General features: G+C 45.4%; 1 protein-coding gene across 10 annotated transcripts; it reads right to left on the bottom strand.

The window, feature by feature from the left end:
- Window positions 1-9,172: 9,172 nt before the first annotated feature.
- Window positions 9,173-105,020, bottom strand: PLEKHA4 (pleckstrin homology domain containing A4). 10 transcript variants are annotated; one of them, XM_077259522.1, is made up of 24 exons: window positions 104,776-105,020; window positions 54,179-54,327; window positions 29,932-30,039; window positions 27,650-27,722; window positions 27,461-27,561; window positions 27,243-27,358; window positions 23,938-24,366; window positions 22,769-23,816; window positions 22,448-22,528; window positions 21,965-22,057; window positions 21,664-21,726; window positions 21,206-21,286; window positions 19,451-19,600; window positions 16,200-16,298; window positions 15,967-16,075; window positions 15,737-15,846; window positions 15,426-15,524; window positions 14,530-14,599; window positions 13,365-13,465; window positions 13,096-13,275; window positions 12,425-12,787; window positions 12,031-12,137; window positions 11,401-11,507; window positions 9,173-10,865 (listed from the first exon to the last, which is right to left on the bottom strand). In XM_077259522.1, exons 2-24 carry the CDS (start codon window positions 54,263-54,265, stop codon window positions 10,408-10,410), a joined length of 4,233 nt encoding a protein of 1,410 aa, XP_077115637.1. In that variant the 5' UTR covers window positions 54,266-54,327; window positions 104,776-105,020; the 3' UTR covers window positions 9,173-10,407. The 10 variants fall into 10 exon arrangements, with proteins under 10 accessions (XP_077115637.1, XP_077115641.1, XP_077115644.1 ...); XM_077259526.1 differs by having other exon boundaries at window positions 12,521-12,787; XM_077259529.1 differs by having other exon boundaries at window positions 12,521-12,787; window positions 23,968-24,366.
- Window positions 105,021-123,623: the final 18,603 nt, after the last annotated feature.

Below are 123,623 nucleotides of genomic sequence, written 5' to 3'. Positions count from 1 at the left end.
CTCAACGTTAAAGGGGCTAATGTTCAAAGTTTGTCGTGACGCCACCTGTGGAGTTCGGTCAGTAGTTGGACCGACGCTGCATTAAAGGGGTCCCCTGGGGGATGTTTCAGCAGCACAGATATTACACTTCCCAGAGGTGAAGCAGGGTCCCCAGGGGTCCTATGGTGTAGGGTCTGGATGGTATATGCCGGTGAATAAATGGAGGAGACAAGTTGTTTTTACCTGGTTTACTGTAGATTGCTGGCCACAGTGCAGGGTACCAGCCACGGATGGTGGTGGTCCGGCCGGCTCAGAGGCAATAGAGGGTTCCCTTCTCCAGTAGAGGTCCCTGTGCCTTTCCAACTAGCGCCGTTAAAGGTGAGGTCCCTGCTGCCTGAAGCATCCTACAGAGTCCTCCAGTTTTCCCCCAGGTACCTGCATGACGGGCAGTTTGAGCCTTTTTACAGGAACTGTAACATGCCCCGGGATCCTCAGGTGCTGCTGCATCTCAGGTGTCGTGTGGGCAGTTAACATGTAGTGTCGTGCCCTCTGATTCTGCTCTGTGTCCTAGAGTCCCACAAAAGCCTCCATCTCCCGGTTCCTGGCTACTGTGCTTCAGCTCTGAGGGTGCCCTGCCACAGTTCCCCTCTGAGCTCTGTTCCTCTCCGGTGCTCCTTCCCTTCCAGCTACTCCACATCCAACCCTTCAGGTCTTCCTTCTTCCAGAGGCTGCAGCTCTCTCGTGGCTGCCAGTCCTCTCTGCACTGCGTCTCTCCTAGACTTCTGCTCTGCTTGGTCTCCCAGGACCAACCGCCTAGCTTCTCCTCCAGGTCAGGATACATAAAGCCTAGGGAAGCTCCCCTGCATCCCGGTATTGAGTTCCCCCTCATGGCCTGGATTCAGAATGTGTTGCATGTGTGCCCCTTACCTGGTGAAGAGAAGTCCATTGCCTCTAAGCATGACATTACCTTCCCCGAAGGTAAAGCAACATCACGGCAGCAACCGGTCTCCTGGGGTGCTGCATATACCTCTCCATAATTGGCTACTCGTGTCTATCTCTGGTCTCAGAGGTTTGCTACCTCTACCTTACGGACACCGCAGCCCTCTCTCAGGCTCTGCAGTACACAAGCAAACTCTTACTTCCTTCCGTTGCCGAGACATGTAGGAGACACCGAGACTGCTGTATACAGCACACAGGTGACACAGGCTGCTGTCCCAACTCTGTTTTTTTCATTACCAGGGGTTCTTTCCCTAACGCTAGGGGCAACCTAGCTATCCCTGCTCCCCAGATTACCTCTAGTGGTGAAGACGACATGGCCACGTACCTTGCAGAACTCCTGAATCAGCCCTATATCTGTCCCCCTCCCCCACCCAGGGAACTGGGGAGTAATAGTGTATGTTTTTACACATACCAGACAAGGATGTATAAAAAATACCAATCATACAAATACAGGTCCTTCTCAAAAAATTAGCATATAGTGTTAAATTTCATTATTTACCATAATGTAATGATTACAATTAAACTTTCATATATTATAGATTCATTATCCACCAACTGAAATTTGTCAGGTCTTTTATTGTTTTAATACTGATGATTTTGGCATACAACTCCTGATAACCCAAAAAACCTGTCTCAATAAATTAGCATATTTCACCCGGCCAATCAAATAAAAGTGTTTTTTAATAACAAACAAAAAAACCATCAAATAATAATGTTCAGTTATGCACTCAATACTTGGTCGGGAATCCTTTGGCAGAAATGACTGCTTCAATACGGCGTGGCATGGAGGCAATCAGCCTGTGACACTGCTGAGATGTTATGGAGGCCCAGGATGCTTCAATAGCGGCCTTAAGCTCATCCAGAGTGTTGGGTCTTGCGTCTCTCAACTTTCTCTTCACAATATCCCACAGATTCTCTATGGGGTTCAGGTCAGGAGAGTTGGCAGGCCAATTGAGCACAGTAATACCATGGTCAGTAAACCATTTACCAGTGGTTTTGGCACTGTGAGCAGGTGCCAGGTCGTGCTGAAAAATGAAATCTTCATCTCCATAAAGCATTTCAGCCGATGGAAGCATGAAGTGCTCCAAAATCTCCTGATAGCTAGCTGCATTGACCCTGCCCTTGATGAAACACAGTGGACCAACACCAGCAGCTGACATGGCACCCCACACCATCACTGACTGTGGGTACTTGACACTGGACTTCAGGCATTTTGGCATTTCCTTCTCCCCAGTCTTCCTCCAGACTCTGGCACCTTGATTTCCGAATGACATGCAAAATTTGCTTTCATCAGAAAAAAGTACTTGGGACCACTTAGCAACAGTCCAGTGCTGCTTCTCTGTAGCCCAGGTCAGGCGCTTCTGCCGCTGTTTATGGTTCAAAAGTGGCTTTACCTGGGGAATGCGGCACCTGTAGCCCATTTCCTGCACACGCCTGTGCACGGTGGCTCTGGATGTTTCCACACCAGACTCAGTCCACTGCTTCCTCAGGTTCCCCAAGGTCTGGAATCGGTCCTTCTCCACAATCTTCCTCAGGGTCCGGTCACCTCTTCTCGTTGTACAGCGTTTTCTGCCACATTGTTTCCTTCCAACAGACTTACCATTGAGGTGCCTTGATACAGCACTCTGGGAACAGCCTATTTGTTGTGAAATTTCTTTCTGGGTCTTACCCTCTTGCTTGAGGGTGTCAATGATGGCCTTCTTGACATCTGTCAGGTCGCTAGTCTTACCCATGATGGGGGTTTTGAGTAATGAACCAGGCAGGGAGTTTTTAAAAGCCTCAGGTATCTTTTGCATGTGTTTAGAGTTAATTAGTTGATTCAGAAGATTAGGGTAATAGGTCGTTTAGAGAACCTTTTCTTGATATGCTAATTTATTGAGACAGGTTTTTTGGGTTATCAGGAGTTGTATGCCAAAATCATCAGTATTAAAACAATAAAAGACCTGACAAATTTCAGTTGGTGGATAATGAATCTATAATATATGAAAGTTTAATTGTAATCATTGCATTATGGTAAATAATGAAATTTAACACTATATGCTAATTTTTTGAGAAGGACCTGTATGCACTCACAGAAAACACAGCAGAACCCAGGGGAGAAAAGAAATGAAAACCAAATTAGAAGAGGAAGAGTATTTGCACACAGCCCAAACACCACTCATTAGTCACAGATCAACACTCCAGACGCCTCTACCAACAACAGACTCCTCTACTCCACACCAGGGAGTACAAGACTAAGGCCAGGATCACACTTGCGAGTGCAATGCGAGAAACTCGCACGAGTCTCTCGCATCAATACCCGGCACAGTGCGAGTTTCTCGCATTGCACTCGCAAGTGTGACCCCGGCCTAACACTGGCAATCCAGATTGCTAGAGGAGAGTGACCAATACTGAACAGCTGAGATCATCCAAGCAGGGAGATTTCAGAGACTCTATGATGAACAGTTTATTCCCTGCACCGTTTAATATGAAGATGAAGTGCTTCTAATCAGTGCAGGAGTACGTGAAATCAGACGCTGTGATCTTCTGGCTCCTCTCTTCCTTGGTAAATCTGTGACAGCTGCTGTATGCATTACATAGCAGACACTGCGAATACCGCCTTCATCATCAGAATGGGAGCACAAAGTGTGCTAACTCTACCCACAAAGAACTTCCTGCCAGTGTCAGGATGTAATCCTTTTGGTCTGCATGCAATGGTGAATGCTGCATTCAGTTTACAGAGGAATTAAAAGGCCGGCAAAACATGACTGGCAGAACAAGCAAGGTCACCGGGAATCTGCCATGGGACCAGAGGTTCCCTCATCCCTGTCCTAGATTTATACTTCACTCTACATTCATGTGTAAAATCTGTTTAGAGCAGAGGTCTCAAACACGCCGTCCCTGAGGCTCCATTTTGTGGCCCTCGGGCCTCAGAGACAATCACATCCAGGAAGTCGAGGGACGCTGACATCAGCACTTCTATTCAACTGAATGCGCGCTCTCAGATGCACATTCAGTTGAAATGTATTGGGGCGCAGAGACCAGCTCTCTGTACTACCGGCCAATGAAAGGCTGGCAGCAGACATCTGCGTCCAGGTACAGCCACACAATACGAAGATGGGGACCATTATTACTGGATGGAGGGGAGACCATTATTACAGGATGGCGGCTAGAATTAGTATAAGGGACTAATGACAAAAAAATCTAAATAAAATATGAAAAAGAGCAACATTTGGCCACTAAAAATGCTGTTTTTAATTTAAAAATCGATGGTAAAGACAACCTGTATCATAACACATAAGATTAACACCATAAAAATTGGCAAAAATTGTAAAAAAAATGCTAAAAAAAGTAATTCAGAAAAATAATGGTATCACTGAAAAAGTCACTTTCTCCTGCAAAAAAACCCACTGCGCTTCATATTCATTTTTTTTCTATGTGCAGCCTATTTACCCGGCTGAGTTTGAGACAGATTTTCCGATTACTGAGATAGCAGATGGCTGTGGGCATTTTTAAAATTCTATGATGTTGGAGCTGGAGACATTTGGCTGCAAGTTCACCTGAACCGACAGTTACAGTTCTCCATAGAACTTTATAGGCACCAACTGTCGCCTCTTATTGGAAAATCTGTGTTCACTGTATCCAGATTCTACCTGTCAATAAAAAAATTGAGAATGAAGAATCAGAAAGCAGATTTATCTGATAACAAACTTGTAATGTACCTTATTTTCATATCTACTGTTGACTGACAAAGAAATCTAAAAAACAACCCCAAGTGCTTCCGTTACATTTCTATTCCTTTTCAAACCACTTCTGAGTTTTACAAAAAATAAAAAAAAATGCAGTGCTGGGCATTAAGTGGAAAAAAAATCCTCAACACTATTTTTTCAGTACCTGTGTTTTTTTTTTTTTTTTGCACATACAGCGCCCCAGAGTCCTGGTCATTGCAGTAATATTGTTGTTCCACCAGGGGGAGTGATATTACGTCTGAAAGCAATAAAGGAGAACTCTTTGCCAGGTATCACAAACCATACACCACACTTCACACTCCAGTCCACCAGGGGGAGCTACGCTCCTATCTATTAGGGCACTCCTCACAATTAGGTAAAACTGGTGGTTTGGATAGAAAGTTAGGCAGACGCTGATTGGCCTTCACCGAGTCAGTTCCTGTCAGGCAGACAGAAGAGAAGGAGGAACATCACAGAGCTGCAGACAGAGAGGTCCCTGACAGGGGTGGGATCCTGTCAGAGGCCTAGACAGAAGGCCACGGAGCTGCGCCTGCCCCACGTGCGGCAGCATCCTAAGGAAGGACACGAAAGAGAATTGTATTGTAGCGGGTGAGAAACGAAGTCATAGCACAAGGAGAGGAATCCAGAGGGAGTTCTGCCCTGCAAAAGGCTGCCTCCTTCTGAGGCGCAGAATCCAGTAGCCGGATCACCGAGGGAGCAATCGTCTCCAAGCCTTGCTTCAGAGACCGGCACTGCCGCCGGAGGCTCGGATCAGAGCAGTCAGCTGCATAGAAATACAGCTGCACGCTCCTGTCCCGAGTGCCGATGGTAGTGCCGGGTATTGAGGCGAGTTTCTCGCATTGCAGTTGCAAGTGTGACACCCGCCTTAAACTGGCCCCAGTGTGTTGTTAGTGATGCAATGTGCAGCACTAACATTGATTTTAAGCAAAACGGAGCTGTATTCAGTTCCAAAAAAATTCACTTTGTATAGTTATATTCTACCTAGTCTTTCAGTCATAGGGGTGGGTTTCTATTGGTTCCCTTTATCCCTTAGAAACAAGGCTGATGTGAGCCAAGACCGAGGCCCAACCAGAGCAGAAATACTAGCTACTTTATAGTGACTTCACCAGGAACTTCCCCAGTTTTTTTTTACCTCCTCCAATCACCGATTCTGGAACAGTTTTTTTTTCTTCTTCTCTGTTTCAAAGTTATGTCCGCTAGTAATAAACATTGGAAGTTTTCCTTCAACCATCTGGGCAAGAACTACAGAACTCTGTGGGCCTTTACTTTTTCTCCTCTGTTGCTGGCCAATCAAAACATGGCCACGATGACAGAAGTTACGTAGTATACGTCCAGTTGGTTGAAGGAAAATTTTACATGTTTGCTAATCAGGGCTCAAACACAATGGAATGGAGGAACACAGAAGAAAATCTGTCCCAGAATAAGTGGAGAAGCGGCAATTGGAGGAAGGACGCTGTGGAAACTAAAATATCCTTTGCAATTCCCTCTTTAAATCTGTGATTGCACATGTGTGGGGGAGGGGGATACAACATTTCTGCTAGCCCCACTTCTGAAATCAGTGGCATATCTAAGGACTGGGTGTTTATAGGTCTAAACCTCCCTCCATTGTCCTTCCAAACATTGGCTCTCCCCACCTGCATTCCACTCAGGCTACAGAACATTTAGACAGTAGGAATGTAAAGCGGTGTGCAATATTCTGCTGAAAGGAGACCATTCAACAAGAAGAGACAGGTCTTCACTGCGCCAGCATCTCTCCAACACTGCTGATCAGAGCGTGCCAGTGCCTGCCTGTGCACATGCCCCCAAGTGCCTGAGCCAACTTGCCTGCACCAACATGCCTGAGCCTATATGTCTGAGCCAACATGCCTGTGCCAATGTGCCTGCAGGTACGTGCCTACATCTACAAGCCTGCGCCTGTACCAACGTGCCTACATCTACAAGCCTGCACCTGTACCAACGTGCCCACATCTACAAGCCTGCGCCTGTACCAACGTGCCCACATCTACAAGCCTGCACCTGTACCAACGTGCCCACATCTACAAGTCTACGCCTATACCAATGTGCCCACATCTACAAGCCTGCGCGTATACCAAAGTGCCCACATCTACAAGCCTGCGCCCGTACCAATGTGCCCACATCTATGTGCCTGCGCCTATACCAAAGTGCCCACATCTATAAGCCTGCGCCCGTACCAATGTGCCCACATCTATGTGCCTGCGCCTATACCAATGTGCCCACATCTACAAGCCTGCGCCTGTACCAATGTGCCCACATCTACGTGCCTGCGCCTATACCAATGTGCCCACATCTACGTGCCTGCGCCTATGTGACTGTACCAGTGTGCCCACATCTATGTGCCTGTACCAGAAAAACATCAATCATGCTCTAATTCTAAAGAGTATTATATTAAATATTTCATAAATTGTATGACACATATGTGGATTACCTAACTGAATGCTCTTTGTGCAGACTACAGTATGTGGGATGCACTACGTGCACATTGAAAACTAGGATTAGGAATCACTTGTCTGATGCCGGTAATCCAGAAGCAATATCCTCGTCTGAGGTTTCAAAACATTTTTTGAATATTCACCAGGGGGACACCAGAGGCTTCACTTTCTGTGGGATAGAGAAAGTCCACAAACCATATAGAGGTGGGGACCACAGAAGAAAATTACTAAACAGGGAGTCCTTTTGGATCTTCTCACTTGGTACAAGAATTACAAGAATACCACATGGTCTGAACTATAGACTGGACTTGATTCTACGATACTAATTTTTGTATATATTTCCATGATGTTTTTTCCTATTGGTATCGGTCAATGTTTTTAATTTCATGTATTGTATATGGATTGAAGTCTGTAAATGTTCTTGACTTATATGTTTAGTATGTGTTACTTATCTATAGAAGTATTTGTGCAGCTACTGCAGTGATCTCACTCAAGATCATTAACTTGATTGAAACAAGCTGGGTGAACTCACCCGGAGATTTATAAGAATTTTTCAGTACATATCCACACTAGCCATGAATAAAACATTTGTCGAAACGCGTAGGCTAATGCTGCTTATAGTGCTACATGCTATAATGTGTTGATGTTCACTGCATTTTTTTTATGGTACACCATTGGAATAATTTTTTCATTGATGAGTAAATTTTGCCTTTTTATGGAAGTACCTGCCCCCCCGCTGGATTACTTCATGTTTGGCTTACTTTGAACCAGCTGCTCGGCTTTCTCTTTTCTGTGCGGGGTTGGACATGGAGTAGCCTGGACAGGTGAGCTGACTTGTTTTTCATTTCTCGTGTTTCCAGTACCAGTGTGCCCACATGTACGTGCTTGCGCCTATACCAATGTGCCCACATCTACAAGCCTGCACCTATACCAGTGTGCCCATATCTATGTGCCTGCGCCTATACCAATGTGCCCACATCTACGTGCCTGCGCCTATACCAATGTGCCCACATCTACGTGCCTGTGCCTATACCAATGTGCCCATATCTACGTGCCTGCGCTTATACCAATGTGCCCATATCTACGTGCCTGCGCTTATACCAATGTGCCCACATCTACGTGCCTGTGCCTATACCAATGTGCCCACATCTACGTGCCTGTGCCTATACCAATGTGCCCATATCTACGTGCCTGCGCTTATACCAATGTGCCCATATCTACGTGCCTGCGCTTATACCAATGTGCCCACATCTACGTGCCTGCGCTTATACCAATGTGCCCACATCTACGTGCCTGTGCCTATACCAATGGGCCCATATCTACGTGCCTGCGCCTATACCAATGTGCCCACATCTACAAGCCTGCACCTATACCAGTGTGCCCACATCTACGTGCCTGCGCTTATACCAATGTGCCCACATCTACGTGCCTGTGCCTATACCAATGTGCCCATATCTACGTGCCTGCGCTTATACCAATGTGCCCACATCTACGTGCCTGTGCCTATACCAATGTGCCCACATCTACGTGCCTGCGCTTATACCAATGTGCCCACATCTACGTGCCTGTGCCTATACCAATGTGCCCATATCTACGTGCCTGCGCTTATACCAATGTGCCCACATCTACGTGCCTGTGCCTATACCAATGTGCCCACATCTACGTGCCTGCGCTTATACCAATGTGCCCACATCTACGTGCCTGTGCCTATACCAATGTGCCCATATCTACGTGCCTGCGCTTATACCAATGTGCCCACATCTACGTGCCTGTGCCTATACCAATGTGCCCACATCTACGTGCCTGCGCTTATACCAATGTGCCCACATCTACGTGCCTGTGCCTATACCAATGGGCCCATATCTACGTGCCTGCGCCTATACCAATGTGCCCACATCTACAAGCCTGCACCTATACCAGTGTGCCCACATCTACGTGCTTGCGCCTTTGTGCCTGTACCAGTGTGCCTAACATCTATGTGCCTGCGCACGTTGAACAAACCTAATGACAACTTAATAAATAAAACGGATGACACCATACTGTGTTGCTTTATTTGCATATTACAGCTTTGCATAGATATCACAAAACAGTAAAGCTTATAAACACATTCCGTCGTATGTATGATTTTTCTCCTTTATAAAAAAAAAAGTTAAAAAATGAGAAGCAGATCTCTGCTGTTAATTAAAAAATAAAATAAAACTGGTAATATGCATGTAAGGAGAGGGGTAAAGGAATGGTTACCACAAACAGTATTAACATTAATAAGGCAGTGCGTTGGCCTAGGACAGCATTTGGCTTTAGTGGCAAATAAAAAAAACAAACAGGTAAAATGTAAAGTATACAGCTGGTCAGGATGAAAGGGCACACTGCGGGTATTGTGTTCACCTTACATACTCCCTTCACAAATCGGTCAGTGATAGATTAAAAAACAAGACTGAACAGACCACTCGGGATTTCTTTTGTTTTAAGAAAACAAAAATATACAGGTGTTAGAAAATAAAAAAAGCAGAATAATTACAGCTGGTTACGTCATGGGGCCGGATTGGTCTCCCTTGAGAGCCGACCTTCATACATCTCCCCCATTTTGTTTTTGGTGTCCATGTTTTGTTACCAGCTGACGTTCAGGAGTGATCGGTATTACTGAAATGAATCAGCGACAAAAAAAAAAACAAAAGAACGAACCTTCATAACCCTTCTACTCTATAGAACAGAGTGTTTAAGCATTTTTGGTACAGTATATCGTTCCCTTAAGCTACTACTATGGCAGTCTTAAGGAACTGTAATAATTTCCACACCAGGGTGAAAAGCCCTTCAATGATCCAGTCTCATGTATTTCACAGCATTGCCTTCTCTATATGCAGAACTTACACTCCGTCATCTAGTGCAACTGAGCTTAGCGGAGCGTCATTCCCGGCCCAAACGACCATCAGGGCAGCCGCTATGTAATCCTTTGTCAGAGTTTCCGCATGATTAGAGACCTCCACTTTCCACGTCCCTATGGCACCTTCCTCACTTTCCCCAGACACCTCTTTATCAACATTTGTACAGTCACCTCCTCCGCGCCATCTATGTACACCTATATACACCTCTTTCATTTCCAACATTCTTCAATCCCTTCATCCTAATTTTCCACATAATCTGCGCCATCATAAAAGACAACTTCCTTGTTCGCTCAAGATCCAAACTCAATGTCCTATGTAGTGTCCATTCCACAAAAATCACACGGGTCCAAAAAAGGGTCAGTAGAGAAGTTAGAAGCTGGACTGAAGGAGCGTGATCCGGATGGGTTCCCGCTCTTCTTTGCAGAAGTCAGTGACTTTGCCCATACTCAGCGGGTTATAATGCAAGTCCTCGATGAGGAAGTCATAACTTGCCACCTGTCCATTACACTTGGGTAGAGAGGAGCCCTCTTGTTTTGTGACAGGGCCGTGATCTCGGCTCTCCCCCGGCGTCTGTGCCGGCCAGTTCTCATAGTGTAGATTGATGGAGCGATCTTTGGTCATGTCGGGACTACGCGACCCTACAGGACAACGCTGCTGCTCCTCTTTCTTGGTGTAGGCCTTTTCACTTTGTAGTGCACCAGTTTGGCAATGGTCTTGGACGTCACGCTGTTTGCTGCTGTGGGAATCTTTCAGAAAGTCCCATGGATACACTTCATCCGATGTGGAGACGTCACTGCTCGTATCACAGTCATCGGATAAGGCTTTGGCTGTGGACCCAAATACAAGGTGTCAGTGAGCATCAATCATCTGAAAAGTGAACACGTCATCAGAAATCACCTGCCGTATTCACATTTGTTTTTTGTTTTTCATTAAAAATGTTGATGTTTTTTGAAAAAAACAAAAACAAAAAATGTTTCTTCTTCATATATAAATTAAACAGAAGTCAAATTTCCCACTGGCTTCTAAGCCTTAGAATTACATTTTTGTTCTTTACAAAAGACTTTCCAGAAGTCTCATTATCATGACAGACAGGACTGCAAGGAAAAGTAAAACCGCCATCTACAGTAGAGAACACCAGCTCATTGCCTCCCTCCACAATGACCTGTGTCTGGACCAGAGCATGCCCAGTTGATACTACTGTAGAAAATAATAGTGTATAGAAGACATGGGCAAAGTGCGGCCCACATCTGGCCCTATGGCTGTTCTGGACCGAGACAGCCGAGGGGCTGCAAGACCGTGACTTACATGCCGCACAGTGCCCTCCCCCGCCCGCCCACTCGCTCGCTGTCTCCTTCCGGTCACCTGTAAACACTTTGCTGCGTTGGGAGGCCTCCGATGCCAGTGTATAGGACAAGTTGACAATCCGTTCCCGCTCTTCCTCTAGTGAGATAGTGAAGCCTTCTTCATCCCTGAAAGGTTAAAAGTCCAAATGTACAACTTGAAATATTTACAAGGAATATCGTAGCTCTTATAATCGCCCCAACAACCAACATTTATACAGCCTTATTGCGGGGTTATGGGATATTTCCCTTTACTCATTATAAGGAACCTGTCAGCCGATTCACGCCGCCCAAACCGCGGCCACCATGAATCAGAGCTTGGCTACACAATTGCACTCCGGTAGCTTTTTCTTGGAAATGCAGCTGTGTTTCAGATAAAACAGTTTGAAGGACTTGTAGGAAAACACAAGACTTGTCCGCCACCGCCCCGGACGGTTTCTTCCTATACTATCCTAATTGATTCACAGGTTTTCCATTATGGAAGAGACCAGCCAATCACTCGGAGCAATACTAGGAGTAGCCGACCAGGTGTGGTGCCGGCCAAGTCTCCTCTCTGCCTATAGCGCAGTCAGACTCTGTGGTTTTGGCAGTTGGAATCAAGTGACAGGTTCCCTTTCTACACATCCTTTCCTACTGGTAGAGATGGCCATACCTGGTCCTAGAATTGGTGCTTTTCAGTCTGTCTCCAGTCTTTGACTTTCCTTCTACAGCCTCTGGCTGATGTTTGACACTTCCTGTGGTTACTTCACCAGATCTGGACTGAAATCAGAAAATGAATTCCGCATTCACACTTATGCCAACACATGACTTATGCAGAAAAGCACAATTTCAGTGGCCAGAACTGCATGCATGTAACTCCCACGTACCCAACCCTCTCCGAACATGGTGAACTTGTGCCCAACACAACTTACAGCTCTGTGTCATGCACTCCGAACCATGTACCCCATGCCAAGATAATCCCCTAAAGCACCCCCCCAGGGGTGATCACACAATGCAGCATAGAAGCAATGGACCCAGCATGCAAACAATATATGTTTGAAGCTTACCCCCTGCTTATCGTAGCTGCCATTGTGCATATCTTTTTTCAGTTGCATACAGGCAGCCGTGACAATTTTACTGCTGGTTCTTAATGGTGGAGTCACCTTTACCATCGGAGAGATCTCATGACTGGTTACGGAGGTGATGTTTTCTGTCTGCGGCTCCATCACGACACTGTAGGTCGAGTCCTCCAGCATGGTGTCTGGTGAGGACTTTTTTGCATTAGTGCTCCCAGTTTTTCCATGCGGTGGTGCAGATGTGTTGCTGGGGTAAAAGGACGCAGTAACCCTCACGAGTGTTGGTTTTCTCTGTTCTGTAGGGGTTTTATCCACGTGTTGAGAGCTGCTGGAATCCGAGGAAGAAGATCTCAGCTGCAGGAAAATGGTAATACAAGTTATCAGAAATTAATTTGTATGGTAGAGAACTTGCAGCCACTGCACAACATGTGGAGCTGTGCAACTTCAAGCAGCCGATCACCGGAGGCGCTGGAAGTTCGCATCCATTCATCGGCTACTGACGGTCCATCCTAAGGGAATGCCATCAATTTTATGGTCTTCAAAATAATTTTAATTGTAAATCTAAAAACAAATATTCTTTCACATAAATTTCATTTTGCCTATTTTCAAATTAATATGTATCGGACACATTCATTACTCACGATAAGTCGCGGAGTACTTACCCTGCTCCCTATGGAACCGGTTGCGGACCTTTGGGAGTTCTGACGTTGAGCTGTGACACCAGGTTTAGGTTTCTCATGAATCTGAGCCTCCTGATGTCTACGCATTCTCTCCATCTGCTCCTCAGCGCTCATTCTTTGCTTCCTAACTGTTCCCATCTCTGACATATTGGGAGGCGATGCCTAAAAAAAAAAAATCCAAAAAGTAGAGAAGGTCAATCTTTTGGGATGTAGGGAGGAAAAATAATCTTATACCTTTATGTATGCTTTACCTTTGGCTCTAGAGTCATCTTGGTGCTTGAAGGTATGGGTATTGGGCAGGAAGACTGAACCGGTCGACCATCTGCCACATCTTTGGTAGGCAGAGACGCTTCTTACATGCAAGAAGATCAATAAGATGGCTTACAATAAGATAAAGTATATAGATTATATTATATACACATACACACACCAAGAACTAACACAGGAACGTTGTCACCAGTATCTCTCAGTAGTGCAGCCTCAGGTTTCTGGACACCACCAGGGGTGTCATTCCAACTAGGCTAGATCCACAGATGGGGTGGATTTGGCAAGAAGAATCTGGAAACACCTTTGGACAAGGCCAAATCACACAGTACATGTCCCCCTGGAGAGCAGCATTTAATTATCTGGGAGCCATTAGACGCCTCCTATGCAAAATCTATGGGAAGTCATGCTTTGATACCTACAAGCCTGAAGATAGGCGTGTCAATTTTCGCACTCCCCCCATTTATTTTTTATTTCTTCCCAGGAATGGCATTGGCATCCAGATAATAAAAAGGTGCCATAAAAACAGCAATGTTGTCATCAGAATTGCTCAGTAGCACAGCCTTAGACTTATAACTTCACGCCCTAAATATACTACAAGATAAATTACAAATGTCAAATATGTTTTAAGAGAAAAAGTTTTTTTTTTTTTTTTTGTTTGTTTTCCAAAAATTGTACTTTTTACTTAAGCAGAGAGAAATTATTTGGGAGGCCACCTTACTGGAAAAGTTAAAAAGGTAACTGGTTAATAACACTGCCCCGGCGCATGTAGAGGTAGCCTAGGATAGAAAGTGCAAAACACTATGAAAGAAGTCTATTACAGCGCCATCTGCTGGGCAGATATTCAGCTTTTATTGATATGCAAATTAGGACTGCAAGTTCTCTGATGGTCATTTTTACTATTGTTCAGGATGTATCAGCTGGGTGGATAACTGCAGGCTTCCGTAGAGGGGAAAAAAGTCTGTAATGAACGACAGCTGTTTGAGAGCAGTGAAGAGGTGAATTGGTCAACTTTTATATAATGTGTATGGGGTCCAAAATGTAGAAGGTATCCTGTACTGATCCTAACATGTACAACTATCTACCATGCAAAAGAAAATTTTAGGCAGGGATATTAAAACTTAAAATATATATATATATATCTCAACTTACCAGTAGGTGTACTTGGTGACTGCGGTGCAGTTACGCTCTCTAGCGGCTCAAATACTCTGTCTTGATCAACCTATAAAGAAAAGAGAAAAAAAAATAACGTTACAAACAATATTAAATTAATGAATAATAAAGAAATTCCAAATGTTTAGTGCATATACAAAGATATTAACGCGAAAACCAAAACTGGGAAAAGTGGAGCAGTTGCCCATGACTACCAGTACAAATCGGTCCAAGCACGGAAAAGCTGCGGCTCTCTTGACCCGAGCGTCACAGCTTCATATAGGTCCATCAGGCAAATTCTGATTGGTTGGCAATTACTCCATTTTTCCTTTTCTTCAGTTTTAATACCTCATTCAGAGGTCTGTGTTACATCAGTGATTTTAATGGAACCTATGCACATAGTGTATGATTCAAATCACGTTTTTCTTTAAAAGTGTCCACAAAGAAAAAAAAATAATAAATAAAAATAGAGTAGCAAATAATTTATCCAATTTACCCATTCAAGTGAATGGATCCATGAAAAAATGTGAAAAACTGGCAGGACAATGATGGGTCCTAGTTCACCCTACTGCCGTCTATCACATTTGTTTGCCAGGAGAAGCTTCAGAAGCCTTGATCATTTTTTTTGTTTGTTTTAAATATCAAAAATAAAGGTTCTGGTAAAAACTGATACTTGATATATTAATATATCACATTGATGACTTTTTTTTTTCACGCATAATTAAAAAAAAAAAAAATACAAAAGACAAATAGAATGTGGGGCAAATTCAGGAATGTAATTGCTTTGACTAAGAGTTAACTCTTGAAAAACATATTATTCCTGTCTGATCACCAGACGTTCTACGTTTCTGGAGGCCCTTGTGTAAAGGACTCTGTATGAATGGATTTACACTCGCCTGGACACTGGCCACCACTCTAGTCTGTCCATCACTTTCAGAACTGGATGTTGGGTGATCTTTGGGAAGAGGTGGTCTGGGAGGGATGGCTTCAGACTCCTTAAAGTTGAAAATTTAATGGTATTAGTTTTATTCACTTGTAACCTAGTATTATTTTAATGATCTTTCACTCTCCATTCATGGATGAAATCTGGATCTCTATCCACATGGCCATGGGATTTGCATCTACAGTACTGTAAGATCTAGCACCGTTTTGATTTTTGCATTCACTAGATATAGATGTAAACAGAAAATAATGTGGATTCACGTACACTGGGATTTTTCTCTTGGACATAGGGATTCAGTCCAGACTGATGGTAAAGAAAACTTCTCTGGAAGGTTGTCGGAGTCTCGCTGGCAGGGGACGGTGGCATCATCACTGCTGTGTAGAGAGATAACAAGTCTATTAATCCGATGTGAAGATCCACTTACTACTTAGGGGGAGAACAGAAAAATCTCAGATTGGGGGAATCACAGCATTGGAAATAATGTGTTTAAATACCAGGGTGTCTGGAAGGATCAGGAATGGCGTGAAAGTTGGCTTTGTTAAATCTGAGGCCGGATATGATGTCATTGATCATCCACAGATCTCTCTGAGCAGCTGCCTGGTCCTGAAAAACACAAGAAATGCCCTGAATACAGAAAACACAATGATCGAGACAGGACTAGATCTCCTGACTGCCCGGTGAGGTACGTATGGAGTGTGTCTATAACCTGCGATGCCCGGTCACTTACCTGTGGGTGTCCTATCTGACTGACCCGTTCCAGGGTCTCCCTCAGGGTGTGCAGTTCATTTTCTAGTATTCGGTATTCGTCCCATGCACGGTCTCGGTCCTGATTAGGGAGATGCAAAACATCACTATGTTTTCATGACTTATTAGCAATGTGAATATTATAGTCGAATTTTAAAAACTGAAGAACATACATTTGGCAAACAAAATAAATTCTATTTTCTGGGGCTCTTATTCTAGCACACTGTGATTCATAATTCTTCCTCAATGTGATAGAATTACTGTGATCCTGTATAAATAAAACTGGTTTTAAAGGTTTTTCGACTTTCAAGTGCTCAAACATATATAGAACCAGTCTCCGCCACAGCGTCAAGAGCCAGACGCTACCCTGCAATCCCCTGTGTGACCTCAGCTCCAGGTTAACAACAAGGCTACAGAGCCATCTGCTGGCCCCAAATTCTGCTTTTGTGATTATGAAAATTAGGCTTACAAGGGCTCTGCTGGATGCATCGGTGCACTCGAAAACTATGGCGCCTAAAAGCTTCTCGCCCTCTGCTTCTTCTACCCGAGAGACTCTGCTGCATAACGTAACTTCTATTGTCCACTGTCAATGAAGAAGCTAGGGTCAGCACCAACGGGGAGAAGCGAAGAGGAGCCATAGACTACAAGTGCACAGATATGGCCACCATATCAAGAAAAGCCAAATTTTGGCACAATGGGTCAACAGGTTGCAACTTAATAGTAATCTTTTACATAATAGGATAGGATGGACTTGCACCACCCATATAGCAGGATACTGGGCCGTACACCAAACAAGCATTCTCTCAAATCAAATCCATAGAAATATATTAATGGTTTTCAGTGTTTCGTTTAGTTTAGAGCTTTTTCAGGTCGTTTTCAGAGCGGAATCCACCTGAAAAGGCCATCATCATGTGTGCATACCCAGGGGCTGACTGGCAAATTTTGGCCTGGGGGGCAAGCACACAGCAGTGGCCCATGAGTAGCGGCTCATCCTTAAAGGGGTTGTCGGATCTTATGATACATGTCTACAGACACTATGTGTGAATCCTCATATCGTGCGCACTGTGCGCTGTGAAGATTCTCTGGTGCCGGCAACAGGTGGTCTTGTAAGACTGCAAGCATGCGATATATATATTCCCAGCCACATTTCGACTAGACTGTTTTGGGCCTTGTTCAATACAGTTGCATTAGGCCATGCAAGTCTAGTCGACATGTGACCGCATGTATGCAAATCACAAACTTACAGCCACACACCCACCAAATGACCACAGCACTGCGAGCAATGTGAGAAGCACAAGTCTGCAGTCCATAGAATGACACAGAGTGAATGCACCAATGACACATACACACACGCACAGCCCCACTGTATAATGACAGACACACGCACAGCCCCACTTTATAATGACACACACACGCACAGCCCCACTGTATAATGACCCACACGCGCACAGCCACACTGTATAATGACAGGCACACGCACAGCCCCACTGTATAATGACAGGCACACGCACAGCCCCACTGTATAATGACAGGCACACGCACAGCCCCACTGTATAATGACAGGCACACGCACAGCCCCACTGTATAATGACACGCACAGCCCCACTGTATAATGACACGCACATGCACAGCCCCACTGTATAATGGCAGGCACACACCCACAGCCCCACTGTATAATGACACAACACGCACATCCCCACTGTATAATGACACGCACATGCACAGCCCCACTGTATAATGGCAGGCACATGCACAGCCCCACTGTATAATGACACACACGCACCACAGCCCCACTGTATAATGACACGCACGCACAGCCCCACTGTATAATGACACGCACGCACAGCCCCACTGTATAATGACACGCACAGCCCCACTGTATAATGACAGGCACACGCACGGCCCCACTGTATAATGACACATGCAGCTCACACACACGCAGCTCACACACACGCAGCTCACACACACGCAGCTCACACACACGCAGCTCACACACACGCAGCTCACACACACACACGCAGCTCACACACACACACGCAGCTCACACACACACACACGCAGCTCACACACGCAGCTCACACACACACGCAGCTCACACACACACACAGCTCACACACACACACAGCTCACACACACAGCTCACACACACAGCTCACACACACAGCTCACACACACAGCTCACACACACACACACACCCCCACTGTATAATGACATACCAACACAGCCCCACTGTATGATGCACATGTACAGCCCCACTGTATAATGGCACACACACACGCACAGCCCCACAGTATAATGACACACACACACACAGCCCCACTGTATAATGACAGGCACATGCACAGCCCCACTGTATAATGGCACACGCACGCAGCTCTCACACACACGCAGCTCACACACACACACACACACACACACACACACACACACACACACGCAGCTCACACACACACGCAGCTCACACACACACGCAGCTCACACACGCAGCTCACACACACACACGCAGCTCACACACACACACGCAGCTCACACACACACACACACGCAGCTCACACACACACACGCAGCTCACACACACACATGCAGCTCACACACACACATGCAGCTCACACACACACACAGCTCACACAGCTCACACACACACAGCTCACACACACACCAGTTACCTCATACACACATCACACACTCTCCTCTGTGGTGCAGGGGCGGCTGACGTCCATGTGCAGCTCTTCAGTTTCTCCTGCTCACAGCTCTGCACTGTCCCGGCACCTCCCCCATCTCTCCTTCTCTGCCGGGATAGCAGATAAGAGCAGGAGAAGCCGGAGCTCCGTGCACACACAGGCCGGTATGCTGACCTTTCATCTTGGCTGCTGGCTCTCTCCCTCAGAGTGGCAGTGGCGCATAGGAGCTTGCTCATCACATACCCCTGCAGCCTGCATGTCAGGGCTGCTGGCGGCATGACACACTACAGGTGCGCTATGTATTACAGTCACTGCCAGTCCTCCAGAGGCCCTGTGCAGCTGCTTAGACACCGGCGCAGGGGGCATATGCATTTCTGTCACCCGGCCCAGCCCGCCCCTGTGCATACCCCAAGTCTCTTTTATTGGCGAGTTTTATTCAGAAGTGATTTCAGATTAATAAAACTTTGGATTTGTTTGCCTCTAATCCTGTACTGACGCCACAGCCTTACTGTTCTTTCATGATCTGTATACCTATACAGGACGTCTACTCACCAAAGAGAGATCGCACAGCCTGGCGCGAACATACACCAAGTCGTCCTGTAGGAGCCTCTGCTGATACCAGATGTTCTCAATTACTTGTTCCTGACCCTGGAACTCATCCAGGTGTTGATGGGTTAACTGAAGGGCATCCTCCAACTTTTCCTAATGCGAAAATACAAAAGTAACGTGAAGAGTACCATCATGTGGATCCTGTACATTTGGATGGTTACCTTCACAAATGGTTTGTAGTAACTTAGATGTTAACATACAGGTAGTCATCCTCACTGAAATTGGGAGTATAAATGGCCAGGAGAGCTTGATAACTTTATTACTACCAGCAAGTGATCCAGTGAGGTCTGTAGGACTCCTGCGATTCATTGGCATGCCTTATGGCTAGAAAACCACATATACCTGGGCTCCAGTGGAAAGCTACATGATCCATATAGGATAGAAACTTGTATAGTGAGATGGCTGAAAAATTAGTTTTTTCTGTATTTTTGCTTGTCTTGTTATTTCTTGATTGCTAATAATTGGGGGCATCATTTCTCAACAATGGAGGAATATAACCCAAGGAGAAAGAACTGGAGGTGAGCTCTGTACTGGTGATTGGAAACACAGATTAATGTGGGCAGAATCCATAGATTTTGACAGCATTGACGGACCATCCAATGTGCATGGGAGCCCAAATCTTCCCTGACAGTGAAGAGAAAGATTAGACAAATGGAATTACTATTCCCAACCCTGCAAAGTGTCTCTTCAGAGAGGAAAAGCATTGGAACTTTAGTGCAACCTATTGGAAGCAGCGACCCTAAAAGTCAATATCGACCATTTGCGTATTAATTTCCCAGGAGTATGCATGGCTTTTTAGTCTCCTCACTATGACATGGAAGACATGGCTTGTCACACTCCACAAGGAGATACATTAACTCATAGACCTCAGTCCAGAGCCTCTCCCAAGCCAAATCAGATCTCACACTTTGCACTGAAAAGGGGCAATAAACCCAGAAACACTGTCTGCAAACTGAGTTTCGGGATAGGCTTTATCACAAGTCATATTGAAGCCTCGTTGAAGGGTCAATATTGACTTTTAGGATCACTGCTTCAAATAGGTGGCACTAAAGTTCAAATTCTCTTCTTCTCTGAAGAGAATTTGCATATTTAAAATTTCCCTGAGGAGCATACATTGCTTTTAAGTCTCCTCACTCTGACATGTCAGGCTTGACATGTCACTCTCCACAAGAAGAAACGTTACCCTTTAGAGCCCAATTACCAATCCTGAAATTCCTACAATTGCCAAAACTGAAGCCGGATGTATCCAGCAGGAGCTTATATAATGATCCCCATTGAAAACACACGCATGCTCAGCCGAGTGTGCATGTGTATATGAAAGTTGGGAAAGAGTGGCTAGAGTTGGTAAAAATCAGTTTGTAGGGCCGGGTCCAGTGCTCATCCTCAGTAATCTATGGTTCCTGAACAGGAACCCTGAGAATCGCTTCCTACTTCCAGACACCTGCGGCTCTTCTGACATCCTCGTTGCAGCCTTATGTGACAACGCACCAGGCCGGCTACTCAAAAGAAGAGCTGCAGATGTTGGGAGGCAGGAGGTAGTCCTCAACGGATGGTGGATGGACCAGGTCCTGCACATTGATTTGGACCAACTGCAATAGGTACATAAGCACCTTCACATTTTTCATTTATTAACGAGGCATATAAATATTTGTGGGAAAATTCCTTTAGACATCTTCCCATTATTAAAAGCTAAACTACCTTTTCAACTCGAAGATGAGCTGATTCCTCCTCAATTCCAACAAGGAGCTTATCCTGACCGCACATCTTCGTCAGTAGAACCTGTAATGGAAGTCGAAAAGGTAGAGAGGAATCGAGACATTTATCGTAATTGTGAAAAGATACAAACATTCATAACTATATTCTATATTGGAGGATAAGATGAGAAATTACTTCATGTTCTCTTATTCTGCACAACAGTAGGATCGCTAGAAGTTCTACCCTTGGATGTCAACCATCCAAAAATTGTTGGAGAGTCCAGAAAAATTGATGACTTATCTTGTCCTTTAACCAGGTTGAAGCTGATCATAGTTGAGTAGATCACCGAGATTGTTATTTTACATCTCCCAAAAAGTACAGGCCATTACATAAATTAAATTGTTTTATTCAATACGTCTAATACTACTATTGGAATAAATCTAAAAAGTAATAATACTTACATCAATACCATTTTCTGCCATGCGAGGCGGGTATGGAGCTCGGTACTGGGTGGTTCCTGATGGCTAAACAATTAGGACATGGTAAATCCCAATTTTCAATGAAGGCAGATATTACATAGTGCTTCACTTTTCAATAAGCAGATGTAAACGATCTATCAAAATAGTAGATGGTACAAAGATCTCCTTCAGATACACCAATGGTGCTGGTCCTATGAGAAGGGACCTCCACGGTACTACTACGACCCTCATCTTCTAAACATACAATTGAACTGATGTGTAATATTCGCAAAAATAAACTTACCACAGAACTCAATGACAGTCGCTTTCCAGCAGGTAGATGAGGACGACTGGGACCAGGGGGCAAAGGTGGCAGATGGGAATAACTCGCAGAACCCTGTAGAGCAAGAACAGTTTGGGTTTGTTATTTTTCGCTCTCATAAACAAAACTATGCTCCGGCCTGAAGCAAGGAAATCTTACGGAGAGTATAATTAAAGGTAAGTAAAATGTAAAAATATTACTAACATACAAATATATATGTAATAAATAAAATATATATATTACACGTAGACTTAAGTTATGGAAAACTGCAAAATTAACATATAGGCAAGTTATTGATTTAAAAAATAAATAAATGGATGGTTTATTGGTGAACCAAGAAAATATTCCCCTTCACTTGGATTATAGGATCCACTGGCACAAATAATACTAATAATAAACAATAAATCAACAACTGAAATAATGATTATAATTATTATTTAATAACTCATCCAATGATCCACTTACCATTTTTGACAGGTGCCTTGGTGTGTTGCCAAGTCCTCGACCGGAACATACTGCTGGGGGAAGGAATGACCTTTCTGAATACTATTGGCAGAAAGAGATGGAAAAAAAAAATTCTCATTACAATTATTTTCCTGTTTTGATAAATTTTCCATCTTACTTTGGTTCTGCAGAACCACTACAGGAAACACAAGTGACGTGTGCACCGTAATCCTAACATCCACAACTATGAATTACTTCAATTAACATTAATTAAAGCATATAATTTGTATAATTAACAAAGTAAAAAAAGCAACGTGAACTGCATTCCGAATAAAGGCCTACCCTTGGTCCTTGGCTCCTGTGTCTTCTTTGTGATGGAGTCAGAGACAGCTCTACGGGGTATTCTTCTACTATTACCCTCTCTGATGGAGCATTCGGTCTGATTTGCAGTCTATTATTGGGATACCCATGGACTCTAGGAGGTAAATTCATTCCACAACTTTCCAGCCTTTCATCTTCTGCTCCCAAAGGTTGAGATCTTCGGGAATATCGATTAGGACCTTTTGACATTGTAGATGAAGTGAAAGCCTCTTCAGATGGCAATACATCGTACCTATCGGCTGGAGTTTGAGGCCTCGATGCGGACTTTACTAAGTGGCTTCTGGTTCGAGAGCCACTTACAAAATAATCTCCTGGTCTTTCTTCACCGTGTCTGATAGTTACAGAATTAGGAACTCTGTCTTCTGAAGGAAGGATGTCTACTCTGCCAATCGGTGTATTGGATCGAACGGTTATTCTTCCCAAAGATGGAGATCCGGTCACAGCCACAAATACATCCTCATTGGAAGAAGTTTTATGTTGCTGCGTTTGGACTTTTGGACTGACGATTGGCGTCAGGGGCATATCTTTCTTGGTTGGACTTCCGATAGACAACGCAACATTTCCCTGAGGACTCTCTGGATAATGAGGAGATTTCTCGCAAAGCAAAGGGCTTCCATAAATCAAGTTCGGAGGAGGATTTTTCTTTAGCATCTTATGTCTAGAAACCTCTGAAGGTGTGGGAGGAAGAGACTGCGATCTCGAGGCTTTGATTATCCTCTGGACTACATACTCCACTCTTTCTGGAGAATGGCATGTGGTGGTCCTTGATGGAGAGCAAGAAAGTGGAGACATTTTTCTTCCATCTTGTGTTTCGGGAAGCTCAGCTTGTGCCATGAATTTTTCATCTTTCAAGTTCCAGTTCCGCTCTAAGATGTCAGTTCTATACACATGAGAAGGCACCACGGCTGGAGAAGAAGGAGCAGAGCGGGAGTGAGGAGAGGAATATTCTTCATGTGGGAATTCAGATCCCTTTGGTGGATGTCTATGAGGACTCTTGTCTTGGTAAGATCTGTGAAAAAAAATAAAGTTATATCATACCAATGTGATATCCATATTAAATTAGGAGGTTTGCATCTATATTTTCAGAAGATGCAAGATCAGTCAAAAAGAACAGTACAACAGATGCTTACACTGACAGACACTTATGAAAAGGCACCCACTCTTCATCTTCAGGAATAGAGCCCTTCCCCTCCGCAGACATCTTGGATTCCACTTCGTGTCTGTTGTACGTGAATTCCACATGCTTTACTCCACTTTCTGGTGTGGGTGGAGGTACAGATCCGTTCTGGGAGATAGACGTATAGTGTTGCATAGCATCTGTTAAAGACTCCCTCAGCCCACTGAACAAGCGATCTTTCTCAAAGTCTCCATTTCTATCCTGGTCTGGAAGGCTGTCCCTGGAGCTCTCATCTTGTGATCTGGTTTCAGACAGATGGGCAATCTCCAAAGATTCGGCACTTTTTCCATCATCCCCAGCAGTGTTTATTTCAGAGTGGGAGAAATCTTCATAGCTGGCATACAACGCATCTTGTGGGGACAGATTGTGATCATGATTACTCCTGAAATAAAAGATCACAAGATTAATGTTGACATACATAACGTTCAATACTAAAGAGAACATGACTCAACTGCCTGGATATCAGGTCTCCTGTAACCATAAATGACCACACCAAAATGTTACATTCTCACTTAAGACATAAAAATTGAATTCTGTTCTGACTAATGCTCAGTGTACAAGCACTTTCACATGTGTTTTGACATGTGGGGTTTAAGTGCTTGAGACCCTGGAAATCACTAAAAAAATAAAAGCTGAAGCGCTCAACCAATTGCTGATCTTTCGGAGACTGAAGAAGGACTATACAGTAAAGGTACCGTCTCACAGTGGCACTTTGGTCACTACGACGGCACGATGCGTGACGCTCCAGCGTCGCTCCATTATCGCTCCAGCGTCGTAGACTGCGATCACACTTCGCAATGCACGGCGCTGAAGCGATAATTTCATAACGTATTTGCGATGTAGAAGTCGTACGGGCATGTCACACAGGAGGTGCTCTCACAATTCAGAGCACATTTTGCATAATCTATGCGTGACGTTGTTCACGAGGGGCGTGTTGTGGTGCTAGCTAACTACACCTGTAATGTGCTAATTGGCCGTTGGTTACTGTGCGCGCATTGGTTGGAGAGAAAAGAATACAGTGCTCGAGAGCCGCGGTTTTATCGGCCGGGAACAATAGTACCACGTCTGTCGAATGAGCGCACAGTATTGTACCGCCCAATCAGCACACAGGAGGTGGAGAATTTGGCGCTCCTACGTATCAAGCTCCTCCACCCATTACATCGTATACAATATCGTGCATACCTTTGTTACACGATGCGATCATGCCGCCACAGCGGGACACTTGACGACGAAAGAAAGTTTCAAACGATCTGCTACGACGTACGATTCTCAGCGGGGTCCCTGATCGCAGTAGCGTGTCAGACACAGCGAGATCGTAAGTATATCGCTGGAACGTCACGGATCGTGCCGTCGTAGCGCCAAAGTGCCACTGTGAGACGGTACCCTTAGTCTTCAAGCCCGTCCTATGTGCTTGAGAAGAGTAACGCTCAGCCAAGATTCTGATCAGTGGGTTTTGGCATCAGAATTAAAAGAAAAATTTTGCATTTACTACATATGAGAGATGGGCATCTTATAATGAGCCTTAGAACATGACCAGGGATAAATGGCAAATAATCTACACCCAGCCTTGTGTCGGGGTGTTTACCCCTCATCAGCGCAGAGTAGAGTCTGGCTGGGTGCAACGTTCTCGACATGTCAACCGTTTTGCGAGAGCGCAGCAAGGGTATGTGCACACTGTCTTTTTCAGTCACGTACACTTCATAACCAAAAAAGTGCTCGAACGGTAAAAAGAATGAACGGACAGACGGCAATGTAAAAACAATTCGCCATGCGTATGTTCCATCTCTATCATCTTTTAACCACTTTACATTTGTAAAGCAGTCAAAGGAAGTGACTTGGTCTATTCTTTACGTGGCTTCACTGCTTGATACATACAAGCCCCCAATTCCAACCACCCCAAAAAAAAAATTCTTGATTGTTAGTGGTCTGACCGCAGGGATCAGCACCAATCAGTAGAACGAGTAACTTATCAATATTAGAATGGAGTAGCAATGTGAATGGCGAACCGCCGCTCCATTCATTCTCTGTGGGGCTAAAATGCACTGGGCTTTGCCTTTTCAGGCAGAGCATGAATGGAGCAGTAGTTCGGTATCTGACCTGCTGCTCCATTTTGTAATGGGGATAAAAATTCTCAATTCTCTTGACCGTTGCAGGTCCCAATGGTCAGACCTCCACCAACAAACATGTGGTCGCCCTTCACACGGATAGGTGATAACTTTTTCCGATCTATGGAAGAACTTTCCAAACAACTACCACTATTTTAGACTCTTTGCCCTCAGGAATTCATGAAGTTTTCCAGGAAAGTCCATTCATAACCAATCACTAGGGCAGGTGGTGCTTCCTTCAATGTTTCGCACGTAGATTCATCTGGGGTTGGGTTGAGCGAAACGGATCGGACATTTTCAAAAGTCGACGACTTTCAGCAAAGTCGGGTTTCATGAAACCCGATCCCAATGTGGGATTGGCCATGCGGTCGGCGATCTTCGCGCCAAAGTCGCGTTTCATATGACGCTTTCCCCGCCATTTTTTCAGCTAATGAAGGAGTGTGGGCAGCGTGATGACATAGGTTCCGGCTTGCTTTGTGCGGCGTCACAGGGGGTAAAACCGCCATCTTAACGTTTGGGACATAGCGATTTGCACAGTGAAACACAAACTTTGGAGAGAGAGAGAGAGAGAGAGAGAGAGAGAGAGAGAGAGAGAGAGAGAGAGAGAGAGAGAGAGAGAGAGAGAGAGAGGGAGAGAGAGGGAGAGAGAGGGAGAGAGAGGGAGAGAGGGGGAGAGAGGGAGAGGGGGAGAGAACAAAAAAAAAAAAATCCCCATTGACCTGCATTGGGTTTCGTGTTTCGGTTGGCCCCCGACTTTTCACAATAATCGGCCGATTTCACACGATCCGACTTTCGAGACAGTCGGGTTTCACGAGACCCGATCCTAAAAAAGCAAAAGTCGCTCAACCCTAATCTGGGGTTGTCTACATCATTCTAAATGTTTCGCCCTTAACATGAAACCATGTCTCTGACAGTCCCATTGTGAGACAGGAACATCACACCGACTGTTCTCTAATACACACGTACTGACAGGATTCACTTCCTCCGACTAGATCTTTTCTTTCCACAGTCTGCTAACATTTCTTCGTTCACTCATCACATTCATTCATACGATTCTGTCTGCTAGCCAACGTGAAGCTACAGTAACCGATCAGTCCACAAGTCTCAGATAGCTCCTGTACACGCACAATGTTCGGTCACACAATATTCGTACTTATTTTTATTGTCACCGACGACCAGAGCAGATTGATTCATGGCGCGGATCCAGGCATTCATGTCTTCCTGAGTGTCGGCTCCAAAATAATAGGTTCTCATGCCGGGATGTTCTGCCTGAAAGGTTGGAGATTATTAATACTATGAAATGGCGGCACTACGTGTCCATGTAGTGCTGACCCCAAATAATATGTCTATGAGAAGGCAACTGCGGCAGACCTTAAAACTGAATCTTCTGTTTTTTACTTCTCTTGGGTTGGCCGGCAAGATCTCATAGCTTGGTAATAAAATGCTGCCCAGGACGGTCTCCTCTCTGCTGTCTGCAAGAATGTACATAGGAAACAAGATGATGACCGCAGGATAAAAGAAGCAATATTGGGAGATTCTGACGAGGAGGCTCTTCGTTACCTCGGTAGTAAAACAAGCAGAATTCTGATAGCACGAACCACCGCCTCTTCCACAGACGTAAGCCGGCACTGTCCTGCAAGAAAGACGACGGTGAGGACAAGCACTCACATTGGAGGTCGCCTCGCTCATAATGCAGATTTACTGCAGTTTCTAGAAGAGTGTAGAACACTTGCATTTCTTACATTTTCAAATATAAAAAGTTTTTACCATTTATTTATAAAATTGCATTTATACTTCATGCAATTTACAAAAATACCACTAGAGGAACACAGCGCCTGTCACAAACCACTGAGCTGAACATTTGGGTGTTAAGGGGACCTATCAACAGTGCAGTTTTTGCTCCCATTTTATTCAAGTTGCTCCCCAGTGTATGCAAGTTTTTTTTGTTTTGTTTTAGCAGATATACGGTTCCAGAGATATCCCTTGTCTTTCCCCATGTGCTGAGTTCTCCTGTCTGTGCTCTCTTCTTTGACCTGTCTACCCCATGTGCTACCCCCCCCCATCCCTCTCCTTCCTGTTCTGTGTTCTCCCCTCAAAGACAATACTGACATTACAGCAGGAGATTGCAGAGGATACATTTTGTGAGGTAAAATATTGTTTAAAAACAGTCAGTAAAATATTTTACCTGACAAAATGAATCCTCTGTGATCCCCTGCTGTAATGTCAGTATTGTCTTTTGCTTCCTCCCCTGCCCAGGAGCTGTGGTATGCTCCGTACACGGTCAGACACAGTCAAAAATGAACTTTCGTTCGTGGGAAAATCCCTTTAATGTGACCGGCTTCCTCTGCCTGTAGACACGTCGCGAATCTGCCGCCAGGATCAGCCGAATGATTCAATGCACCTGCGCGGTATTCACGCAGGCGCAGTAAATCAGACCACCACCGTGTTTGTGCAGACAGATAGCGGCGGTCACATTAACACTGTGCATGCGCTCCTCCTGTACAAAGATGGCGGCACTCAGTGAATCATCCCGGTGGCGGCGTGTTCACAACGGTGGTACGGCGCAAGAGGCTGCGTACGGCGTATACAGTCTGTTTGTGTGTGGTGCGTAAGGTGTGTATGGTGTGTGTGGTGTGACGGTGTTCCGCTGGTGGTACCATACAAGAGGCTGGTACCACCAACAGTTTCCATATTGAGACACCCATCACTTGGGTGTCCCAATATGGAGGTCAGTGAACTTCCGCCGCTTGGAATTCTGGGATCCGGACACAAGGTACGTATATATAGAAAAATTTCCACTAATTAAAAACAGGGAAATAGCTCTGGAACCATATGGGGGAGAAAATAATACAAATATATATATATATATATATATATATATATATATATATATATATATATATATATATATATATATATATATATATATATATATATATATATATATATATATATATATATATATATATATATATATTTATTTATATTTTCTGTGTTATTATTGTTATTAATAACAAATGTCTATTATACGTTAAAACAAACAAATAGCATGCTCAGGGGTGCAGACAGACTAAAATAAGAGCAAAGACTCTTTAATCTCCTTAAACTCTTTAATACTTGTGCCTAGTTTAGTTTTTTCTGTAATCTATAAAATATCTTTATTAGTTGGTTCAGCACCTAAATGTAACACTTAATTCTTACCGCCATTACATGACACAACCAAAACTTGACAACCTCAGGCATAAATGAGGATGACAAGTTTGGGTCAGAAGACCTGCATTGTGGCCCATACTTGGACTGCAAAACATAGGTGTGTGAATCTGGCCTTATTACATTTTCAGCATTTAAACTACATTATAAAAAAAAAAAAAAAAAGAAAAGTAATATTTTATATCTAAAGGGAATCTGTCAGTAGGATCCATCTCCTAAGCCGTCTATATGGGCATGAAGGTCATAGGAAGCTGAATAAAATGATCCCTTGATATCTGCGATGGGACGAAGCTTTCTGGCCCAGAGATCTTATCTGCTCATTTACATATTAAGAGAAATATGGATTTCACTGGAATAAGAAATCGGGTTGTAGGTATCAAGGTATCATTTTATTCAGCTTTCCATGACCTACATGCCCATAAAGACGGCTTAGGGGGGCTGATCCTAACAACAGATTCCCTTTAAATGCTGAACTAATGAATAAAAATTCTCATTGGACTACAAAAAAGCCCACAAAATAAAGAAAAAACTAGACTTTATAGAGGAAAACATTCCACCTCTGACAGTGCGATGGGTTGGACACGATCTTTACATTTCTAGACATTTATCGGACAGTCTTGGCATTCACTAACCTGTTTATACAGCCAGCCCCGAATCACCACCGGAGAGTTGGGGTCCCTCTTAATAGAATATTCCCTTTTCCCAAACGTGTGCACTCTCTTCACTGATCGAGTTGATGGCTAAACGCAGGAACAATGAGGGGAATCAGAGCTTTGTGAAGGCAACAATTCATCACACTGATGTTACATTTCATAGCTGCAGATAATAAAACCCAGATTAATGTGTCCTAATAAATGATAGAAGGAAATGAACTGGAATCTGACTCCTAACTGCAGCTATTCCAAGAACATGTTCTAACTTTCTTTTTTAACAAATGCCTGGAAGAACTGGACAGGAATCCATCAAAATAGCCTTATCTCAGCAACATGGTCCAAACGGCCCACCAGTAAAGTCTCCAGTAGGCCTTGGGCCGGACGCAACAATGTCACCCCAACACAAGAGAAGACTGCCCCATTCAGAAAGACCAATATTGTCCTGCAACGTTGTTTAATTTTTGGGGGATGATTCACAAATAACGGATTTGACTGACACCTCAATAGAGTAGGAAATGATCCAGTCCTAACAAGTCACCAATTATTCCCCGAATATGGCTTTACAGATAGTGGTCTGACCATTGGGAACCCAACCAGTCACCAAAATAGGAGACTGTAGACCACATTAAAATTGGGGAAGGGGGGGCACAGTCATATAGGCACGCAACTGCTACAGCCAAAGGCTACGTCAATGATGGAGATAGCCGAGTGCTGCACTCAACAGTCATCTCTCCGTCGGTCCCATATAATAGGACTAGAATGGCAGTGCACAAGAGCGAGATGAGCCTCCAGCAAAGGGTTATCTCCTTGTAAACATAAGAAGCGGAATTTTGAATTCACATGCCCAATCCTTCACTCCCGAATACCATCAGAGATACTATGGTTCATCCGACTTTTTTTTTTTCTTATGTATATTGTCACCTAAAAGGGTTATTTCCATCTTTAGAAGTTATTCACAGTATAGGTGATAACTTACTGATTGGTGGGAATACGAACGATCCCTAGAACAAGGCTCTGAAATGTCCTGTCTGAATGGAGATGAGGCCAGGTGTGTGCACCAATGCTCCATTCATTCTCTATGGAACAGCCAGAAAAGGTCCACCAATATTCTCAGCTATATCTGGCATTACCATAGGAGATGAATAGAGCTCTATTCAGAAGGGCTTTTTAGAACCCCATTTTTTTTGGAATCGATTGGGGTAAATGTGGTCAGTCATTGACCTACCGACAAGTTTTATCCTGTGGTTAAGTGAGAATGTCTAAAGATGAGAATAATGATATAAAAAGGCCAACCACCAGGTCAAAAGTGAGCGGTGTTACTTTAACCCTACTGCTCCCCAAACAATGTTTTGGCTTGGTTTGATTTTTTTTTTTGTAAATTGGCCATACAGCTCCAGAGATATGGGCCTACATTTTAAGGTCTCTACAAGGAGACGTTGCTCACAGGATCCCTGGGGCGGTTCTTTAGACTACTCTGCATGATTGTCTCTGTCTGCAGTGTGATTCCTATAAGTGTGTTCTAGAAGTGTGAAGATTAATTTAGAATTAAAACCAGAAGAATGTATACAGACTGTGCCCTGCTATCTGCCACCATCGCACTCTAACCAGCATGTCTATTCTTCCTACAGGTATGTTCATGCACCCAGCTCTCCTGCCTTGTCTGTCTATGAAGTGCACATAGTACATCACCCAACTTTCCACACAGACTTTCCACTGCTCCTAGCATTCACATGGTATGACTTTCAGCTAACCCCAGCTTACCCAGTGTTATTTATGACGTTGTTTACTTGGGCTTGATTGTATGCATCTGGTCCACCCTTAATTCTCAGACCAAGATGAGCAGACACCACTCCTCTCTGCTTCACACCTGAATGCACTTAGTTGTACATATATTGCATAGCACAAGTCTGCAATGACTTTAAGGCCCCGTCTCACATAGCAATTTACCAACGATCACGACCAGCGATACGACCTGGCCGTGATCGTTGGTAAGTCGTTGTGTGGTCGCTGGGGAGCTGTCACACAGACAGCTCTCTCCAGCGACCAACGATCAGGGGAACAACTTCGGCATCGTTGAAACTGTCTTCAACGATGCCGAAGTCCCCCTGCAGCACCCGGGTAACCAGGGTAAACATCGGGTTACTAAGCGCAGGGCCGCGCTTAGTAACCCGATGTTTACCCTGGTTACCAAAAAAAAACAAACAGTACATACTCGCCTTTCGGTGTCCCTTGCCGTCTGCTTCCTGCTCTGACTGAGCCGCCGTACAGTGAGAGCAGAGCGCAGCGGTGACGTCACTGCTGTGATCTGCTCTCACTTTCCGGCCGGCAGTCAGTCAGAGCAGGAAGCAGACGGCAAGGGACACCGAAAGGCGAGTATGTACTGTTTTTTTTTTTTTACATTTACGCTGGTAACCAGGGTAAACATCGGGTTACTAAGCGCGGCCCTGCGCTTAGTAACCCGATGTTTACCCTGGTTACCAGTGAAGACATCGCTGGATCGGTGTCACACACACCGATTCAGCGATGTCAGCGGGACCTCAACGACCAAAAAAAGGTCCAGGCCATTCCGACACGACCAGCGATCTCACAGCAGGGGCCTGATCGCTGGTACGTGTCACACATAGCGAGATCGCTACTGAGGTCGCTGTTGCGTCACAAAACTAGTGACTCAGCAGCGATCTCGCTAGCGATCTCGCTATGTGAGACGGGGCCTTTAGTCTGCAGTGTGATTCCTATAAGTGTGTCCTAGAAGTGTGAAGATTAATTTAGAATTAAAACCAGAAGTGAACCAGAAGGGAACTGAAGGTAACTGGCCAGTCACTGTAAACAATGTTTCTCTTTGTTGTCACTCTCAGGGTATGTGCACACGTCAGGATTTCTTGCAGAAATTTCCTGAAGAAAACTGGAAATTTTCTGCAAGAAATCCACATTTTTTTGCGCTTTTTTTCCCGTTTTTTTCGCGTTTTTTTAGCATTTTGCAAGCGAAATTAGCTTGCAGAATGCTAAAGTTTTCTGTTGTGGATTCTGTTGGTGGGCTCCCTCTGGTGGTTACTGCTGGTACTGGGTGACTTTGGTGGGTTGCGGCCTTTGGTTTCCACCTGTCCATCAGAGGCTGGGTGTTTCCTATTTTACCTGGCCTTTCTGTCATTTCCCTTGCCGGCTATCAATGTGTTCAGATGTGCTCTGTTTGGTTCCTGCCTACCTGCTCCCAGATCTTTCAGGATAAGCTAAGTGCTGATTTTCAGTTGTTTGGTTTTTGGTCCAGCTTGCTTAGAATGTCTCTATGCTAGCTGGTTGCTCTAGTGGACTGAGGTTCTCCCCATGTGCCATGAGTTGGCACATGGGTTCTTGTAATCTCAGGATGGTTTTTTTGATTAGGGTTTTTTGCTGACCGCTCAGTCCCCTTTTGTATCATTCTGCTTTCTAGTTTTCAGCGGGCCTCTATTTGCTAAAGCTATATACATCATCTCCATGTGTGTGCCTTCCTCTCATTTCACCGTCAATACATGTGGGGGGCAACTATACCTTTGGGGTTAATTCCTCTGGAGGCAAGTGAGGTCTTGTTTTCTCTGCAGTACTAGTTAGCTATTAGGCTGGTGCGTGGCGTCTAGAACCAACGTAGGCACGCTCCCTGGCTATCTCTAGTTGCGTTTGTCAGGCGTAGGGCAGCGGTCAGCCCAGGTTCCATCACCCTAGAGCTCGTCCGATATTTTGTTATACTTTGCTTGTCCTGTGCTATCCCTAGCCATTGGGGATTCATGACAGTATAGCCGGCCAACAAAGTGTTAATTGTTTGGGCTGAAGCAGGAGGAAAAGAAGTGTTCAAGGAAATTTTTTTTTTTTTTTTTCCTTCAGAGTTTTGCTGCCTAGCCCTTAATTGCTGTCTAGCTGCTTCTTACCTCCTCTTAACCCTTGAATGGCTCTGATCTTAGCTGTTTATCATGGATGTCCAGAGTTTGGCTTCCAGCCTGAGTAATCTCGTGGCAAAGGTTCAAAACATACAGGATTTCGTTGTTCACACTCCCATGTCTGAACCTAGAATTCCTATTCCAGAGTTTTTTTCTGGAGATAGATCTACCTTCCTGAATTTCAGGAACAATTGTAAATTGTTTCTCTCTTTGAAATCTCGCTCCTCTTGAGACCCTGCTCAACAGGTCAAGATTGTTATATCGTTCCCACGGGGCGACCCTCAGAATTGGGCATTTGCATTGGCACCAGGGGATCCTGCGTTGCTCAGTGTGGATGCGTTTTTTCTGGCATTGGGATTGCTCTATGAGGAACCTAACCTAGAGATTCAGGCTGAAAAGGCTTTATTAGCCCTCTCTCAGGGGCATGATGAAGCGGAAATATATTGTCAGAAATTTCGGAAATGGTCGTTGCTTACTCAGTGGAATGAGTGCGCCCTGGCTGCAAACTTCAGAAATGGTCTTTCTGAGGCCATTAAGGATATTATGGTGGGGTTCCCTGCGCCTACAGGTCTGAATGAGTCTATGGCTATGGCCATTCAGATTGATCGGCGTTTACGGGAGCGCAAACCCGTGCACCAGTTGGCGGTGTCTTCTGAACAGGCACCTGAGACTATGCAATGTGATAGAATTCAGTCCAGAAGTGAACGGCAAAATTATAGGCGGAAAAATGGTTTGTGTTTTTATTGTGGTGATTCAGCTCATGTTATATCAGCATGCTCTAAACGCACAAGAAGGGTTGATAAATCTTTTGCCATTGATACTCTGCAGTCTAAGTTCATTTTGTCTGTGACTCTGATTTTTTCACTGTCTTCCATTTCCGTCGATGCCTATGTGGATTCAGGCGCTGCCCTGAGTCTTATGGATTGGTCATTTGCTAAACGCTGCGGTTTTAGTCTAGAGCCTCTGGAAGTTCCTATTCCTCTGAAGGGAATTGATTCTACACCATTGGCTATGACTAAACCGCAGTATTGGACACAAGTGACCATGCGCATGACTCCCGTTCATCAGGAGGTGATTCGCTTCCTTGTACTGTATAATTTACATGATGTACTAGTGCTTGGTCTGCCATGGTTACAAACTCATAATCCTGTCCTGGACTGGAAAACAATGTCTGTGCTAAGCTGGGGATGTCAGGGGGTTCATGAGTATGCACCTCCGATTTCTATCGCTTCATCGACTCCTTCGGAGATCCCTGCGTTTTTGTCAGATTATAAGGATGTTTTTGAGGAGCCTAAGCTCAATTCGCTCCCTCCTCATAGAGAGTGTGACTGTGCTATAGAATTGATTCCTGGCAGTAAGTTCCCTAAGGGTCGTTTATTTAATCTGTCACTGCCAGAGCATACTGCTATGCGGAATTATATTAAGGAGTCCTTGGAAAAGGGACATATTCGTCCATCTTCGTCCCCTCTGGGAGCTGGTTTTTTTTTCGTGGCAAAAAAAGATGGTTCCCTGAGGCCTTGTATAGATTATCGCCTTCTGAATAAGATTACAGTCAAATACCAGTATCCATTGCCATTATTTACTGATTTGTTTGCTCGCATTAAGGGGGCTAGGTGGTTCACTAAAATAGATCTTCGTGGTGCGTATAATCTGGTGCGGATAAAACAGGGTGATGAGTGGAAAACCGCATTTAATACGCCTGAGGGCCATTTTGAGTATTTGGTAATGCCTTTTGGACTCTCCAATGCTCCGTCAGTCTTTCAGTCCTTTATGCACAATATTTTCCGTGAATATCTGGATAAGTTTATGATTGTGTATTTGGATGATATTTTGGTGTTTTCTGATGACTGGGAGTCTCATGTTCTACAGGTCAGGAAGGTGTTTCAGGTTTTGCGGGCCAATTCTCTGTTTGTGAAGGGCTCAAAGTGTCTCTTCGGAGTCCAGAAGATTTCTTTTTTGGGGTACATTTTTTCTCCTTCTACTATTGAGATGGATCCCGTTAAGGTTCAGGCTATTTGTGACTGGACACAACCTACATCTGTTAAGAGCCTTCAGAAGTTCTTGGGGTTTGCTAATTTTTATCGTCGGTTCATTGCTAATTTTTCCAGTATTGTTAAACCTTTGACTGATTTGACTAAAAAGGGTGCTGATGTTGCTGATTGGTCTCCTGCGGCCGTGGAGGCCTTTCGGGAACTTAAGCGCCGGTTTTCTTCTGCTCCTGTGTTGTGTCAACCAGATGTGTCACTTCCTTTTCAGGTGGAGGTTGATGCTTCCGAGATTGGAGCGGGGGCGGTTTTGTCACAGAGAAGTTCTAATGGCTCGGTGACGAAGCCATGTGCTTTCTTCTCTAGAAAATTCTCGCCCGCCGAGCGCAATTATGATGTGGGTAATCGGGAGCTTTTGGCCATGAAGTGGGCATTTGAGGAGTGGCGTCATTGGCTTGAGGGTGCTAAACATCGCGTGGTGGTCTTGACTGATCACAAGAATCTTATTTACCTTGAGTCTGCCAGGCGTTTGAATCCTAGACAGGCTCGTTGGTCATTATTTTTTTCTCGTTTCAATTTCGTGGTTTCATACCTGCCAGGTTCAAAGAATGTGAAGGCAGATGCTCTTTCCAGGAGTTTTGTGCCTGATTCTCCTGGAGACACTGGGCCTGCTGGTATCCTTAGGGATGGGGTAATATTGTCCGCCGTATCCCCAGACTTGCGACGTGCATTGCAGGAGTTTCAGGTGGATAAACCGGATCGATGTCCACCAGAAAGACTGTTTGTTCCGGATGATTGGACCAGTAGAGTCATCTCCGAGGTCCATTCTTCTGTGTTGGCTGGTCATCCTGGAATATTTGGTACAAGAGATTTGGTGGCCAGGTCTTTTTGGTGGCCTTCCTTGTCTAGGGATGTGCGTACCTTTGTGCAGTCTTGTGAAGTGTGTGCTCGAGCTAAGCCTTGCTGTTCATGGGCTAGTGGGTTGTTGTTATCTTTGCCCATCCCGAAGAGGCCTTGGACGCACATTTCCATGGATTTTATTTCTGATCTCCCGGTTTCACAGAAAATGTCCGTTATCTGGGTTGTGTGTGACCGCTTTTCTAAGATGGTTCATTTGGTGCCCTTGCCTAAGTTACCCTCCTCCTCTGAGTTGGTTCTTTTGTTTTTTCAGAACGTGGTTCGTTTGCATGGGATTCCGGAGAATATCGTTTCTGACAGGGGATCCCAGTTTGTGTCTAGATTTTGGCGGACGTTTTGTGCCAAGATGGGCATTGATTTGTCTTTCTCGTCTGCATTCCATCCTCAGACGAATGGCCAGACGGAGCGAACTAATCAGACCTTGGAAACTTATTTGAGGTGTTTTGTTTCTGCTGATCAGGATGACTGGGTTGCTTTTTTGCCACTGGCCGAATTTGCTCTTAATAATCGGGCTAGTTCTGCCACGTTGGTCTCTCCTTTTTTTTGTAATTCGGGGTTTCATCCTCGTTTTTCCTCTGGTCAGGGGGAATCTTCGGATTGTCCTGGAGTAGACGTGGTGGTGGACAGGCTACATCAGATTTGGAATCAGGTGGTGGACAATTTGAAGTTATCTCAGGAGAAGACTCAGCAGTTTGCTAATCGCCGTCGCCGCGTGGGTCCCCGACTTCTTGTTGGGGACTTGGTGTGGTTGTCTTCTCGTTTTGTCCCTATGAAGGTCTCTTCTCCTAAGTTCAAGCCTCGGTTCATCGGTCCTTATAGGATCTCGGAGATTCTTAACCCTGTATCTTTTCGTTTGGATCTCCCAGCATCGTTTGCTATTCATAATGTGTTCCATCGGTCGTTGTTGCGGAGGTATGAGGTGCCCGTTGTTCCTTCGGTCGAGCCTCCTGCTCCGGTGCTGGTGGAGGGAAAATTGGAGTATGTTGTTGAAAAGATCTTGGATTCTCGTGTTTCCAGACGCAAACTCCAGTATTTGGTTAAGTGGAAGGGTTATGGTCAGGAGGATAATTCCTGGGTGGTCGCCTCCGATGTTCACGCGACTGATTTGGTCCGCGCCTTCCATAGAGCTCACCCTGATCGCCCTGGGGGTTCTCGTGAGGGTTCGGTGACCCCTCCTCAAGGGGGGGGTACTGTTGTGGATTCTGTTGGTGGGCTCCCTCTGGTGGTTACTGCTGGTACTGGGTGACTTTGGTGGGTTGCGGCCTTTGGTTTCCACCTGTCCATCAGAGGCTGGGTGTTTCCTATTTTACCTGGCCTTTCTGTCATTTCCCTTGCCGGCTATCAATGTGTTCAGATGTGCTCTGTTTGGTTCCTGCCTACCTGCTCCCAGATCTTTCAGGATAAGCTAAGTGCTGATTTTCAGTTGTTTGGTTTTTGGTCCAGCTTGCTTAGAATGTCTCTATGCTAGCTGGTTGCTCTAGTGGACTGAGGTTCTCCCCATGTGCCATGAGTTGGCACATGGGTTCTTGTAATCTCAGGATGGTTTTTTTTTTTTGATTAGGGTTTTTTGCTGACCGCTCAGTCCCCTTTTGTATCATTCTGCTTTCTAGTTTTCAGCGGGCCTCTATTTGCTAAAGCTATATACATCATCTCTATGTGTGTGCCTTCCTCTCATTTCACCGTCAATACATGTGGGGGGCAACTATACCTTTGGGGTTAATTCCTCTGGAGGCAAGTGAGGTCTTGTTTTCTCTGCAGTACTAGTTAGCTCTTAGGCTGGTGCGTGGCGTCTAGAACCAACGTAGGCACGCTCCCTGGCTATCTCTAGTTGCGTTTGTCAGGCGTAGGGCAGCGGTCAGCCCAGGTTCCATCACCCTAGAGCTCGTCCGATATTTTGTTATACTTTGCTTGTCCTGTGCTATCCCTAGCCATTGGGGATTCATGACAGTTTTCCAAGCGATCTGTAGCATCGCTTGGAAAACTGACAGGTAGGTCACACTTGTGACCAACTTTTTACTGTAGATGCTGCCTATGCAGCATCTATAGTAAAAGATAGAATGTTTAAAAATAATAAAAAAAATTCTTATACTCACCTGCAGACAGCGGATCTCCTCAGCGGCGTCCGTTCCTATAGATGCTGTGTGTGTGCAGGACCTTCTATGACGTCGCGGTCACGTGAGCGGTCACATGACCGGTCTCGCGACCAATCACAAGACCGCGACATCATCGCAGGTCCTTCACCGCACACCAGCTATAGGAACCGAAGCGGCAGCATGCACCGGAGAGGCGGGAAGACTCCGGAGGCCATCGAAGGTGAGTATATCACTATTTTTTATTTTAATTCTTTTTTTTTGACCAATTATATGGTGCCCAGTCCTTGGAGGAGAGTCTCCTCTCCTCCACCCTGGGTACCAACCGCACATAATCTGCTTACTTCCCGCATGGTGTGCACAGCCCCGTGCGGGAAGTAAGCAGATCAATGCACTCCTAGGTGTGCGGAATCCTCGCAATTCCGCATTTTTAATGAACATGTTGCCTTTTTTTCCGCAGAAAAAAATGCAACATTTGCAGAAAAAATGCGGAATACACTGTAAATAATAGGAGGCATATGTTAGCGTTTTTTTCGCGTTTTTATAGCGAAAAAACGCGAAAAAAACGTGAAAAATACTGAACGTGTGCACATGGCCTCACCCTTATAATTCCTCACTTTCTGCAAACTCTCCTAATCCCTACTCCTAGTAAAGAACTGTTCATCTCCTCTTCAATCCTCCCCATCCATCTCACCTCCTCCTCAGAACTGTTCCTCAACATACAATCCTCTGTCTCCAAGCACAGACAGCCACTTCATGCCCTCTCCTGCTCCCACTTTCTCTGCTCCTTCTCGCTGCTGGTGATATCTCTCCAAATCCTGGTCCTCCTCACCACATCCCCACAGTAAGTTCTACCTCCCATCCATGCTCTATCACAAATTTCCGTAACCTCTCTAACCTTATACCCATTCGCCCAGCCCCCACTTCCCCAGTCCCACTAATAGGAGCTCTGTGGAACGCTCGCTCTGCCTGCAACAAACTTTACTACATCCACGATCTTTTTGTTACTATCAAACTTTCCTTCCTCGCCATCACCGAAACCTGGCTCACCCCTTCTGACACAGCCTCTCCTGCTGCACTTTCCTATGGTGGCTTCCACCTTTCTCACACACCCCGCCCCAGCAGCAAGCATGGTGGACGAGTTGGTTTTCTCCTGTCAGATAACTGCTCCTTCACCCCAATCCCACTGCCACCCTCTGTTACCCTCCCTTCCTTTGAGGTGCACTCTGTGCGCATCTATGCCCCCACCAACCTCAAACTGGCTGTCATTTACCGCCCCCAGGGCCAGCCACCACCTTCTTTGACCACTTCACCACCTGGCTACTTCATTTCCTTTCTGCGGACATCCCCACTATCATCATGGGCGACTTCAATATCCCCATTGACACTTCCCTCTCAGCTGCCACTAAACTTCTATCTTTCACTTCCTCCTTCGGCCTCACTCAATGGTCTTCTGCAGCCACTCATAAATATGGTCACACATTGGACCTCATCTTCACCCGCCTCTGCTCCCTATCTAACCTCTCTAACTCACCTCTTCCTCTTTCTGGCCACAATCTACTCACATTCTCTTCCCTCTCCACTCCTTGTCTACAATCCCCACCCCACAAACTTGCACAACCTCGCAGAAATCTTAAACATCTTGATCTACATTCACTCTCTGAATCCCTCCTCCCTCTCACAGACATAAGTTCCTTACACAATGCGGATGATGCTGCCGCTCTATATAACACCACAATAGCTGCAGCTTTGGAATCTCTTGCCCCTCTCACACATACCAAAGCTCGCAAAATCAACAGACAGCCCTGGCACACCAGCCTGACCAAAGAACTGAGGCGAGCTTCCAGGGCTGCAGAGCGGAGATGGAAAAAATCCCACTCCAACGAGCACTTTATTGCATTCAAACAGTCCCTCACTACTTTCAAGACCACACTCGCCACACCTAAACAAACCTACTTCTCATCTCTCATATCCTCCCTGTCTCACAACCCTAAACAGTTATTCAACACCTTCAACGCTCTCCTCCGTCCCCCAGCACCTCCTCCCTTCCCACTCATCTCAGCTTAAGACTTTGCCTCATTTTTCAAGCAGAAGATTGAGAACATCAGAGACAGTTTTAGTGGACAACCCCCAGAGCCCTTCCTCCCAACTACCCAGCCCTCTACCTCCAAAACCAACTTCTCCACCATTACAGAAGATCGACTCTCCACTCTACTCTCAAGATCGCATCTCACCACCTGTGCACTTGACCCGATCCCTTCCCACTTCATCCCAAACCTCGCCACAGTCTTCATCCCAACTCTAATGCATCTCTTCAACCTATCACTAACATCTGGTGTTTTCCCCTCAAGCTTTAAACATGCCTCAATCACACCTATCCTCAAAAAGCCCTCTCTTGATCCATCCTCTGTATCTACCTATCGCCCTATATTCACTTCTCCCCTATGCCGCAAAACTACTTGAACAACAAGTCCATCTTGAACTGTCCTCCCATCCATCTTCCTGCTCCCTCTTCGACCGCTTACAATCAGGCTTCCAGTCACACCACTCCACTGAAACTGCCCTAACTATGGTCACCAATGACCTATTAACCGCCAAGAGCAAGCAACACTACTCTATCCTCCTCCTCCTGGACCTGTCCTCTGCCTTTGACACAGTGGACCATTCCTTATTACTACAGACCCTCTCATCCCTTGGCATCACAGACTTGGCCCTATCCTGGATCTCGTCATACCTAACTGACAGAACATTCAGCATCTCCCATTCACACACCACCTCCACACCTCGCCCCTATCTGTCGGAGTCCCGCAAGGTTCAGTCCTAGGGCCCCTGCTCTTCTCCATTTCCACTTTTGGCCTGGGACAGCTCATAGAATCTCACGGTTTTCAGTATCAACTCTATGCTGATGACACACAGATCTACATCTCTGGACCAGATATCACCACCCTACTAACCAGAATCCCTCAATGTCTATCCGCTATTTCATCCTACTTTTCTGCTAGATTTCTAAAACTTAACATGGACAAAACAGAACTCATTGTCTTTTCCCCATCTCACGCGACCCCCCCCCCCCCAACAAACCTATCCATTACAGTAAATGGCTGCCCACTCTCCCCAGTCCCACAAGCTCGCTGTCTCGGGGTAATCATGGACACTGATCTCTCCTTCAAACTGCATATCCAAGCCCTTTCCACTTCCTGCCGCCTTCAACTCAAAAATATTTCACGGATCTGTACATTCCTAAACCAAGAATCTGCAAAAACCCTAGTTCATGCCCTCATCATCTCCCGCCTCGACTACTGTAACCTCCTGCTCTGTGGCCTCCCCTCTAACACTCTGGCACCCCTCCAATCTATTCTAAACTCTGCTGCCCGACTAAGCCACCTGTCCCCCTCTATTCCCCAGCGTCTCCCCTCTGTCAATCCCTTCACTGGCTCCCCATTACCCAGAGACTCCTGTACAAAAGCCTAACCATGACATACAAAGCCATCCACAACCTGTCTCCTCCATACATCTGTGACTTCGTCTCCCGGTACTTTCCTGCACGCAACCTCCGATCCTCACAAGATCTCCTTCTGTACTCCCCTCTAATCTCCTCTTCCCACAATCGCATGCAAGATTTCTCTCACGCATCACCCCTACTCTGGAACTCTCTACCACAACATATCAGACTCTCACCTACCATCGAAATCTTCAAAAAGAACCTGAAGACCTACCTCTTCCGGCAAGCCTACAACCTGCAGTAACCACCGATCGACCAAACCACTGCGCGACCAGCTCTATCCTCACCTACTGTATCCTCACCCATCCCTTGTAGATTGTGAGCCTTCGCGGGCAGGGTCCTCTCTCCTACTGTACCAGTTGTGATTTGTATTGTTCAAGATTATTGTACCTGCAGTGTGATTTCTAGAAGTGTGTTCTAAAAGTGTGGCTTACATTAGAATTAACCCCTTCACCCCAAAGCCTGTTTTCACCTAAGTGACACGGCCAATTTTTACAATTCTGACCACTGTCACTTTATGAGGTCATAACTCTGAAACGCTTCAACGGATCCTGGTGATTCTGAGATTGTTTTCTCGTGACATATTGTACTTTATGATAGTGGTAAAACTTCTTCGATATGACTTGCATTTATTTGTGAAAAAAACAGAAATTTGTTGAAAATTATGAAAATTTAGCAATTTTCAAATTTTTCGTTTTTATGCCCTTAAATTAGAGAGTTATATCACATAATATAGTTAATAAACAACATTTCCCACATGTCTGCTTTACATCAGCACAATTTTGGAAACATAATTTTTTTTTGTTAGGGAGTTATAAGGGTTAAAAGTTGACCAGCGATTTCTCATTTTTGCAACAAAATTTGCAAAACCATTTTTTTTACGGACCACCTCACACTTGAAGTGACTTTGAGGGGTCTATATGACAGAAAATGTCCAAAAGTGACACCATTCTAAAAACTGCACCCCTCAAGGTACTCTAAACCACATTCAAAAAGTTTACTAACCCTTCAGGTGCTTCACAGGAATTTTTGGAATGTTTAAAAAAAATTGAACATTTAACTTTTTTTTCACAAAATTTTTACTTCAGATCCAATTTGTTTTATTTTACCAAGGGTAACAGGAGAAATTGGACCAAAAAAGTTGTTGTACAATTTGTCCTGAGTACGCCGATACCCCACATGTTGGGGTAAACCATTGATTGGGCACATGGCAGAGCTCGGAAGGGAAGGAGCGCCATTTGACTTTTCAATGCAAAATTGGCTGGAATTGAGATCGGAACCCATGTCGTGTTTGGAGAGCCCCTGACGTGCCTAAACAGTGGAAACCCCCACAAGTGACACCATTTTGGAAAGAAGACCCCCTAAGGAACTTATTTAGATGTGTGGTGAGCACTTTTAACCCCCAGTTGTTTCACTAAAGTTTAGAATGTAGCGCTGTGAAAATCAAAAAATCATTTTTTCTTTCCACAAAATGATGTTTTAGCCCGCAATTTTTTTTCCCCCAAGGGTAACAGGAGAAATTGGACCACAAAAGTTATTGTCCAATTTGTCCTGAGTACGCTGATACCCCATACATTGGGGGGAACCACTGTTTGGGCGCACGGCAGAGCTCGGAAGGGAAGGAGCGCCGTTTGAAATGCAGACTTAGATGGATTGGTCTGCAGGTGTCATGTTGCATTTGCAGAGCCCCTGATGTACCTAAACAGTAGAAACCCCCCACAAGTGACCCCATATTGGAAACTAGACCCCCCACGGAACTTATCTAGATGTGTTGTGAGAACTTTGAACCTCCAAGTGTTTCACTACAGTTTAACACGCAGAGCCGTGAAAATAAAAAATATTTTTTTTTCCACAAAAATTATATTTTAGCCCCCACATTTTTATTTTCCCAAGGGTAACAGGAGAAATTGGACAACAAAAGTTGTTGTGCAATTTGTCCTCAGTACGCTGATACCCCATATATGGGGGGGAACCACTGTTTGGGCGCATGGCAGAGCTCGGAAGGGAAGGAGCGCCGTTTGAAATGCAGACTTAGATGGATTGGTCTGCAGGTGTCATGTTGCATTTGCAGAGCCCCTGATGTACCTAAACAGTAGAAACCCCCCACAAGTGACCCCATATTGGAAACTAGACCCCCCACAGAACTTATCTAGATGTGTTGTGAGAACTTTGAACCCCCAAGTGCTTCACTACAGTTTATAACGCAGAGCCGCGAAAATAAAAAATATATTTTTTTCCACGAAAATTATATTTTAGCCCCCATGTTTTTATTTTCCCAAGGATAAGGCTGGTTTCACACTTGCGTTTTTTTTAAAAACGCATGTGTGAAAAAACGCATGTAATCGCGGTAAAACGCATGCGTTTTTTTAGACGCATGCGTTTTTATAGAAAAACACAAGAAAACAAGAAAAAACCAAAAAACCCTAACCCTACCCCTAACCCTACCCCTACCCCTAACCTGAAATACGTGGCACTGAAATACGTGGCACTGAAATACGTTTATATACGTATATACGTATATAAGTGCCACGATATTTCAGTGGCCACGTATATAAGTGCCACGTATATAAGTGCCACGTATATAAGTGCCACGTATATAAGTGCCACGTATATAAGTGCCACGTATATAAGTGCCACGTATATAAGTGCCACGTATATAAGTGCCACGTATATAAGTGCCACGTATTTCATGTACATGCCACGATATTTAAGTGCCACGATATTTAAGTGCCACGTATTTAAGTGCCATGTATTTAAGTGCCACGTATTTAAGTGCCACGTATTTAAGTGCCACGTATTTCACGTAAATGCCACGATATTTCAGTGCCACGTATTTCACTGAAATACCGTGGCACTTAAATACGTGGCACTGAAATATTGTGGCACTGAAATACGTGGCACTGAAATACGTGGCACTGAAATACGTGGCACTGAAATACGTGGCACTGAAATACGTGGCACTATGACTGTCAGAAAATGTTCATTAAACGGTTAGGGATGAGTTTAGGGGTAGGGTTAGGGTTAGGGTTTGGATCCCTTTATCACCTTGATGGTGGTGGGTGACTTTTCAGTGTGTTCTGTTTTTTTTCTATAAAAACGCATGCGTTTTTAACGCAAACAAACGCGTTGAGATCGGACGCCATGTCGCGTTTGGAGAGCCCCTGATGTGCCTAAACAGTGAAAACTCCCCAATTCTAACTGAAACCCTAACCCCAACCCTAACCCTAGTCCTAACCCTAGCGCTACTTTCACACTAGCGTTTTTTTGCATACGTCGCAATGCGTCGTTTTGGCGAAAAAACGCATCCTGCAAAGTCATCTGCAGGATGCGTTTTTTCCCCATAGACTAACATTAGCGACGTATTGACACACGTCGCAAGCGTCGTGCGACGGTTGCGTCGTGTTGTGGCGGACAGCCGGCAGCAACAAACGTTACATGTAACTTTTTTTGTGCCGACGGTCCACCATTTCCGACCGCGCATGCGCGGCTGGAACTCCGCCCCCACCTCCCCGCACCTCACAATGGGGCAGCGGATGCGTGGAAAAACAGCATCCGCTGCCCCCGTTGTGCGGCGCTTGCACAGTATGCGTCGGTATGTCGGGCCGACGCAGCGCGACGGCCCCGTACCGACGCTAGTGTGAAAGTAGCCTAACGGGAAAATGGAAATAAATATATTTTTTAAAATTTTATTATTTTTCCTAACTAAGGGGGTGATGAAGGGGGGTTTGATTTACTTATATAGCGTTTTTTGGGCGGATTTTTATGATTGGCAGCCGTCACACACTAAAAGACGCTTTTTATTGCAAACAATAGTTTTTGCATCACCACATTTTGAGAGCTATAATTTTTCCATATTTTGGTCCACAGAGTCATGTGAGATCTTGTTTTTTGCGGGACGAGTTGATGTTTTTGCTGGTACCATTTTCGGGTACATGACATTTTTTGATCGCTTTTTATTCCGATTTTTGGGAGGCGGAATGAACAAAAACCAGCAATTCCTGAAATTCTTTTAGGGGGTGCGTTTATACCGTTCCGCGTTTGGTAAAAAGGATAAAGCAGTTTTATTCTTCGGGTCAGTACGATTACAGCGATAACTCATTTATATAATTTTTTTATGTTTTGGCGCTTTTACACAATAAAAACTATTTTATATAAAAAATAATTGTTTTTGCATCGCTTTATTCTGAGAGCTATAACTTTTTTATTTTTCTGCTGATGATGCTGTATGGCGGCTTTTTTTTTGCGGGACAAGATGACGTTTTCAGCGGTACCATGGTTATTTATATCCGTCTTTTTGATCGCGTGTTATTCCACTTTTTGTTTGGCGGTATGAGAATAAAGCGTTGTTTTTTGCCTCGTTTTTTTTTTTTTTTTTTTACGGTGTTCACTGAAGGGGTTAACTAGTGATATAGTTTTATAGGTGGGGTTGTTACGGACGCGGCGATACTAAATATGTGTACTTTTATTGTGTGGTGTTTTTTTTATTTAGATAAAGAAATGTATTTATGGGAATATATATTTTTTTTTTTTCTTTATTTAGGATTTTTTTTTTTTTTTTTTTTACACATTTGGAAAAAATTTTTTTTTACTTTTTTACTTTGTCCCAGGAGGGGACATCACAGATCGGTGATCAGACCGTGTGCATAGCACTCGGTCTGATCACCGATGTGACAGGCACATTGCAGGGGCTTGCCGGCGCCTGCTATGAGGATTCTCAGCAGACACCGGCAAGCAGGGTCATCTCATGACCCGGAAGGAGTCCCGCGGCCATCTTGGATCCGGGGACTCCTTCCAGGTCACCGGAGCAGCGCGATCTTATCGCGCTGCTCCGGTGGGAGAGCGCAGGGAGCCCCCGTCCCTGCGCGATCCCCCTCTATGCCGCTGTCACTATTGACAGCGGCATCAGAGGGGTTAAATGCCCGCGATCGGCGACAGCGCCGATCGTGGGCATTGCTGCGGGGTGTCAGCTGTCATATACAGCTGACACCCGCACCCGATCACCGCGGCGCTCAGCGTGAGACCGCGGTGATCGGGGCGCCGTACTAGTACTGCGGCTGGCACTAATGCAGTGCCGGCAGCGCCGTACTAGTACGGCGCATGTCACGAAGGGGTTAAAACCTGAATTGAACCTGAAGGGAACTGAAGGTAACTGGCCAGTCATTGTAAACAATGTTTCTGTTTGTTGTCACTTTTACCCCTATATTCTTTCATTTTCTGCTACCTCCCCCAATCCCCACACCAAGTAAGGAACTGTTCATCTCCTCTTCAATCCTCCCCATCCTTCTCACTGCCTCCTCTGAACTGTTCCTTAACATACAATCCTCTGTCTCAAAGCACAGGCAGCCCCCTCACGCCCTCTCCTGCTCCCACCTGCTAACACTTTCTCTGCTCCTTCTCACTGCTGGTGATATCTCTCCAAATCCTGGTCCTCCTCACCATATTCCCACAGTCATTTCTACCTCCCACCCACGCTCCATCACAAACTTCCGTAACCTCTCTAACCTTATACCCATTCACCCAGCCTCCGCTTCCCCAGTCCCACTAACAGGAGCTCTGTGGAACGCTCGCTCTGTCTGTAACAAGCTTTCCTACATCCATGATCTTTTTGTTACCACCAAACTTTCCTTCCTCGCCATCACCGAAACCTGGCTCACCCCTTCTGACACAGCCTCTCCTGCTGCACTCTCTTACGGTGGCTTCCACCTTTCTCACACACCCCGCCCCAGCAGCAAGCATGGCGGAGGAGTTGGTTTTCTCCTGTCAGATAACTGCTCCTTCACCCCAATCCCACTGCCACCCTCTGTTACCCTCCCTTCCTTTGAGGTGCACTCTGTGCGCATCTACTCCCCCTCCAACCTCCAACTGGCTGTCATTTACCGCCCCCCAGGGCCAGCCACCATCTTCTTTGACCACTTCACCACCTGGCTACTTCATTTCCTTTCTGCGGACATCCCCACTATCATCATGGGCGATTTCAACATCCCCATTGACACTTCCCTCTCAGCTGCCACTAAACTTCTATCTCTCTCTTCCTCCTTCGGCCTCACTCAATGGTCTTCTGCAGCCACTCACAAAAATGGTCACACACTGGACCTCATCTTCACCCGCCTCTGCTCCCTATCTAACCTCTCTAACTCACCTCTTCCTCTCTCTGACCACAACCTTCTCACATTCTCATCTCTCTCCACTCCATGTCTAGAGTCCCCACCCCACAAACTTTCACACCCTCGCAGAAATCTTAAACATCTTGACCTACATTCATTCTCTGAATCCCTCCTCCCTCTCACAGACATAAGTTCCATACACAATGCGGATGTCGCTGTCGCTCTATATAACACCACAATAGCTGTAGCTTTGGAATCTGCTGCCCCACTTACACATACCAAAGCTCGCAAAATCAACAGACAGCCCTGGCACAGCAGCCTGACCAAAGAACTGAGGCGAGCTTCCAGGGCTGCTGAGCGCAGATGGAAAAGATCCCACTCCAATGACCACTTAATCGCATTCAAACAGTCCCTCACTACTTTCAAGGCCACACTCGCCACAGCTAAACAAACCTACTTCTCATCTCTCATATCCTCCCTGTCTCACAACCCTAAACAGTTATTCAACACCTTCAATTCTCTCCTCCGTCCCCCAGCACCTCCTCCCTCCCCACTTATCTCTGCTGAAGACTTTGCCTCATTCTTCAAGCAGAAGATTGATAACATCAGAGACAGTTTTGGTCAACAAGCCCCAGAGCCCTTCCTCCCAACTTCCCTACCCTCCACCTCCAAAACCAACTTCTCCACCATTACAGAAGATCAACTCGCCACTCTACTCTCAAAATCACATCTCACCACCTGTGCACTTGACCCGCTCCCATCCCACCTCATCCCAAACCTCACCACAATCTTCATCCCAACCCTAACCCATCTCTTCAACCTATCACTAACAACTGGTGTTTTCCCCTCAAGCTTTAAACATGCCTCCATCACACCTATCCTCAAAAAGCCCTCTCTTGACCCATCCTCTGTATCTAGCTATCGCCCTATATCACTTCTCCCCTATGCCTCAAAACTACTGGAACAACACGTCTACCTTGAACTGTCCTCCCATCTCTCTTCTTGCTCCCTCTTTGACCGCTTACAATCTGGCTTCCGGTCACACCATTCCACTGAAACTGCCCTAACTAAGGTCACCAATGACCTCTTAACCGCCAAGAGCAAGCGACACTACTCTGTTCTCCTCCTCCTCGACCTGTCGGCTGCCTTTGACACAGTGGACCATTCCCTATTATTACAGACCCTCTCATCGCTTGGCATCACAGACTTGGCCCTATCCTGGATCTCATCATACCTAACAGACCGGACATTCAGCGTCTCCCACTCACACACCACCTCCTCACCTCGCCCCCTATCTGTCGGAGTTCCTCAAGGTTCAGTCCTTGGGCCCCTGCTCTTCTCCATTTACACCTTTGGCCTGGGACAGCTCATAGAATCTCATGGCTTTCAGTATCACCTCTATGCTGATGACACACAGATCTACATCTCTGGACCAGATATCACCTCCCTACTAACCAGAATCCCTCAATGTCTGTCCACTATTTCATCCTTCTTCTCTGCTAGATTTCTGAAACTTAACATGGACAAAACAGAATTCATCATCTTTCCCCCATCTCACGTGACCCCCCCAACGAACCTATCCATTACAGTAAATGGCTGCCCACTCTCCCCAGTCCCACAAGCTCGCTGCCTCGGGGTTATCCTTGACGCTGATCTCGCCTTCAAACCACATATCCAAGCCCTTTCCACTTCCTGCCGACTTCAACTCAAAAATATTGCACGAATCCGTTCATTCCTCCAAGAATCTGCAAAAACCCTAGTCCATGCCCTCATCATCTCTCGCCTTGACTACTGCAACCTCCTGCTCTGTGGCCTCCCCTCAAACACTCTCGCACCCCTCCAATCTATTCTAAACTCTGCTGCCCGACTAATCCACCTGTCCCCCCGCTATTCTCCGGCCTCTCCCCTCTGTCAATCCCTTCACTGGCTCCCCATTGCCCAGAGACTCCAGTACAAAACCCTAACCATGACGTACAAAGCCATCCACAACCTGTCTCCTCCTTACATCTGTGACCTCATCTCCCGGTACTTTCCTACACGCAACCTCCGATCCTCACAAGATCTCCTTCTCTACTCCCCTCTTATCTCCTCTTCCCACAATCGTATACAAGATTTCTCTCGCGTATCACCCCTACTCTGGAACCCTCTACCACAACACATCAGACTCTCGCCCACCATCGAAACCTTCAAAAAGAATCTAAAGACCCACCTCTTCCGACAAGCCTACAACCTGCAGTAACCACCGATCAACCAACCGCTGCATGACCAGCTCTATCCTCGCCTACTGTATTCTCACCCATCCCTTGTAGATTGTGAGCCTTCGCGGGCAGGGTCCTCTCTCCTCCTGTACCAGTTATGACTTGTATTGTTTAAGATTATTGTACTTGTTTTTATTTTTGTTTTTATTATGTATACCCCTCCTCACTTGTAAAGCGCCATGGAATAAATGGCGCTATAACAATTAATAATAATAATAATAATAATAATACCTGCTTTTATTATGTACACCCCTCCTCACATGTAAAGCTCCATGGAATAAATGGCGCTATAATCTAATATATAATTGCCTAGAATACTACTTCCTGCAATTTGTGCCAACTTCCGTGGCTTTGTCCGGAGCTAATGTCCGGAGATAAGTGACGTCACCAGTGTCCTACACCCAGGCAGAGCACAGGGGCCCCAGGCAGCATATGGTGCCCCAGGCAGAGCACAGGGGCCCCAGGCAGAGCACAGGGGCCCCAGGCAGCATATGGGGCCCCAGGCAGAGCACAGTGGTCCCAGGCAGAGCACAGGGGCCCCAGGCAGCCTATGGGGCCCCAGGCAGAGCACAGTGGCCCTAGGCAGAGCACAGGGGCCCCAGGCAGCATATGGGGCCCCAGGCAGAGCACAGGGGCCCCAGGCAGCATATGGGGCCCCAGGCAGAGCACAGGGGCCCCAGGCAGAACATGGGGCCCCAGGCAGAGCACAGGGGCCCCAGGCAGAGCACAGGGGCCCCAGGCAGAACATGGGGCCCCAGGCAGAGCACAGGGGCCCCAGGCAGAGCACAGGGGCCCCAGGCAGCATATGGGGCCCCAGGCAGAGCACAGGGGCCCCAGGCAGCATATGGGGCCCCAGGCAGCATATGGGGCCCCAGGCAGAGCACAGGGGCCCCAGGCAGAGCACAGTGGTCCCAGGCAGAGCACAGGGGCCCCAGGCAGCTTATGGGGCCCCAGGCAGAGCACAGTGGCCCCAGGCAGAGCACAGGGGCCCCAGGCAGAGCACAGGGGCCCCAGGCAGAGCACAGGGGCCCCAGGCAGAGCACAGGGGCCCCAGGCAGAGCACAGGGGCCCCAGGCAGAGCACAGGGGCCCCAGGCAGAGCACAGGGGCCCCAGGCAGAGCACAGGGGCCCCAGGCAGAGCACAGGGGCCCCAGGCAGAGCACAGGGGCCCCAGGCAGAGCACAGGGGCCCCAGGCAGAGCACAGGGGCCCCAGGCAGCGCACAGGGGCCCCAGGCAGAGCACAGGGGCCCCAGGCAGCATATGGGGCCCCAGGCAGAGCACAGTGGTCCCAGGCAGAGCACAGGGGCCCCAGGCAGCCTATGGGGCCCCAGGCAGAGCACAGTGGCCCCAGGCAGAACATGGGGCCCCAGGCAGAGCACAGGGGCCCCAGGCAGAGCACAGGGGCCCCAGGCAGCATATGGGGCCCCAGGCAGAGCACAGTGGTCCCAGGTAGAGCACAGGGGCCCCAGGCAGCCTATGGGGCCCCAGGCAGCATATGGGGCCCCAGGCAGAGCACAGGGGCCCCAGGCAGCATATGGGGCCCCAGGCAGAGCACAGTGGTCCCAGGCAGAGCACAGGGGCCCCAGGCAGCTTATGGGGCCCCAGGCAGAGCACAGTGGCCCCAGGCAGAACATGGGGCCCCAGGCAGAGCACAGTGGCCCCAGGCAGAGCACAGGGGCCCCAGGCAGAGCACAGGGGCCCCAGGCAGAGCACAGGGGCCCCAGGCAGAGCACAGGGGCCCCAGGCAGAGCACAGGGGCCCCAGGCAGAGCACAGGGGCCCCAGGCAGAGCACAGGGGCCCCAGGCAGAGCACAGGGGCCCCAGGCAGAGCACAGGGGCCCCAGGCAGCATATGGGGCCCCAGGCAGAGCACAGGGGCCCCAGGCAGAGCACAGGGGCCCCAGGCAGCATATGGGGCCCCAGGCAGAGCACAGTGGTCCCAGGCAGAGCACAGGGGCCCCAGGCAGCCTATGGGGCCCCAGGCAGAGCACAGTGGCCCCAGGCAGAACATGGGGCCCCAGGCAGAGCACAGGGGCCCCAGGCAGAGCACAGGGGCCCCAGGCAGCATATGGGGCCCCAGGCAGAGCACAGTGGTCCCAGGTAGAGCACAGGGGCCCCAGGCAGCCTATGGGGCCCCAGGCAGCATATGGGGCCCCAGGCAGAGCACAGGGGCCCCAGGCAGCATATGGGGCCCCAGGCAGAGCACAGTGGCCCCAGGCAGAGCACAGGGGCCCCAGGCAGAACATGGGGCCCCAGGCAGAACATGGGGCCCCAGGCAGAGCACAGGGGCCCCAGGCAGCATATGGGGCCCCAGGCAGAGCACAGGGGCCCCAGGCAGCATATGGGGCCCCAGGCAGAGCACAGCGATATTTTGGACCACTGTGCGGTGTTTCAGACCCCCTGTGTGATGTCTGGGGCCCTGTTCTTAAGTATATTAAAGATTAAAGTAACGTATATTAAAGTATATTATAGATCAAATTTGACACGTTTATGAGCACCATTGAGTGATATACTCAAGAATGACAATTTTTCAACATTTTATGGTTTCAAACTGTAAACACTCAGAGTTTTTTTTACTTCAACCAGAAAACCTTAACGGTTCATAAAAACCTTGACTGTTCAGGATATGATAAAAGTCATAGTATTCTGAATCTTTAACTTATAAAGATACCTTTACATGGGGTGATTATTGGTTCCAGAGAGGCTTTCGGCCGATAATCGTACACATGGCTGGTGACAGGACAATACAATATAAACGTTCAAAGGTAAACACTGATAACATTAAAATCTAATATATAATTGCCTAGAATACTACTTCCGGCAATTTGTGCCAACTTCCGTGGCTTTGTCCGGAGATAATGTCCGGAGATAAGTGACGTCACCAGCGTCCTACACCCGCTCAGGGTGGACAAAGATATATGCCTTCGTGGTGCGCGGCACTTTTCTGATTGGTTGCCGCCTGCCGCGAGCGACCAATCAGAAATGTGCCGTACTGTCAAGAATTGTCAAGAGCTGGTGAGTGCAGCCATTTTTTGTTCTTTCTTACTATTATTTATTAATTGTATTATTCTTACATTTGAATAAATAAAGTATATATGGATTCTAGACTCCCGATTCTTTAGAATCGGGCTGCCATCTAGTAATAAATAATAATAATAATAATCCTGTGATCACCGCTCTTTCGTAAAGACCATAAACAAAAAAATCAGCATTAATAATGTCTCATATCCCAGAAAAACAACAAATTAATCAGGAGAGCAGCGGGAAGAAAATATAAGCAACTTTTGACTCGGTGACAGATACAGCATTTCTATTTTATAGACCTGAGTTATATATAAATTTGTGGCTCCAAGTTTGCATCACAAGACCATCAGCAATTCCAAGAAGCCGTAAACCACCATCCCCTATACAGCCATCCCCTAGGGAAAAGCTAAATTAGTGTTTTTTTAGACTACACTCACCCGTGACCCCTGGTTGATAGAGGCAGTTGTGACAATGCTGCTGGCCATGCTAAGCCCACTCCTGGGACGCTCCATTTCTTCAGTCATGCTTCACGGCTTCTAATGTTGAGGGGATTTTCACTTGCTGGATCAGGAGGTCATAAAAGTCCCTGTAATACAAACAGTTCATTAATGATCAATTCAGAGGTAATCAACCATAAAGTGATCTCCAAACAAGACTATTTCTTTCTATATGGAAATTGTAGAACTAAAAAAAAGCGGATTACCCCTGATGGATCACAAGCAGGTCTACGGTAATGTCATATTTTGTGAATATGGTACACCGGACCTAGCACAGGATCACGGTAAAGAGCTTCTAGATCTCCATTGATCTCATGAAATGAAGGATTCGATTATTCAGTTCTCTTAGGGAAAAAGTCTGCAGTGCCTGGTCAACGAATGTTAGTAGAGACAAAAAGGCAAGAAAACCACTAAAGAGAATGCACACTGGTGTGCATTCCCTTTAGTGGTTTTCTTGCCTTTCTGTCTCTACTAGATTTCATTACCACTGATTTGCACCCCTGGAATATTATACATAGGTAGTGCGCCAGTTTTCTTTCTTATATCAGTTGGTCAACAAATGTTATCTGCCATGAAAATTTCCTTAGAGCTTCTTCTCTCCAGACAGTCCTGGACTCAAAATTTAAAATTTGTCCAATTGTGCAGAAATTCAGCTCTCGTTCTACCAGGATCCTGGAGAAGTTGAGCGACCCAGCAAAAGAAGAACTTGGGAACATCTGAGAGGCTCCAAAAGGGTTGGCAAGTCTCCTTGGCCTCACCACAATCTCTCAAAAACTAGCAATTATGATGTTTTTGTACCCTATTCAGGAAGGTAGGGAACAGGACTCCGACTCCGAGGGGTTGGGAAATAGGAGCAGAAAGTCATCTCCTCAAAATAAGGGGTACACATTGCAAAGGGAGGTAGGAAATCACTCACTTTCCAAAGAAAACTATCAATGAAACCATATAAAAGGGCTTGGCCTCTATCTAGACAACCGCTTTTAAAATTAAGTAGTCCCCCTTGTAAAGTATAGACAACCATTCCAGCAATGTTGGCGCTGGGTCTGCCAGGAATTGGGTGGTATTGTTGGGCCAAGGGAGCCCCGAAGCCAATCAATGGCCGCTATTGGGCTGCCGACCTCTCACATTTGCTTTCATTGGATGAATGTCGGACAAACGGAAAAAGTGCAGCAGCCCAATAGCAGCTCCTGATTGGCTGCAGAGCTCACGTGGCATAATGTCACAAATCTAGGCAGAATCTGTGCCGATATTACCAGTACGGCACTAGGGCTGGAGGCAAATATCTGTGTTTATTTTATAAGGGAACCACTCCTTTTAAAAGGAGCTGTCTAGACAGAGGACAGCCCCTTTAAAAAGGAGGACATGGGAATATTTATCTTTAATTAATGTTTCAAACTCTAACAAATTACTGTATCTGGGCCTCCGTTTATTTCACATTTTTCTCACAGCCGGAGACTCGGACAGACCATGGTGCCCGTCCAGCTGTCCTGAGCTGCCTAAATGAAAGCTTTGTGGTTGTAGACCAGGGCAATGTCTGCAGGGCCCGATGTGTGTTCATAGTATGAGCTTTGTAGATTCTTTCCAGGGGTTCAGCCGGGACACACACTCGCCGAGGACCAAGCACTGCCTAAAATCTGGAAGTGCACAAACCAAGGCTGGAGACAATGCCGCCATTAATATTCCAGATTTCACTTCATTACCAGATCAAGGATTATTCATTTACAGTCATTTTATGAGACTGTACACAGGCACAATTAAGGCCTATTAACATGGATGGCCTACAGCAACACGATCCAAGCCTTGTTAGACTTCACATACGGAAATATGTAGTCAATGGAGTCCTATAAATGGTCACTTTCTGCGCGAGATGAATGGTTTGTACAGAGCCTTGCAACAAGGGCTCAAATAAGTAATGACCGGATATAATGCACCACTGTCCTACTAACACTCTACACTGCCAGGAATGTGACCATCAACAGAAAGACGACAAATTTAAAAGGATCATCTTAACTCTGCACAGAAACTTAAAAGCGCAAAGCTTTAAATTTAGCTACACGGACGTAAAATCTATAAACCAACAGCCATGCCCATCTGTGCCAGCAGTCAGGCCACCCACGTGCCATCTACCCCATATGGAGGAGTCTTCCTTATCTACAATTCTATTTCTTCCAGGAAAGCGGCAGGAGACGCTCACGGAGTGAAGGGGACTCACTGGATGTCGATCTATTTCTGAAAGAGGGGATTAGGGGAGAATCCGCTCCTCTTATCCTCCTTCATACCTATCTATATAGGTGCAGGTTTGAGAAATACATGGTCAGTAGGAAATTGCAAAAGAAACAAAATCCCGACTAATATTCAGAATGAATCCCGAAATCCAACCCTCAGCGGACGAAATATACGAATACGATTTATGGGAATCTGTCGCCAGGCTTTTACTATGTAATCTGTCAGCAGCATGATGTAGAGACCCGGATTCCAGGGATGTATCACTTTAATTACCGGGTGCAGTAGTTATGACAGAATCACAGTTTTCTCTGCTGCAAATCTAGGAGAGCTGTGTATAATCCTGCCCACACCACTGATGTGGACTAGGAGGCACCAGATTATCTTGTCCTGTAGTAATAATTTCTTTGCTGCAGCCAATCCGTGATCTAAGTGGCTCTGCCCATCTAGAACCAGTCAATAACATTAGTCTATTGAGTATGGAGCAGTAGTATTGCTACTAATCCCTATTCACTTCAATAGGGCTGATCTGCAATGCTAAACATATCTTTGTTTAGGGCATTTTTTGGAGGCCAAAAAAAAAACAAAAAAGGAAAACTTTTATCTAGCTCCAGACAACTCTAATTACATGGCACAAATAAAGCCCATTCATCCTGGTATCATAGACATAAATGTCATCTACACATAATGGCACCCTGTATTATAATGTACATTGAATGCCCCTGAGGGGTAGCTACAGCGAAACAAGTCTGCATTAATCCATTAAAAAACCCCAGTTGTAATGTAACAAGGTTATTTTTACCAAAGGAAAACTATGAATCACATGTAGCTGGTTGGGGATTGTAGAGATGGCAAGACACCTTGTTGTTTCAGCAGCTCCAAATTGACCCCGTCGACCCCTCGCAATGAACGGAGGTGACTTAGTGTGTGAAACTTTATCAGGAAACTTTGCTTGCCAGAAACTTCTAACAAAAGTTGAAACAATATATACAAACGAGAGAAGGAGGCAGATTAGTCTGAGACTGGGGCTGATCTCACTTGAAAAGGGAGTAGGTCAATGTAATGGTGTATCCAAGGGGGAGTGGAGAGGTGAGAAAGAATTTGGCCAGATTCCACAGAAGGGATATTTCAAGCTTCACCGCTCAGGCGGACCAATAATCCAGCATTACTCATGCACCCTACATGTCTCGTAAAAATGCAAGCTCTAACCAAAATGTAGGCAGCATTCCTCATGGAGATCCTCATCGGGTTATAGGGTTAACAATTCCATACAGAAGGGTTATGTAAAATATGGCCGCTGTTGAGCGTTCTTGGAAGACTTCTGCATACGATTGATACATCCCCCCCTAAATATTTCTAATACATTGACGAATTTTGATTACATTCCCAAAATATTGTTCTTCAAACCTTTATCAGCCACCTTGCCAACAAAGTTAATTAAAAACAATGTTTAAAAAAAAAACAAAAAAAAAAAACATTTTACGGAAATCAATCCGACATTCCCTTCGTGCGTTGAAACCGAAGGACTATTATAGTGAGACAACAGACGGTTTGACACGCGTTAGTAGCGCCTTTGTGTATGGCAGCCGGGGCTAGAAGTCTGGGGCACATGCCCAGGATCAAGTGTGTGGGAGACCGTGTCGGAAAACAAGAATCTATTAACAATGGAAGGAATGTTCACCACCTACAAATCTGAAGAGTCAAAGTTCAGATAGGGGAAAATATAAATGTGCCATTCATGTGGCCACGAGAAGGTCAGCGGCAGCTACTATTACATTAACATTTTTTGGATGGCACATCAGCAGTGTTAATGGGATTGCCATTGTCTCTTACTACAATTTGTTCTTCTGCACTTTGCCCACATCAAAATGTGCCACAAATATGTCCAACGCAAACTCAGGCGGTCATTTAATAGTCTACATAATTTTGATTTTTGTGATGGGGAAGGGTTCTTCATTAATAGATACACACGCCTGATGAAGAGCCTGATCCAGGGTTGAAACGGGAGTAACATTAAAAATATTGGACAGCTCTATTTCCCCTTATTACGATACCATTGTCCCCAGAAGATCTCACTTGAAGCGAATTGATGTTTTGGGTCTACCTTCCTCATCAAAAGATTAATTCGGTCAGCTTATATTTCCATACAACCTTTCCTGTTACGAACGTCATTGGCTTTCAAGAAAATAATAGGAAAGTATCTTCAGGGCAAGTCTCTGACCCTTTCAGATTCCAAAACTGAAATCTGAAGGAGACCTCATGCACATGGCTCTAAGGCTTGGTTCACACTCCGACAGTGCTGTATGCAGAGCAGAACATTGGGGCTTTTGGTGAAATCCCAGAAAAATAGGATTCCAAAAGGTAATGCCCCAAGAGAGTCAGTCACTTCAAAGAAGCAGAGTCACTTCAGCCACCACAAAGGCCAGTACATTTTCTTCGTAGAGAAATGAACGCATGAAAATTGAGCAATAGTAATTGGCAGCATTCCTACCTCCACAAAAGTAAAGGACGCACTGCGTGAAGCGCCCACCGGAGGGTCATGACATTAAATACGTAAGACGTTGCATCGGTCGGCTAGTTCCTGAACTTGACCACCTTTAGCTTCAGCAGATGTAGAGGTGGACAGACCTTGCACCATGCTGGCTTCTAAAGCAGCAGGTTCCTCAGCGGACTCGAGCCGGAGACATCAGACTGGTTTCAATTAGCGACTCTTGAATTTACTTTTATGGAAGAATAGAACATTTTTGTAACGGTAAATGAAAGACTTGGAAAATGTTTAGTCTATTAAGGTCACACGAGCCGCATACAGTAGCTCCAGATATAATGAGGCATGTGTGATACTACATTACCAAAGTATCTGGCATAGAGACCTCTGTAGATCCATATTCAGACCCAACAGTGGTGGGATTTCAAGAACATCCACATATAGGATCAGGGTTTTGACCCAGTGTATCCAGTCCTGCAAGTTGTACCAGACTGCGGTTTTGAAGCAATTTGTGAAAATTGTCTGCAAAAACCACACAGACCACAATGTGGCCACAACGTGTGAACACAGCCTTACCGACAACCCCACCTAACTAATTAACGTTCTAGCCAATGTAATGTTTGGAGGTATTAAGGAGAAGCAGCACACCTGACCTCAGCTCTGTGGTTTGATAGGTCTCACATATCAGAGCATGTTCTGCTCCCACTTCTCATTGGAAACCTTTGACCTTGAGATGATCAAAGGGACTGCAGCTGCAAGCAGGGGGAGGCGAGGGTCTTACATGCAGCTTGTCCACACAGTTGGTCTCTATGGATCTAATACACGGGTTAAAATGTTCTGTCATAGGGCCAATAATAAGGCAGATAAACGTTCATTCCTGACAACTGGTTTGTAGTTTGATGCAAACATTAAAGGGCATCAGTCAGCAGGTTTTTGCTATGTAATCCGACAGCAGCATGATGTAGAGAACATTTTGTGGTATAGAGAGCAGTTAGGCATCGGATAGTATCAGATAAAAAGGTATTTGGGCAACGCGTTTCGGAGTTGGTCTGACTTCATCAAGCACATACCCAGGATGTCAGTCTAGCTGAAATTTTTCCACCGAATCAGGTTACGGCCTTGCAATGATGACCCTTATAAAAGGTCAAAACTGACACCCTCTTTGTGTGGCCTGATTGAGCCAGCGACTTCGAAACGCGTTGCACAAATTACCTTTTTTACCCGATACCATCCTTGGTCTCCCGGTGCCTAACAGCGCTTTCTATACCACAATATTTTCTCTTCGCTCTGGCAATTTGCTTCTGTCCTGGGTCACGTGGAAGCAGCAGCAGTCCCCTGGAGATTGTTCAGTGATCAAATAAAAGCGTTGTGCCTGCCGCACACACAGCAAGGTGAGCATATCACCACTCCCCTCTTCATCTTATTGCTGGTGATATCACACTTAAAAGCGCTCCCCTTTCTTTCCTTTAAACAGCAAGATGTAGGGGCAGAGACCCTGATTCCTGCAATGTATCACATAGTTTACTGGGTGTAGCTGTTGTGATACAAATCACAGTTTTCTCTGCAAAAGATCTAGCAGAGCTCAAATGCAGAGCTGTGTATAAACCCACCCATATTACCGATTGGCTGCTGTGTATATTGTGTATTGATAGTAAGCTGCTAATCAGTGGTGGGAGTGTGGTTGGACTAGGAGGCACTAGATATCTAGTCCTGTAGTGATAATCTCCTGCTGATAAAACACTGATTAAAACAGCCTAATAAAAGTGACATTGCTGGAATCATGGTCTAAGCCCCTATGTTATGCTGCTCTTGGATTACATAGCAAAAACCTGATTACAGGTTACATTTAAAATCATTTCACACAGACAAACAATCACAGCAACGTTCGTTCAGTCACATACAGTGCTGATGTGACTGCTCCATGGAAAAGGGACGATCAAATCACTATATTGTAAATCAGCGCGCAATTCAGGTCAATGTAAAAGGGGCCCTAAAGGATTATTTTACATGGGCCAACAAACTGCCTTTAACAAGTCATAAGTGATCATTCAAAGTGCATCTATATACCCGTCGACAGCAACCGTCAAATGACTGCAAATCAGCGGTCTTTAACAGCCCACCCAGAAAGAAAATAAATAAATTTGAGCTAGAGTATAAGTTATTACTATATATGCAACACAAACGCATGTTCACATTGGCCTTTAAACAGAAAAAATCTGCAAGAAACAAAATGATCATATGCCCTGCTGTAAAAAAGCAAAAGAGCATTTAAATAATATAGGGTTCTTCATAAACACTTTTTGATTTAAAAAAAAAATAAATAATAAATTAAAGCATAAAAGCCATCCCAATATTGGCAAGCCTGTCCAGAATGCGGTGTACAGAACGCTAGAATATCGGCAGCACATCTGATTACACAGGACAACATGCTGGCGACAACAATAATTTTAAAGTATGTGTACACTAGCCGATTATCAGTATGCAAGTATTCTCACCAACTCTTGCTCCCCTTATTGGCTCGTCCGCATAGGCTTTTAGTCTGTCCACACAGTGCATTTTTGCTGCTGTTGTGGGGGGGGGGGTGAACGCACCGCAGCTGCAAGGTGTGAATGCAGCCGTTGGATTATGCTTGGCTCTCAATTTTTATTTACCGGTATATATAACCATGATCAGGAGGCCGGATCATAGAACCAATCGATACTCATGAAAGATTTTTATGCCTACAGTCCATCATTTGATCATTAGGTTCATAAATGGCTATGGGCAACCATGGGGGGGGTCTCTGGTCTTAAAAACGTAGGTATATGATCTGATCATGGGCAGAACATCAATGTAAAATTACTGTCAAGTCTAAAACATACTTGCGTTCTGTTAATGTGAAAATATTAAAGTTTTGAGAGTCCTCAGTGGTTGATACCTTTTAAAAGATGGTAAACGGCAAGCTTACGAGAATACTCAGGTCTTTTCGTCAGGCATCTGTGCCTGATGAAGGGATTGGAGTAGTCTCAAAATCTTGCAATTTGTTACCTTTTAATGGCCAACTGAAAAAATGGTATCAATCACTGAGGACTCTCAAATCTAAATATTTTTCTATCTACTGCTAACATGGCACAAAGATTTATATCTTTCCTGATTATATCAAACTACTCAACCCCCAAACCCAAAAGTAGTGTTGAGCCATTAGTAATAGGATGCAGCACGTCAACCTGAACTGCAGCAATTATGACAGAACCAATTTACTCCTTTCCATCCCAATAGGAAAACGCCATTTCGCTGACGCAAGCAGCAGAATAATTCTGAAACCACCGATTGTGTGCCGGAGAGCCTGAGTGTCGTTCCACACCAGCTACAGATGTTGTACTTCACATCTCCAGATCATTGACCCCTGGAGTCACGTCCTACTGAACAACTTTAAGATGTTTTTTGCTGAAAAAAAAAAAAATCTGGAAGACATTGATAATGTATTTTGCTAATGCAACGGTAGGAAGCGAGGAAAACAAGGAGAACTCCCCTATGTAAACAATCCTTAACGGCCCCATCGAACAGGTTCCGTGGCTGTTGCGCACTATTTCAGTAGTGCAGCTGTTAATGACTCGGCCTTTCCTCTCTTTATCTGGACTTCCCACTTTTTCCATGTGTAGCAGTGACAGGCAGCTAGTGGAATGTGTGTCCTCTTATTCACCATGGGAACTATCCTCACCTCTTTCCGGAGAGTTTAGAGATTGTCGAAAATCTCATTCTACAGTAGGCTGGCCAACATGGTGCTCTCTTCTCAATATTAGGATCTGGTTTGGTGACAGGTTCCTAAAACAGAAAATTTCTAATTTTCAATCAATTATAGAATTTCTAAACAGGAGCCAGGGTAACAGAAGTCAAAAGTTTTCTGAATTCACAATTACACTTCAAAACGAAAGTTTTGATTGATGGTGGTCCAGGTGCCAAGATTCCAATGGATCGCTAAACTAAGAGGTCAGAAGGCCTAGCTCTTCTCTTCTCCGAGGCTCAAGGAAAAGTCTATGGCCCAATTCACCAAACAGTCTGAGCCAAAATTCTGATGTAGAACTGAAATGGTCTTTTTTTGCACAACACAAAACTTTAGAACTTTTGCCATTTTTATGACAGTCTGGTGTAGCTACTAGAACTATTTGAGAAGTGCTAGGGAGGAAATGCAGTGAAGCATGACCAAAAAACTCATCTGATCAGCCCTATTAATTTACATCGTCAGTGCACAGTCTGATTTTTGCTCGGACACCACATGTCCGTATTATATGATCATATGAACAAGCTCTTAGGCCGACAAATAAGAAGGCGGCTAGATACATCAATAATAGTAGAACCACCCAAGTTGGACAACTGTAGCAATTAACATGTAGTCATGTCAAGTACTGGCTCTGGCAATTAGCCCTGGACCATTGCGTGTTTATGAACACGACATATATATTAAGAGCGTTCAGGACACTTGACCTGCTGGGAACACATGTACTGTATTTCCTTTTATTGAGAATCATAAGTTACAGAACAGACAAGAGGTTTCCTGTGTATTATAAACAGTATATCAATGCTAAATCACAAGAGTCACAAAAATAGTATACACCTCATATACAAAGCACAAGAGCATTGACCCCTTCACTGCGCCATACATTACTGCAATATCCATTTGCTATAGGATGTTTACAACGGTTAGCAAATAAAAGTACTACATAGAAAAAATGTACAATATTCCGGCATCAGTGGGATCGCATGCCAAATGATCAGATCGATATGGAACTGTATGCATAATTCAAGCATAAGAACAAGGTGACTCAGTAATTAGCACTGGGGCCTTGCATCTGGAGTCCTGGGCTCAAATCCCATCAAGGACTACATCTGAAAGGAGTTTGTATGATTTCCTCAAATACTCCAAAGACATACTGATAGGGAATTTAGATTATGAGCCCCAATGGCTTCAGGCGCTACATAAGCTAGCAAAGTAAAGTATAGTTTTGGTCTTCCATAGTTCTGTCCACACGTGTGCTGGCCCCAATGAACAAAATTGCGTTCTCCACTTTATATTGTTTTGCTACCATTTGTTAGAAGGGTCCCCGGGCTGCCTCAACGCACCAGCGTCCCCGGGCTGCCTCAACGCACCAGCGTCCCCGGGCTGCCTCAACGCACCAGCGTCCCCGGGCTGCCTCAACGCACCAGCGTCCCCGGGCTGCCTCAACGCACCAGCGTCCCCGGGCTGCCTCAACGCACCAGCGTCCCCGGGCTGCCTCAACGCACCAGCGTCCTCAGGCTGCCTCAACGCACCAGTGTCCTTGGGCTCCCGCTAGCTCTGTATGCACAGTAGCTACATCCTCGTGAGCATAAACTTCATCTGTGGTCACTTTAACCACATATGAGCCTGCAGAGAATCTATTGAACATGGCGTTTCGTGACTAACTTGTAAAATATGGAGAACCCACAGTTAATTGTAAAGTTAAACTGCTTAACCACCTGAAAATGTAAAACAGTGATAAGAAAGGCAAACATAAATCACATGAAGCTTAGTAACATCAGTTGGCGCCATGCCCTACTGATGTCGGCCAGCATCCAGCACATTACCTAAACATTGCGCAAGCTCATAGCGATGTCCTCATTAATTTCACCACCAGATGCGAGACCAAATAAAGGTTTTGTATAAAGGTTTAGACCAACCCTGGACACAGGCGGCCATACTGACCGATAATATCACCATGATGGGGATGTGAGTATTTAGTATCATAGGAAGCGAGCCATTCCTGTGTAATCAGCCCGGGTGGCCGGGCACTTCACTGCCGATGACTGATTCCTGTCTACACATAGCAAATACCGCAACAGGACCTGTCTGATGGCAAACTTCACGTCTAAGGTCTTTTCTTTTATGTTGGCAGCAATTATAAGTAAAGAATTTCTTCAATAACAAAGTTCCAAAAGGCTAATATTTGCTACTTTACACTATTTTTATCTGTTTCCACCACAAAGATATAACTTAGCTTTTTCTTTACTTTTTCTGTCCCTTTTTCACAGCGTTGTTAATCTGAGCTATAGTGGAATGCCTTCTGTGCAAGGTCACATTACTCATTTCTCTATTTTCAGCCTACAATTCCCAAAAATCCCTCTTTTATCTTTTGCTTCCTCCTGCATCAGTCTCCATCCCCCTCTGGTAACTGTAAACACAGTTCCCAGTAAGTCACCTTCACCCTCATGAAGCCATAAATATACTATTGAGAGTAAATGTAAAAATAAAATACAAGTGAAAAAAAATCTGTAATATAGCTTTATAGACAAAAAAAAAATATAGGACTACCCACTGATCAAAATCTGCTCAAATAAGTCTACAGATCTGTCTGCAGTGAGCTATCAAATTACATTTGCTACTATAAATTATTATAAAGGGGAGAAGCTGCAGAGAAAAAAAAATAAGGAAAAATAGCTGAGGCTTCTAGTGCAGAGGGAAACATTTGAGAGCAGCATGATGTAGGGGCAGAGGGCCGGATTCCAGTGATATGTCACTTACTGGGCTTCTTGGTGCAGTTTTGATAGAATCCCTGTTTTCCCTGCTGTAGAATTAGCAGTGTTCTAATGCTGAGCTCTGTATAACCCCGCCCACACCTCTGATTGGCAGCTTCCGGTGTACACGTCATCATGCTGCCAATCAGTGGTGGGGCGGGGTTACACATTAGCAGGACTGGCTTGCACATGAGATGTAGTCTTCTTGTGAATCTCCTGCTGATAAAACACTGATTGTATTGAAGCTACAGCACACGGCCTAATAAGTGACATCACTGGAATCAGGCTGTCTTACCCTACATTATGCTGCTCTCAGATTAACACCTTCACTGAATAACAATTTGCATCCAAATGGCTGAGAAATAAAAGGCACATTTACTACGCTCACAGTAGTTTCTAGTCCCCTTTACTACAATGTATTATTCAGACTAATCTTGTAGTCAGTGATACACTTATTGATGCCAAATCCCCTTTTTTCCCCCCTGCAGAATAAAATGAAAGTGTGTCTGAAGTCACTAATGCACGAGACAGTAATAATTCACCTGAGCCTCTCCCTGTTTCAACTCCTGGAGAAACTTAAAAGTCTCATTGTGTTCACCCAGGAGAGCATATAATGCTTTGATCACAGACATCACACAGTGCGCACTCAGTCCGGGGACACAAATGATCGCCCCGGGTAATACTGCAGATTTTCCCACCCCACCTATTTCACGCTTCCGCACTGTAAACCACACTTACTAGATCACTGTATGACAAAGATATACACTCATCAGTAGTGAAAATACAACATCGAGAAAGGAAAGTCATGGAATCCTCTAAATAATGATATGCAAATGATGAAAAAAATGGAACATTTTCAAAACAACTTGATTTATTTAGTATCTGGTATGAGCCAACCAATGACATTCCAGATGTGCTGAAGTCCGGAGACACTGCAGGCCACGGAAGTACGTTTAGGCCATGAAGTCTTCTCACAGTAGCATGAGAACATGTGGCCTGGTGTTGTAGTGTTGAAAAACGTCTCCTCGGTCATTTTGGGAAAACGTTTGGATCATTGGTTCCACAACTGATCCATTCTGTACTGCAAGTGAAATTGGGCATCACATACCAAACCTAAGGAGTCAGTGTCTGCCCAACATTGGGCTACAACGATCTAATGACCTCATGCCACTGCTCTCAAAGGCTATCATGGTGCAGAGCAGGACAGAAAAAGGCTGGAATGGAGGTTTATCTCCTTCAGTGAGGAGTCCCGCTTAGTTATTGCATGCAATTATAGCCTGAGATTGGTCTGGACAGCACATGGACAGTACCATGAAGAGGCCTACGCAAGGTCACATCATATTGGACTTACTTCTGAGATTGACAACGTATGGTAGCCGGTCCCCTCTAGTCTTAATTCCAGGTACATCAGCGATGATGATTCTACGACCAAATCAAAGTGTCCCAGAAGCAATTTTTCAACATGAAAACACCAGGCCACATGTTGCTCGTGTTACTGCGAGCAGCAGCACTGTGCGTGCTTACAGGCACTGTGTACTGACCAAAGACTGTAGGACTGCCACGCTTGTATAACTTAGCCGGCAGCTCCCAGCGTTAATAAAGTTGCTTTTCTCCTGGTAGCCATGCTTTCAGTTTGGCAGCCTGACACCTTTCTAATGCTATGAACATGAAGATTAACCCCTTATCTGCAGATTAATAGCATTATACAAACTGACAAGTTTCCTTCAAGTCATTTTCACAAGGGAATGTTTCACGACTTACTAACAGGAAAGGTCTTGGAACATGGGATCAGTAGAGTCTTTGCCATTCTTAGGTCTAATTGCAAAGTCTCAGTCTATATAGCAGTTTGCGCATGTGACACTTTTCATTGAAATAGATAAAACCAATGTAAAGTCACACAGCAGCCATAGTAGGACATATTCATGTCACAGGCATAGATTATATGGGGGCTCCCTGGTGTTTAATGGTCATCGAGAAAACCATCATTGACAAGATCAGCAATGCTACCTCCCCCGCAATGTTTTAGGATCTATCCTGTCAATAGGTCACATTTTTGGCCAATAACCATTTTTAGTGATGGGTAGACTTCTCTGGTATGTCTCATCACGCAAAAAATAGAATCCGATGAAAAATGCCACCTGTGCGCTCCTCAGGAGATGGTCCCATGGTCTACATAGAAACTAGAATGTCAGAAGATCACTTGGTGTAAGAAGACTACTCAGATCTACGGGTGCTCTTCCATACCGCCTTAATCATAAGAAGTCTCAATCAGCTGGGGCGGGTGATTTGTATTAAGCACACACATTAGCATCTTCTTGGCTTTGTGCACTTAGAAGACATTTGATAAGTGGATCCAGCAGTTCTAAACGCCATACCAGCTGGAGAGCTCAATTCTGGCTTTCTAAACTTTCCTTTGAAACAGAATACATCAGGATTCCAGGGCAAAATTAACATAGGAACAGAGACAAAGAGGAATTATGATCCAAATAGTCTTTCCCTCCCACAGCATTGTTGTAACCATTCCAGACAGAAAGATCTTATAGTGAAATGTGTTAAATGACAATGTGAGCAAGCGGGGCATCAAAGCCTTCACGCAGCCCACCATGCAGACATTTCTTCGTCTTGCTTCTGTTTGTCTTCAGTCTCACGGTAAACAAGTCATTCCCAGAGACACAGATACAAACATGTTATACAGAAACAGAAAACTAAAAAAAAAAATGTGGATAGTGAAGAAGAAGAAAAAGGGAGGTCTGCAGCAGAGCAACTATCCTTAAGACTTCACTTTGACTAAGCATGGACAACTGCCTTGCATGTCAAGGGGCAGAAGGACATCCTGTGGTGTCTTGAGGATCGTGGAAAGAATGACCAACTGAAAGGTCCATACACATTGCAATATTCAGCGATCGTACCAAGAATGGATGGAATGTGTAGGAGAGAAATAAAAAAAAACCTTGTGCCTATACATGAAACCAAAGAGGAGTCCAAATATGTCCATCACATGATGGAATTCAATTACGGATTGTGCTTGATGTCCTAAGTCACCCCCTATACACCGAGAATAGTTGGATGACTATTGGGGACCTCGTGTCTGAAGAATTGGGCATGTTGAATTACAATGCCTGATCCCTTTCTTTCCATGGAGATGAGTGAAGGCTTTCCTTGAAGGCTTGCTTCCTTTTCAACTGAAGAGACACACATAGACAAATTGAGTGTACATGCGGGAATCTAAAAGAATAGTTGTGTCGGTGAAATGTTAGTGGATTCTGTTAGAATTTAAACATGAAACTTGCAATATTTGAACCATGAACTTACAATCTTCAAGAATAGATTGAGTACAAACTCCTTCCCAAGAACAGAGACTATGTGCTGAGCTTTATATTTGTAAGAAGCCAATCCATAAACTAAACTGGCAGACACGTGTTTCAGGATGTTTACCACTCATCAGTGCAAAGTAGGAGCGAACTAGTTTGGCTGGGTGAGAGGCCCACATAGTAATATTAACCTCCCTTATTTAGGCCTGCAGCCATCAACAGTTCACCCATCTTCTGCCTCAGCCTATACAGCAAAGCCAAGAAGTCATGTGCAGAAGAGAGGAATTATAAGTGCTCTAAGGGCCAGCATAAAAAAACGCAGATTTAAAATAAAGAAAAAGTTTATAATAAAATCCAACTTAAATAACGTCTTTTTCTAATAATATATTCCCTTAGACATAGGTTTGACCTCAAGTCACCTGCTCACTCTGCATGTGTAATACAAACAAAAGAAGAAGAGCAAATATATGCAAAATCATGAGGGAGTTAAACACATATTTTGTGTTTCCCTCAGGCATAACGGTTGGGAAAATAAACTAAAGCTCTTCCCCCAGTATTAAAAAATGATCCATTTATTTTAAAACACATAAAACAGGAGTTGCCAGTTATACTAATAGCAGGAAATCGTTACCGGTTTTATATACTGGCAGCATTAAAAATATTAATTAGTGGCTATAAATTCACAAAAATAAGGAAGAACACAGGAGCCAAAGAATTGTCATGTGGAGATAAAACCATTTATAACTTCTCATGACCAGGTTTTGCCCGAATCGAGATAATTTAGAAGCGTACATGGAGTCTTCTCATCTTGCACCCTGTCTTCTATATATCACATGGACAAGTCGACTTAGAACTTTTCTGCATCTCTGAGCAAAGCTAAGATCACGGAACAAAAAGGGACGCAATGTCATCTCATATAATAGCAAGTGTGTCCAATCAGACAAGCTACAATGTAGTCAGACTTGGACTGGCCAACGGGAGAACAGGAGAATTCCCCGGTGGGCCCCTGTGCAGAAGTCGGATCTCCTACAGAAATTAATCATTCATTTAACAAACTACCCAGTTTATTACTACATAGAGGCAGAGTCAAATTTATGAATAAAGGTCAAGTAATATATTTGCATGTAGCTGAATGGAGGACCCCCAGAATCAAAGGTTACTGGTGGGTCCTTGGTAGCCCAGTCCGACACTAAATGTAGCTACAACACTATGATCATAGTTGGAGCAAGTAAGCCCAACAAGCAAATAATCACTGCTGCACCAGATGCCTAAACTACAAAGCTAGAGGTGGCATCACGTCAGACTAAATTGCTGCCGATTCCTTAGGTGGCTATACACAGACTGTTCACATCATGCTTTTATCCTACGTGTAGCATATATGCTGAGGAACTTCCTGATGTACGCACCAAGCGTGTTCAATGGATACAAGTTTAGTCTAAGAGTGATGTGTGAACATTGATGTACTTCTCCCGGCGTATATTAAGATGGAGTAAAAAATGTTGATAAAGTTTAATGTTTGCTAGTTATTGTACATAGATTTGGGGTCAACTATGTTTATTGAGGTGCCACAATTCTTCTCTGAAGCAAATGTGGCACCCCAGGAGTTCAGGTACCACAGTGGTATTGCCTTCCTCTCGGGGAGGGTAATGCCATGCCTGGAGACAGGAGGAATCCCTTTGGCAGGTAACCTTACATGCAACACATTCTGACTCCAGGCCAGAAGGGGGAGCTCTACACCCGACTTGAGGGGAGCTGCTCTCTCTGGTCGGGAGGATGAGTCAGTTGCTAGGCAGACAAGCAGACAGTTGGTAGCAGACAGTGAAGGAGCACAGAGGTACTTAGGAGCTAGAGAGACTCTGCTACTGGGCCTCTCTAAGCTGAGCGCAGAAACCGGGTACCGAGAGCCCGAGGCTGAGGGAGACTGCAAGCCCCACGGCAGAACCGGAGGGCAGGAAACTAAAAAGAACTTGCCCATATAATACCTGAGGTACAGCAGCAATCAGAGTCCAGAGTCACCGTGAACAGAGACCCAAAAGAGACGGCTCAAGTTGCCTACCGTGCAGGTACTATCCCTGGACGGGGAAGAAAGAGGGCCTTGTTAGAGAGCTACAGGCAGCAAGGGACCACAGACCAGCACATAGTGGAAGGCTCCCAAACTGACCTGTCAAGGGGATTCCCACCTGTCTTCAGGCTGCCTGGACTCCAGCTGCACCTGTTACCGGTACCCTGGACTGAGGCTGAATACCATCTCAGTAAATCAGGTAAAGACTGCAACCCTGTGTCCTCCAATTATTTGCAGCAGTCACCATCCCTGCCAAATACACCGGAAGCCCTGGGGACACCGCTTCACCTGTGGGAAGCGACACCATCTTTGCTGCAGCACCATCGCCCCAGAGGACCCCTTTAAGCAGCGTCAGTCACCTCTGACCGAGAACGGCGTCACAAACTTTCCTTATTTCCTTTAAAGACCGTCCCTTTTACTTGGGCGCCCAGGGCCATGGACTGGGTCGCTGCCACCGTGACCACCCCTTTAATTGCGACTGGACCTGATGCCGAGTACCCCACGGCCCTGACGGGCGACTCACAAAGGCCAGTGGGAAATAAGGATAGGGCATGCTGGATGTCAACCTGTCCGATTCTGCTGTTCACAATGGAGGTAGTCCGCCTCAAGAAATGTTGTAGAGCGGCTTACTACCATCTTGTCATTGAAACCAAAATGCAAGACATGAATTAGGCTAAAGTTAACGTCCAGTAATCGTTCGCTTGGAACAGATCCAGAAAGCAGAAGAAAAAAAACAAACAAAACGGATCCAGTTGCAAATCGTTTTTTTTTTTAGCCAGAAAAAAAAAAGTGATATCTGCACCACCTTCCAAGTCCTGCCAAGAATCGAGCGCTACAAGATACAATTAAAACAGATAATTGACGGAAAAGTGAACTCAGTCTTACGGTAAACAATGGACAAAAATCTACCAATGCAATGGACCCTCACCCAGGGCTACATAACATTAAAGGATGGTCCTCATGAAGTCCCTTGGGCGCTGGTTGACCTAATTTCAAGTATGTTGTGCCAGTGATAGCTCCAAGAGTACCACCGCAGGATAAAGAGGTAATGAAGAGTTATCCACCTGTTCTCCCCAAGTAAAACGTTAAGAATGATTTGCAGACGGATCTAAGCTCATGTTATAACGTACCTTCTTAGATCACAGAAGAGGGATTTACCAAGACGTTGCTTCAGCTTTTACTGTATATTAACAATAGAGCAGATTTTATTTCATGCAGCGAAATCCACCATTGTCCCATCTCGAAATGTCTAGCCAAAGTGTTGAAGCTTCATCAATGGAGAACACACAGATCGGCTTAATCCACTGTCTTATTTTCCTCATGCCATCATTTCTACGAGTAGTCACGCTGTGTACGGAGGCGCTGGCTGACAGGGACTATAGTGATGGCAACATCTTAGGTCACAGAAATTATTCATCAGCCACAATCATTCACTCATCAAGCCTCAAAACGCTGTCTCCTAATGAGTGGCCAGCTGGAGACAGCAACCAGACAGATCCCCTTTCATAAACCGCTTGTCTCCAACTTCTACCACCCTCAGGAATTGAACACATAGGATGTATTAATTATTCTTTAAGGATTCATGCACACAAAACACACAGATTACTTATCTCATGTACCCCAATTACTGCACCATGCATAACAAAAGGGCCTTTTATAGAGGAATGGTGGTACAGAGATAGGTACTTCTAACAATTCATCTTGGCTGATGGTGTGGTCCATAATCTGTCCCCTAAAGTCTCCAGAATGCGGTCCATCCCGCATCTCTAGAATTCCATGGTCATTTACTTGTAATGAGAATGTCAACTACAAACACTGGGATTGGTGACACATTAAAATCCAATCATAATTGACACTTAATAGCCATTACCATATGACTGATGTAGATTCCTAAAATGTGGGCATCAGCTGACAAATGCCACCTCAAGTTCATGGTCCTCTGCATTCCAAAAATTCTACTCCCACATTGAATCTAAAGTGAAAAGCTGACCATCTGTGGAGAGCACTCCCAAAAAATGTCCCAGAAATGGGAGTTCACAGCTGCGCCCTACAGCACCTAAATAAAGAAGAATTCCAACGTGTACTCCAAGCCAATAGCATGATGACAATGAAGTTGCAGTATACGAGGATTTTGCTGTACTACTTGGTGAACACCTAGGACCATGCTCATCCAGGCATGTAAGGTGTTTATGCCCCAAAGTCCTGTGTATTATTGTTCCTATTCTTAGGGTACCGTCACACAGTGCAATTTTGATCGCTACGACGGCACGATTCGTGACGTTCTAGCGATATCGTTACGATCTCGCAGTGTCTGACACGCTACTGCGATCAGGGACCCTGCTGAGAATCGTACGTCGTAGCAGATCGTTTGAAACTTTCTTTCGTCGCTGGATCTCCCGCTGTCATCGCTGGATCGTTGTGTGTGACAGCGATCCAGCGATGCGTTCGCTGGTAACCAGGGTAAACATCGGGTTACTAAGCGCAGGGCCGCGCTTAGTAACCCAATGTTTACCGTGGTTACCAGCGTAAAAGTAAAAAAAAAAAAAACCGTACATACTCACCATCTGATGTCCGTCAGGTCCCTTGCCGTCCGCTTCCCGCTCTGACTGTCTGCCGGCCGGAAAGTGAGAGCAGATCACAGCGGTGACGTCACTGCTGTGCTCTGCTCTCACTGTACGGCGGCACTCAGTCAGAGCGGGAAGCAGACGGCAAGGGACCTGAAGGACATCAGATGGTGAGTATGTATGGTTTGTTTTTTTTTTACTTTTACGCTGGTAACTACGGTAAACATCGGGTTACTAAGCGCGGCCCTGCGCTTAGTAACCCGATGTTTACCCTGGTTACCCGGGAACTTCGGCATCGCTCCAGCGCCGTGATTGCACAGTGTGACCGCAGTCTACGACGCTGGAGCGATAATCATACGACGCTGCAACATCACGAATCGTGCCGTCGTAGCGATCAAAATTGCACTGTGTGACGGTACCCTTAGGCCAAGTCAGCATGGGTTGTAGAGATAAAATGGTCACAATGACTGGTTGAGTGCAATATTGTTCCAGGAAATACCCTGCAGGGTGCGATTAACAATTAAATGGTGATCACAAACCGATTAACGCTGACTGCCTCCACTGGTTTGGCTTATTAAAAAGGACCTTTTAACAGTTTGATCATTATGGAATAGAGGCTGTAGAACCAAGTAGAATGCAGATTTATTTTTTAATTTCTCACCTCTGTTGCAGATATTAGTTTGTAAAAATTAGGTCATAATAAGGCCAACTGGGCTTTACCAGAGATTTGTCCAATCAGATGTTGACCATGAGCAGGCAACAACCAACAAAGGAAAAGAAGAAGACACCTTCAATAGCTTAGAGCAGGTTTTCTCCTGTGTGAGACATGTAATGACAGATAGCTACAAGAGTGAGCAGACCAGACTGTAATTACAAAGTAGAGTAGAGCAGAGATGTTTAATTATTAAGACTTCTTTAACCTTCATTTCAGACAGCCAGTGTGGGGGGAGGGGCAGTACAGCAGAGCTGGCAGCACTGTGAGGACAACTACTAGAAGAGTTTGCAATAAGAAAAAAAACTTAGTTGTGTTATACTCTCCCTCGCCCCACATGGCTGGCCATGAGGTGAAAGCTGAAAGGTGTATGTAATCAGTCTCATCCTGCTGTACTCCAGGCACTTTGTAATCACACACAGCTCTGCAGTCTGAGTGAGGCATGTAATGACTGACAGTCTTGCTCTGCTCACTGCACAGTTGTATGACAAGCACTTCTAGCAGCTCTCCTGACAGTGCTGCCAGTTCTGTTGTACTGTCTATTCCCCCACTCGGAGATGAAAGCTAAGGAAATATTAGCAATCATGAGAAGTGAAAGAAGTGTTATGATACCTTCACACTAAGCGACTTTGCAGCGAGAACGACGACGATCCGTGACGTTGCAGCGTCCTGGATAGCGATCTCGTTGTGTTTGACACGCAGCAGCGATCTGGATCCCGCTGTGATATCGCTGGTCGGAGCTAGAAGTCCAGAACTTTATTTCATCGCTGATCACCCGTTGTCATCGCTGGATCGGTGTTCACTTGTAACCAGGGTAAATATCGGGTTACTAAGCACAGGGCCGTGCTTAGTAACCCGATATTTACCCAGGTTCTCATTGTAAAAGTTAAAAAAAAACAAAAAAAAAAACAGTACATACTCACATTCTGATGTCTGTCACGTCCCCCGACGTCCACAGGGTTACGCGCTGCTGCTCAGAGCTTCCTGCACTGAATGTGTCAGCGCCGGCAGTAAAGCAGAGCACAGCAGTGACGTCACCGCTGTGCTCTGCTTTACGGCCGGCGCTGACACATTCAGTGCAGGGAAGCTCTCGGCAGCAGCGCGTGCATTACCAGCGCTCCTGCCGAAAGCAGTTTTAACCCTGTGGACGCCGGGGGACGTGACAGACATCAGAATGTGAGTATGTAGTGTTTTTTGTTTGTTTTTTTTAACTTTTACAATGGTAACCAGGGTAAATATCGGGTTACTAAGCGCGGCCCTGCACTTAGTAACCCGATGTTTACCCTGGTTTCCCGGGTGCTGCAGGGGGAATTCGGCATCGTTGAAGACAGTTTCAACGATGCCGAAGTCGTTCCCCTGATCGTTGGTCGCTGGAGAGAGCGGTCTGTGTGACAGCTCCCCAGCGACCACACAACGACTTACCAACGATCACGGCCAGGTCGTATCGCTGGTCGTGATCGTTGGTAAGTCGTTTAGTGCAACAGTACCTTTAGTAATCACACTTGTGTTCTCTGGGCACTTTGTAATCACACAGAGCCCTGCAGTGAGAAAGGCAGACTGTCATTAAAGGTACCTTCACACTCAGCAACTTTACAACGAGAACGACAACGATCCGTGACGTTGCAGCGTCCTGGATAGCGATCTCGTTGTGTTTGACATGCAGCAGCGATCTGGATCCCGCTGTGATATCGCTGCATTCTTATTTATTTTTGAACTCTCAGATTTGCCCTCACCAATGAGGATATATTTACGAACAACATGTATAAAAATAAAAGATAAATTATATACGTGTTGTATACAACATGGGTCTGTGTGTATTAGCAGAAATTACTGCAAACCTAAAAAGGTTGATAATTACAATCACAAAAATGAAAAATGTGCAATATTTTAAAGAAATACCAAGAAAATTCTGGATGCTTGGCAACTGTGAAAATCACTGAAGTGGTGGGGCATACGATCTGAGAGCAGGTGTGCTACGTTTCACTTAAAATGCAATCAGGTTTAGTGGGTTTTTTTTTGCTTTTTAAATCCAGGAGCAATATGCACTAAAATAACCAAAAGGTTACCCCCAAAAAAAACAAAACAAAAAAACCGAATAAATTTATTGTTAATATGCAGCCAGATATACAAACCATTGACTGTGTTAAATGTATAGCTTTAAGATTTTTAAAGACAAGAGTACACAAAAAAAATCCATTGGAAAAAAATTGCACCATTTTCTTCTGAAGCTTGCAAAATGCAGGAGCCCTTAGGCTACACTGACATTACAGCACCCTCCATTCATACTATACTCATGGAATCATGACGTACACTCGCTGCACACAAGCTAACAAAGCGTTTTGCAGCCACCAGACAACGGAAAATATTAGTCATGATGACCTAGAGAAAAAAAAGATTCTTAAAGTCCAGTTCATCTCCAGCGCAGGTGGGAAGCAAGACTCCACTTGTTATCCATGGGTCATGCTCTAAGCTCAAGCTAAACCCGTGGGGGCAGGATTCTTTTTTAATTATGTAATGTTCTAGAAAAGTTACAAAAAAAAAAACCTGTGCTTTCTGGACCATTATAGACAGAACATAAGAGGGATACAGTCACCGTCCACAGGGGGTCCAAAAGCGGTTTTGGCTTATAGTATAACCATATGCAGGGTCGTACTGGCCCTCCGGAGGCTTCTCCGGTGGGTGGGCCCAGGCACTGACACCTCCTGGCATATTGGCCAGCAGCTGCCTAGGGCCCCGACTGCTCCAGGGGCCCCCCAGCCAGTGGCGGGTCGCTAATAGCGGCACACCCAGCTGCTATGGAGCCCCTGAGTCAAGGGAGGCCCTCCCGGTGTCACAGAGCAGCAGCGGGAGACAGGAGCCTGTCCCCACTGCTAAAGAGAAATGAATATTCATGCTTCCCCATGCCCCCATGGGCATGAAGAGAAGTGAATACCATTTCACTTTAATAGCGGGCAGCGTTAGATGCATGCTGATGCTAACATTGCCCGCATGTGCTGCTCAATCGGGGCCCCGGAAAGGGTGGCGAACTCTGATTGCGATCTCTGCAGCTTGGGACTGGAGCGGAGCTGCAGGGATCCGATGCCATCCTCCTTCCTGCCCGGAACTTCCTTTCTGACTCAGCGCGGCTGTTTCAGAGAAGAAGCTGCCGGGATGTGCTGCGGCTGTTGGGAACATACTGAGAGGTGAGTGGGTGCTGTGTGTGTGTGGGTGTGGGTGTGGTGCTGTATGTGTGATAGTGGTGTGCGTGTATTGGAGATTGTCAATGATGTGGGTGATGGGGGTGGTGGGGGAGACAATGATGACCGTGGTGGGGGAGACAATGATGATGATGGTGGTGGGGGAGGCAATGAGGATGATGGTGGAGAAGGCAATGATGGTTGTGGTGGAAAGGACAATGATGATGGTGGTGGGGGGAGGCAATGATGGAGGTGTTGGAATGCGCAATGATGGAGGAGAAAGAAATGATGGTTGTGGTGTAGTAGGACAAAGATAGTAGTGGTGGAAAGGACAATAGTGGTGGAGGAGGAGGCAATGATGGAGGTGGTGGGTGAGAAGGTAGTGATGGAGTTGGTGATGAGTACAATGAGGGGGTGGAGGGTGGAGAACAATTATGGTGGTGGAGGGGGACTGCATTATACCCTTTCAGGAGGCTGCATTATACCCTATGAGGGGGCTACATTATAATTCTGTGGGGGACTGCATTATTCTCAGGGGGCTACATCATAAAATATGAGGGGAGCTGCATTATGCCCTTTGAGGGGGCTACCTTATGAGGGCGTTGTATTATACTTTGAGGGGGCTACATTATATTCTGTGGAGGGGCTGCATTATACTATACGAGGGGGGCTGCATTATGCCATATGAGGGTGCTACATTATGTTCTATGAGGGCTGCATTATACCTTATGAGGGGGTTGCATTATTCCCTATGAGGGGGCTGCATTATATTCCATGAGGGAGGCTACATTATATTCTATGATGGGGCTACATTATATCCTATGAGGGGGCTATATTATATTCTATGAGGGAATTATCCTAACCCCTGCTACATAATTAAGATATGTACTACCTTATATTATATCCTGATATTAGCGTGTTTTACCACACAATTGATGGTCTTGAATTTATTTCTATGTAGCTACATAATGGGCCCCAAGAATGATTCTCTCTGGTGGGCCCAAGGTGCTCCAGTCCGACGCTGATCATATGATAAATTTTGGTCCTTTTCTCAGACTTCGTTACACCTCAATGCATTAAGCATTGCAGAGGCAATTGGAAAAGGGAGCCTAAGGGCACAAAATGACAGTTCAAACAAAGCAAAGCCTAGTGTACCCTAAGCGTGGCCAAGGAGCTCAGCGCACTCTCAAATCCGCCCTCCTGTACATAGTTACATAGGCTGAAAAAAGACGTAGGTCAATCACGTTCAACCTTTCTCCACCAATTATAAAGCTAGAGCTGTCAATAAAGGAAGAAAAGTCACTGTTATAGATGGAGGACAAGTTGTTCTGAAGGTGCACTGAACTGCTTGGCCACACTGAGGGTGCACTGACCACCGATGCTTGGTTTGGACAGTCATTTTCTGCTAACAGACTAAACACAAACAAAACATGGGTATTACTGCACACAGAGAAGGATGTTCTTGTATTACCAAGAGCAAGCACGTGGTCTGATGAATGCTCCCCTCTAGGGAAGAAGGATGTGGCTTTAAACAAACCTACTAATGTCAACATTTGTAAGCCATGAGTACAAGTATATCGGAAACAGCTGCATGGGGACATAGTGGTTGGGGTCAAATGCACCAGATTATGTGCAAGTCGGAACCAAGGATCTGATGACGATATGACATGGTAACGGAATACATAATATATAAAAAACAAAAATTAAAATACACCATCAGCCAGCACTGAATGCAAGAACTGCTCCTACGTTCAGACGGGACATAGGAATGAGACATGTCTGCAGTGATCTGTCCTTTTCACCCTTAGTGATGATCTCCAGCTTTTGGTATGAGTTCATTATTACTAATTGCACAATATCCTGCCAGGTTTTTTTTTTAATCACTATTTAAATGTTGCACAATCATCTATCTGCCTTTACTGGAAGTTTTCATTTTCTTCATTATGTCATTTATGAAGACTTAATGACTTGGATACAGGTCAGGTCATAGGGTGGAGAAAAAAAAACTAAAGTTGATTGGCACATCCAAAAAAAAGTAGATAAAATGTGAAGATTTTATTCCATAAGTATCAAACAATTAAAATCCACATGCTGATCATCGAAAAACATGACGCGTTTCGGGCGCGGGGTGCTCCCATAGTCAAATGTTGCTCTTGTGTTCAGCAGAAAGTTGCAGAGCGAGTCCTGGCAATTATAAAAGAATTAATCTGGGTTCACGCGCTGCACCGCGGAGAGTTGCCACAAAACCAGGAACCGTGCAGCAAATGACATGCCGTTTACAGTTTAAAGGGAACCTGTCACGTCCCCTATGCCTCCAACCCAGCAGCATTCACCTATGTATGAGGAAATTATCTGCCTAACCAGCCCTGTATAATGCAATTCAGTTAAATAAAAGCTTTAAAAAAGTCATTTATATTGTCCCAGTTTCCCTTGGTAATGAGGGCTGTGACTAGTCGATGGGGCATTCGTTTTCCCAGATTAGTCAGCCCTCTTTCCATGTTATGATAATTTGCATGAGCTGGTCTTATTGCCAGCTCATGCAAATCTAGGACATGCGCGCCGCTCATTCTGGCAGCATTAATGCGTCTCGGAATTTCTTCCCAGCCTTCCCCACGCACAATAAGATTTCCCCTTAGCCTCCCCACGCACATTAAGATTTCCCCTCAGCCTCCCCCACGCACAATAAGATTTCCCCTCAGCCTCCCCCACGCACCATAAGATTTCCCCTCAGCCTCCCCCACGCACCATAAGATTTCCCCTCAGCCTCCCCCACGCACCATACGATTTCCCCTCAGCCTCCCCCACGCACAATAAGATTTCCCCTCAGCCTTCCCTATATGCACAATGCTATTGCCCCACAACCTCCCCACATACACACAATATGATGCCTCCCACAGTCCATTGCCCACAGCCCCCCAGTTGCCACACACACACGATATTATGGCCTCACAACCCCCCCGCTCCACACACACACACAAACTTGCCTGTGTGTCTTACCCATCTGACGCCAATCATGTGACCCCGAGTGTCACCACAAAAGATCTGGCAATTCACTGCTCCGCCATTGTTTCCTTAAAACACACAAAGTTCAAACAAACAATTGAAGTCAGAACATACTCCCGACCTACTTTGACGGCTTCCAAAATTTGGCACTATCCCGCTTGAACCTGGATGGTTGGGAGGCATGATGTACATGTGTAACTTATGGCATACGCTTTTTTTTTTTTAAATTAAATTACTATTCATAAAAACACATACTGTACTTGTTGGCATTGATCCTGTAGAACTTGGGTCTATTTTTTTTACTGATCTCCAAACCACTAAGTTTGGAAGGGTTCATTACGGCTTAACGCTGCTATTTTTGCAAACCATGCTGCAGATCATAAAAAAAGAAAAAAAAACCTAGCATGGTTGAGTAATCGTTCTACCATAAGGAAAGCACTTATTAAGGAGCATACTCTGGATTTTAATCGCTATGGAGAAGGCCAAGAGTTATGAAAACTGCTCATAAACGTAAAAAAAATAATGGCCAAAGACGTCAGGCCTGCTCATATTTCTCCCAATAAATTAAGAAAAATGTAAAAGCTTTTTCAAATGACTGAAATGTGCACAAGCAGAGAGAAAGGAAAGCATCTCTCCCAGTTGAGGATATCGTGAAGGTGGCGTGTAAACTCAATTTTTAGAACACATAGCTTCTCAATATGCGAGACCAAGGCCAGACTGCCAGCTACTTGGGAGTCTAAGAGGACTATGTGAGGTCCACCCTGTGCGATGCAGATCAGGGGCCAAATGTATTTATGCGATGCAAAGTTTTCAACGGCGTGAAGGTGTAGACGCGTTCTTAAAAAATGAGTCAGATGATGGGGTTATACAGAAGCTCCAAGACTACACACTGGCGGCAAGAACAAAATACAAAGCAATAAAAACATAAAAGAATCAGTGCTTAAATGCCGCTATGTAAAAGGTCACAGTAAGGTCCCCTATGGACAAGTGTCACTTTATTCTATGCACTAATCAGACTAACAAGTCAAATAGTTGTAGTGCCTGTAGTATCTGCCCCAATGTTCGGGAAGGAGTACTTGTTGTAGATGCTCTCAGTAACCAATGTCAGGCATTTACTTGCACTTCGAAAAAAAAAAATCTCCATGTACAAGATCAAGAAAGTGTCAGCAGGGATTTAATGTAACTAGAGAAATACTAGACATTCCCCAACTTTGTAAAGTAGCTTTTACCTACAGTCCAGCTGTGCTGATGAGGGTTGGGCGGCTAGTTTACAAATCCATGGACATGGACTTTGTCAGGAGCAAATGGTCATTCAATGTAAACCATGATGTTGTAGCAAAAGTAAAAGATCTCACAAGTTCTGTTAACATTCATCATATGCGCTGGAAGTATCTGCATAGCCTTATCTGCCTGGTAGGTTAGTATAGATTGGATTTAGGAGGCAATTCAGGCATGGTGCTGGCCCTCACACATTGTGAAAGAAACCTAGTGCATGAGGATAGTTTCTCAAAGTAGAACATCACATCTCTACTTTTCATCCAAAAGACATCTGAAAATTAGAACTCGGGTTAGCAACAGCCCAACTTTTCCACTGCACAAATTGCCACTGGACAAGCGTTCCACATTGCGTTTCCATTTTGAAGGTAACAAAATATTGACATTATACATAAAGTTTTCTACAACAGGGATCATAGGTTATCAGCGGTAAATGGAACCCTTTAGGACACTGGCCTTCCTGCAAGCTACAGGAACAAAAATAATAAAAGTGCCCCAAGTACATTAGATGTCCATCAGCATAATGCTCACTTGGCTAACAGTTACCATACAATGACTTGTTCAAATTAAGCATGCATGTACCCTCAGGGGTGGGTTGCTGCCAGACACCATTGGAGACCACTTCTTTCAGGAGGACAAAAGGATGGAGGTTAAAAATAATTTAAAACTCTGAGGAGAGAGTTGGTAGACCAACATATACAGCAGATGGCCAGTCCTGATGAATTCTGAGTATGACTAGCCCTTAATCCTATTTTCAAGAGGCTACTGAAAACAAATTACAACCCTGGAAGAAAACAACGATCAACAGGCCCAAGTTATTTCGAAATAAATATACCAAACTTTATTCTACATAAATACAATTTAACAGGTGTGCCAGTGGGTACTCCCACAGGGCATATGAACAAACTAAGCAGCACAACGGGACACGGGAGGGCTGGCAAAGATATAGCAAATCATTTACTAGTAATAGAGTGTCCAAAATATGTACAAATACAATATCAATGTTTCTATCCCCACAAAAAAGTAGTATTCCGGTAGTTCTAAATAGTAGTCATTTTAACCCAAATCACATACATACCAGTCTGGTCACAATAAGGGCCCAACCTACAGTACTTAAAAGCAAGAAAAGCCTATGTAGAGCCGAATAATGGTAATCCTATAGAACATATACGCTTTATCTTACCAGATGGATAACCAAAGACCACCGGGAAAATAGAGAGGGGATCAGCGAGTACCACCCACGTCACCCCGTTTACATTAACTCAGAATTTTTTCACGTTCAAGGGGTCCTTCTTCCTGCAGCTCCACGGGACAGCCATGGGGGCGGCCTTTGCGCCGGCCTATGCTAACCTGTTCTTGGGGCTGTGGGAGAGAGACCTCTTCCTGTCAGATCGGGCCTCATCTATGGACCGCGTCCCACTATGGGTGAATCATTACAATTATTCATGGGATCACTTAACAAGAATGATTGCAATATTAAATTATCTTATCACTTTGACAGTCGAAGTGTAGATTTCCTAGATGTTCTGGTGAAACGTGATGAGGAAGACATTATCCAGACGGATATTTTTAGAAAACAGACATCCACAAACACTTTGCTGCATGCTTCGTCCGCACATCCGAGACATGTGATTCAATCTGTCCCACTGGGTCAGTTTCTCCGTTTACGGAGGATCTGCTCCAGTGATGCAGATTTTGAGAAACAAGCATTAGACCTTAAAACAAGATTCTATGAACGGGGATACAGCCACCGGATGGTGAAGCGTGCATATAACCGGGCCAAGCACTCTTCCCGTCATGACTTGGTATATAAATCTGAAAGGAAATTACCTGGGGATAAGGTTAGATTCATCACTAACTACCACAATCGCTTTACATTTGTGAGGGAGGCCCTTACTAAATCGTGGCCTATCCTTCAAGCTGACCCGGTGATTTCTAAATATATACCGGAGAGACCAGCTATCACTACCAGACGCTCTAGGAATCTCCGGGATATGTTAGTACACAGTCATTATACGGGCAAGTGCAATTCTACATTTTTAGATCTTTACCCCAGAAAAAGTGGATGCGTTCCGTGTGGACGCTGTGTGGCGTGTCCAAATGTAGAAAAATGTGATTCATTCTTTAAATTCCGATAGATCTAGGACCTTCGATATAAAAAAGTTTATTACCTGCACTACCCGCTATGTAATATACTTTGCCACTTGTCCCTGTGGACTTATATATATTGGACTTACTACACGTCCTTTTAAAGTACTGACGGGTTGATAGTACTTATGGTTTGACGTTACTCTTATTGTTGGAATTTGCTATGTACCTGGTTATTCTGACCATCCGCCTGGTACGCATGCGCGTTGTGCTGTTCTGTGTCTCTCGGCCTTCGGCGTCACAAGGAGTGTGGCTCCGGGTCATGTGCGATGTCTCGGCTTCGCCCTCCGCTGACGCCGACTGACAGAGTTCGGTTCACAACAGCGCATGCGTCGTTAACAGTGCGGCTTGATCATTTAACTGGTAACACACTGTGTTCCGGTTCCGCCCTTTACTGACGCTGGTGCCGACCGCTAGAGTTCGGCTTACAACAGCGCATGCATCGCTAGTAGCGCGGTTCAATCATCTAACTGAAAACATATTTGGTAACTTTGACCATACTGCATTTGAGGAAATGATCGAGATCTATAGATGAGAGTTTACTCTTCTAGATTTGGCATCTTTTAATCCACATATTATTCTGGTATATATCTAGCTGCAACGGCAACACTAACATCACTTCCGGGTCGTTCCCCATTGGTTCCGGCATCCTTTTTAAACCATGCACTTTAGTTCCTGACATGCACCCTGACGAAGGCTGTGCCGAAACGCGCGGGGATGATGTGGGTGGTACTCGCTGATCCCCTCTCTATTTTCCCGGTGGTCTTTGGTTATCCATCTGGTAAGATAAAGCGTATATGTTCTATAGGATTACCATTATTCGGATCTACATAAGCTTTTCTTGCTTTAAGTACTGTAGGTTGGTCCCTTATTGTGACCAGACTGGTATGTATGTGATTTGGGTTAAAATGACTACTATTTAGAACTACCGGAATACTACTTTTTCGTGGGGATAGAAACATTGATATTGTATTTGTACATATTTTGGACACTCTGTATTACTAGTAAATGATTTGCTATATCTTTGCCAGCCCTCCCATGTCCCGTTTTGCTGCTTAGTTTGTTCATATGCCCTGTGGGAGTACCCACTGGCACACCTGTTAAATTGTATTTATGTAGAATAAAGTTTGTTATATTTTTTTGAAATAACTTGGGCCTGTTGATTGTTGTTTTCTTCCGGCGTTGTATATTGATATTAGTAACGATTTGGCCCGTCATTCTAGTCCGTCACATGTAGCATTAGTATATGTACCCTTATGAATAATAGTACCTCTGTGATTCACATTACCTAAAATGCTACAAATGTGTTTGTTGAGATATGTGCTGAAAACAAATTAGCAGCTTATAACCATCATACCTACTAAAACACACTACTTTCAACTAACAGAATATTGGCAATGAACGATGCTTTTTATGGTGCAATCATACTGTCCGATAATCGGTAATAAGAGTTTGTTTTGTGAGCAAGGAAAAACTACTGTTTTGTCTTAACAGGCTACCAAACAACAAAATTGTCACGACTCTTATCAGGTTTCCCGAGACCAAGGGCTCCTTCCCTGTCCCTAACGCTAGGGGCGCCCTAGCTCACCCTGCTCCTTGGATTACTTCTGATGGTGAAGACGCCGGGGCCACGTACCTTCCCTTAGCTCCTGAATCCACCCTCAGTCGGTACCCCTCCCTCACACAGTAAAGAGGGGAGTAGTAGTGTCCTGAAATACACCAACCAGACTAACAAGGTAATACGAACAGGGATAAAGGAAAATACCAATCATACAAATATACTCACACAAACAGAGGAATGCACTGGGGAGTGGAGGCTGGGATAAAACCAAAGCAGGAGAAGAAAGGGAATTATCACACACAGACTAGCAACAGTTCACCCACCGCCTTTCTACAATAATAACCAACAACAACCTCCAGCCATGCAGCATAAACTAGCTTTGACAATGAGTGCTAGCCAGGTCCCAGATTATATAGGAGATGGGAGTGGCTAACAGTAAACAGCTGAGAGTCTTAATGCTCCAGGAGCTTTCAACAGAGCAGATTAACTCCTGCACTGCTAAAAGAAATTGACACCATTTAATATAAAAGTGAATTGATTCTAATCAGTGTAGGAGTAGGAGAAATCAGGCGCTGCTGTCTTCTGGCTCCTCTCTGGTGCAGTAAACCCGTGACACAAATGGAGCCAATTGAGGTTCATTTAATGCCTGCGATCCGCCAGCGTAAATGCACCCTTAGGGAAGTCAAACGATAATATAAATTGGACAGAGATCAAAACAGTGCACGGACCGGGGGCGGCTCTCCTGACCAGAGTGTGACAGCTGCATAGAAACACAGGAAGCAGTCACGCTTGGGTCGGGAGAGCCACCGGCCAGTCTACGTATTGGTCAAATATATATGGTCGTCTGACTGTGCCTTTAGGAAGGCTCATTTCACAGTTTGGCAAGCCCCAACAAATGATTTCTGTGGTCTGTTTCTTGGTTTAATTATGTCCATACATGAGATCCCCTTCTGCTGAACACAACAACAGCTCCCTCTCGTCTCGTGAAAACATACAAGTGCACAGCTAAGCCTACATGTGTTTTCAATGGGGAAAAGGAACACCTATGGCAGCAGATTTCCTTCCTTGAAAACAAGGAGTTTAATTTTTTATGGACTAATCTTTGTCTTCCCCAACATCTTCTGTTGGGAGGTCCCTACACACTTCAGATGGTCGGCTGGTCTTGACTTTCAACTAATTTTCATGAGGGCTTTCATTGTCCCATTCTGCAAAACGGAGTTAGTCGCAAGGTTTTTTTTTTTAAAAAAAGGTTGGATGAGATCACAAACCTGGTATCCAGACTTTGTTAATTTTACAAATAAACGTTTAAAGGGTTGCCAGATACATGCCGCAGTGCAGACCCGTAATTATGTTCCCACATTAATAAGGGACAATTTGTAAATAGCAATGACGCAGTTTTAATGAGAAATCTTTGATTTTTCCACCTTTGATGACTTAAACATTCTTGGATCCTTGGGATAAGGATAAGTCACAGCTTTGAACGTGTTTGTGTGTCTGGGCTGAAGCCTAAATAAGTTTTTCATTTGTAACTAAACAGAACTCAAAAAAAAAAAGAAAGAAAAAAAAAAGGGAAGAGACTCAATGAGTAATTCATTAGATTCTCTGCTGGAAGCAATTCAGAGAACAGGTGTCCTGCAGGGCAAGGCTGACAAAACATTATTACTAACCAAACTCCAGCTCCAGCCCTGTTTACAGATGCCTTACATACAAGCCCACTTTGGAAGGCCCACAAAAGGAGATTCAGACACCTTAAACATAGCGGAAAGATTTCCATCACAATAGACACACTGGACAGTATTTATTCACTTGTAGATGAAACTTATTTTACATTATAGCAAGCTGAAGTCCAGAAGACTGCCATGCACACTAAATTAAAGTCTGTCTACCATCAGAAGTATGGAGGTCACCTAATTTTCCCCACACAGATGATGGTGTAGTGTGAATTCAGAGCCCCAAACCTTTGGTTCTCACTGTAAATAAACCTCTGCCAAAAAGGTATCTGGCAGTGGTTTACACCCCCTTCCACACTGAAAACACAAAAAAATCATTTATGTGGCCAAGTCTGGAGAGCCCTCAGCCAACGAAGAGTTAACCCAACTCTAAGCTGTACGGGTCCTTTAACAAAAGACCAAGTTGTCCAGAACCATATCTGTTGAATGTTTAGCTTAGATATTTTTGGCTCTTAGTATTGATTTCCTTCAAACTTAAGGGTACCTTCACACGAAGCGACGCTGCAGCGATAGCGACAACGATGTCGATCGCTGCAGCGTCGCTGTTTGGTCGCTGGAGAGCTGTCACACAGACCGCTCTCCAGCGATCAACTATGCCGAGGTCCCCTGGTAACCAGGGTAAACATCGGGTAACTAAGCGCAGGGCCGCGCTTAGTAACCCGATGTTTACCCTGGTTACCAGCGTAAAATCTAAAAAAAACAAACAGCACATACTTACATTCACGTCCCCCTGCGTCCACTTCCTGACTGACTGAGCGCCGTACAGTGAGAGCAGAGCGGTGACGTCACCGCTGTGCTGCTTTCACTTTCACTTTGCGGCGCTGAGTCAGAGGAGGAAGCAGACTGCAGGGGACGCAATGTGAGTATGTGCTGTTTGTTTTTTTTACATTTTACGCTAGTAACCAGGGTAAACATCCTGCGGCCCTGCGCTTAGTAACCCGATGTTTACCCTGGTTACCAGTGTAAAACATCGCTGGTATCGTTGCTTTTGCTTTCAAACACAACGATACACAGCGATCGGACGACCAAATAAAGTTCTGGACTTTATTCAGCGACCAGCGACATCACAGCAGGATCCTGATCGCTGCTGCGTGTCAAACGAAACGATATCGCTAGCGAGGACGCTGCAACGTCACGGATTGCTAGCGATATCGTTATAATGTCGTTTCGTGTGAAGGTACCTTAAGAGAGATGTGGATTTTAAATATTAGTGCCCTCGTACATAGACTGATGTCAGCCAAATCCACAGATATCAACGAGTTCAGTCAATGGTCTAATATGTATGGGAGCACCGGAAGACTGATGTTGATCAATCATGTCCAATTTTGGACTGCCAATCGTATTGTTCTTCAGATAAGCTGCAGACCACAGTGTCAGTCGGTGGCTTTACACAATAGTGCTTGGCCAAAACATCATTCAGCTATCAGCCATCTAAAGGTACCGTCACACTAAGCGACGCTGCAGCAATAGCGACAGCAATGCCGATCGCTGCAGCGTCGCTGTGTGGTCGCTGGAGAGCTGTCACACAGACCGCTCTCCAGCGACCAGCGATGCCGAGGTCCCCGGGTAACCAGGGTAAACATCGGGTTGCTAAGCGCAGGGCCGCGCTTAGTAACCCGATGTTTACCCTGGTTACCAGCGTAAAAGTTAAAAAAACAAACAGTACATGCTCACCTGCGCGTCCCCCAGCCTCTGCATCCTGACGCTGACTGAGCTCCGGCCCTAACAGCAGAGCGGTGACGTCACCGCTGTTGCTTTCACTTTCAGTTTAGGGCCGGCGCTTTAGTGTCAGGAAGCAGAGGCTGGGGGACGCGCAGGTGAGTATGTACTGTTTGTTTTTTTAACTTTTACGCTGGTAACCAGGGTAAACATCGGGTTACTAAGCGCGGCCCTGCGCTTAGTAACCCGATGTTTACCCTGGTTACCAGTGTAAAATATCGCTGGTATCGTCGCTTTTGCTGTCAAACACGGCGATACACGGCGACCTAGCGACCAAATAATGTGCAGACCTTCTAGCAGCGACCAGCAATTTCACAGCGGGATCCAGATCGCTGCTGCGTGTCAAATACAGCGATATCGCCATCCAGGTCGCTGCAACGTCACGGATTGCTGGCGATATCGCCTAGTGTGACGGTACCTTAATGTGTATAGCCGGCCTTGGTTAAAGAAACTTGAATTGCCATGGTTATCTTCTTTCTCAGGGAAGATAAGCCACAGTGGAGGGTGTCTAGCCGCAGAATCCTCCTTTTAAACAATTGAAAAACACGTGCACGCTTGGGACAAAACACATGCAGAGGGTGTATATAAAACTGATGCATTTTGAGCGGTACACCGCTCTTCATTATAGCCGGTGAACCACTAGAAATGTCAGGGGGTTTTTTTAAATCCCCTGCTTTAAAAAAATGCCACAATCACACATATCCATCTGTCAAGCTATCGCCCCACATCACTGCTTCTATACTCCTTGAGCAGCACCACGCTGAACTTTCCTCTCACATCTCATCTAACTTGCTCTGACTACCTACAATCGGGTTTCCGTCACAATCATTCCACTGAAACTGCTCTGACCACAATTACTAATGACTTAGGGCCCCTTCACACTGTGCAATCAAAGTCTGAACGAGCGTTCGATTTGTGACGTTTATCCGTCCTCGTTCCGAGGTTGCAAAGTGTGACATGGCGTTACGATTTGCGACGCAGCCCAGCATCGTACGATGTGAAAGAAAGAGCAGAACTTTCTTTCGTCGTAAATGTCTCGCTGTGGCGGTCGAAATCGTAGTATGTGACGGCGGTCATACGAGCTCGTAATGCGACTACGTGGGTTGGGCTTCCGCATACCTGTCTCCTGATTGGGCATGACGTTTTAGCACGCCCATGCTGGTAATACGTCACGCTCGGAGTCGTAGGACTATGGCGGTGTGAAGGGTAGCGTACGATTGCGACGCGTGACGTTCACATCGCAACTACGTCAGAAAAAGCGTTAACATCGTAGAGTGTGACCGCTGGCTACGAGCTCGTACTGCGATGTCGAATATGACGCAAATGCGTCGTAATCGTAGCAGAATCGACCAGTGTGAAGGGGCCCTTACAGCCAAAGCTAACAGACAATTCTCCATGCTCCTCCTTCTAGACCTGTCCTCTGCCTTTGACACCGTTGACCACTGCCTCTTATTATTCATTATTTCTACTTTATTTACTACTACAGACCCTCTCTTCCTTTGGTGTCAAAGACCTTGCCCTATCCTGGATCTCCTCATACCTTTCCAAACGCACATTCAGCGTCTCCAACACTACCTCCTCATCCCACCCTCTCTCTGTTGGTGTCCCTCAAGGCTATGTCCTAGGACCCTACTCTTCTCCATGTATACTCTTGTACTAGGACAACTCAAAGTCCAATGGCTTCTAGTACCACCTCTACGCTCATAACATTCAGATCTATATCTCTGGCCCAGACCACCTCTCTGCTGTCCAGAATCCCAGAGTGTCTATCAGCCATTTCCTCCCTTTTCTCCTCTTGCTTCCCCAAATTTAATGTGGACAAATCTGAATTTATCATCTTTCCTCCATCTCACGCATCTCCCATACATGATCTATCACAATAAATAACACCATGCTTTCCCCCGCACCAGAAATCCTCTGTCTCGGCGTAACCCTTGACTCTGCCCTGTCCTTCAAACCGCCCATCCAAGTTCTTTCCATCTCCTGTCGCCTCAAGCTCAAAAATATTTCAATAATCCGTCCTTTCCTCAACCCAATAAAATGCTTGTGCATGCCCTCATCATTTTCCGCCTCAACTACTGCAGCATCCTCTTCTGTGACCTCTTGCACCCTCTCCAGTCCATTCTTAACTCTGCTGCCCGACTAATTCATATCTCTCCTCGCTACTCCTCTGCTTCTCCCATATGCAAATCTCTTCACTGGCTTCAATTCCCCAGCGTATCCAGTATCCTACTAATACTGACCTACAAAGCCATCCATAACCTGTCTCCTCCGTATATCTCCAAATTAATCTCCCGATATCTTACCTCATGCAATCTCCGGTCCTACCAAGACCTCCTCCTCTCCTCTACACTTAGTTGTTCCTCACCCAAATCACCTACAAGACTTCTCCCTAATATCCCTCATCCTCTGGAATTCTGTGCCCCAACCCATCCAATTATCCACCACATTCGGATCCTTCTCTTCATGAAAGCTTAAAGCCTGCAATGACCTCGTTGCCTCCTCACCACTACCAGTGCTGCCACCTCACCAACACCAGAGCTGCTGCAACGCCCCCAATCTAATGTCTCTTTCCCCACTATCCTGTAAGCCCGCAAGGGCAGGGTCCTCTTCCCTCTGTACCAGTCCATCATTGTTCGTTTGTTTAGTGTAAGCAATATCTGTATTTTGGATGTAACCCCCTTCTCATGTACAGCACCATGGAATCAATGGTGCCATTATATAAATAAATAATAATGCACAAAGATTTTCCAACATGTGAACACGTGGTAAACTGAATGCTTGTCTTTTCCTGAACTCTTGGTGGATGATCTCACATTATGAGGCTTGTTAGATTGAGGGACATCAATGTTTTTTCCACACCAAGTAACTTACAGTATGTAATTTAACAGTCAAAACATCCAAGGATCATTTATGGTCAACTGCTGTTTAAGGCACACCACTTTAAAAGTAAAGATCCGTCTACAATTGCCACAACTACGTGGCATTACTATAGCAATAAGGTGCCTGGAGACAACTATGTGAGCCAGACATTTATTATGGAGGTGCACAGAGTTGTGAAGAGACCAGCCAAAGATCACAAGTAGTAGAGACAGGAAATAAGCTGGGCTTCACTGCCGGGGGTCAGTGTGGTTACAACCTAAGCCACCCCTGTTCTTTTCTATCAGCTTTGATTTCTGAAGCTCCATGTAATGTGCGCGGGATGCAAAGCAGGCCGATTCAGAATAAAAGGTCTGGTGGTGAGCACACTCCCCGCTTTAATTAGCATCATATATGTACGCTAGTAGATGGATGTCACAATGAAGTGCTTTTTCTATCACCAAACTGGCACTTCATGTGAAAATTGCACGTTGTGGGACAAATATGTACACCAGATGTTCGGCAGACATCCACAATTGTACCAAAAAATCTCAGACCCAACTCCAGAAACTAGGACTAATTCTGACCTCTCTAAGTCTAATTTTTACCTGACCTATTTCTTGACAGGCTTCACAGCTGCCACAGACCATCACGGCTTTCTTCTCGGCTGAATTGTTTCAGCTTTTTCCATATCATCACTGCCTGGTCAGTGACTACTTTTTTTGACTGATTTACAAGACCCCAGAGTCTGGAAAAGAAAACAAACCTGAAGAAAGGATTTAAGAGGGGCCAAGATTGTTCAACGGGCAAAACAAATGGTGATCGACTGCCAATTAACTCCCTACAGTGACACGAGGGAGGACACAACTGAGACTCCAAAAGGTTCTGCATCTACAACACACAATATTTTCAATATGTTGTACTTAAGAAGATTTACACTAATAAATTTCTTCCAATGAAGAGTGCGGTTGAAGATTTGACCATGACCAGAGATCATTTACGTCTTTTTACATGGACCAGTGCAATCTAGATGGTAACAAATGACCATTAAATGGTTTGTCAACTGGCAACCTCAGCTGAATTACCCCACTTAGCATCGTAAAATTAAAAAGTGCTATACTTATCTCCCGACCAGCACCGTTCTTCAAGTCTATCATTTTTGGGGAGCAATTCAGGAGTGGTTCCTGTCAATATGATCATTTAGTCCTCATATACTTTAAATGTTGTTCCACTTGTGCCACTTAAAATTGTCCAACGTTTGAAGTCTTCTTGTGCTTGTCAGCCATGTCACAGGGGAAATTGTCAATGGTCTTCAATAAACACTAAATTGTTTTGTATCATGTACCGTATATCAAAGATAATGTGAACAGTATATATGGAGCCAGATCACAGATATCAGTCATCAATTGGATTTGATCTGTTGTGCAAATGACTAGTCTATGATAATTGTTGAAAATGCCTAAAAAAAGAAGTTTTGTCCAGTATTTCTGACAAGTCTATGGCGGACGTTGGATGATAATGTCAGGGATTAGTTTTTGCATGTGGCTGAGAAATTCCACCATTCCTCATGCTTTGATACTCATCACACAAGTTAAACTTCAAACAAACCCCAGAAAGGTGGTCATCATAGCCATCAAAATACCTCTCAGGCAGATGATCCAACCAACACCCTAATGTAGGGTAGAGTCATTCCAGACAGTAGCACAGCTCATCGCCGAATGAGCCAGTGCACTTCTGAGGAATCCTGAAGAAAATCTGTCACATATCTACGGTAGGTACATTAAGGGCTCATATAGACACCCATGCATTTTGGTCAAATAAATGGACTGACCCAGGTCTCCCGATTCACATGTGACAGCTTGATATATAGATCTATGAGGTTGCGACGCTTGAGTTGGGAGAGCCAGGGCCAATCGTTGCTCAGACTGATTTGCTTGGGTTACTGTGTGAGCCCTAAAAGCTATAGTTAGAGACCCTGATAAGTGATAAGCTGGCAATACACATTAGATAGTCAGCTAGACCATGGTTTGGCCTACAGCTCTCTCCCTACTGGACCATGGTTTGGCCTACAGCTCTCTCCCTACTGGACCATGGTTTGGCCTACAGCGCTCTCCCTACTGGACCATGGTTTGGCCTACAGCGCTCTCCCTACTGGACCATACTCGGGAACGCTCGGCAGTGTGCTTGTGTTCTCTGCGACAGCCGCCGCGCATCGCCCTACCATATATAAGGATGGCGAGTGAAATTAAACAGGCTGGACACCTCTCTTGCCCGACATCTGTCGGGGAAAGCCATGTGGCTCCTATACATATTAGACTGTCCACAGAAATCGGTACATTTGGGCAACTTTAGTCTTAAGTATATGGGGGCCTTTACTTTGCAGTTATCAGTAGCTTAGATTTCTTCTACAGACATAGCTGATCTCTGGACTGGCGTTCATGAGCTGTGACCTAACCATTCTGATCATAGAAAGATAGTGGTCAGTCCATGGAGAGGAGGAACCATGGCTCAACCATCAAAAAACCATCAATGCTCTTACAATTCAATTGCTACAAAACAAATAGCTGCGCCCAGTTGGCAGGTGCGCTTGTAGCTTGTAGAATTCGGAGATAAGAAATGTATACACAGAAATTTTTTTTTCTTAAAACCCTTACAGAGGCGGTGTAAGGACAATTTAGGTGGCATATTGTGAGAATACATTGCCAACCAAATTACTATGCCTGAATGAAGATCCTTGGTGCTAACAATTTTTTTTTTTATAGTGCGTTCAGTCTTCTTAAGGATTGTGCCCCCAATTCTAATAACAGTATAATGATTTCTGTGATGTGTCACTTACTGGGCTCCTTGCTACAGTTGTGATAAAATCACTGGAGTGCATCACTAGAAGACTAGTAAACCTGCTGCCATGTAGTCCTCCATACTCTTGAGCTCTGTATAACCCCGCCACCACCCAGGGCCAGGCTGGCCATCTGGCAATTATGGCAAATGCCAGAAGGGCCTGTCTGGTCATGGGCCGCCTTGTCTGCTACGTTGTTAACAGAATCTGTGTCCTCAAGACACCCATACTGTTAAGAGTTGTGATGGAGCAAAAAGCTGCTGACTCCGTCACTTACTCCAGCAGGCCACCGGTATCATTAGAAATATTGGTCTTGTAGAAATTCTTCCTTTCCTCCATCCTGGGTAATATTAGTAATATATCCAACGGTGCTTGGGGACGGGGACAACATAGGCCTGTGTGATTTCAAATGCCAGGACTGAATTTCAGCCCCAGTCCATACCTGCCCCCACCACCGATTGGCAGCTTTTTGCCTATGCACAGGGTACACAGAAAGTTACCAATCTGTGGTGTGGGGGGGCTATACACAGAGCTCAGCATTTAGAGAACTGCTAGATCTGTATCAGAGAAAACTGTGATTCTATCAAAACTGCAGCAAGCAGCTCAGCAAGTGATACATCCCTGGAATCAGGGTCTCTATCATCAATAAGGCCTTACCTCCAAATTTCAGTCAGTGACTAGCTGTCTCGCGGTTTGTGCCACAAACATATTGGAGAATAAAATCTGTGATGATGGATTTAGCAGAAAGTGTTCTGGCCAGATAAACACTACTTGGCTTTGTGCTCTGACATGACTGATAAAGGCCGAATACTATTTATAAAGGAGCAAGGTGAGGAGACTGACCTTTGTAGCCATTGTGCTCTGTTCCTCTGACTCACCAGTCTGCTGATAAGCCCCATCATGCTGAAAAAGCACAAGTCATAACTGCATCAACAGAACATGGTCACCAAAACTTAGGAGTGAAAACGGACATAGGCAGCACCCACTCCAGGACCTGTGTTGTACAGCCAGGTCCAGCAAAAGTGAACATTACCTTGCTAGGCAAAGGGCATGAGCGGAGGAGGAGCGGCTGGGCATGCATCCCGATGCCATGGAGAGCACACGACTGCTCAACTTCTGGCCAGTGAAGTAACCATACACTTATTTATGTGATGTTAGTAATACTGCACAGACAGTAATTATGACAGTCATTATGTCTGGGTTACGATCAACATTGCAAAAAAAAAAAAAAAAAAAAAGTATTCTGGCCTTAACCAAGCGTTTTCCCTTTTTTTTTTTTGCATCTCCTTTATCTCGCACCAGACTTTGGCATTAGACTCTTGTCTGACAAAAACTGACCTTTTTCTCTCAGGTGCCATCAATTTTTACCTCAATTTATTTCCCACTGAAGCAGGCAGAGTTTCAGAACTTTTTTTCATTCACCGACCCTTAGGCCGGCCATATACTTTGGTTGACTGTTGGTGGAAACATTGTTCGGCTAACAATCATCTCAGCCGACTCCCCAGTACACAGGAGCGCTCGTGCGCTCTATGAGAAAACCACCGGCTCACACATCAGCCGACAACTTATCTGGAAGAGAACAACGCGATTGCAGCGCCCCAGAGTCCTGGTCGTTGCAGTACTGATGCTCCGCCGCAAAGGGGAGTGATGGTACGTCTGATGGCACTGAAGGAGTTCACCTGACCAGGTATCACAGACACCAATACACTTCATAGTCTGGCCTCCAGGGGGAGCTAAGGGTTCTATGTATTAGGCCACTCCTCACAGTCTGGTAAAACTGGGGGTTAGATAGGAAGTTAGTCAGAAGCTGACTGGGTTGGAACCAGGCAACATCCTGTGGCAGAGGGTGTTGCAGGGGAAGATTCAGGGGGGTCCCTGTCAGGGGTGGGATCCTGACAGAGGCCTAGCGAACAGGACAGAACGTTAAGGAACCGAGCCTGCACTACATTGCGGCGGTATCTCAAGAAAGGACAAGAAGCGAGGTTTTTTGTGAAGAGTGAGAAACGAGATCATAGCAAAAGAGGAGATAACACCAGTAGGAGTCGTGCCGTAAGATCGAGGCAACATCCTACTGAGGCGCGTAGCCGGAACGCCGAGGAAGTATTGGGCTCCAAGCAGTACTTCAAACCAACGGCAGGACAGTAAATTATAGGTTGGCTGTCTCACCTAAATCACCTAAGCAGACATAGGGGGCAACTGTGGGAGAGGGGCGTCACTAGGGTCCCGGAAGAACTCCAGGCCTACCCGTCATACGGGTGCGTCCTTTCCATATCATCTGGGGGACGGAGAAGAACATCAGAACAGATACAAGTTGTGGGAAAGAACATCAGAAAGAGACAACAGTTGTGAGGACTATCCCATGGTGCTCAGCAGGGAAGTACTACAACACACAGGCGCTAGAAGGTAGGCACAGATTTCCACCTGCAAAGGGAACTCTGGAGGTGCCATCGGACCGGCCGGTCTCAGACAGCCCTGTTAACCGTACTCTGGATTGAGGATCCTGAAGCCTTCAGTAAAGAGGTAAAGAGACTGCAACCCTGTGTCCTCGTTATTCACTGCGACCTACACCACGCACCACCACCTACACCTTTCATTGGACGCCCGTTAGCAGGGTCACGGACCGGGTCAAGCTACCGTGACAACCCCAGAACTGAGACAGAGAGGCCCGGTACAGAGTACCCCGCAGTCCTGCGTCTGGGGGCGCTCCACGATCAGCAGGCCGAAATCAGACATGTCTGATAGACGTCTCTCCTGACCATCACTTGGCTGGTGCCACCATACACATTAGACCGTTAGCCAAACCCATCCATATCGGTGGCTCATCAGTCTAATGTGTGGCCAGCTTTAAAAGATCATTAAAAAAAAAAAAAAAAAACAGATGAAACTCTGAAGTCTTCTGTTTTACATGGATCCCCATAATCTTTAATGGCCAAGTCTGAGCCACAAAACGGATGAGAATACACAGTATGACTCTCCTGAAGCCTCGGAAACACAGACCTGTTTTTAAAATGGGTGATCGTATGGATCAATAAAATTCCATGGGTCGGTGTGCTGTCAGAAAAGAAAGGACAGCACACAAATGTGTACAACAAATGTGTGAGCACAGCCTTAATCACACCAAGGGTCACCATGTTTTATCTACACTTCCCATATCAGACTTATTGTCTTATTATTAGGGACAAACATTTTGATAACAATGGGATCTGAAAAGCCTTTTCTTAGATAAGATTTTATTTTTCCTTTTGTATAGTAGAGAAACCAATCAATTTTGTTAAGATTAGCTGAAAGTGGAGGGAAGCAATCTGTGCCCTATAATTTGCCTTAACTTAAAGGGGTTCTTTGGGACCTGACAGTTGACCTTTCCATAAGATAGGTCGTCAGCACAATGCCTCATTCAGAAGACATCCAGGATTTTTCTTACACATAAAAACACAGAACATTATTTGGTCCGTGTGTTCATTTTTACCATCAGTAATTTTCACGTATGAAAATGAGTGAATGGCAAAGATTAGGGTTAGTCCCGGACAGCACAATAATGTCCCATCCATGTGCCGATTGTAATTTTCACGTGCTCATAGACTTACACAAGTCATTTTGATCCGTCACGGACCACAAAAAAGAAAATTCCATGGACATGTTTATAGCACCATCTATATATATAATTGTCTAAGGGTTTTTCTGTCTGTCTGTCCTGGAAATCCCGCGCCTGGCGGCCTCGACCAATCAGCGACGGGCACAGCATGGTGACGATGATGTCATAATGGAAATCCCGCGTCTGATTGGTCGAGGCCGCCAGGCCTCGACCAATCAGCGACGGGCAAAGTATTGACGTAGATGTCATAATGGTTGCCATGGTGACGATGATGTCATAAAGGTTGCCTTGACCAATCAGCGACGGGCACAGTCTGCCGTGAATTCTGGAATCATCATTGTCCATATACTACGGGGACATGCATATTCTAGAATACCCAATGCGTTAGAATCGGGCCACAGTCTAGTGAACTATAATTGGCATGTGTTCTATCCATGAAAATCAAGTATAGTACACATGGCTGTCACACATGTCTGAACGAGGCCTTAGATCGGACGATGTCCAACACTAGGTACACCCACCAGTCAGCCGAAACCTGCTCCGGCCAGATATAAGCAACGACGCTCAGGGTGGAATGAAAGCAGCCCAGTACATCACTTAGTATTGTACCACAACATCGTAATGAATTTCACAATCTTGGCTATGAATGGTTTAGATAAAAATACTTAAATCCTCCAAAAATTGCCCCCAATGCAAAATGTCCAGCAGTGCTTCCTACCTTCCATGTGACATTCGCTGTGCTTCCTTGTGTAGGGGAAACGATGCTCCTTAGGCATCAGTGCTGGGTGAAGGCTTCATCCAAAAGTACTTCTAGATTTACCACTAAGACTACGTTCACACTATGAGGTTTTTTTATTCTACGTATTTTCCAAAAAAATACAAGTAACCTATTTCACTTAATGGGTGCACAAATGGTGACGAAAATCTGCATCAAAAACTCACCAAAAAATTAACTTACCCTGGCAGTAGCACGGGAGCTTGCTGTGGTTTTGGAACCAGTAGAGATCACATGCAGTGGTCATTCCGCAGATGGTTCCCACATTCCATACAACTCCCCGGTAAGGTATTGTTGTTAGTCAGGGTTGGGTTCGTAGAGGTTTTACGTTGTTTAATTTGCCTCCAACACAAACAGAAATCAGCATACATAGGAAACCTATAAACCCAAACAGGACTAGGGCAGCACAAAGCCTTCCAGGGGTTATCTCCAGGTGGCTGGTAGATATCATGGTCTTCTGGAAGCCCCCTACCGATTTGTTTCTTCTACTCCTTATAGACAATGAGGTTCACTGAATAAAAACCAAGTGGTCATTTCCACAGAACTTAGGAAATCAAAACAAGTAAACCAAAGGGTTTCTAAAGCCGCGCTTACACTAAAATATGACTGGGAATAAATGGTTTTTCATGATGATCTTGCCATGTCAACAGGCTGCCGATCACCCGATGCAAAGAGCTAGTTCATCAGGTGAAATGATCCCTTATACAGCATAAAAACTACCCTTTAACAATAATGAATACAGATTTTTAAAGGGATACTCAGAACAGTATAATTGCTCAAACCAAGCACAGACGCTCAGTGCACCATGTTGTGGCCAAACATTTAAGTGCATCTTCCAACCTGCTTGTTTACCATCTATCTCCACCCATGTTTGGCCACACCAAGGGTGCACCGAGCACCTGGGCTTGGTTGGACCAGCCATTCTGTGCTGACATAATCCCTTTAAGGACAATACAGAAGGCCCTTTCACATGGGGAGAGATCTGCCCATAATGAGTGATGGTTACCAATATAGTCAACAGACATTCATTTCGAGGCCAATTCAGAACATATGAATACAATCCGATCATCAAATAGTTTCCAGATTACCGGCCGCATATTCCCCATCTACATGCCCCCCAATCCCCCGCAAAAAAAAAAAAAACACATGTTGCGGACCCCATACAACTGAGTATCAGCCGAACCCGCGAACATCAACAGGTTTGGGTGTTACTGACAACTATTATTTCAAGGCCTTGTAAAAGATGCCATCAGTGTCGCTGCAATGTCTACACAGGCCAGTCATCGGGAATACGGTTCTTATGAGAGCTTGTTAGACAGATTACTGTCTTAATACTTATTATTGTGGACTGTCCTGTACATTGACAACAGAATTGGAGACTATCGGTATGATCATTGTGACATTATTTTCCATAGAAGGGCAGAAAAAGATGGAAAACAAGAAGGTGCTACATGAAACAGACTGTACCCAGTGCATGATGACTGGAAGACTACGTTCACGCAGGACAAAAGCCCGGTACACACAGTAGATGACCATCAGCTGAAAGAGGCTTCATATGATCATTCGGCCAACAGCCATCTTTGCTGTCTCTCTCATACACAACAGCGATCATCTGGCCAAGAATTCATGTTCTTTATGAGAACGCCAACAACAAATATGTCTGCTGGCGGCTTATCTCTGGTAGAACAATATGAAATTGGACATGCTGATCGACATCTTCCCTAACCATCAGTTGGCTGGCTATCCCATATACATTATCGTGTTGGTCAAACCCATCAGTATTGGCATGTTTGGCCCACATTTGTCTAATGTGTATGGCGGGTGGGAGAGGGACATTAGAAACACCCCCATGGTCAGTGGTAAGTCCTATAGCCTTGCAGCACTGGGGTCCTGGGTTCAAATCCCACCAAAGACATCATTTGCAAGGAGCTTGTATGTTCTCCCGTGCTTGCATGGGCTTCCTCCAGCTTAAGCCAATCGTTCATCCTACAGCCATCTCTCCCATACACAGAAACTCCTGCTTGGCCAAGAGCTTGTGTTCTCTATGAGAGAGCGGACAACAAACATATGCCAGCATCTTATCTCTGGGAGAATAATGCGATTGTCAGCACCCCCAAAACTGAGACATGTAACAACCCCAATACAAATTATCAAATATTGGCCAAACCCGCCAACAAACAGGCTTTGGCGCACACTAATATGTATAAGGACCTCAGCATGCCTGAATGTCGACTGCAGATAGGACGCACATTCAGCTGAAGTGTATTGCGGCACAGAGATCCATTGGGTCCGTGCATGGCAATTAATGCTGCCAACCAATCAGAAGCCAGCAGCTGACATCGGCGTGCAACTTGACTGGGGGCGCATGACAGTGACATAATGCGCTCCCATCACTTGCTCGCTGACGGCTTCAGAAGATGACCCAGAGCGGTGGGGGAGCAGAGGGAAGGCGAGTATAATGGTTTATTTTTTTCAATACATTAAAGAACATCAGAAGAAAGGGTGACATACCAGAATGGGGGATATATATTATATATATACACCCAAATCTTGCACCGGGGCCCATCAGACGCTAATTTCACCAATGGAAACAATACACCAGAATGCCTTTCAGTAAAGGCTTCAATTATTTTCTCCCACTGTGGCAAGAAAGACTGGGCTCACGTTTACAACAAACAGAAGAAAAGGTTTTCTTACTAAGAAATGTAGAAGTTCAGAGTTTATGGACCGCTCCAGATACACAAGTCCCGATTTCCTCCACCATTCTGTGGTCTACCCCTTAATGGTCCAGTAACACAGGTCTGTAGATAATTGGTGGTTCTGCAGGATTATCGGGTGGTGGCGGCGGACTCCTGGATGTTTACTTTGTATCATTTCCCATCTTGTGTATCCAACAGACTGCTACACAGATTATAATATGCCTCTTGTCGGAGGACACTCCTGTTTGCCCGGGGGACATGTCTGTTAACACACCTTCTCTGATTTCGTGATGACACAGGCTGAATCATAATGCTCGCTCTGTTATTAGACGTTATCATTGGAAGGGTCAGAAAAACAAAGTTAAATCATTTCCAGCTGGAGATTAAAAGTATTAAAGAGAATTTAACGATGAGTCCTCAAACCGGCAACGGTCTTTTTCCCCCTCCCCCTTCTGTTATGGAGCGGTTTGAGATCCCCGACATGACAATGTATGCTGTGAATGTAGGATGTAGAGGCTAAAATATGGTATGGAGCTCCTCTGCACGTTCTTCGCAATAATATATAGGCAACAATAAATACCATAGCTTCAAAACTTCTGCTGCGGGAGGTCTACAACCTTCATGGTAGATATCCACCATGTGGTTCTGATCCCATGGCGTCACTCTCATTGGGTTACGGATTACGATCGGTGGCGAATATTGTTTTTGCAATCTTCAAACATCAATGGGAGTAGAAATTAACGGATAAATTTGGAATCGATCAAACAAATTCGGCACGAATAGGGTATTAATATGGCAAATTCTGATTCGCCGACCGATTCTGAACAACTCAACTCCTGTTACTAGTCCTTCTCCCTCCACCCTTGGTTTAGCCAAGCATACATATATTTTTCCAAGAGGGAGCTAAGGGCATGTGCACACCAAAGCTTTCTGCTGAGTTTTTTGTGGTGGGTTTGTAAAACAAAAACAAAAAAAAAACACTTTCAAATATTCAAGGAAAAAATAAGCAGCAGGTGCCTGAGAGTTCAGAAATCTCATTTACGGTATTTTGCTGGTAGTGTAAAACACCATTTTTTTTTCATGGCAAAACAACACGTGAACAAGCCACAAGATGCTTTTACATCACACAATTGCGGCCATTAGACAACCACTGACCAGCAGTCGTTTAATAACTTATTTATTGGGGCGACCACAAATGCACAGAATGATCGGTAATACAAAAGGAACCTGTGCCGCTGAGATCTATTATTTTTAAGAAAAAAATTAAAACCGTTTCCCTTGACAAACCATCATTTTGCTGATTTGTTGGGTTATTGGCAGCCTGTTACACTGGCCAGTTATCAGGAAAAGAACATTCCTAATACTGGACCTCAAAAAAGTCAGTATCAGACCCTTGTAGGCAGTTATTCCCTTGTGAGCTAAAAATTGGTGAGTTTGGCAGACAAATGACATTTCCATGGTATATTTCAGTGCAATTTAGGAATATTTAGAAGAATTGTATCACTTTTTTTATATTCAAGGGATTCTGATCATGTGCAATGATAGAGAGACATGTTAATGATCTATAAAGGATGAAAAAAACGGAAACACATTTTCAAAACATCTCAATCTATTCATGCTGAATGAACTTGAGCATGAAAGTCGTCAAGATCCGCGGCTGGCAGCACCCTTTGCAGTTGCCAACCTATGACGTCCCATGGGAGACAAGTCTGGAGACACTGCAGGTCATGGTAGCACGTTTAGGCTTTGCAGGTTGATAAGAGAACACCAACAACATGTAGCCTTGTGCTATGTTGAAAACCGTCTGATAGGACACTGGAGAAATGGCAGTATCACTGGTCCTACATTGGTCAGCAATTGCAAAGGGAGCTGCCACCAGCGGATCTTGATGATTTGTGTGTACAAATGAATTCAGCACTGCAGAACACTCTTCAGATGACCATTAGTAAATCAGTCAGTTCTGCACGTGTCGGTCACACTCAATAGAGATGTTTTAACACATTGTTTCCATTTTATCAACACTTGTGTGTGAATAATACTTGAGGCATCTATGACACTTACTCTTACAAATGGGGGTTCATGTACTAATGAATAGTAAGTCTATAGGCGTCCTTAATATTAAGGAGTTTTTACGTCAAGCCCAAATTGTCCGCAGTTGACAGTGCGGAGCATGGGGAAGCACCAACTGCACATTTATCCCTGCTCGGTTGTAAGAAAGCGAAGCTAGCAGGTGTGCCAAGTGCCACAGCGGGAACAAAGCGTGCACTATGCTCCTATCCACACCACCTTTATTAATCAGGCAGCCAGTCCATCTACTTAACTATTTCACCGCTATATAGTAGATAGAATCACAACAAAGAACTAACCAAAAAAAGCTTCCGGAAAGTTAGCGAGTAGTAGAGAGTGGAGCGCCCGGTCTCCGTACATGTGTTCCCTGGCTTGTGTACAAACCCTGTAGCTATATTGAGTGTTGGCAGGGCCTCCCCGATGCCATACGTCGCAGATGTGCGCCTCGCTGTCTGCTGCATCTAACCGGGGATTGTCACTTGTCCATGTGGAGACTATTGCATCCCAACCCAGACACGCAGTGTAATCCGCACAGTGACAGTCAGGTTTCTGAAAGAAGTGATCCGAACAGAAAAAAAAATAAAATCTATGCGATTCAGCACATTTATATACATTTATATAGACGGAAATAAACCAAAATAATCTAGACGTTCATGGACAGCACAGAACGGTAAACAAGACGTTTCTAATAGGCTAAATAAGTTTGCACGCACTGATCATCCGCTAGGTCTGTGTTTACATGTTGCAGCTGCAATGCTTTTTTTGGAAAGTCATAATTGAAGCACCAGGGATGCAAAGTGTGAACGCTGCCTAAAAGCACAGACTTAATGATTATACGCTCTGGGTCACGAAAAACTATAGGAGTGGTATGGTTCTGACGTGTCGGACACGGATGAGGATCACTTAGGGTTTTGGTCCATCCCAATATAATACATGACTGTTCGGCGTTTGTTTTGCACCGTGTTTTGCACCTGGGCGGCTCATTGCAGAGTGACCTCCATCAGGAGTCACTTCACCAAGATCCACAAATATTTACAAATTCATCAATGTCCCCAGTGCAACAAAGTTACCAAGGTGCCTTCAGCTGGTAATGAAAAGTTCTACTTTTTGTAGCAGTTCACATGGTAAAGTGGTGGGGCAGGCACATGGGCAGGCAGGTGGTGCTCTACACTGAACTTTAGGAAAAAAGTAATGGCTGGCAATAAGTGTGGAGTATATTCCCCTTCTTACCTGGGGTGTGTGGTGTGGCCGCCTGGACTTCTACTGGGTCAGAGGAGCTTCCATTGGAGCAGGAGCCTTGGATCTTCTCAGTAGATGTCCCTGCTGGTCTCAGTGCTTGCCTGCCTGCTCACCATGCTGTGTTTACTTTCTCTGCCTTCCTTTCCTCCTCTTCTTCTCATTCACTTCCACCACCTAGAGCTGCTGCAGCCTCCTTGTTCCCTTGTCCCTCTGTGTCTGCACACCTCCCCCCTTCCACAGAGGCAGGGTCTCCCTAGAACAATTGAAGGCCCAGCCTCTAGCAACTCCCAGATTCCAGAAGGCAGGATTAGATTTCAGCCCCTCCATTCCCACTCTCGCCTGTTGATTCCCAGACCTGTCTCAGGAGGCAACCAAAAAATGCCAAAATATAGGAATATATGGAGTTATTTGCATCTAGTGGTTTTACATTCCTGGTAATAGGAGAAACCCTACATTTACAGGATATCTCCTGAGGGTTTTGTTCCTTACCTCGCTCCTATAACCTGTGTCTGGCTTTATCTTCCTTAGAGAGGAAGGAAAGCCAAGAAGTCTGAGCTCACACTTTTCCATTCATCCATTCCACATAGCAGGATGAGCCGGAATGGCCGACATATTTACCACACTTCGGTTTCGTAGTTTTTAATTTTGCCATTTTTTTTCTGACTTGTAAAAAACATTTATGTTCATGCATTTTTTTTTACAAGTATTTTCTTTGGTTTTTTTTTCCTCCCTTTTACGGTACATTGTGGGCGCATGCATGGAAACCCCCCACACCTGAGCATGCGGTTAAGGCTATGTGCACACGTTCAGGATTTCTTGCAGAAATTTCCTGAGCAAAACAGGACATTTTCTGCAAGAAATTCGCATGCGTCTTTTGAGTGTTTTTCTCACGTTTTTGGTGCGGATTTTTCCGGAGGTTCCCAATGCAATAATATAGAAGGAAATCCGCAAAATTAATGAACATGCTGCGTTTTTTAGGGTATGTGCACACGTTCAGGCATTTTTGCGTTTTTTGCACGTTTTTTCGCGATAAAAACGCAAAAAAAACCCGCTTAGACATGCATCCTATCATTTAGAATGCATTCCGCAATTTTTGTGCACATGATGTGTTTTTTTCCGCAAAAAAAAAACGCATTGCGGGAAAAGAATCATCATGTTCATTCTTTTTGCGGATTTTTTTGCGGATTTCCCATTGTTTTGGAGTGTCAGGGAAAAAACGCAAAAAATCTGCATAAAATCCACAAAAAAAAGCGTCAAATCCGCGCAGAAACTACGAAAAAAAAAAACACATGCAGAATTCCTGCGGAAAACCTCAGGTTTATGTCAGGAAAAGTCTGCATGCATTCCGGACGTGTGCACATAACCTTACCGCGATGCATTTTTTTCGTGGAAAAAAACCGCATCATTTTCACAAAAATTGCGGAATGCATTCTAAATGATGGGATGCATAATGTATGCGTTTTTATAGCGAAAAAACGCAAAAAATCTGCAACATGTGAACACAGCCTCAAAGTGACCCAAAAATGCAAGATGTTTTTCCAAATGACTTCGGTTTCATTCATACACAATGGACGTGAATACGACCAAAATGCGCAGCGTTGCTTTCCTATAGGCTATGTGCACACGTTGCGGATTAGGCTTAGGAATTTTTTGTGAGGATTCTGCATCTCTTGGCAGAAAACGCAGGTGCGGATTTGATGCGTTTTTTATGCGGATTTTGTGCGGATTTACTGCGTTTTTACCCCTGCGGATTTCTATAATGGAATGGGTACAAAAACGCTGCAGATCCGCACAAAAGAAGTGACATGCTCCTTCTTTTAATCTGCAGCGTTTCCGTGCAGAATTTTCTGCACCATTAGCAAAGATTTTTTTCCATTGATTTACATTGTACTGTAAATCACTTGCGGATCTGCAGCGTTTCTGCACGGTAAAAAACGCTGCGGATCCGCAGGAAATCCGCAACATGTACACATAGCCTAAAATTATCATTCAAGAATCACTGGGTCAGCCACGAAAAGGTGCAGGTGTTAGGATCGTCCGTACAGATGAAGCAGGTGGAGATGAAACCCTGAAGCAGCTCAGGTGTCTGGTTGTTTTTTTACCTCCTCCCTATATGCTTCATATGAACACAGACGTTAAGAAATCTGTGCTGCAGCTTCTTTAGCCCCCCAAAAAGCAGAAAAAAACTAAACAAAGACAACAAAACAAATAGAAAAATACAACAACATGTAAAAGTTGGCATAGGATGTATCTGCTGCTGCTAAATTTTTGTAGTGCAAAATCTGTAGTGGAAACATTGTGCAGATATCGTTCATACTGCATTTGGAGGGGTGGTCCACTGAAAATGATCCCTCACACTTATACTAATGACCAAACATGGTCTATGAGCCCTTTACACATACCTGGTCTTAAAGGGACTCTGTCACCTGAATTTGGCGGGCTATGTAAATGCCCTGTGTCCGGTCCGATGGGCAGTGTTTCGTCTTCTTTCCTCCACCCCATCCCCGCTGTCCGCAATATTTTTGGGAATTTGAGTAGGTGCCCTCCATAGTTCACGCATGCGCAATGCAATCTTGTCTCGCGCACGCGCAGTATGCTTTGCCCATCTGCAGCAAAGCCGAAAAGCATTACAGGGCATGCGCTGGCGCATTATGTCCTGGACAGGGCCGGCTCCAGGTTTTTGAGGGCCCCGGGCGAAAGAGTCTCAGTGGGCCCCCCCTTTAACACATACCACGATTCATGATCGCATATAACACAGCCATGTAGTATATAATACAGCCCACGTAGTATATAACAGCCCACGTAGCATATAACACAGCCATGTAGTATATAACAGCCCACGTAGCATATAACACAGCCACGAAGTATATAGCACAGCCCACGTAGCATGTAACAGCCCACATAGTATGTAGCACAGCCACATATTATATAACACAGCCCACGTAGTATATAGAACAGCCATGTAGTATATAGCACAGCCCACGTAGCATATAACAGCCCATGTAGTATATAGCATGGCCCACGTAGTATATAGAACAGCCATGTAGTATATAGCACAGCCCATGTAGCATATAACAGCCCATATAGTATATAGCACAGCCACATAGTATATAACACGGCCCACGTAGTTTATAGCACAGCCATGTAGTATATAGCACAGCCCACGTAGCATAACAGCCCATATAGTATATAGCACAGCCACATATTATATAACACAGCCCGCGTAGTATATAGAACAGCCATGTAGTATATAGCACAGCCCACGTAGCATATAACAGCCCATGTAGTATATAACACGGCCCAGGTAGTATATAGAACAGCCATGTAGTATATAGCACATACATGTAGTATACAGGACAGCCCCCCTCCCCCCAAGAATGGCCCCATAGTCCAGTACTCACTGTTATAGTTAAAAAAAAAAAAAAAACACTCCTCACCTCTCAACGTTCCCGCGTCGCGCTGCTCCCTCCCTGCTCCGGTCTCGGCGGCTGCCGCTACTGTCATGATTCCCAATGGCAGGGAAACATCAAAACACAAAAATAACGGACGAGCTCTGGGTGATGGAATCTCGAGCTGACCGTGAGCTAAATCTACCACACAACTAATAGTAGCCAGGGAGCATACCTGATTAACCCTAGATGCCACGCGCCAGCCGGAGGACTAACTACCCCTGGTAGAGGAAGGAACAGACCTGGCTTACCTCTAGGGAAATACCCCAAAAGATGATAGAGCCCCCCACATGTAATGACGGTGAGTTTAGAGGAAAAGACATACACAGTATGAAGGTAGATTTAGCAAAGAGAGGTCCACTTACTAGATAGCAGAAGGATACAAAAGAGGACTTCACGGTCAACTGAAAACCCTATCAAAAAACCATCCTGAAATTACTTTAAGACTCCTGTGTCAACTCATGACACAGGAGTGGCAATTTCAGCCCACAAGAGCTTCCAGCTACAGAGAATAACAAAACTGCAAACTGGACAAAAGATACAAAACAAAAGGACAAAGTCCACTTAGCTGATCAGCAGACTAGTAGCAGGAACATGCAACCGAAGGCTCTGGTTACAATCGTGACCGGCAAGGAAATGACTGGAGAGCAAGGCTAAATAGGAAACTCCCAAACACTGATGGGAGCAGGTGAACTGAGACAGAAAAGACACACAAGTCACCAGTACCACCAGCAACCACCAGGGGAGCCCAAAAGCGGATTCACAACAGTACCCCCCCCTTAAGGAGGGGGCACCGAACCCTCACGAGAACCACCAGGACGATCTGGATGAGCCCTATGAAAGGCACGAACCAAATCCGAGGCATGAACATCAGAGGCAGTTACCCAAGAATTATCTTCTTGACCATAGCCCTTCCATTTAACCAGATACTGAAGTCTCCGTCTGGAAATACGGGAGTCCAGGATCTTCTCCACAACATACTCCAATTCACCCCCTACCAGCACAGGAGCAGGAGGTTCAGTAGAAGGAACCACCGGTACCTCATACCTCCGCAACAACGACCGATGGAATACATTATGGATAGCGAAAGATGCCGGGAGGTCCAAGCGAAAGGACACAGGGTTAAGAATCTCCAAAATCCTATAAGGACCGATGAACCGGGGCTTAAACTTAGGAGAAGAAACCCTCATAGGGACAAAACGGGAAGACAACCACACCAAGTCCCCAACACGAAGGCGAGGACCAACACGACGCCGGCGGTTAGCAAACTGCTGAGTCCTCTCCTGACAACTTCAAATTGTCCACCACTTGTCCCCAAATCCGATGCAACCGATCCACCACAGCATCAACTCCCGGACAATCCGAAGATTCCACCTGACCAGATGAAAAACGAGGGTGAAACCCTGAATTGCAAAAGAAAGGGGAAACCAAAGTGGCAGAACTAGCCCGATTATTAAGAGCAAACTCTGCCAACGGCAAAAAGGCAACCCAGTCATCCTGATCCGCAGACACAAAACACCTCAAATAAGTCTCCAAAGTTTGATTAGCTCGCTCCGTCTGGCCATTAGTCTGAGGATGGAATGCAGACGAAAAAGACAAATCAATTCCCAACCTGGAACAGAATGTCCGCCAAAATCTAGACACGAACTGGGTTCCCCTGTCAGAAACGATGTTTTCCGGAATCCCATGCAGGCGAACCACATTTTGAAAAAACAGAGGGACCAATTCAGATGAGGAAGGCAACTTAGGCAATGGCACCAAATGGACCATTTTAGAAAAACGGTCACACACCACCCAGATGACAGACATCTTCTGAGAAACGGAGATCAGAAATAAAGTCCATAGAGATGTGCGTCCAAGGCCTCTTCGGAATAGGCAAGGACAACAATAACCCACTAGCCCTAGAACAACAAGGCTTGGCCCGAGCACAAACATCACAAGACTGCACAAAAACACGCACATCTCGAGACAGGGAAGGCCACCAGAAGGACCTAGCCACCAAATCTCTAGTACCAAAAATTCCAGGATGACCTGCCAGAGTAGAAGAATGAACTTCCGAGATGACTCTACTGGTCCAATCATCAGGAACAAACAGTCTACCAGGTGGACAACGATCAGGTCTATCTGCCTGAAATTCTTGCAAAGCACGACGCAAGTCTGGGGAGACAGCAGACAAAACCACCCCATCCTTAAGGATACCAGCAGGTTCAGAATCCCCAGGAGAGTCAGGCTCAAAACTCCTAGAAAGAGCATCTGCCTTCACAGTTTTAGAACCCGGTAAGTATGAGACCACAAAATTAAACCGAGAAAAAAACAACGACCAGCGTGCCTGTCTAGGATTCAGGCGCCTGGCAGACTCCAGATAAATCAGATTCTTGTGATCAGTCAAAACCACCACCTGATGTCTGGCACCCTCAAGCCAATGACGCCACTCCTCAAACGCCCACTTCATGGCCAAAAGCTCCCGATTACCAACATCATAGTTTCGCTCGGCGGCCGAAAATTTACGAGAAAAGAACGCACAAGGTCTCATCACTGAGCAATCGGAACTTTTCTGCGACAAAACCGCCCCTGCTCCGATCTCGGAAGCATCGACCTCAACCTGAAAGGGAAGAGAAACATCAGGCTGGCGCAACACAGGAGCAGACGAAAAGCGGCGCTTAAGCTCCCGAAAGGCCTCCACAGCAGCAGGGGACCAATCGGCAACATCAGCACCTTTTCTAGTCAAATCAGTCAAAGGTTTAGCAACGCCAGAAAACCCAGTTATAAATCGACGATAGAAATTAGCAAAGCCCAAGAATTTCTGAAGACTCTTAAGAGAAGTAGGCTGCGTCCAGTCACAAATAGCCCGAACCTTAACAGGGTCCATCTCAACAGAAGAAGGGGAAAAAATGTACCCCAAAAAAGAAATCTTTTGAACCCCAAAAACACACTTTGAACCCTTTACACACAAAGAACTAGTCCGCAAAACCTGAAAAACCCTCCTGACCTGTTGAACATGAGACTCCCAGTCATCAGAAAAAATCAAAATATCGTCCAAATACACAATCATAAATTTATCCAAATATTCACGGAAAATATCATGCATAAAGGACTGAAAGACCGAAGGTGTATTTGAAAGGCCGAAAGGCATTACTAAATACTCAAAATGGCCCTCAGGCGTATTAAATGCGGTTTTCCACTCATCCCCCTGCTTAATTCGCACCAAATTATACGCCCCACGAAGATCAATCTTAGAGAACCACTTAGCCCCTCTTATGCGAGCAAACAAATCAGTCAACAAAGGCAACGGATACTGATATTTGACTGTAATTTTATTCAGGAGTCGATAATCAATACAAGGCCTCAGAGAGCCATCCTTCTTAGACACAAAGAAAAAACCAGCTCCTAAAGGAGATGAAGAAGGACGAATATGTCCCTTTTCCAGGGACTCCTTAATATACTCTCGCATAGCAGCATGTTCAGGCACAGATAAATTAAACAAACGACCCTTTGGAAATTTACTGCCAGGAATCAGATCTATGGCGCAATCACAATCTCTGTGGGGAGGGAGAGAACCAATCTTAGGCTCTTCAAAAACATCACGATAATCAGACAAAAATGCTGGAATCTCAGAGGGAGTAGATGACGAAATGGAAACCAAAGGTACATCCCCATGAGCCCCCCGACATCCCCAGCTTATCACAGACAATGTTTTCCAGTCAAGGACTGGGTTATGAGATTGTAACCATGGTAATCCAAGCACTAAAACATCATGTAAATTGTACAACACAAGGAAGCGAATCACCTCCTGATGGTCTGGAGTCATACGCATAGTCACTTGCGTCCAGAATTGTGGTTTATTACTAGCCAAAGGGGTAGAATCAATACCCTTCAGAGGTATAGGGACTTCCAGAGGCTCTAAATCAAACCCACAGCGCCTGGCAAAGGACCAATCCATAAGACTCAGGGCGGCGCCAGAGTCCACATAGGCATCCACAGTAATAACTGATAATGAACAAATCAAGGTTACAGACAGAATAAATTTAGACTGTAAAGTGCAAATAGACTTGTCAGCCTTCTTTGTGCGTTTAGAGCATGCTGATATAACATGAGCAGAATCACCACAATAGAAACATAACCCATTTTTACGCCTGTAATTCTGCCGCTCGCTTCTGGACAGAGTTCTGTCACATTGCATATTCTCTGGCGACTTTTCAGAAGATACCGCCAAATGGTGCACAGGCTTGCGCTCCCGCAAACGCCGATCAATCTGAATAGCCATTGTCATGGACTCATTCAGACCTGTAGGCGCAGGGAACCCGACCATAACATCCTTAACGGCATCAGAGAGGCCCTCTCTGAAATTTGCCGCCAGGGCGCACTCATTCCACTGAGTAAGCACAGACCATTTACGAAATTTTTGGCAGTATATCTCTGCTTCATCTTGCCCTTGAGATAGGGCTATCAAAGCTTTTTCAGCTTGAATCTCCAAATTAGGTTCCTCATAAAGCAAGCCTAAAGCCAGAAAAAAGGCATCCACATTGAGCAACGCAGGATCCCCTGGTGTCAATGAAAATGCCCAGTTTTGAGGGTCACCTCGCAGCAAAGAAATCACAATCTTAACCTGCTGGACAGGATCTCCAGAGGAGTGAGGTCTAAGAGAAAGGAATAATTTACAATTATATTTGAAATTCAGAAACCGAGATCTATCTCCGGAAAACACCTCTGGTGTAGGAATCTTAGGTTCAGACATCGGAGTATGTATAACAAATTCTTGTAAATTTTGAACCTTAGTAGCAAGATTATTTAAACCTGCAGCCAAGCTCTGAGGATCCATCTTTAAACAGGTGAGATCAGAGCCATTCAAGGATTAGAAGGAGAGAAAGGCAAAGGCTGTAATTAGAGCTGAAATACAACTGATCCAACTATGGAGCAAACATAGGAAAAAAAAAAAAAAACTCTACAGACTTCTTTTTCTCTCCTTTCTTCTGCCAGTAACTTTAACACGGGCCGGTCATACTGTCATGATTCCCAATGGCAGGGAAACATCAAAACACAAAAATAACGGACGAGCTCTGGGTGATGGAATCTCGAGCTGACCGTGAGCTAAATCTACCACACAACTAATAGTAGCCAGGGAGCATACCTGATTAACCCTAGATGCCACGCGCCAGCCGGAGGACTAACTACCCCTGGTAGAGGAAGGAACAGACCTGGCTTACCTCTAGGGAAATACCCCAAAAGATGATAGCAGCCCCCCACATGTAATGACGGTGAGTTTAGAGGAAAAGACATACACAGTATGAAGGTAGATTTAGCAAAGAGAGGTCCACTTACTAGATAGCAGAAGGATACAAAAGAGGACTTCACGGTCAACTGAAAACCCTATCAAAAAACCATCCTGAAATTACTTTAAGACTCCTGTGTCAACTCATGACACAGGAGTGGCAATTTCAGCCCACAAGAGCTTCCAGCTACAGAGAATAACAAAACTGCAAACTGGACAAAAGATACAAAACAAAAGGACAAAGTCCACTTAGCTGATCAGCAGACTAGTAGCAGGAACATGCAACCGAAGGCTCTGGTTACAATGGTGACCGGCAAGGAAATGACTGGAGAGCAAGGCTAAATAGGAAACTCCCAAACACTGATGGGAGCAGGTGAACTGAGACAGAAAAGACACACAAGTCACCAGTACCACCAGCAACCACCAGGGGAGCCCAAAAGCGGATTCACAACACGCTGCACTGCCTGCCACACAGCGAGTGCGCGATGATGTCATCGCGCATCCGCAGCAGCAGTGTCAGAGGTAGATTGGGGAATGATGGGAGAGGGAGCGTCAGGTGATGCTCTCTCCTCCATCATTTGCTTTGAACTTTACCGGCAGATGCCGGTAAAGTTCAAAGCGGCGGCGGGGGAGTTGGCGCTTGCGACAGACGGGCCCCCCTGCCTCACAGGGGCCCCATAGCAGCTGCGTCATGTGCCAGTAGTGTCACGCCGCTGTCGCCGCCGCCTCTCTATACTCACCAGTCTTCGGCGTTCCGGCACGCCTCCTCTCCTGCAGTGTCCTCTTCTCTGTGCTCGCTCCCGGCAGCTCCTGGCCGTCGGGCGCGCGCTCACACCAGTTTCTGCACTGCGCGTGCGTACCGTTGATCTTCCTGCCGGCGCTCCTTCTCCTCCTCTCGATCATTCTGGAGGATCTTCACCCGGAAGTGCTGCTTCGCGTCGATACGTAAGCAGCTCTCCTCCTTTCCTCTGTGCCAGTAGATCATTTGTGTTCCACATGTGCTCCTGGTCCCCCGGTTCTTCCGTGTAGTCTTTCCTTCTCCTGATCTTGTTCCTCTGCCTTCAGCGCCATACCTGAGTCTCTTCCTCCCTCCTGGGTTCCTCCGTACCTGGTCTCCTTCCATCCTGTACTCCCTGTCCAGTGCCTCTCTGGGTCTCTGCAAGTCCTACCCCGTTTTCCACCTATCATTGTAGTCCGGCTCCTTTATGGTCCTGAGTCCCAGCAGCCTCTGTCTATACAGTCCTGCATCTCCTCACCCCTGCCCTCTCTCCCTTGTCTCTACCTAACTCGCTCAGTCTCTCTCCAGGTTTTCCTTTTAGTTCCACTACATTTTTTGGTCCTTATCTGTATAGCCTTTTTCCAGCTTCTGTGGCGATAGTCCCTCTCGGGCCTGCCCCTAACTCTCCCTGTATAGGGGGCGGTCCACCAGGTCAGCTCGTCCGTGAGGGGTTCGTCGTCACGGTCCAGAGGGTCCACTTTACGTTATTTTCCTCATGCAGCGTCACAGTATTTACTGGCCATGGACCCCGCTGTGTCTCCGCTACCCAAAAGGAGTTACTTTTTTTGCGAGAGAACCAGACTAGGATCATGTCCTTCTTAAAGAATATGGAGTCTCGTCTCGCGGCCTTACAGTCCTCTGATCCTTCTAACTCCTCTCAGCTGGCAGCTCTACAGCAGGAGCTTAGCCAACAACGGGACACTCAGGCTCATATTCTGAATCTTATGGCCTCTGTCGACAGTCGACTTCTCTCCCTTCAGGGTGCCGCTTCGGCTCCTACCCAGGTCTCCGCTCCGCAGCCCTCTCCTCGTTTGGCCAAACCCCCCCGCTATAGTGGAGATCCTAAATTTTGTCGTGGGTTTCTCAATCAATGTCAATTACACTTTGAGTTGTCTCTGCTGCTATACCCTACAGATTGAGCAAAGGTAGCTTTTGTGGTTTCCCATTTAGAAGGCGAGGCTTTGGCCTGGGTAAACCCCCTCTGGGAGAGGGATGATCCGGTGGTTTCCCAACTCAATCTTTTTTTAGATACCTTTCGCAAGGTATTTGATGAACCCGGTCGTCTGGTTTCTACCACAGAGTCTCTTTTCAACCTTCACCAGGGTACCCTTACTGTGGCTCAGTACGCCATCCGTTTCCGGACACTGTCTTCTGATTTAGGGTGGAACAATGAAGCATTGGTTGGGGCGTTTTGGCGAGGTCTAGCTTCTCGAATTAAAGATGAGTTGGCGGGGCGTGATACTCCTACTACTTTGGATGACCTTATTTTTTTGGCTACTCGCATTGATTTGCGGTTCCAGGAGCGCTCTCGTGAGGCTGTCAGAGAGAGGAGGTCTCCCCGTCCGGTCTCTGCTACTCGGAGTGCTCCTTTTCCTCAAACCACTACTGTTTCTTCCTCTTCATCTCCAGAGCCCATGCAGGTGGATCGCCTTAAGTCCGCCGAACTTCGCCGTAAGGAGAGACTTGCACAGGGCTTATGCTTCTATTGCGGTAGTGCCTCTCATCTTCTGCGTTCCTGTCCTCTGAAGCCGGGAAACGCCTCCGCCTAGGACAGGTAAGGGAGGTCTTCCTAGGTAGTGATGATTCCTCTCCCCCTCTAATTTTGTCTGTTATTTTACACTTAGGCTCTAGTCGCTTCTCTCTGGAGGCTTACATAGATTCTGGGGCGGCTTAGAATTTTGTTCAACTTGAGACTGTTAAGAGACTTGGAATTCCTGTCAGGTCCTTGGAGATTCCTAGACAATTAGCTTCTGTCGATGGTCAGCCTTTGCGGGAGTCCGTTACTTTAGTCACCGAGGAAGTTGAGATTCAAATTGGAGCTCTTCATCATGAGAAGTTGGCTTTTTATGTTCTACCTTCTTTGTCCCATCCGTTTCTTTTAGGACTTCCTTGGCTTAGAAATCATGAACCTACCCTCAACTGGCGATCTGGAGACGTTCTTACCTGGGGACAGTCTTGTCTGAACAGATGCCTTCTTCCCGTCAAGCCTTCTTGTACCCCTCCATCAGCTCCAGGACTGGCGAATCTGCACTCGGTCTATTCTTCATTTTCGGACGTCTTCGACAAGAAAGAGGCTGAGGTTTTACCACCGCATCGTCCTTATGATTGCCCGATTGACCTCGTTCCTGGTTCCACTCCTCCCAGAGGTCGTATATATCCTCTGTCACCCTCCGAGACTTTAGCCATGTCCGAGTATGTCCAAGAAAATTTGGCCAGAGGCTTTATTCAAAAGTCTTCCTCACCTGCGGGGGCTGGTTTCTTCTTTGTTAAGAAGAAGGATGGTTCCCTTCGACCCTGCATTGATTATCGAGGCCTCAATAACATCACTATTAAAAATAAGTATCCACTTCCTCTCATCCCGGAACTCTTCGACCGTCTACGGGGAGCAAGCGTCTTCACTAAATTGGATCTCAGAGGCGCATATAATTTGATCCGAATCCGCGCGGGAGACGAATGGAAGACTGCATTTAACACTCGTGACGGCCATTATGAGTATTTGGTAATGCCTTTTGGCCTATGTAATGCTCCTGCAGTCTTTCAAGAGTTGGTGAACGACGTTTTTCGGGATCTTCTTTACACCTGTGTTGTGGTATATTTGGACGACATTCTTGTGTTTTCACCTGATCTACTTTCTCATCGTCAAGCAAGTTCTTCTACGTCTAAGAGAAAATCGTCTGTATGCAAAGCTTGAAAAATGTGCCTTCGAACAATCCTCTCTGCCGTTCTTGGGTTTCGTCATCTCTGATTCTGGGCTGCGTATGGATCCTGATAAAGTCTCTGCCGTGCTCAATTGGCCACGTCCACTCGGAGTGAGGGCAATCCAGCGTTTTCTTGGATTCGCGAACTATTATCGGCAGTTCATTCCTGACTTCTCCTCCCTGTCGGCTCCTATCTCCTCTCTGACTAAGAAGGGTGCCGATCCTCATCACTGGCCAACTGAGGCCGAAGAGGCTTTCCTCTCTCTCAAAAAAGCTTTCGCCTCGGCTCCTGTACTTCATCGCCCTGAAGCAAGTAAACCCTTTTTCCTAGAGGTCGACGCTTCTGCTATCGGAGCTGGAGCCGTGCTTTCTCAAAAGTCCTCTTCTGGTCATCTTGTGCCTTGTGGTTTCTTCTCTAAGATCTTATCGTCTTCAGAAAGGAATTACTCCATAGGTGACAGAGAACTTTTGGCCATCAAACTGGCGTTGGAGGAGTGGAGGTATCTGCTGGAGGGAGCCCTACATTTCTTTGTAATTTATACGGACCACAAAAATTTGGCGTACATCCGTTCAGCACACCGATTAAACTCTCAACAAGCCAGGTGGGCTTTATTCTTCGCTCGGTTCGATTTCGAACTTCGCTTTCTGCCGGGAGAGAGAAACTTCAAGGCTGACGCTCTATCCAGGTCCTTCTCGCCGGTGGATACTGTGGAGGAGACCGCGCACATCTTTGACCCGACCAGAGTCATCACGGTTGCTCCAATCGCTTTGTCCTCATTACCGCCGGGTAAGACCTTTGTTTCTGAGAGGAACAGGAGCCGTGTTCTATCTTGGGGACATGCCTCTAAGCTGGCGGGTCATGTCGGTGTCAAGAAGACCTTCAATCTCTTATCCCGCTATTACTGGTGGCCAACTCTTTCTAAGGATCTCCGAGGGTTTGTTGAGTCATGTCCTTCATGTGCTAAGAACAAGGTACCAAGGCAGTTGCTTTCTGGTCTTCTGCATCCTCTTCCTGTGCCTACTACTCCGTGGCAACATATTGCAATAGATTTTATCACTGATCTTCCCTGTTCTTCCGGTTGCACCGTCATCCTCATGTTCGTAGATCGTTTTTCCAAAATGGCTCATTTCATTCCTCTCTCAGGTTTACCTTCGGCTCCGGTGTTGGCGAAGATTTTTGTTCAACATATCTTTCGCATTCATGGTCTGCCTCTGCATATCGTTTCTGATCGAGGAGTTCAGTTCACCGCTCGATTCTGGAGATCTCTCTGCAAGTCCATGAACATCTCGCTAGACTTTTCTTCGCCCTATCACCCTCAGTCCAACGGTCAAGTGGAACGTACTAACCAAATTCTGGTGACTTATCTTCGGCACTTCTCCAACGCTCATCAAAATGATTGGTCCGACTTACTACCGTGGGCCGAATTTTCCTATAACAATCATACCAGCGAAGCTTCTACCAAGTCTCCTTTTTTCATCGTTTACGGACAACATCCTGGACTTCCTCTACCGGTTCCTCCTGTCTCTTCTGTGCCAGTGGCGGATCTTCTGTCTAGGGAATTCTCCAGGATCTGGCAGGAGACCAAGTCTGCTCTCGAATCAGCTCAGCTTAGGATGAAGAGACATGCAGACAAAAGACGCCTTGATTCTCCTAAATTCCTTCCAGGGTATAAGGTCTGGCTTTCGTCGAAATTTATTCGCATTAAAATCCCTTCGCACAAATTGGGTCCTCGCTACATTGGTCCTTTCGAAGTTCTGGCTCGTATTAATGATGTGTCTTACAAGCTAAAGTTACCAGTCTCTCTTCGTATTCCCAATTCCTTTCATGTCTCCCTCCTCAAACCTGTAGTTTTCAATCAATTTCATGCCTTGACTTTGTCTTCCCCTTCCCTGTATCTACGGGTAATGTCTTTGAAATAAAGGATATTTTGGCTGTGAAGAAACGTAGGGGTAAAACTTTGTTTCTGGTGGACTGGAGGGGTTTTGGTCCTGAGGAGAGGTCCTGGGAGCCTCTGGAGAACATTCAGGCTCCTCGTATTTTAGCTAGGTTTCTTTCCAGCCTTAAGAAGGGAGGGGGACATAAGGACGGGGATACTGTCACGCCGCTGTCGCCGCCACCTCTCTATACTCACCAGTCTTTGGCGTTCCGGCACGCCTCCTCTCCTGCGGTGTCCTCTTCTCTGCGCTCGCTCCCGGCCGCTCCTGCCCCTCGGGCGCGCGCGCACACCAGTTTCTGCACTGCGCGTGCGTACCGTTGATCTTCCTGCTGGCGCTCCTTCTCCTCCTCTCGATCGTCCTGGAGGATCTTCACCCGGAAGTGCTGCTTCGCGTCGATACGTAAGCAGCTCTCCTCCTTTCCTCTGTGCCAGTAGATCATTTGTGTTCCACATGTGCTCCTGGTCCCCCGCTTCTTCCGTGTAGTCCTTCCTTCTCCTGATCTTGTTCCTCTGCCTTCGGCGCCATACCTGAGTCTCTTCCTCCCTCCTGGGTTCCTCCGTACCTGGTCTCCTTCCGTCCTGTACTCCCTGTCCAGTGCCTCTCTGGGTCTCTGCAAGTCCTACCCCGTTTTCCACCTATCATTGTAGTCCGGCTCCTTTATGGTCCTGAGTCCCAGCAGCCTCTGTCTATATAGTCCTGCATCTCCTCACCCCTGCCCTCTCTCCCTTGTCTCTACCTAACTCGCTCAGTCTCTCTCCAGGTTTTCCTTTTAGTTCCACTACGTTTTTTGGTCCTTATCTGTATAGCCGTTTTCCAGCTTCCGTGGCGATAGTCCCTCTCGGGCCTGCCTCTAACTCTCCCTGTATAGGGGGCGGTCCACCAGGTCAGCTCGTCCGTGAGGGGTTCGGTGTCACGGTCCAGAGGGTCCACTTTACGTTATTTTCCTTGTGCAGCGTCACAGCTAGCTGAAGGCCCCTGGGGGAGCGTGGGTGCTAGGCACTGGCAGCTGCCTGCCCCTAACGCCGGCCCTGAATGGGCCCCCTGTCTCGCCAGGGCCCCGGCACTTGCCCGGGTACGTCGTGTGCTGACGCTGGCCCTGGTCCCAGAACACAGCAAAATACTTCCGGGACATAGTGCACCGGCGCATGTGTAGTAATGCTTTTCAGCTTTGCCTGCAGATGGGCAAAGCATACTGCGCATGCACGAGACAAGATTGCATTGCGCACGCGCGAACTATGGAGGACACCTACTCAAATTCCTGAAAATATTGAGGACAGCGGGGAAGGATGGGGTGGAGGAAAGAAGACGAAACACCGCCCATCTGACCGAACACAGGGTATTTACATAGCCCACCAAATTGAGGTGAAAGATTCCCTTTAATCATTTTGGCCTCGTGTTAGAGGGAACCTGTCTGCGCTATCATGATGCCCAAACCGCAGGATCACTGGTACCTGTCAGTTTAGTCCTCCCTCCTCTAATTGCTGCATGGGTGGGCACACATTTTGAGCCAGTGGTGTAATCTTGTCCTTCAAATTTGATTTTTCAACCATTTTTTTCAGTTTATACAAAAAAGGCATATGTTTCATGGATTTTTCATGGAGTAACCCTTTTCCTTGTGGTAAGTGACAAGCCCAGCCTGGCATGTCAGAGTGAGGAGACTTATAAGCCATGCTTGCTCCTCTGGGAAATTAGATATACAAATTTGCATAATAGATTTTTTACAAATGCTTTCCTTTTTTGTTGCATGATGTGAACATCATTCCTAGAACATTGCAAAAATGGTAAAATTGTATAAATGCAACATATGACGGCACAGAAAACATCAGGAGTATGCTGTAAAAAATTTTTTTCCTAAGAAATACTACAAGTAAACAGATTCGATATTCATGCAGTCTGCTGCAGCGTTTCAGAGTAAAACATACATGGCTGTGATCGCACAGTTTGGGTAGCATGTATCAGTTGACAGGTTCCCTTTAAGAGATTTATCAAAACTGGTTTTGTTGCCAATAAAAAGCATTCAGAGCTCACCTTTCATTTTATCAGAAATTAAGAAATAAGAAATTTTTCCTGAAGTGGTTTCACCTGGGAAAACTTAGCGGCTGCACTGGCATCTAAAATACAAACTCTTAAAGGGGTTTTCTCCAGGAATGGAAAAAAAAACAATAACTAAAGGAAATGTCATTATAAATAAATTCCTAAATACATTTCATTAGCAAATCACAATAGTCTTGTCTAGAGAGGTGATCACTATAGAACTAAATTATATGTCACCTTGTTACACTGACAGAAATCTGTCCTAGAATGTTAGGATAGATGTCTGTGAGCATGTGCAGTAGGAAGATCCGCCCTTCTTCATATGTGTTAAGATGTGATCCACTAATACTAGAGATTACAGAGGTGCCGAGATAAGAAGAGGCTGCTCACACTGCCTCCCACTCTGTATATATGATCTAATACTGGAGGTACCAGGGCTGCTGCAGTAAGAAGAGGCTACTTACAGTGCTATCCACCCTGTGTATTTGGTTTAATACTAGAGATAACCTAACACTGGAGATTCCAGAAGCGATGAAGTAAGAAGAGGATGCTCACACTGCTGTCCACCCCATCTATCTAAATTATTACTGGAGACACCAGAGGTGCTGGAGAAATAAAAGGCTGCTCCCACTGCTGTCTACCTTGTCTATCTAATCTAATACTAGAGATACTAGGGGTGCTGAGGTAAGAAGAGGCTGCTCACACTGCTGTCCACCATGTCTATCTGACATAATATTGGAGATACCAGAGATTCTGAAATAAAAAAAAGACTGCTTACATTGCTGTCCACCCTGCCTATCTACTCTAATACCGGAGATACCAGAAGTGCTGAGGGAAGAAGAGGCTTCTCACTCTGCTGTCCACCCTGTCTATCTGATCTAATATTGGAGATACCAGGGCTTCTAAGGTAAGAAGAGGCTGCTCACACTGCTGTCCATCCTGTCTATCTGATCTAATACTGGAGATATCAGGGGTGCTGAGGTAAGAAGAGGCTGCTCACACTGCTGTCCATCCTGTCTATCTGATCTAACGCAGGAGATACCAGGGGTGCTAAGGTAAGAAGAGGCTGCTCACACTGCTATCCACCCTGTTTATCTGATCTAATATTGGAGATACCAGGGGTGCTAAGGTAAGAAGAGGCTGCTCACACTGCTATCCACCCTGTTTATCTGATCTCATATTGGAGATACCAGGGGTGCTAAGGTAAGAAGAGGCTGCTCACACTGCTGTCCATTCTGTCTATCTGATCTAATACTGGAGATACCAGGGGTGCTAAGGTAAGAAGAGGCTGCTCACACTGCTATCCATCCTGTCTATCTAATCGAATATTGGAGATACCAGGGGTGCTAAGGTAAGAAGAGGCTGCCCAACCTCCGCAGCCAGGTAGGGGACATATAGAGGCCGCAGCTAGGGGTGTCTAGGGTCCCCCCTTTAGTTTTTCTTTGGGCATTTTTTGTTTTGAGCACAATTTTGGGTGTGTTTTTTCTGTTAGTTTAGTTTGCCTCGTTTTAACAATAACATTTATCTTTTATGCTAGGGCAAAAAAATTTATGATTTCACACTGCTATCCACCTTGTTTATCTGATCTAATACTGGAGATACCAGGGGTGCTGAGGTAAGAAGAGGCTGCTCACACTGCTGTCCATCCTGTCTATCTGATCTAACACAGGAGATACCAGGGGTGCTAAGGTAAGAAGAGGCTGCTCACACTGCTATCCACCCTGTTTATCTGATCTAATTTTGGAGATACCAGGGGTGCTAAGGTAAGAAGAGGCTGCTCACACTGCTGTCTGTCCTGTCCATCTGATCTAATACTGGAGATACCAGGGGTGCTAAGGTAAGAAGAGGCTGCTCACACTGCTATCCATCCTGTCTATCTGATCTAATATTGGAGATACCAAGGGTGCTAAGGTAAGAAGAGGCTGCTCACACTGCTATCCACCTTGTTTATCTGATCTAATATTGGAGATACCAGGGGTGCTAAGGTAAGAAGAGGCTGCTCACACTGCTATCCACCCTGTTTATCTGATCTAATATTGGAGATACCAGGGGTGCTAAGATAAGAGGCTGCTCACACTGCTATCCACTCTGTTTATCTGATCTAACACTGGAGATACCAGGGTTGCTATGGTAAGAAGAGGCTGCTCACACTGCTATCCACCCTGTTTATCTGATCTAATACTGGAGATACCAGGGGTGCTAAGGTAAGAAAAGGCTGCTCACACTGCTATCCACCCTGTTTATCTGATCTAATATTAGATATACCAGGGGTGCTAAGGTAAGAAGAGGCTGTTCACACTGCTGTCTATCCTGTCTATCAGATCTAATACTGAAGATACCAGGGGTGCTAAGGTAAGAAGAGGCTGCTCACACTGCTATCCACCCTGTTTATCTGATCTAATACTGGAGGTACCAGAGGTGCTAAGATAAGAAGAGGCTGATCACACTGCTGT

Source organism: Ranitomeya variabilis, chromosome 4 (genome assembly GCF_051348905.1).
Source record: "Ranitomeya variabilis isolate aRanVar5 chromosome 4, aRanVar5.hap1, whole genome shotgun sequence".
NCBI classification, from domain to species: domain Eukaryota; kingdom Metazoa; phylum Chordata; class Amphibia; order Anura; family Dendrobatidae; genus Ranitomeya; species Ranitomeya variabilis.
Note: the sequence above shows the minus strand (reverse complement) of the source record. Positions and strands in the feature narration are given on the sequence as shown.

What these genes read in the sequence shown, in the direction of transcription:
- PLEKHA4 (XM_077259522.1), bottom strand. Translation starts at nt 54,265, where the DNA reads ATGACTGAAGAAATGGAGCGTCCCAGGAGTGGGCTTAGCATGGCCAGC. An exon ending in GAGTGGTGGCCAGTGTCCAG is followed by an intron (nt 14,600 to 15,425) that starts GCGAGTGTAAAT and finishes TTTTCTTTATAG; the next exon opens with GTTGATCAAGACAGAGTATT. An exon ending in GCAGCTACGATAAGCAGGGG is followed by an intron (nt 12,138 to 12,424) that starts GTAAGCTTCAAA and finishes TTCTGATTTCAG; the next exon opens with TCCAGATCTGGTGAAGTAAC.